The sequence below is a fragment of the Talpa occidentalis genome, unplaced genomic scaffold (assembly GCF_014898055.3).
Source record: "Talpa occidentalis isolate TD23 unplaced genomic scaffold, MPIMG_talOcc4v2.1 talOcc4.17, whole genome shotgun sequence".
Classification (NCBI taxonomy): domain Eukaryota; kingdom Metazoa; phylum Chordata; class Mammalia; order Eulipotyphla; family Talpidae; genus Talpa; species Talpa occidentalis.
The window spans coordinates 36,370,787-36,487,093 of NW_023601754.1; the positions used below are offsets into that span (position 1 = coordinate 36,370,787).

At 40.6% G+C, this 116,307-nt stretch overlaps 2 protein-coding genes and 2 non-coding genes across 12 annotated transcripts; 3 read left to right on the forward strand and 1 right to left on the reverse strand.

The window, feature by feature from the left end:
* Positions 1-13,445: 13,445 nt before the first annotated feature.
* CNOT1 (CCR4-NOT transcription complex subunit 1) lies at positions 13,446-110,280 on the forward strand. 9 transcript variants are annotated; one of them, XM_054697078.1, is made up of 49 exons: positions 13,446-14,007; positions 42,031-42,306; positions 49,674-49,781; positions 50,418-50,516; positions 50,896-50,964; positions 51,050-51,104; positions 51,861-52,064; positions 52,924-53,092; positions 54,042-54,168; positions 54,305-54,415; positions 58,856-59,026; positions 59,363-59,490; positions 61,385-61,625; positions 63,702-63,821; positions 64,520-64,642; positions 65,147-65,298; positions 75,161-75,311; positions 76,568-76,769; positions 77,746-77,892; positions 78,886-79,010; positions 79,235-79,521; positions 80,399-80,477; positions 82,301-82,531; positions 82,864-83,004; positions 83,893-84,072; positions 86,040-86,156; positions 86,500-86,610; positions 86,991-87,068; positions 87,233-87,410; positions 87,994-88,151; positions 89,742-90,038; positions 90,692-90,832; positions 90,927-91,031; positions 92,217-92,336; positions 93,745-93,936; positions 94,453-94,595; positions 95,005-95,113; positions 95,215-95,384; positions 95,971-96,223; positions 98,178-98,426; positions 99,353-99,516; positions 99,695-99,812; positions 100,947-101,048; positions 104,701-104,874; positions 105,714-105,863; positions 106,506-106,686; positions 108,418-108,550; positions 109,677-109,811; positions 109,961-110,280. In XM_054697078.1, exons 2-49 carry the CDS (start codon positions 42,205-42,207, stop codon positions 110,037-110,039), a joined length of 7,179 nt encoding a protein of 2,392 aa, XP_054553053.1. In that variant the 5' UTR covers positions 13,446-14,007; positions 42,031-42,204; the 3' UTR covers positions 110,040-110,280. The 9 variants fall into 9 exon arrangements, with proteins under 9 accessions (XP_054553053.1, XP_037372330.1, XP_037372333.1 ...); XM_037516433.2 differs by lacking the exon at positions 13,446-14,007 and adding an exon at positions 21,169-21,305; XM_037516436.2 differs by lacking the exon at positions 13,446-14,007 and adding an exon at positions 21,169-21,305 and having other exon boundaries at positions 95,971-96,202.
* Positions 75,609-75,744, forward strand: LOC119250618 (small nucleolar RNA SNORA50). Its single transcript, XR_005126356.1, has one exon. It is a non-coding gene; the product is annotated as a small nucleolar RNA SNORA50 (small nucleolar RNA).
* LOC119250617 (small nucleolar RNA SNORA46) lies at positions 84,876-85,010 on the forward strand. Its single transcript, XR_005126355.1, has one exon. It is a non-coding gene; the product is annotated as a small nucleolar RNA SNORA46 (small nucleolar RNA).
* Positions 110,281-111,763: 1,483 nt separating the features above from the next.
* On the reverse strand, positions 111,764-114,760 carry SETD6 (SET domain containing 6, protein lysine methyltransferase). Its single transcript, XM_037515490.2, is given in 10 exon segments — positions 111,764-112,147; positions 112,327-112,469; positions 112,609-112,789; positions 113,487-113,560; positions 113,563-113,606; positions 113,721-113,915; positions 114,015-114,156; positions 114,245-114,389; positions 114,465-114,572; positions 114,734-114,760. Coding segments are annotated over 10 exon segments (1,365 nt in total). The 3' UTR covers positions 111,764-111,841.
* Positions 114,761-116,307: the final 1,547 nt, after the last annotated feature.

The window sequence follows — 116,307 nt, forward strand, 5'->3', positions numbered from 1 at the left end:
CAGTGTCCTTACCCCGAGTCCCCTGCTGGTGTGAATTATTCCACTCTCTCAGTTGCTACTAGACCCGCAGGTGGGTGGCTGGGCCAATCAAGGCAGGGAGGAGGGAAGAGGAAGGAAGGGAATAAGGAGGGGGAAGAAAGAAAAAGTAAGACGGAGGTAGTGAGAAGACAGGAGAGCAGGAGCTGGAGGAAGAAAGGCCTCATGTCTCAGACTAGAGGCTGCAAACTGGTGGCTTGTGAGCTACAATCATTCAGCCCAGGGACATCTTTCTTTTGGCCTGCCTATTGTTTGGGGAGAAGAAAACTTGAATTTTCTGTTGCCACCATTTGGACAATTGGGTGGTTTCACTTCAAAGTTCTGATGAATGGTCCACGCTGAGCCTGAATTTCCTCTGGGGCTGAGGAGCAGCAAAGGCAGGTGCTGAGAGGGCCATGTGCTCTCCAGTTCACCACTGTCCCCACCATGCCCTGTTGTCCTACACCCATCTGCTCTACCATTTCAGGGCCTCCACCCAGCTCCTGCAAACCTCACCCTGGGGGTTGACAGAGAAAGGATAACAGCACCTCCCTCTCACAGAATGGGCAGGCAGTGGTTAAGAGACAGACCGCCAGGGCCTCTGTGGTGGCGGAGGGGTTAAAGACAGCACTGTCAGGCTATCGCCAGCCACTGCAGCACAATTTCAATTCCCGGCCAGCCAGGAAGAGGTCTGCTGCACCACGTGGGTATCTCACCAGTCAGCTGGAATTAAACCCACACTGCAGAGGCTGCAGACAGCTTCACAGCACTGCGCTCAACCACCTGCACCACCAGGGAGGCCCCCAAAGCGTCACACTCAAGAGGGAGAAAGTCAGAAGTTGGACCTGGCGAGGTCAGGGCTTTCATATATAAACATATATATATTTTACATCATTTTTCATTTTTGTACAAAGTCTGCATTTTCATCTTGGTTATAGCCCCCGTGAAATTCCCACCACCAATTCACCCATGAAGCATCACCATAGTCCCTAGTGCTCTTCCCACCCTTGTTTTGATCCTACTCCTTTCTCCCCCCTACAGAATGTCTCTGGTTTATAGCTGCCTATAGATTTTGAATTTTACTTTATTATAATTAGTTTTTTTTCCTGATCCCTTATGCAGATCTTCTACATTCCCAGCAGGGCCTTTAAAAAAAAAAAAGATTTATTTTGTTTATTTATGCATACAAGAACTGGGATGTAGGCCAGAGGTGCAGTGGTGAGAGGACTCACCAGAGACAGAGTGGGGAACAGAACAGGTGGATCTCCTGAAATACACTGTTTTTTGTTTTTTTTTTTTAAAGAGGCATGTATTTTTTTATTTGTTTGTTTGTTTATACATGCACTGGGTACAGTCAGAAGCGCGAGAGACTTCACCAGAGCCAGAGCAGGGAGCAGAGCAGGCGAAGGACCGAAGTACACTGCTGAGGGGAGCAGCGGGCGGCAGGAGAGGTCTGCGCGCCATGTGGGACCCTCCTCTGGTGGCCGGGGAGCAGCCGGGGTTCGAACCGGCGCCCCAGAGGCCGCGGGCAGCTTCACAACCCAGCGCTCAACCGCTGTGCCACCGGGGAGGCCCTGAAATACACTGTTGAGGGGAGCAGCTGGTGAGTCAGGAGAGGTCTGCTGTGCCATGTGGGTAGCTCCCTGGCCAGAGATGGGAATTCATGCCCAGTGGCTGGCAATAGCTTGATAGCACTGACACTTTAACCCCTGAGCCACCAGTGAGGCCCAACAGGTCTTAATATACAGGGTCTCATGAACCCTATCGGGGTTAAGGGGAAAAGGAAGCTCTAAGAGGATGTGAAGGCCAGGACTGCCTCAGTTCTGCCATGTTCAAACATCTCCCTCTGGCTACTGTGGGAGGAATGGATCAGAGAGAGGAAGAGTAGATCTGAGGGAGACCAGTAAATGATGCAGATGAGTAGATGATCTCTTCTCCCCCTTGGCTGGGGCAGGAGAGGTTTTGGTGATCTCTCCCACTTTGACCAGTCACTTGGCCCCACTCTCCATTTCAGTGGCTGCTGACAACTATCCAGCACTGCTGAGCTTCTTTGGAAAGTCCCCCACTGTTTCCAGCCTGTCGTCTATGCTTTTAGAGAAAGCCCCAGGCATGCCCTCCCTAAGTGCATACACTGTCAGAGGTCTGTTTTCCATTAAATTAAATGTAAGTCAAAGGCCCCTGCTGGCCAAACAGGAGCTGAAAATCAGCAGTGCCCAGAAATCCTTATTCTTCATGGAAAGGCTCCTCCTGCATTCGTCAGTTTTTTTAAAAAAAGATTTATTTATTTACGCATACAAGAACTGGGGTACAGGCCAGAGGTGCAGGGGGTGAGAGGATTCACCAAACACAGAGTAGGGGACAGAACAGGGAGGCCCTGGACCACTCTTCTTGAGACTTTCTTCAAGGTTCCTTCTTGTCCCTCAGCTGCTCTGTGTCCTTCTCAGGGAGGCTTCCAATGATGCTATCTAAAGTGGTCTTCTCAGTCCTTTGTATTCCATGAAATCACCCTCCGTGTTACATTTCTCTATTTCTCCCTTTCTCCCCTCCTCTGCCCTAGAAGTCTTGGTCTGCCCTATTCCCTACTGAAGAGGGCCTCCCTGGTGGCGCAAGGGGTTAAGAAGCAACCTATGAAGCTATCCGCAGCCACTGCAACACAGAGTTCAATGCCCGACCAGGGAGCTACCCACATGGCGCAACAGACCTCTCCTGACTCGCTCGCTGTTCCCCTCAGCAGTGTATTTCAGTCAATCTGCCTGTTCTGTTCCCCACTCTGTCTCTGGTGAATCCTCTCATCGCCCCACACCTCTGGCCTGTACCCCAGTTCTTGTATAAATAAATAAAATCTTTAAAAAAAATAAATCTTTCAAACAAACAATCAAACAAACAAAGAAGAGTGGTCCAGGCAGAGAGAAAATCAATGGTAAGCCTGAGGCAGGAAAACCTGGGCAGGAAGGCCACTGGGGCCGGGGCAGGATGCACAGGGAGAGAGCAGTTGAAACCATGAATAGGATCCTGGGGGCTTTGAAAGCCATGGCCGTGATGAAGATTCCACATAGGATTCGGTGGGAAGCCACTGGAGGAGTGTTAGCGGAAGGGAGGGAGGCCAGTAGGGCTTGTTCAGATGCTCCAGGCAGATATGATGGTGACACACAGACTAGAATGAGAGCACTGGAGATGGACATCAATGGAAAGATTTGGGAATATTTAGAGAAGAGAGATGAATCACTGACCTTGATCCTTATCCCCTCTACCCTCATTTCCCCATCTGCAAATGAGGTTAATCTGAAAGGTGTCAGCTGCCCTAGATTCTGAGTATGTTTCTGACTTCATCCTGTGTGAGGCAGTATAGGCAAGAGGCTAAGAGAGTGGGCCTGGATATGGCACCACCCTGGGTTTCAATCCTGGCTCTGTCCCTGACTGGTTGTGTGGTCTTGACTAACTCTTTTTTTTTTTTTTTTAAGATTTTTATCTATGCATACAAGAACTGGGGTGCAGGCCAGAGGTGTAGGGGGTGAAAGGATTCACCAGAGACAGTGGGGAACAGAATAGGCAGACCAACTGAAACACACTGCTGAGGGGAGCAGCGGGCGAGACAGGAGAGGTCTGCTGCGCCATGAGGGTGGCTCCTGGCTGGCTGGGGATCGAACTCTTGCTGCAGAGGCTGGGAACAGCTTCATAGAGCTGTACTTAACCCCTTGCACCACCAGGGAGGCCCCTCACCAAACTCTTTAGCCTCTCTGTGCCTTGGTTTCTTCATCTGTAAAATGGTGATGCACACAAGAGTGCCTGCCTCACGGGGTTACAGTGAAGAAAGGATACGATGAATGCGAAGAGCAGGGTGGGGCACTGGTGAGCTCTCCATCAAGGTCAGTCACCATCCTGTTACCATCGGGAGCAGGCTTCTCTGCAGTTGTCTCTTCTGGTGTCAGGGCTTTAGAGTAGGAAACAGAATGAGCAACGATCAGCTGAAGGATGATACACTGAGAGAGTTTGGTTACCACTGTGGCCTCGTTGGCAACAAGTAAGTCCTGTTCCTTCCACGCCTTGGCACATCTACCTGTGAGGCAGGTGGCTCCCTGCCATTCTTAGGCCTGAGGTCAGTAACGTCACCAGGCGGACCAGTTTAGATTGATACAGCAGGAAACGGGGTGACAGCCATGGGAGTGGAGATGAGTCCCGGGGGCACCGCCCTCACTGCCTGACTCTCCAGCTCTCTGCTCACAGCCTCAGGGCTTCCCTCATCACGTACTGCTCTGAGGTGCCTGCAACTTCACAAAGGACATAAGGAGGGCAAATGCTTCAGTGTGATGAGTCAGTCACCTCTCTCCTATGAGCACTGGAAAGAGAGGGCCTCTCTCCTTCTCACCTGCCAGGAAAGCAAAGAAAAAGGGGGCTCAGAACCTCGGTGCACAGCTCTGTCCCAACACACACACTTGCTTCCTGTTCCATTTACAAAGCCCAACACTGTACTTATCACTCAGCAGGTAGGTGAGTGGGACCTGGGCTATTGTTCAAAAAGGTTTTATTTTGGGGAGGGTTTGGGGCAAAAGAGTAAAGGTGGCCAAAGGTACTAACTTCCAGTTATAAGAGAAATGACTCCTGGGAATTTGACATACAAAACAGTAACTGTTGGGCCTCCCTGGTGGCACAAGGGATTAAGACACAGCACTTTGAAGTTTCTGCAGCTACTGCAGCATGAGTTCCATTCCCGGCCAGGGAGGTGTCCCACATGGTACAGCAGACCTCTCCTGCCTCTCCTGCTGCTCCCCTCAGCAGTGTATTTCAGTAGATCTGCCTCTTCTGCTCCCCACTCTGTCTCTGGTGAATCCTCTTACCCTCTTGTACTTCTGGCCTATACCCCAGCTCTTGTATATATAGAACAATCTTTAAAAAGTTTTTTCTTTTGGGCCTCCCCGGTGGCGCAGCGGTTGAGCGCTGGGTTGCGAAGCTGCCCGCAGCCTCTGCCGCGCAGGTTCGATCCCCGGCTGCTCCCCGGACACCGGAGGAGGGTCCCGCATGGCGCGCAGACCTCTCCTGCTGCCCGCTGCTCCCCTCAGCAGTGTACCTCGGTCCTTCTGCCTGCTCTGCTCCCCGCTCTGGCTCTGGTGAATTCTCTCACCCTCCCGCGCTTCTGACTGTACCCAGTGCATATATAAACAAACAAACAAACAAATAAATAAATAAATAAAACATGCCTCTAAAAAAAAAAAAAGTTTTTTCTTTTCACTGCTTAAATTGCAAAAACAATACATTTTTCATTAAAATTTTAAACAAAAAAGGGCCTTGCTGGTGGCGCAAAGGGTTAAGCACAGCACTATGAAGCTGTCTGCAGCCTCTGCAGCAGGAGTTCGATCCTGGCTAGCCAGGGAGTTACCCACATGGCATAGCAGACCTCTCCTGTCTCGCCCATTGCTCCCCTCAGTACTCAGTATTTCGGTCAGTCCAACTGTTATGTTCCCCACTCTGTTTCTGGTGAATCCTCTCACCCCCCATACCTCTGTCCTATACCCCAGTTCTTGTATGCATGAATAAATAAATCTTTTTTTAAAATTAAAGCAAAAAACCAAAATAAAAAACAAAACAAAAACAAAATTCAAACAATATGGAAGTTTGGTGTGCTCTAGACTTAATTATTATTTCTCAGAGTAGGCATTATTAACTCTGTTTTGCAGACAGGAAAACAAACTACAAGGCCTTTCAGAGAGTGAGAGTCAGTGAGGGTGAAAATTCAGGGGTTTTTTTGTGTCTAAGGATAAGATTTGTCCCCTTGGTATGCAACCTCCCAAATGGGCTCCCCACCCTGCCCTAATGAAGGAGAAACCCACAAAATCCTCCACAAAACATCAGCACAAAGGGGCCTCCATGGTGGTGCAAGAGATTAACATGCAACCTATGAAGCTATCCTCAGCCACTACAGCATGAGTTCGATCCCCAGCCAGGGAGCAACCCACATGGTGCAGCAGACATTTCCTGTCTCACCCACTGCTTCCCTCAGCAGTGCATTTCATTAGATCCACCTGTTCTGCTCCCACTCTGTCTCTGGTGAATCTTCTCACCCCCCGCACCTCTGGCCTGTACCTCAGTTCTTGTATGCATAAATAAAATAAATCTTTAAAAAAAAAAAACAACATCAGCACAAGGGGCTTGATCCACATCAGAGATAACAGTCACTCTGCAAGAGCTAGGATGGTCCCCAGTTCCTCCTGCAGCATTTACTGTTACTCCATACCGTCTCTCTCCCCAGAAGCTGTTCCCACAGAATGCAAGTGACTGAGAGCTAGCCTAGGGGTGACTGGGTAGGCTCTGATTTCATGACAAAAGTGATCCCTACAAATCTCCAAATTAACAGCAGAGGTCTCTCACCAGGAATGGTGATAATTCAGACGTGGCTGCCAGGGGCAGGTTTCCGACAGCTCCCTGGGCTTTTGTGGGTCCTCTGAGTTCTTAGCAGCCATTTCCAGAATCTGAAAATTCCAAGTGCCTCATGCTTTCATTTGTCCCTTGGCAAAGAGTTATAATACACACCAAATTTTGGTTTTCAAACAAGAATTTACATGTGAGGAGTATTTGCTGGGCACTCTAACCCAGATTTCTGCCAAGGAGTTTGACTGCCATTCAGCCTTGCACACACAGTTCCTGCTGTTTGTGCACATGTGGAAATGGTACTGGAATTGGGAACAGATGGGAGGACGACAGGGCCTTTGGCCCCATCTAAATGGCAGCTCCCCCAAAATTGTAAATTCTGACTGGAGTAGCTGGCGGTGCTTGGTAGCTCTCCCCTTGGGGAAGGGTTACAGCAATTCTCTTAGCTCCTCAGGTGTGGATGTGTCCCTTGGGATCAGCTCCAAGACTGCCCTCTGGCCCAAGAGGCCAGAGGGTACAAGCTTAGCTCCCATGAGATATTAGTTCTCATCCTGTTAGGTATGTAAGTAATTGGACCCTGTTGTCATAAATGCAGCAAACTGAGTTTTTATCCTCAATCCTAGAAGGACCTTGGTCTGACTCCTCTCTGCAGGTCCTGGAAGGGACCTGACTCAGAGCATTGGCTTCAAAAGCCATTACCTCTCCTCACCCTGCTGGGGTGGGTTATAGTACCCACCCCAGCAACCTCTTCCAAAGCTAACACATCAACATAGCCACCACCCTAAGTGGCTAGTCAGGTACAGTGTGAAATGGTGAGGCCTGCACTATAAATAATTATTGTGGGTAACCTCTCCACCTTTGCAACTAGTGGAATGCACTATGAAAAATTTCTAGAAATCCTATTTAAATGAGGTCAGGAGGCTAGAAGAGAGTTTCCACACATGCACAATCAGCAAACTACAGGACTCAATATGCCTTGCGTCTCTGAGGGGACGTGATGTTGCTTTCCTGCCCCAGCGGAAGGGAGAAGGAGGTCCTCTCAACCCAGCAGCAGGCCCTTCAAAGGCTTTCTAATAAGGGGGTGCTGGTTTTTAATCTGAAGAAGTGCATGTATGTCTGTCTTGGTATCTCACCATCAGAGTGCACATTCCAAATTTCCTTATTGTTGTTGTCCCCCCCCCTTTTTTTTTTTTAAGTTTTATTATTTATTTACACAAGAACTGGCGTATAGTCAGAGGCACGGGAGGGTGAGAGAATTCACCAGAGACAGAGCAGGTTGCAGAACAGTCAGGTGGACTGAAGACACTGCTGAGGGGAGTAGCAGGCAAGGTAGGAGAGGTCTGCCACGCCATTGGGTTTCTCCCTAGCCGGCTAGGAATTGAACCAGCGCTGCAGAGGCTGTGGACAGCTTCACAGCATGACGCTCAACCTGCTGTGCAAGTGGGGAGGCCTATTGTTGTTGTTTCCAAGTAAACCAATTTCTTGGTGGAATAGCTTATTACTTTTTTTTTTTTAAAGATTTATTTATTTATGCATACAACAGCTGGGGTACAGGCCAGAGCTGTGAGGCAGAGGTGATAGGAGTCACCAGAGAGAGTGGGAAACAGAACAGGCAGATTGACTGGAATACACTGCTGAGGGGAGCAGCGGGTGAGACAGGAGAGGTCTGCTGCACCATGTGGGTAACTCCCTGGCCACGGCTTGAACTCATGCTGCAGAGGCTGCAGATAGCTTCACAGGTTGTGTCTTAACCCCTTGTGCCACCAGGGAGGCCCGCTGATTATTTTATTTGAGGTTAACATATTTGATGGTTCAAATGGGGATCTAGAGAAAACCCCTAGACCTCTCTGAGGCTGGTAGAAAAAGGGGTGTTAGGGCCCATGAGCCCATGGGGTTCACTGCTTTCTAACCCACCCTGGAGCCTGAGGCTATCTTCTCTTGGATACAAGCTCCCACAATCGTGGTGTTGCCCTCGACAAAGGCTTATTTGGGAATTCTCTCTCACTCTTGTTGTTCTTTTGGTTAAGGCCTTGTTCTCTCTGGAGGTACTTGTGGCATTTCACCCTGTTCCACTCTGGAAAATAGGCCATTACTAATCGGAACTATGTCAGTCCTTGGTCTGATCCAAGAGCACACTCATCCTGCTGGAGTGATACACGCCTTCTGCTCCATCCTGTGCAAAGGGGCAGCTCCTCCCTGGGATTGTAGGTGTGTCTGAGTGCTCCACTTGATACAGCCTGCTCCTGATTGGAAAACTGTGTTGTCTCTGTGTGAGTCCAGTGTGATCTTTAACCCAATATCCTTCTAGAGAGGGGAGGTTGCCCAAACTGGATTGGCCATTTAGAAATTCCTGGCTATGATAACACAAGAAAATGGAATCCCAGTTATTTAAGTATTTTCCTTCTTGCCAGGTTAATGTATCAGAACCAAAGTCCTTCCTCATGCACATTTCTAATTAAATGGACCGAAGGAACTAAAGGTCATTTAGACCACCAATGATGGGGAACTTTTGACCTCCCCAATTTAGACAGCCTGAAATTGGCTCTGAAATTGCTGAAAATGAATGGAAAGCCTATATCCATTGGTATCTTGAGAGTTCCATAAGTGTCCAGGAGTCTAAAATTGCCTTTTTCCCCGCAAAGATTTATTTATTTATGCATACAAGAGCTGGGGTACAGGCCAGAGATGCGGGGGTGAGCAGATTCACCAGAGACAGAGTGGGGAGCAGAACAGGCAGACTGACTGAAATACACTGCTGAGGGGAGTAGCCGGTGAGACAGGAGAGGTCTGCTGCACCATGTGGGTCAGCTCCCTGGCCTGGGATCGAACTCATGCCACCAGCATCAAACTCACGCCACAGTGGCTGGCGATAGCTTGATAGCACTGTGTCTTTAACCCCTGCCACCAGGAAGCCCTAACATTGCCTTTCAATAAAATAAAGTTTTAAAACGGACCGAGGGAAGCAATTAAAAAAGGATAAGATGGCTTCCCAAGTCTTTCCTCTCCCCACATCCTTTGCCTCTGGATTTAGGGTTGCGACCCTGCACTCAGGCCCTTCCTCTGGCACCATTTTCTTCCTTTCCTTCTGTATCACATACCCTTCCTCTGTACCCTCAGTATTTCCATTTTAATCCTTTGGCTGCACCTCCTTCCCCCTGTGAACCTCTCTCTGATCCCTCTTCCTCTGTACTTATTCAAACCTCTCCCTTTAAAGTTAAACCTTCAAGGCTCCAGTCAAAGCTCAGATGGCTTATGTTCCCTGGACCAAGGTCGAATTCTGAGCCACAGTTAAACAGCATCCGAAGGTGACTAAGGACCCTCATAGATTTGCTGAAGACCTTAACATAGTTACTCAAACCTATCAACCTGTTTTTTCAAACTCGTATCAGTCAACTCACATACTTGTAGGTCAGGGTCAACTTGCCAGATGGGTAAAACCTGGAAAACATAAACAACCCCCTAACTTTTGGCAAGAGGTTAGGAAACTTGCTGATAAACTTTATCAAACTATTCCAGCAGCATTTTCCTAAGCCTAGCAATTGGAATGAAATTCAATACCGAAAATTTTGGTAAACCTGTTGGTGATTATTATAATAAGCTTCCAATTGTTTTCAAAGAAAACTCACGTCTTCCTTCTGATGTCGGATCTACTCCGAGAGGCTTCAGCTCTATGTTTGTTAATGGTCTGAATGGAGACCTTTCTCTGTTAGTCAAAAATAACCAAAGTAGAATGGGAAATCATGTCCACGCCACGTCTAGTTACTTTGGCAAATCAGTTTGCATGGACCTTACATGAGTCACCTAAAGGCAAGGGTGAAAAAGCCCTTAACCTTTGACCCTGCTAAATGAGGGTTCCCATTCAAAACCAAAATCCTCCAATTTCTATTATTATAAAGAGCCTGAATATCGGAGAAGAGTCTGCACTAACATAACTGTTTCAGTCTTCAGATGAGTCTTTCAAAGATTCACCAAGTTTGGGGAGTCTGGGCATAGAATAATGGAATTCTTGGGGAGGGGGTGGGTAATTTCCTGTCAGTCCTCTGGGTTCTTCTTCGGCTGGCTGAGTAATCAAATTAACATCAGATAGCTTAGTAAGAGAACAAAACCAATTTAATTATGTACATACAGGGTATCTATATAAAAATAAAGATGTAAAAGTAAAATGAGGAATAATGGGGTTCTGTGTTCTGAGCTAAGGAGTGTGACAGGGGCCTGGGATTTTAAGGAGCGAGGAGAGGAAGTGGTACGATGAGAGGGTTTCTCATATGACAAAGACCAGATGCTCTGGAATTGGATGTTTTGCCGTACCATACAGATAGGTTTCTCCAATGGGAAGGTTATTTCTGGTAATAGCTGTATTCTGGGTAAAACACCCAATTTTCATTCTTTTAGGAAGTTAAGGAAGTGGTAAAGGTTTCTCCTGATCCTTCAGGGCCTCAATTAAATTAATCCACATGCTAAAGAGGTGCATTGGGGTGCCCCTGGTGGCGCAAGGAATTAAGCACAGCACTGTATAGCTATCCGCAGCCTCTGCAGCATGAGTTTGATCCCTGGCCAGGGAGCTACCCACATGGTGAAGCAGACCTCTCCTGTCTTGCCCGCTGCTCCCCTCAGCAGTGTATTTCAGTTGAGCTGCCTGTTCTGCTCCCCACTCTGTCTCTGGTGAATCCTCTCACCCCCACCCCCACACCTCTGGCTTCTCTCTCAGTTCTTGTATGCATAAATAAATAAATCTTTAAGAAAAAAAAAAAAGAGGGGCCTCGTGTGAGGCTTGTCTGTACTATTGTTGGGAGGTCTGGTCTGAACATCTTGGGGAAACTGATCCTCTAAGATGGATCCTTTAAGATGGAGGAAGGAATATCTGAGCTTCAAGTTCAGCCTCCTAAACATCACATTCCTGGGTGCCCACATGTGTTGTGGCTGTATACTGCCATGTACATGGGGCTGAACTGGAACTATGCCAGACAGGCTTGCTGCAGTTCTGAACCTCTCCTCCCTAGAAACTGTGCAGGAGTGCCTGAGGAGAGCCCGTCATGACTGGTAGGGGCCTGATGGTGGTGTGATGCTACAGGACTGAAAGATTCTTTTTTTTTTTTTTTTAAAGATTTATTTATTTATACAAGAGCTGGGGTACAGCCCAGAGGCGCGTGAGGGTGAGAGAATTCACCAAAGACAGAGCCGGGAGCAGAACAGGCAGATGGACCGAAGACACTGCTGAGGGGAGCAGCGGGTGAGACAGGAGAGGTCTGCCGTGCCATGTGGGTTGCTCCTTGGCCGGCCAGGAATCAAACCGGCAGTACAGAGGCTGCGGACAGCTTCATAGCACTGTGCCCAAGCCGCTGCGCCACTGGGGAGGCCCTGGACTGAGGGATTCTTGCGGGGAGAGAGAGGACAGAAATAGCAGGCACTAAGATGCAATCCAGGGTAGAAGTTCACTGTTCTGATCCCAGCACCTGTAACAATGCCTGGAATGTAGTAAGCACACAAATATTTGTTGAAAGAAGAAATAGGAGAGGGAGAGGCTCAGGTTGCAATCAAAAGCTATGTGACATGTTACAGGGCAACCCAGATCTGAAGTGGGTTGCCTGATAAAACCTGTGTTTGTGGAGTTTGTTCAGGGCATCCTTTCCCCCTAACAGATCAGATGTAGTGGGGGTCTTATGGTCCAGGAAGATGGCATACAAAAGGGCTGTGATGCTGGAAGAGTGGACAGGCTCAGGTTTAGGTGCAACTTTTTGCCAAGTGAGAGACAGGGTCAAAAAGGGATTCTGGGAGGCCTCCCTGGTGGCGCAGTGGTTGAGCGCTGGGCTGGAAGGCTGCCCACAGCTTCTGTGGTGCCGGTTCGGTCCCCGGAGGGTCCCACATGGAGCGACAGACGTCTCTTGCCACCCGCTGCTCCCCTCAGCTGTGTATTTCGTCAGTCTGTTCCCCACTCTGGCTCTGGTGAATTCTCTCACCCTCCCGCACTACTGACTGTGCCCAGTGCTTATATAAATAAATAAATAACTCTTAAAAAAAAAAAAAAAAGGACTCTGGGGGCCCTCCCTGGTGGCGTAAGGGGTAAAGTGACAGCACTATGAAGCTATCTGCAGCCACTGCCGCATGAGTTCGATCCTCGGCCAGGCACGTGACCCACAAGGCCCAGCAGACCTCTCCTGATTCGCCAGATACTCCCCTCGGCAGTGTATATCAGTCAATCCGCCTATTCTGCTCCCTACTCTGTCTCTGGTGAATCCTCTCACCTGTAGTCCTGTACCCCAGTTCTTATATGCATAAATAAATAAATCTTTAAAAAAAAAAATAAGGGACTCCGGGAATTCTTATTTTCAGTTTCCCCGAGTTCCACAGTAGACATAGCTATGTGGCTTCTCCTGTGGCTCCTAGGTTAACTCTCAGTCTCAGAGGCAGAACATAGACACAACCACCTTCTGCCAAGAGCTGCAACAGTAGGACCTCTGTGCCCTGGCCTACAAGATACTTAGCCAGCTTGCATAAGGAATGATTTCTGAAGGCCTTGAAGTAGAGGGTGTGGTGCCCCAAGGGAAAGTGTGGACTCAGGGGAGGCCTGGCTGGGGTTGGAGTATCTAATCCCATCTTTCTTCCAGAGGTCAGCAGCCTGGAGAAGAGTCTGTTCCAGAACATCTCCTAATGGGGGACACATTCTGTTTTGGAAAACAACCATCAAGAAGAGGACTGGAGAGAACATCAAAGCCCAAGTTTTCTTCCTTCCTTTTGGAAAACAAAAAGATCGTCTGGCCAGCTATCCAAAGCAGAGCTCCACCCAGAACACTTCTTTTCAAAAGAACTTCATTAGCATTTAGATATAAACCAAGGCAATATCTCTATCTAAAACACAAACAAAACAGCTCAAAGCCCTGCCTGGCCTGCCTCTAGCTGCAGCACACCTCCTTCCCTCTCCATGCCAATCTGGCTTCTCCTTGCTTGACTGCTCAGAAACAGAGTCTCTCAGTTCTCTTCTGTGACCTCACAGAAGTCCTCGGGCCTCCAGGGCTGGGCTGTTCCCTGCTTGCTTGAGATTCTTCCCTCAACCAGGAGAATGAGCAATCTCTTCTTAGATCCCAGAGTCCACACTCTCTGAGCTGTTGCAAGGCCACCTGTAGTCAGTGACTTCAGTCTCCCAGAGCTTTAGCCTGTGGGGGCCACTTGACCTCCCCATATGAGTGAATCATGGGCACCTTGAACCCCCAAACTGTAATCATTCAACCGTACTCACTAATTCTTCAGTCTCTATTTCATGGGAGAAAGGTACTCAGCAGCAGCCAATTCTGCACTTTTTTCTCTCATCTTTCATACTCCATCATTTGCCAAAGTCTGATACTTGTATCTACCACAACTCTAGCGGCCCCACTTCCTGTGGCTGCCACCTCCCATTGACTCCAACAGTAGCTTCCGGTGAGTGTTCCAGCAACTCCTCTGACTGGGCACCAATCCTTTTTCGACAACACAACCAGCGTGTAAAACAATGCAAAACAATGCAACTGTCTGTTGTAAAATAATCAGCCACATGTGAAGGAAAGGAAGTTTATTTTTCAGAGTCAAGATTGAGAGTTAACCTAGAAGAAAGAGTGCAAGCAATCCAGTAAGAAGGATGTTCCTGGCTCCCCTAAGGTAGGACCCAGCTTGTATACTGTTGGGACAGGTGGGCTAATGTCAGTAGAAAAAGAGTCACATTAAGGCAAGCATATTAGAGTAGCAAAGCATTCATTTTTGTAGACGTGATAATTTTCTAGTATCCTGGCCAAATGAAGATATGCACACCTGAAAAGGGTGGGGGTTATCTCTGTGGCAGATGCAATCTATGTGTGAGGAAGGCAAGGACCTCAGAGATAAAATCTATCATCAGAGAATACTTATGTTTCGGAAGTGTCTGCTGGTCACTTCGGGGACACCATGCTGTAATTTCTTCAAGGCTGGGGTTTTGCTGCATACTGGTTGGCAAATTGCACGGTGCTATCACAGCAATTTCTCTGACATGCTGATGCAAATCTCTGCAGGTTATTTTATTTTTCCTTTGTGCCTAAACTTTGCTGACTTTGTTCCACAGTATGTCATTTGTTCCACCTAACCCTTCAAAGCCTTCCCAGAGCCTTAGGATAAGTCTAGATCACAGCTCTAGTAGCCTCTGGCTACCCTTTTGGCCTACAGTCTTCCTAACCTTTCAGTTCCTCAAAGATGCCCAGAGATGCCAGTATCATCTCTAGATGGCTTAGTTCTTTGCTGAAATGCCCTCTGTCTCGACCACTTTAACTATAAAACTGCTATTCCTTTCACATCCTTAGAGAGTTGTTGAATCCCTACAGTATTGGGGTCCCTGTGCTTCTCCATTTATTAATACTTATCACTCTTGTAACTCATTGTTCAACAGTGGGCTCCTCTACTAGTCTGTGAGCAACATCAACCATCACAGGCACCTTAAGAAACTACTGTTGAGGGGCCTCCCCAATGGTGCAGCGTGTTGAGCGCAGCACTGTGAAGCTGTCTGCAGCCTCTGCAGCACAGGTTCGATTCCCGGCCAGCCAGGGAGATGCCCATATGGCATGGCAGACCTATCCTGTCTCACCCGATGCTCCTCTCAGTACTGTTTTTGGTCCATTTGCCTGTTCTGCTCCCCACTCTGTCTCTGGTGAATCCTCTCACTCTCCCACACCTCTGGCCTGTACCGCAGCTATTGTATAAATAAAATAAATCTTTTTAAAAAAAGACTACTATTAAAAGCTATGGTCCAGGAAATAGGAGACATTCAATTGACAATTAATGAGAGTTTGACAGGGAGGTGATCGTAGAGTTGGGGGAGTTGCTTGCTCAGAAGTAACTGATTCTCCAGCTCTAAACTCTTGTCAACTTTAAGTAGCTAGTTATTTTTATCAGCGAAAGTGAATTTGTTTGGGAATAGCCAGAGGAATTGCAATTTGGGGAATGAATGCTATGACAGACCACATGTCTATGAACACAAGGGAGAAGGATTTGCTTTTGGAGAGGAAAAGAGGGGCGTTGGGAGGGGCTGCTCTAAATGACAGTCCATTGGAGGAGAGTGAGAGTCGAGGATGGTGATGACCTCTCATCAGCTTGGCTGCTGCACTTTGGTGGAGGCATTACTGGGCAGGGTAAATCTGCCTTTGGAGTAGTAGATTTCTTCCTGTTTGAAACTGTAAGGAAATGTTCCTTCCTGTTGGGGTATGCAAATGTTGGGGTGATAAAACATAAAACCTCCCCCATAAGACTTCCCAACTAAATTTAGTTGAGGTATTCTTTACTAATTTTCACAACCCCCTTTTGCCCCTCAGAGTCAGTAACTGTGAAAGGACACCCAAATAAGCATCAGTAGATCTGAGGGTTGCTTTAAAGAGGAACTCCTTTACAGAGGCCACAGAGAGCAGAAGTGGCTGAGAAGAACCTTTCTTGGTCCCCTAGATGGGGGACCATGGTGCCAGGAAAAAAGAGGTTGTTTGTTTCTTTAAAGAATATGAGGGGGCCCTCCCTGGTGGCCTAGGGGATAAGTCTCAGAGTTATCACCACTATGGCCTGAGTTTGATCCTGGGCTGGGGAGCTAACCCACATATGGTGCAGCAGACCTCTCCTGTCTCACCTGCTGCTCCCCTCAGCAGTGTAATTCAGTAGATCCACCTGTTGTGCACTGCACTCTGTCTCTGGTGAATCCTCTCACCCTCTGCACCTATGGCCTACACCCCAGCTCTTGTATGCATAATAAAGGAAGGCAGGAACAGGCATACTTATATCATACAAAACAGATTTCCAGTTAAAAACAGTTAACAAGAGAGGGATGGATACAATCTATATCATGATTAAGGGAATACTGCATCAGGAAGACATAACACTCACCAACGTATACTCATGAAATGAAGGAGGACCAAAATATATCAGACAGCTACTATGAACTCTGAAAACAGACACTGGAAAAAAAACACTTGTAGTAGGGACTTTAACACCCCACTCTCACTTTTGGATAGCTCAACTAGACAGAAAATAAATAGGGACACAATAGCCTTAAACAATTAGAGATGAAGTGCATCACTGAGGACTTCTCTAGCCTCTACATCTGGGGCCAAACCTGAGAAAAACTGTTTCCTGCCCTGGTTTGGCCTGGACTGACCTTGCCTCCATCACCCACCTAGAGCCCGTGGTCTGGTCTCAATTGCCTAAGCCCTTTGCAGTCTGCCTCCCTCACACTTATTATTATTTATTTCCTTTTCAACCGGATCCAGCCTACTGGAGAGGGTGACACTCCTCTGCATGTAACTATACACCCCAGAACTGGGATCCTACAGCCCAGAAATCCAGGATCTAGGGGGAGCCATGCTCCTGGCCCGAGTCCTTGTTCCTTAGAACCCCTAGACCCTGCCCACCCCCAGCACACACACAATCCCAAGGGGACAACCTGCTCTCTCCCATTTCTTCTACAAACATCCTAGAACACCCTGCTGCAGGGATGCATGGCCACAAGCCTTCATTCTCCCCTGAGGTACTGCAGTCACCCCTACCCCCATCTTAACTCCCCATGTCCCTGATTTCTCATTTGTTTTTCTCGCTGTTTTTCTTCTCAAAGATGGTTTGTGAGTGGATAAGAGTGGGAACTTCACTGTGGGTTCCCTACCTTCTACTTCCCCGCCCACTCTCCCCCCCCCCACCCCCAGGGGAGTCTGTGAGGCCTATCCCTTTCCCTCTCTTAGTTTCTTTCTTCTTCTCTCATGCAGAGAGGCAGAGGGGGAGAAAGCCTTAGAAGAAGAAAAAGTCAGATGCATCCTACACAGTATTGGGATAAAATTTCCCATTAAGGATAGGATCTGAGGATTTATATGTAAACTCCACGTGGAAAACACCAAAAATACAGCGCTACTTTCAGAACCTGTCTCACTCATGTACAACACTATCAGACTGTGCATCCCATTTGTTGGTTTGGGAAAGTATCTGACCACTAATGGGCCATTGAACATTATAGATGGGACCTTTAAGGACACCTGATTAAGGGGGTTTCCAAACCATAGCTTAGAGTGTGGTAGCTGAAGATGTAAGTCCTGAAGTAAGACAGCCTGGGTGCAACTCTCACTCCTCCATTGACCAGGATTCTGACCTTGGACAAGGGACTCAATCCCACTAGCCCTCAATTTTATGATTGGTAAGTTGGGGTAAATAACTCAGTCCTAGCTCACAGGGTCCTGAGAGATGGATGTGATAAAGTAAGTTAATTGTATTTTTCACTTTTTTTTTTATTGTGTGTAGGTTCTACTTTTCAAATAGATTAGTTGATTGAAAAAACAGGGCTTCCCTGGTGGCGCAGTGGTTGAGCACTGGGTTGCGAAGCTGCTCGCAGCCTCTGCAGCACCGGTTCGATCCCCAGCAGCTCAGGCGTGGGTCCCACATGGCACGCAGACCTCTCCTGCCACCCACTGCTCCCCTCAGCAGTGTACTTCGTCAGTGTGCCTGCTCTGCTCTCCCCTCTGGCTCTGGTGAATTCTCTCACCCTCTGGCGCCTCTGACTGTACCCAGTGCTTGTATAAATAAATAAATAAATCTTTAAAAAAAAAAAAACAAAAACAAAACTGCGTGCACATGATTACGACCCCAAGTACATCCTTAGCCTCTCAAGAGTCCACAGCAACACAGTTTGAAAGCCATCTAATGCTTGGCCAATAACCTTAGAATAGTGAAGAAGGAAAAATAGGTCCAGAAAGGAGAAGTACTTTCCCAAGGTTGCACAGAAGGTTAGGGGGTACCTCTGGGTTTAGGACCTGAGTTTGAATGGCTCAGTGGACTTTTTGCAATGGGGCTCCTTGGACATCCTCCTCTTAGGTAGAGCAACGAGGTCATACCAAAGTCAGGGTGCCCAGGGGCCTAGAAGGTTTGGAGCCAGGTGGTGGTGCTAGGGAATAAGAAGATCAGAATTTAATTAATTAATTAATTAATTTATATATACAAGAACTGGGTACAGTCAGAAGCACTGGAGGGTGAGAGAACTCACCAGAGCCAGAACGGGGAGCAGAACAGGCAGAAGGACCGAAGTACACTGCTGAGGGGAGCAGCGGGCGGCAGGAGAGGTCTGCGCGCCATGCGGGACCCTCCTCTGGTGGCCGGGGAGCAGCTGGGGATCAAACAGGCGCGGCAGAGGCTGCGGGCAGCTTTGCAACCCAGTGCTCAACCGCTGCGCCACCGGGGAGGCCCGAAGATCAGAATTTAGACTTAAGGCTGTCAGTGAGTTACTTTGGATAGGACAGAGAATGGTAAGGTAGTCAGGTTACTAAGTAATTTGATAAATAGGACTGAAAAGCAAGAACATGGAATAACAAGGCTTTGTGTTTCTGCTAACCTTTCTTCCAGGCACCTCCACATATTTTATAACATAGCTTGCACAGGTCTCAAAGTGTCTAAGTCCTTTGTCTTCTAGGTATTTTTCCCTTTACCACAACCCAATTCAATAAAGCTTTTGTTTCCTAGCACTTACATTTCCTTCTTCAGGTTATTTTGGGAAACAAAAGGATTTATAAAGTTCTCCCAGAGCCTAGGATGCATAGTTAATTGGGGGCAAAGAACTGCAAGAAGACTGAGGAGAGAGGCCAGGTGAATAATTAGCAGCTGGCTGAAATAGTCTGTTTCTATATCTGTTTGAACCCCAGGACACAAAATTGTTGAGTTATAAGGGGGTTCAGGGCCTCCCTGGTGGCGCAAGGCGTTAAAGCACAGCACTGTGAAGCTATCCACAGCTTCTGCAACATGAGATCGATCCTGGCTGGTCAGGGAGCTGACCCACATGGCGCAGCAGACCCCTCCTGTCTCCTCCTGCTCCCCTCAGCAGTGTATTTCAGTCAGTCTGCCTGTTCTGCTCCCCACTCTGTCTCTGGTGAATCCGCTCACCACCCCCCCACACCTCTGGCTTATACCCTAGTTCTTGTATGCCTAAATAAATAAATAACTAAATATATTAAAAAAAAACCCCACAAAAACGTAAAATTCAACTGAGTAAGTTTTAAGGATCTTAATGGCTTTATTCAGTGATTCATGAATCAGGCAGCCTCTCATCTAGCTGACAGAAAGGACCTCTGGGGAGCTTGAACACACAGTGAAAGAAGGGAGAGGGAATAGGAAGTGATCCTAGCAAAAAAGTGGATTGGTTATGTCAAGGTCACTTTCCTTTGGGGGGGGGGGGTCTTTCAGGCTGATGACTTCACTAGTGTTGCCTAGGTGCTTTTGGCCTCTGGAAGAGGCCAAACCTATAATTAAGTCTCAATTTGGTGACCTTTGGGGCTTATCATTAGTGACTCCATTTTGGAACTGCTGTCTTGTTTTTAACTGAGTGTCTCTGCTTTCTACTAAGGATAGAAGCCACCCAGAATTCCTGAAGACACACAGTTGAAGGACTTTGATCTCCACGCAATTGTGTAAATCTTCACTAAGTCCCCAAGGCAGGTTAAATCCTAGGAATGGTGTTGGTGCAGCTCTGGGGGAGGCGAAGCAGTGGGCTCAAGGGTCTCCCAAAGCAGCCTCCGTATGAAGCAGCAAACCATTTTTCTGGCAAAGACAGGCTGAAGTGGGGGAAAGGCAATTCAGATTTATTTTAACTTATTTCATTTTAGGAGATCCATATTTGAGACCTAAACTAGCAGAACTATAGAGTTGACCTTAGATTAGCTGACTTTGATGGATATCACTTTTTGTCTCTTAAAAAACTTACTTAAAAAAATGTATTTTTAGGCACAAGTAAGTGACACCTGGCTACTGAGTCCACCCTGAGGACTGGGGTGATGAGGGGATAGTTTATTTTTTTGTTTTTGCTTTTTTTTCAGACAGTAAAAGAGTCAACCCGTCAACATTTCCTTCTCAGTCCTCTCACCCTCCTTTAAGTACAGGTGACCACAAGAAGCTTACAATAGACTATAGATAATAATTCCTAGCAGAAGCTGTTTCTCCGCTTTTTCTCCACAGAACCCTTATAGGGTATAAGCCAAAAAGAGAACCTTAACATCCTACCTCTCAGTAAGGCATTTCTCCTTCAAATAGCAGAACTCCGAAGAGAAAGTTCTCCTGAGGAAACTTAGGTGGGCTAAGACCAGGGGAGAGCCAAGGAATACTACATTCCCCAGCATGCACCGCTTCCCCTAGGGCGCAGTTGGTGACGAATTACTGTTGTGACAGAAACGGGCTGGGGAACTACATATCCCAGGTTGCAAATCGGTCAACTCTAGTTACAGCCGGGCTTGCTTTCTGGTTGCTGGCGCTCCCCGCCAAAGAGACACGAGGAGAAGGGGATGTCTAAGCTTGGGAAGCCCCGCGGTCTACTGGAAAGAGAATGCAAAGCGCGGGAAAGCTGCTTCACTTTAACTCAAAGTACTTCCCTCGCAAGGAGGCAAGGGTTTATGCCCCACTACATTTATTGTTTCTCGGAAGCAACGCCAGACCCTTATTGGTCAAAGAATTCGAGGGCAGGTGGGAAGTCCGTGAACCCCCAAATCGAAGTTACTTGCATCTTCCCATTGGTCCTCACTTCGAGCGCAGGCGCGACGCTCCGACTCCGGTCCCCAGGGACTGCTGAGCGGCCATTGGCCAAAGCCCGCGAAGTAGGAGTCCGGATTGGTCGTTGCTAGCAGGAGCCTGATTTCTTCCTAGACTTCTGCAAGTGATAGAGTATGATTGGTTGAAATCCGCGGGCATCTACCGCTGATTGGGCGGGAGCCAAGGCAGCGCTCGCTCATTGGCTGATGCTGGGGTCATCCCTCCTCGGCCGGCCAGCGAATGATGAAATGGGAACGGGGAGGGGAAAGGCCGCGACGTGCGCGCGCGACCTCCGGCGCCATTTTGTCGAGAAACAAGCGGAGTTAACCGAAGAGGGGGTCGAGCAGAGCCGGAGTCGGGGACCCAGGAGTTTCCTGTGTCCAGCGCCGCCGGAGCCGCCTGAGGTGCGGTGGGTTGGGGCCGGGGGCTGCGGCAGGTTGGCGGTGTCAGCTGCGGAACGCGGGTGCCGGTGGGGGAAGCAACGGCGGTGGTCCCGGGGCCATTGGGAGCGTTTTCCCGAGCTCCGCGGAGTACGGGGCAGTCGGGACTGGAAAGTGGGGAGTCGGGAGAGGGCGGCCTCGCTCCCTCTGGCTCGCGGAGTCCTCGGGCTTTGAAGAGAAGAGGCCAGGCTAAAGGCTCCGCGGAGAGGCGCGCGGGGCTCGGGGCGAGACTTGGGCTGGCCCCCGGCCGGGGCCTGGAGGCTCCGAGGGCGGTGCTGGCGGCAGTTCGGGCGGCGGGGCCTCCCCTGGCGCGGGCTGCACCCCACTCAGACCCCACGAGGTCCTCAACTGCCTCTTTCTCCCCGGGCTCCGGGATGGGTGCAGTCAGCGGGCATCGGCCCCCGAGGCCTACCTCCTGGGGCGCGGGGACCGTGTTTCGAGGAGCTGCAGGCTCCCCACTTACTTTCCTCGGACCTGGAGTTGCCTACCCCCACCCTCTGCCCCCAGCACGTTGTCAAAACCCGGGCTGTTTCGGTGTTTGCCGGTGGGAGGGGCGGGCGGGAGCGAGGACTTCCTTATTACTTCTTGCTACAGGTTTTGTTCCACTCGCGCGCCGGGGCGCTCACACTTTCTCCAAAGTCGGCCCCCACCCACTTGGCCCAGTGTCTGAGCTGTAGTGGCGGTGCTGCTCACCCAGGGGAAGTGTCCCCCTCGTGCGATGAGCCCCCGTAGGCCTCAGTGCCCTTGTAAGATTTACTGCGAGTCTTGGAGGGGTTACTTAAGGCCAAACACAATTCTTTTTAAGGTACCAGCCCTTCTGCAGAATTCATCAAACCTGGCCCACACAGATTGTTAACCACCAACCCCTCCCCGCGCCCCCCCGTAAGAGTAAGCTATGTAGGTTTTAAAAAAGAAACTTCTTGATGTGTATTGAAAATGTGTTTCAAATAAACTTTGAGAAGTAAACTTTTCCCCTGAAGTCATTCAAGCAAATGTCACATTTCTTAGGACTGTCATAAAAAGGCTATTTTCTTCCAGAAAATAACCATACTCCCCCTCTTCCTCTAACTCGATTGCCTTGGGGGCTTATTTTAAAAGTCGGTAATTGCAGTTGACTTTTAAGTGGGTGCTTTTTGCCCCCACCCCAAATTTTGAACTTTCCTCTCATGATAATCTGTTAGGAATACATGGATGAAGAAATGGGAAGACAAGTAAATACGGACTCTTTGAAACAAAGAACAAGTGGTTTTTGTACAGATGTTTGAGTTTAATATGTTTGTGGTCTGTGCCACCAGTTGACATTCCTACACCTCCAAAGATTGGGAGCATGGTATTTTACCTATTAATAAGATAAATGGTAACAGTTTAAATAATGTTTTAGGGCCCTGCAAATTGTTACCTTGTCTAAGGAGAAAATGAGCTGATGATACATAAAGTTTGAGGCATCTTGTAGTGCTTTGACTGAAATGTTAGCTATTTGGAGAGTTGGTCCCTTTTCAACAAGTGTGGTTCTGAAGTCCTTTAGTGGAAACTTAAGTGTAGAACCAAGAGAGAAAGAGTTGACCATTAATAACTGAAAGTATTTCCTTTCTTACCTAAGATTGTAATCTTGGAAGTTTTAAGATAGGATTTTGTGGCAATATGGTGAACCAGAAATGAAATTCTCTTGATTTCTAATTCACTGGTATTGATCTCTGGCTTTCTAGTCTGTAAATTTCTCCAGGGGGTTTAAATCCCTGTTTTTAACATGGATCTTCTCAGGCTTTAAGTATGTTGACATCCTCCTAACTCTGGGTTAAGTCATTTAAAAAAAAAAAAAAAGCCTTATATGCGGAGGTCAGAAGGGAAAATACTTGCGCTCTCTTCAAAACATGTTTAAAGACTGATCTCAGATTGTCCTTGCATGTTGCTTTTTTCAAGTATGTTTTTGGTTGGTTTCTGACCTAGCTATAAAAAACTTATCAAGTTTACAAACTTGAATCTTTATTTCACACTGAGATAACAAATCTTTGGCACTGGGACGGAATTTGTCCATAATTGTAATTGAATGCTTACATTTTAAGATACTAATTTTTTGTAAAATGTTTGTTACTTGAATTAAAAAAAAAGAGCCTGCCATTTTAAAAGGCTGTATTTTATAAACTTATATGTTCTTTTATAAAAGAAAAAACTAACTCTTAAGCCATAAAAATATTAGCTGAAGCACTTCGTAAAGGCCCTTCTGACCACACAGAACTTCCTGTTGGGAAGTTTCAAAATGGAATCCCACTGAGACTTATTTTAAGATTTTATATATAGAAAAAGCCTGCAGTTCTTTCTCTATTTGCTCACAATTTTTAAGAAGCACGTTTCAAAGCTAAAATGGGATCAAAAGCCCTTTGCACTCCATATCCACAAAAGTTTTTTTAATGTACTTTTCACTAATAAATTTGTAAGAATGTAGCAAAGCAACAAAACAAATTATTCATTGAAATGCATTATTTGAAAAGTCAGTAATTCAAAGAATGGACTTAACCTGAACCTGTGTGTTGAGATTTGAAGGGGAAAGCGTGCAACCTTTGGGAGTGTAGATTTAAGAAACACATTTCTGTCCTAAATGCTAGAAAACTCATTGCAAACCTTCAGTATAAAAAGTCTTGGTGAATTTTGTTGACAGTTGTTAGCTGGGTATTCCTAAAATGTTGAACGAGATGTTATTCTGCAGGAAAGGTTTTTTTTTTTTCCTGTGTGATGGACTAATTATATGAAGTTAAAGTGGAATGAAAGATACTGTCTTACTGTTTTTAAGCTCCATATTAATAGCTCAGCATTTCCCTTTCAGATAAATATTTGGAAAATTTGTCACCATGAATTTATAGCTCCTAGTCTTAAAATGCAATGTTACTTTTAAATTTTTATGTAGTCCCATCGTAAGAGTAGTACTGCTTTGTTTCCTTTATCTTTTTTTGCAGTGTCTAGCTAATCTCCAGTATCTTTTCCTCATTTGTTTACACATTTTCCCCTCTACGTTGAGATTAGAATAGTCCTGTTGGGTAGGATTACCATGGTAGGTGATTTTCTGGGTCTGGGAATGCTCAAAAAATTTTTTTATATTAATTAATGGTAGTAGCGTTTTCAGAGCCAAAAAAATAATCTGCCAAATAGGAACATTCGTGGATTGGGGGGGGGGGGGAGATGTACTGTGTTGGGTTTCTTTATTACATAAGTAATATCTGAATACGTTCTAATTGTAAAAGATTCTAGGAATACAGTTAATGCTTTCTTTACTGCCAAATTGCCTTCTAAATTGTTGATTTGAAGATAGCCATCCTTTGCTTAAAAGTCCTTCAAGTGTTTTCCTGGAGCTGTATAAAGTGTTGATCCTTGATACCTGTGGTGGCATATTGCTGTTGTAGGCTATACAGTAAGTCCTCACTTACTATCTTTGATTGGTTCTTGGAAGCTGCAACTTTGACATATAATGAAATTAATTTTGTCACAGGCTAGTTGATATAAACAACAAGAGTCAGCTTCCTATGGTGTATTCACAAGAACATCACCAAACTTTGAAAGAAAGACCAAACACACTTCCAATATTAAGCAATCATTTGTACTGTTTCATTCATTTTCCAACCCACTTGTTTCCTAGTTCAGGGTCTTGGGTTCCCAGAGCCTATCCCAGCAACTCAGCAGTTGAGGATTTAGAACAGGAACCAGCATTTCTAGCCAGAATGCAGTTCCATTGGAGGGCACTCATACACTCACTCATACTGGGACGATTTAGACACGCAATGAACCTAATATGCACATCTTTGGAATGTGGGAGGAATCCAGGGCACCACACAGACTTGAGGAGAATGTGCAAATTCCACACAGTGGCACCAGTCAGGAATTAGTGTTCAAACAAGAACATTTAAACTTACCTGAGGACCTAGTATAGTCACAAAGGCTCACTGGTTCTCAAATACGTGTTTGCCCCTTTTATCTGGAATATCGTTGTTTGGATCTATCAAAATATTATCTATCATTCCAGTTTAAGCTCAGATTCACTGTATAAAATTGGTATCCTTAAATAGAATTGATTTCTTAAATTCCTCTTGGCCAGCTCTCACTGCCTTGTAAGTTTTTTTATTTTTAAATTTTTATCTCATTTTATAGCAGGTAACCTCCCCTCCCCCCCCCAATAAATATGCAGTTGCCCCAAATTGTAATTGAATAAGGCTTCATTTGTTACACTTGGGTAGATTTATAGGACATAGCATTCTTGGAAAACAGTACCCTGGATTTTGTTCTTTGAGGCACAGACTGCTTTTCTTGGAGCTATATACTTAGAATTTTGTTGACATCTTTTAGATGTTTATTTATTTTATTTTTTAAAGATGTATTTATTTATGCATATAAGAGCTGGGGTACAGGCCAGAGATGTGGGGGGCGGGGGGAGGTGGTGGTGGTGAGAGGATCCACCAGAGACAGAGTGGGGAACAGAACAGGCAGTCTGCCGAGGGGAGCAGCGGGCGAGACAGGAGAGGTCTGCTGCGCCATGTGGGTTTCTACCTGGTGGGCTGGGGATTGAACTCGTGCTGCAGAGGCTGCGAATTGCTTCATAGTGTGTTGCTTAACCCCTTGCGCCACCAGGGAGGCCCATCTTTTAGATGGTTAAACTTTGAAACCTAGTCATACAGAATTACAGTATTATCCTTCAGGACATTGAAGCCCAGGAAAGTGAGGTCTTCCCTAGTTAAAAGGTCAAGCCAGGTTTTCCTATTCTAGCTTAAAATTAATTCTATACTTCTTGAGCTTGATACAAGAAAAATTTACGGATTTGATCATTAAAAAAAAAAAAAAGAGAAAGATGGGAAGTTAGTTATTCATTAAAATCTCCGAAGGTTCATTTTATAGTTCAGGATTTCATTTCATGGATTGGATTTTATTTAGATCATCATCATGACACTATAATTCTGTAGAATTAATCAGTGTACATGTTGGCAATTCCTTGAATTAACTAGGGAGATTATTTCTCTACTCCTAACCTTCCCCCCCATCAGTTTTGCTATATAATTGATATACAGTACTTACAAGTTAAGATGTACAACATAATGACTTGGCATGCATGTGTTTGAAAAACTACTAATAAAGTTTTATTTTGGTAAGATTTTCTTAGTTATGACCAAAGCAAATACAGGTTTTCCCTAGTAGTTTTTTTGGAGGACAAGACAGATTTGGGTTTTTCATTTCCTTAGTGTAAGGATGTTAAACTTAGTCTGGCAAAAAATTACTCAACCTCAGTGCAATAAACTAGCATTCTGTTGAAGTGTCAAAAAGGATGGAGGGGCTTAACTTTTAAGATACTCTTCAGCAATGTAAATTGAACTCAGGCAGATACTTGAGTTAATTGTTTCTTGGTATAGTTATATTTTTAAAATTAAGTAGTAGGCCTCCCTGATGGCACTATGATGCTGTCAGCACTATGAAGCTGTCAGCAACCACTGCAGCATGAGTTTGATCCCCAAGGTGCAGCAGACTTCTCCTGTCTCACCTCTGTTCCGCTCAGCAGTGTATTTCATATTTCAGTACACGCGCCTGTTCTGCTCCCCATTCTGTCTCTGGTGAATCCTCTTACCCATGCACACCTCTGGCCTATACCCCAGCTCTTGTATGTATAAATAAAATAAATCTTTAAAAAAATTAAATTGCTTCAAGAAGGGTATTGTCTGCTCTGTTGTTTAGTAGTCTTAAGTGTATTACATGTGTAGCTTTAAAAATTTGTAAATGCTACTAGGAAGGTGGACCTGAATCCTCATTTGATTATAAATTAAGAACTAGGTTCCTATTCAGTTTTGGAATAAGCATGCCTTTCTGGCTCTCTTCAGTTTTTCAATTTTTAAAATAAGGGATTTAGGGCCTCCCCTGGTGGCGCAGCGGTTGAGCACTGGGCTGCGAGGCTGCCCGCAACCTCTGCAGCGCTAGTTCGATCCCTGGCCACCGGGGAGGGTCCCACTAAAAAAAAGGGGGGGATTTATTTGCTAATAGTACTTTGAATTGTGTTGATGTGTGGATTGGATTAATTCTTGTGAAGTATTGAAGATAGGCACACAAAGCTATTAAATGTTCTTTTAAAAGTTAGTATTAACTCCCTCAGGGGGAAAAAAAAAGTATTAAGGCTCAATTGCACTGAGTAAAATTGCTTGTTTAAAGTGACAGTGATAGGGCCTCCCAGGTGGCGCAGCGGTAGAGCCCTGGGTTGCGAAGCTGCCCGCGGCCTCTGGGGCGCCGGTTCGATCCCCGGCTGCTCCCCGGCCACCGGAGGAGGGTCCCGCTGCTCCCCTCGGCAGTGTACTTCAGTCCTTCTGCCTGCTCTGCTCCCTACTCTGGCTCTGGTGAATTCTTTCACCCTCCCGCGCTTCTGACTGTGCCCAGTGCATGTATAAACAAAACAAACAAACAAACAAATGGATAAATAAAAACATGCCTGTATTAAAAAAAAAAAATCTTTAAAGTGACAGTGATAACACCTATAAAGCAAGTCAACTCTTGATTAATTTATTTTTATCCTTGGCAAAGATTTCATTTCAAATCAATTTACGACCTGTCAACCATTATGCTATTGAATATTACCTTATCCCTTACTGAGTTTTTTTTTATTTTTTTATTTTTAGATTTATTTATTTCTGTGTAGAAGAACTGAGGTGTGGGCCACAGGTGCGGGAGGGCGAGAGGATTCACCCGGAACAGAGTGGGGAGGGGAACAGGTGGATTTACTGAAATATATTGCTGAGGGGAGCAGTGGGTGAGACAGGAGAGTCTGCTGCGTCATATGTGGGTCAGCTCCCTGGCTGTGGGTTGAAGTCACACAGTAGGAGTGATAGTGCTGAGACTTAACCCCTAGGCCACTAGGGAGACCCCCTTACTGAGTTCTTGAAAAGTTTTACAGTAGGGGGCCTCCCTGGTGGCACAAGGGGTTAAGATGCAACCTATGAAGCTTCCGCAGCCTCTGCAGCACTGAGTTCGATCCCCTGGCCAATCCCCTGGCCAGCCAGGGAGCAACCCACATGGCGCAGCAGACCTCTACTGACTCGCCCGATGCTACCCTCAGCAGTGTATTTTGGTCAATTTGCCTGTTCTGTTCCCCACTCTGTCTCTGGTGAATCCTCTCCACACCTCTGGCCTGTACCCCAGCTCTTGTGTGCATAAAGAAAGAAATCTTTAAAAAAAAAAAGTTTCACACTAGAACTTTTTAAGCCCATTAATACATGATTTGGGGATAGGCCATGTTTTGGATTATTTATGGTTGTGTTTTCACTCTTTCCTTGGGTAATGGAGACAGATGTACGTACCTTGTGTATACCCACTGTTACGGTAAGGATATTTGAAGAAGGTTCCTTTTTCAAACAGAAACTATACCAAAGTTTATAGAAGTTAAAGGTGTTTGTCCAAACATAAAATAAAAACAATGGCGTGAAAGTATTTAATTTTGAATTGTCAGTTATCTCCAGTTAGTAACCCTTTAAGGACTTTGGCAACCACAGACATTTTGGCATTATAAATTACTTCAACCTAATTTTGAAACATTAGTATATAGCTTTGTAGACTCCTCTGTTTGGGTTTCAGTGACTAATTGTCTCCTAGTGTACTATTATTTATGCTGCCTCTACTTTTACTTCCTTACAGCTTATTCTTTTTTTGTTTTTAAAGATTTATTTTTATACAAGAACCGGGGTACAGGCCAGATGCACGGGAGGGCGAGAGAATTCACTGGAGACAGAGCGGGGAACAGAACAGGCAGACTGACTGAAATACACTGCTGAGGGGAGCAGCAGGTGAGACAGAGAGGTCTGCCACACCATGTGGGATTCTTGCCTGGCTGGCCCCGATCGAACCCGCGCTGCAGAGGCTGCGGACAGCTTCACAGTGCGGTGCTCAACCTCCTGCGCCACCAGGGAGGCCCCCTCCAGATTATTCTTGATTCATTATCTGGAGAGATTTTTAAAAGTTTTTGATTCTCCATTTGTCTTCAGTAAAAGCAAAAGAAAGTCCTTTCATCACCTATAGGGTCTAGTCCTACCTTCTTCACCTTTTCCTTTAAATTTACTGTTTTCTTTTTTTAACCCTTTTTTTTTAAAGATTTATTTATTTATTTATACAAGTAGTAGGTATAGTCAGAGCGCGGGAGGGTGAGATAATTCACCAGAGTGGGGAGCAGAGCAGGCAGAAGGACCGAAGTACACTGCTGAGGGGAGCAGCCGGCGGCAGGAGAGGTCTGCGCGCCATGTGGGACTCTCCTCCAGTGGCCGGGGAGCAGCCGGAGATCGAACCAGCGCTGCAGAGGCCGCGGGCAGCTTCGCAACCCAGCGCTCAACCGCTGCGCCACCGGGGAGGCCCAACTTTCTTTCTATTTCTTTTTCCTATCAGTATTTTCTCAGCGAGAGCACTGCTGGCATTTGGGAAGGATAGTTCTTTGCTACTAGTGCTATCTTTCCTTGCACAATGTTTATTGAATCTCTAATTCTAATTGACTGTCAGTGGCTCTCCTGCTCTTAGACATTTCAGGATGCTTTTGGAGATTTTATTTGACAAATACTATTACAGTTAAAGGCAAAACCACTTGAAATGAGATTATGGAAAGTTGAAGGTGGAAGAAATTTCCTGAACTTTGACTACTTTTTGTTTTCTATTAAAAATTCTAGCCAGTAAAATTCTAGTCAAATTCTATTTTAAGAACTTAGAAATTGGGGCCTCCCCTGGTGGCACAGCGGTTGAGCGCTGGGCTGCGAAGCTGCCCGTAGCCTCTGTAGTACCGGTTCGATCCCCGGCCGCTGGCGAGGGTCCCACATGGTGTGGCAGACCTCTCCTGTCTTGCCCACTGCTCCCCTCAGCAGTGTGTTTCATCAGTCTGCCTGTTCTGTTCCCCGCAGTGGCTCTGGTGAATTCTCTCACCCTCCCATGCTTCTGACTGTACCCGGTGCTTGAATAAATAAATAAATAAATCTTTAAAAAAAAAAAAAAAAAAAAACCTAGAAATTGAATATTGATATTGGACTTACCAAGGTTCTGGAAGTTTTCAGGGTCTACAAAAACGGGTTATTTGGTTGGGACTTGTGGTAAGGAAGAGATAGGAAGAAACCTGAGGTATGTCCTTGGAAACTGATGAAAAGGAAAATACACATGAAACTATATTGAGCAGTGTGATTAAATTTTATAGTGCATCATGCTTGCTGAAGGGGAGGGGGAGGTAGATCAGATCAGCCCATAGATGTGGTTGGGAAGTTTTAGAAGGGCTGAGGTTGAGGTTTGCATGAGATGTTTTGGTCTTATTATCTGAAGCTTTTTTGTCCCCTTTAAGGAGTTTTGGCCTCCCTTTCAGTAAGGACTAACTTGCCTCTCTTGAAGGTCTTTACTGATCTCATAGTTGATAATTCTGATAATTTATAATAACTTCTTGGTCTTTTCTATACACTCCCAATTATAACTGTCTTTTAAAATATCTTTCTCTTTCCTGTGGTTTCTATAGACAGTGAATATATTCGTTAATCAATTCCTGCTTAACAAATTATATCCAAATTTAGCTGTTTAAAACTTTCTTCCTCTTACTATTTCACGGCCACAGCTTAACTAGGTGCTTTTGCCTCAGTGTTTTACAAAGTTGCAATACAGCTATGACCACAGGCTACACTCATCTCAAGACTAGAATGTGGGGAGATCTTACCGACTCACCCACGGGACAGTTGATAGGCTTCAAATCCTTGCTGGCTGTTGGTTAGAAGTCATGAGCCCTTGCACATGTGCACTCTTCATAGGGTTGCTCACAGCATTGTAACTTGCTTCCTTCCAGGCACAGACCCAGAGAGATAAAGAGAAATCAGCCTTTTTGTAATTTAATCCTGAGAATGACTTACTACTTTATTCTTTCGAAGCCACATTTAAGGGCCAGCCTGCATTATGAGGAGGGAATTATATAACTGTAAATATCAGGCAAGACTCATCGGGGTTATTTTATTTATTTTTCATAAAAGATTTATTTATTTATACAAGAGCTGGGGTACAGGCCAGAGGTGTGTGGGGGGGTGGTGGTGGTGGTGAGAGGATTCACCAGAGACAGAGTGGGGGAGCAGAACAGGCAGACTGACCAAAGTATACTGCTGAGGGGAGCAGCTGGCGAGTCAGGAGAGGTCTGCTGAGCCACGTGGGTCTCCCTGGCCAGCCGGGGATCAAAATCATGCCGCAGTGGTTACGGATAGCTTCCTAGGTTGTGTCTTAACCACTTGCGCCACCAGGGAGGCCCAGACCTGGGGGTTATTTTAGCGTATGGCTACCACAATGGCTATTTCCCAAGATTAGTCCTTAGATATCTCTTGGGGACATTGTCCATTCTTATGTTTCACTAAGTAGAGAATGCTTCATGGTTTCTGATGCTCTGCACTCTTAAGCTTCTCCCCCCTCTCCACTTTCCTTCATTTCCTATTTTTGGTTTCTTTTTCTACTTACTTTAATATATTAAGCTTCTTAGAGCCCTCTGGACTCTTATTCTCATTACACAGTCCTTCTGCTTCCATGTTGATGACTCCCAGTTCTGTATTTGCAGCCTGTGCTTGTTATGTCCCCAGACTGTAAATCCACCTGTCAGTAGATTTCATCTGTATCCCTCACTCCAGACGTGTCCTAAATTGAATTCCTCATTTTCTGTCCTGCCGTTTAAACTTCCTCTTTCTCAGTTGTTTCATGTCAGAAGTGGAACCCATGTGCCTAGTCTGGACATGGGTGTTTGGCTCTTCCTTTTCCTTGACTTCCTTATTTTTCATGCAGTTTCAAAAGTCCTTGCAGTTTCCTCTTAAATGCATTCATTTCCCTTTTCCTCTGATATTCTTAATTTCCTTATGACTTATTTTCTTTCTCAGTTTTTCACACTAAGTAATTTTAATTTTTGTTGTTGTTGTTGGATCATGTCCTCTCTTCAGCACAGCAGGCTAGTGTAACAGACAAACTGCGAAGTACCAGTGACTTAACAGAAGAGACACTAATACTGAGATAGCTTTCCTGGAGTGTTTATTAGGTTGCCTTCTATGCAGACGGCTTTGCATCTTGTGGTCCCAGCTTCCTCTAAGTCTTGAGGGTCCTCTTCAGCTGGCAGATGGTGAAAGAACTAGCGGTTTATGACTAGGAGGTTTAATGTACAAGGCCTGGAAGTGGCTGGTATCATTTTTTGGTCTACATTTCATTGAGTTGAACTAGTTTCTTTGCCACACCTGTCCAAGAGAGGCTGAGAAGTATAGTCTCATTGTTTAACTAAAACATGGAAACAGATTTGATGAGCATCTAGCCGGTCTCTGCTACTCTAGTGCCTAAAACATACCCAAGCCAATTCAGAGAGCTTCCAGGATTGTCTTTAGATAAAGTCCAAAATTCTGAAATGGATTCTGCATATAATAGAGCAAAAATCCACAAATTGGGTCCCAGTTACCTTCAGAAGACATTTCATCCTATTAGGGTGTGTCGTTGGTCCCTGAGACTACCATCTCTGGGGTTACTGGGAGGACTCCATGTTGGAACCCAACATATTGTTGTACTCAAGCCTATGATTTAATACAGCAAAAGAATGCAAAACAAAATTGACAAAAGGAGAATGTATATAGGGTAAAGTCCAGAGGAAACTGGGAGTCCTATTCCAGTGGAGTCACTTAAGACACACTTAATTCCTCCAGCATGGAATTATGAAATGTAAAATGGTGCTTGGCAGGGAAACTCATCAAAGAATCAGTGCCCAAGGTTTAATATGTATGCACCCTCTGACCACATACCAATTTTAGACTGAAGGAAAGCAGGTACTTGACATAAACCATGTTTTGGGGTCAGTTAGGCACAGTGAGCCACTCTTATTCTAGAAGTGGGGATTTTCCCCAAATCCAAGTTCTTAGACACCAGCCAAGGGCCAACCTGGCAGCCTTCTTAAGGTTAAGAGTCTCAAGCCTTCTGTGTTAAAACTTCCTGCACAGTGAATGAAGTGAATGGCCTCCATAGATTGAGATTTTTTGTTGAGAATCTTGGAATATGTAAAACTTTATTGATTACCTAATATGTTTTTGAAAGTTACTTTTCTATTTCAATCATTCCTTTCTCTGCTCTTGTCAGTGAAACTTTTCAGATATAGTTAATTTTATCCTTCTAGATACTTTCTGTAGAGTCATAAACATAGAATGCAGTTCTGTAGTTTTCCTTTTCTCTCCAGTAGCTGATTTCCAGTCTTTTTGCTACTTATTTTTTTAAAGATTTGTTTATTTATGCATGCAAGAGCTGGGGTACAGGCCAGAGGTGTGTGTGTGGGATGGTGGTGAGAGGATTCACCAGAGACAGAGTGGGGAGCAGAGCAGGCGCATTGACTAAAATACGCTGCAGGGGGGAGCAGCAGGTGAGACAGGAGAGGTCTGCTGCACCATGTGGGTCTGCCCCCTGGCTGCAGATTGAACTTGCAGATTGAACTGCAGTGGCTGCCCATAGCATATAGTACTGAGATTTAACCCCTTGAGCCACAAGGGAGGCCCCAAATCACTGGTCATTTTTAAATGAAAGGAATGAATTAAATATCTCCTCAGTATTTTGTGCAGCAATTGCGGTATAGGTGCCTAAAACTCTTATCATTTTCTACAAGTTTGGAGATAGTAATAGCAGTGGTATTAAAACAGTTGTTGGGGCTTTTAAAAATCTGATTTTAAAGCTGTAACACAAAGTTTATAAGTTACTGTGCCTTTAAATTTTTTTTTAAAAGATTTATTTCTTTATACAAGAACTGGGGTACAGGCCAGATGTGTAGGAGGGTGAGAGGATTCACCAAAGACAGAGTGGGGAACAGAACAGACAGACTGACGAAATACACTGCTGAGGGGAGCAGCGGGCACGACAGAAGAGGTCTGCTGCGCCACGTGGGACCCAGGCCGGCCAGCGGGGATTGAACTTGTGCTGCAGAGGCTGTGGACAGCTTCACAGCGCTGCACTCAACCGCCTGTGCCACCAGGGGAGGCCCTGTGCCTTTAAAATTCTAACACTAACTTCAGGTTAAGCTCCTTTGTAAAGTTTTTCTTCCTCAAAGAGTTACCGGGTTTGTTGATTATATCCAAAAGGGCAGGTTTATTATAAAAAGGGAAAGGAAAGGACGCTTGCACTGACACAAGTGGACAGAAAGAGCTGCCAGAGTTATCAGGTACAAATAAAATATGTAAGGGCTTTCTTGGTGGCCTTGGAGGTTAAGTCTCAGTGTTGTCACTGCTATGGCCTGCGTTTGATCCCCAGCCAGGCAGCTACCCACATGTGGTGCGGCAGACCTCTCCTGTCTCGCCTGCTGCTCCTCTCAGTGTATTTCAGTAAATCCGCCTGTTTTGCTCCCCACTCTGTCTCTGGTGAATCCTCTCACCACCCCGCCACCTCTGGCCTACACCCCAATTCTGAAATAAATAGAAATAAATCTGAAGTAAAATAAAATAAGTAAAATGTTTACAACAGTTCTGTTTAAGTATTTGTTATTACACTTGCATAAGTTATCCTACTATATATATACACACACACAGTAATTATAATGAAGATTTTAATATATGAACCAGTATTTTGGAGAAATAGATTGGGGAAATATAATTTCTGCCTCTTGGAGGGATAGTAAATATCAGGATGAATATTTTACATTGCTGCTTAATTGGTCATAAACTCTCACACAGAATAGTGAGCTCTCCCTTTTGAAACCAGGGAGAAAAGTGGGGCATCTGGAAAAAATGAGCTTTGGTTGTTTCTGTCAAGAACCCACCACTCAACTTTTCCATATCAACATTGTGGCCAGTAACATCTTGGTCAACCTGGTTATTCTCTTTGGTGTGTAAACTTCTCCAGCAGTTCGCTTTAGATGGGCAGTATCTTTTCTTCCAGCACTTAAAAAATGTTGCAGTGGTAGAGTAATATTTGTAATATACTGATTCACCTGATTTTATCAGAACAGAATGGTTTGAATTGTTCCTGGAATAACTTGAGGCTGCCTTATGGGTTTAAAAGATCCATTTCTGGACTTTTAACAGTGAAGTTGGGAAAGCTGTGATTAGTTGAGTCCTTATATTACAGATGGTGTAAGGTAAAGCTTAGGGGTTACTTGTTCAAGGTCATTTAGACTTATGTAATATATAGTTGCTAGTGCTATGACTTTGTATTTTAAAAATTGCTAGGACTTGAACTTTCATTTGTAAAATTTACTCAAAAATGAAAATAAAATTGAGTGAAATGTCAGTTTTTGGAAATGTTACACTATAGTTGTAATCTTTGCTTTAAATGATAAAAGTAATACATGCCTTCTAATCCCACTTAATAAAAGAAAAATTTCACATATACAAAAAATGAATAGTATGGTGAACAGCCACATAACTTTTAGATCCAACATTTTGCCATACTTGTTTTCTCCATTATTTGATCCCAAATGCTTCAGCCTGCATCTCCTACTAATTTAGATTTCATTGCACAACCACACCATGCTTAAGAATATGAAATAATTTAATAATATCCAGCCAACTTTATTTTATTTTTAAAAAGATTTATTTATGTATACAAGAACTGGGGTATAGGCCAGAGGTATGGGGAGTGAGAGGATTCGCCAGAGACAGAGTGGGGAACAGAACAGGCAGATTGAAATACACTGCTGAGGGGAGCAGAGGGTGAGACAGGAGAGGTCTACTGCGCCATGTGCGTTGTTATTTCCCTGGCTGGGGATTGAACTCGTGCTGCAGTGGCTGCGGATGGCTTCATAGTGCTGTGTCTTAACCTCTGGCGCCATCAGGGAGGTCCCCTCCAGCCGACTTTAAAACCTTCCCATTTGCCTAAACAATATCTTTACCAATGGCCTGCTGGGCCATTGTAACTTTGAAACAAGGTCTCACTAAAGGTCTTATTATCCCTTTTCTTCTTCTTCCTTTTTTTTTTTTTTAAAGATTTATTTATACAAGAACTAGGGTAAAGTCAGAGGCATGGGAGGTTGAGAGGGTGAGAGAATTCACCAAAGATAGAGCTGGGAGCAGAACAGGCAGATGGACCGAAGACACTGTTGAGGGGAGCAGTGGGTGAGACAGGAGAGGGCTGCTGCGCCTTGTGGGAATCTCCCTGGCCTGCTGGGAATCGAACCAGCACTGCAGAGACTGCAGACAGCGTCACAGCATGGGGCTCAACCTGCTGTGCCACCGTGGAGGCCCATATATTATCCATTTGCATTTGAGCTTTGTAATTTAGAAAAGGCTTACTCCCCGCCCCTTCATCTTCCTGCTGACCTTTAGATGAGCCCAGCAGGCCATTGGTAAAATTTTCCAATACTTGATTTTGTCTCTTATGTTCCTCATGTGTAAACTCGTTTTTTTTTTAACTCATTTCCTTTGAATGGATAGGTGTAGAGGTATAGATAGGTTTGCATTAAACATTTTTGGCAAGAACACTTCAAAGTGATATACTTCATATTGCAACATATCAGTTGAGTCATGTTGGATAGTCAGTCTTACACTTGGTTGAGTTGGTGACTGCCATATCACTATCGTTAAAGGGCATTTTTTTTCCCTTATAATTAATAGGTAATGTGTTGGGTAATACTGTCCAAATGTTTCAACCTCTTTCCACCTAGTTTCAGGCAATGGTGATCCTTGACTTGAATCCATTTATATACCAGTTAGGGGCATAACAAAGCATATTTTTTTCCAAACTTTTAAAATTTATTAGTACCTTTCTGTAAGAGATGTATCTTGTCTTTGTAGTCTTTGATTCAGGGGATTCTTACTCATTGTATTACAGTTTTTTTGCACTGTGATTTATTATAAAGCACTTACCCGTAGTATTTTACTGGAACTACATATTAAAGAACACTTTATCACTTAATCTTCTGTTTATGCAGAATGCTTAACTGTTGAAATTTTTTTTCATGTGCACATATATGAAGAACTTAGAATGTGTGGAAAGAAAGTTGTGGCTGCACATAGTAAACTTTGGCTTGCATTCAAAAATGTTTGTGATAAAGAAGTTGGAGTGGCAGTAGTTAAATACCATATTGGGCCTCCCTGGTGGCGCAAGGGAGGGGTTAAGGCGCAGTGCTATGAAGCTATCCGCCACCACTGCAGCAGAGTTTGATCCCCCATCAGGGCCGTGACCCACGTGGAGCAGCAGACTTCTCCTGTCTCGCCCACTGCTCCCCTCAGCAGTGTATTTCAGTCGATCCGCCTGTTCTTTTCCTCACTCTGTCTCTGATGAATCCTCTCACCCCCCACACCTTCTGGCCTACACCCCAGTGCTTGTATGCATGAATAGATAAATCTTTAAAAAAAATTAGAAAAAAAAATAGTATCATATGCTTCCCTTAAGCATTTCTAAATGATACTGCTTTTGGGGCGAATTATACAAACATTGATCATAGGTCCAATTAACTCAAAGTTAATGAGAACCTCTTTAATTGGTTCTTATGTTCTCCTGATACATTCCCCTAAGAATTTTGAATGTCTCCTCCTTGTCACAGGATGACCCCAACTCACTTTGTATCCCCCCTCCCTCCCCCCCCAGTCTCCTTGACTTCTTGTTTCTCTAAGGAGCTTTGGTTCTTTTTATTATTCGAAAACCAAGACCCAGGACTTTGATGGGCTCATTGCTTTGGGGGTATTGTTTTTTTGGAGGCATTTCTTTTTTGGTTTGTTTATTGAGAAATAATTGATATACAATGTTGTGTAAATTTAAGGTGTACAACATACTGATTTGATACTTTTATACAATATGATTATCACTGTAGTAATAACTCTGGCATTAAGCAAGATCATTTAATCTACAGATGGAAATAACCATTCTACTATAGACTTAACTCAGATGAACAAGAGTCACTTTGGCATATTTCTCATTTCACAAACATAACCAAACAGGACCTCAAAATACTTCCCATAAACATTGAAGTAAATGTGAACTATATATACATGTAAGAAGATTAATAAAAGCAAGCATAACTACCCGATTTTTGGTGAGCTGGTGAATAATGGCAGTCAGTAGTGCTACTGGGTGGCATAGAGAGGGAGACTTGATCTTCATCACTGGTGATGGGCAAAGGTGAGTCTGGGTCCTGTTGTCGAGGAGTGAAGAGGCAGCATGGTCATTGTCACAGGTGAGGATGAGAGTGTTTCAAGACCTTCAGGGGCCTGGTGTTGCCTGAGGTTGCAGTGGAGTGATATTGATGGTGGTGCTGTCACAACTGCTCAGGCTCTGTGATTAACTGGGGTTTTAAAAACCATGTCCATCGTTTGTTGTGCATGTTTATTCATTGGTTTGTAAAATTCCTTGTAACATTGTTATGCGCTCATTATCTTGTTTGCTTCTGAACTTTTCTTTGTTCATCTTTTTTGGGTGAAAATGACTATGACTGGATCTAACAGCAGGAAAGCTTCAGATAAGTCTTTAGTTGTTCAAGTTTATGGTGGTTCTGCACCCTCCCGTTTCATCAGCTTCCTCCTTTGTGATTTTTGCACCTACACAAAATTCTCATTAGATAATTTTTAACCATGTGTTTCAAGTAACTCCTTTACATCTTCATATATTTCATTATATCCAGCCTGTGGTGCCAACCTAACAATCTTCTTCCTGGTGAACTTTTTCTAAGGGCTGCTCAAGGTCTGCAAATTTATTTTCTATAGGTTTTACTCCAGACAAGATTCATGGAGGGTTTTTCATTTCCTGCACTGAAATTGTCAATAGCGTCCATGATAGGTTTACCATGGCAAAATTCTCTTATAGTGGGTTTAATTTCATATCTAAGAACATAATCATTTGCTAATAGGCTTTGAATATTGCAGCAACACTCTGATTCGTAGGTTGAATCAAGCTGTTTGTGTTGCAAGGCAGAAAATTAACTTAAACATCTGTTAGGTCATTCAGGTTAGGTGGGAAACTTGAGCATTGTCCAGAAGGAGCCAAGTTTTTTCAGGGTTTTTAGTCCAATAAAAATGTTTGACAGCTGGGCAGAAATACGAAGTAAACTTTTCTGGTGATCCATACCTTTTTTGACTGTCAAATAACAGGAAGGTGAGATCTAGCGTAACCTTTCATAACTCTTGGTGTTGCAGAATAAGTAGTCACTGGCTTGAATTTCAGATCTCCTGAAGAATTATCACCAACTAGGAAAGTCATACAGGGTTTGGCAGCCTTGAATCCTGATGTTCTTTCTTTGGCAATGTAGTTTGTTTGGCATGTCCAAAAAAGACTTTTCATCTATGTTAAAATTTTGCCTGTGTTGTGTATCTGGGCATGCAACTGTGATTTCTTTGTTGGCACTTGGATACTTAATTGTTTATGGGTTATGCAATTGTGAATGATTCTTAAAATGCTCAAGCCATCTTTCTGTGAATTTTTCACTGCAGCACTGGAACTCTGGTTTTCTTTATGTCTTCAAATAAACTTAAAATTTTCATTTGTATGACCATTAGCAAACATGGAGCATTCATGCTGATGTTTGTCCCCCATCCAGATGTTCAAAAGTCTTCTCATGTTTTCCATTATGCTGTTTCTATTCTGAGTTAATTTTGTAGCAGCTAAGGTATTACACTTGTAGCTCAAATGGTAATTTTTTCAATATTATTGCTTCTTTGTACAGTTGTTGGTAGACCAAGAGTTCTTCCAGTATCTTATCTACACCTCTGTTCATTATCACACCTTTAAAAATTCTAGTTTTATTTCTCATGTCACCCTTTTACTCTGTTTTATATTTACGACATCAGGAGTACACAGTGCAGCATTATCACTCATTGCTACATGATTAAATCAAGGAATAAATATTTGCTAAGTGAAAATTGTAAGAAACATCTCCTACCACCATGTAGTTCAAAAACAATAACAGATATGGATTTGCCTTACTGCATTCATTTTTTGTGCATTTGCATGTTTATGGTATGCTTTGTGAAGTTTTATTTTCTGACCTGTTTATTCCAGGTCAGGGCCTCAGAGGTGACTGAACCTAGTCCTGGCAGCTCAGGGTGCTAGGCAGTAACCAACCTTGCGGAGGGTGCCATTCCATTGCAGGGCATTCTCACACACCTGCACCTAGTCATACTAAGACAGTGTAGACACCAGTGAACTTAGACTTTGGGATGTGGGAGGAAAACAATACAGGAAGAAAACCCTAGCACATGGGGAGAGTGGCAAACTCCACACAGTCAGTGGTCAGGAATTGTTTTTCCCCTCATCAACATTTGAAGTTGAGAAGTTGAGAACCTACTGTACTATAATTTAAAGTTATCTTTTCTTTATTTTTTTTAAAAGATTTATTTATTTATTTATTTATTTATTTATTTATTTATTTATTTATTTATTTATACAAGCACTGGGTATAGTCAGAAGCGTGGGAGAGTGAGAGAGAATTCACTAGAGCCAGAGAGGAGAGCAGAGCAGGCAGAGTGACGAAGTACATTGCTGAGGGGAGCAGCGGGCGGCGGGAGAGGTCTGCGAGCCATGTGGGACCCTCTGGTGGCCGGGGAGCAGCCGGGGATCGAACCGGCGCTGCAGAGGCTGCGGGAAGCTTCGCAACCCAGTGTTCAACCGCTGCGCCACTGGGGAGGCCCAAGTTATCTTTTCTTTAAGCAATACTTCAGTGAAGATATGTTTCCTTTGTGTTCTTGTGACAATATATCTGGAGAAATAGTCTTAACAGTGAATTATTGGTTCAAGGGTAACGCAATAAACAACATTTTTTGGTACTGCCAGTTTGACTTTCAGAAAAGATTATACCAGATGATGCTGTTAACAGCCTGGAAAGTCTCTGTTTACTTTTTTCCTCATTACACTGTGTCCTCAACTTGGATTTTTTGGTTGATTTGATATAGAAAATATACTATAACCATACATGAAAGAAACAACTTGGCTCTGAATTCATTGGAGGCAAGTTTAGTTACTTATAATAGAAGCATCACTTATCTTTAACTCTTCATGTGTTATTACTTTAGAATAAGTTAAAAAAATATCTGGGGGCATTCCCAAGCTTCTCTTTCTCTGTCTCTCTCAATTTTAGGAAAGTGGAGGGATAGCATAGGTAGAACCTTTGCTTTGAACAAAACAGAACAAAATAATGTGGTCTTTCTACATTAAGAAATTGTTAAAGGTTTAAATGCCCTTTACCAACTTTTAATCTTCATAAGCTTTCTATACTTTATAAGGTAACTTCCGATCCTAAGGAAATTAGGAACAACTTCAGAACATGAAGATACAGATAAGCTTAGCATTCAAAGAATTTCATGTTTCAACATTGGTGTTTGGTGAATTCATAAGAACAAAGGCACGTATAACCTTCTTATTTGGATGAAGACAATTCTGCCTCAGTTGGTGGAAGGAATTAGGCCATCATTTTAGCTATACAATTGCTGCCTTGAACGTACTTTTCTAAATTTTCCAAGTAAACAGCTTTTACAATGTAGCAGTGAATTTGGGTCCTAGAGTCCTAACCTGCTTTTCAGACAGCCATTCAGACTCTTAAACATACATACTACCTTACAAACTTTAATTCCAAACTATCTGATTTTGAAGCAGTACATAAAGAATAAAGTGAATAAATGAAGTCTTGTAAATAAATATGTTGTAGATGAAGTCATCAGTGGTGTTTTAGTACTAAGAGAGCGATATGGAAGGTTATTTTATTCCCATTTCCCTAATAAAAATTTATATTTAAAATTCTGAATCTTTTTGTTTTAAACAGGTGCCATGTTTCAGAACAGATTAAGACCCCTGGTACAGAAGAACTGAAGACATTGTACAGACAGCAGATATAGGCTAATTACAAAGAAAGCATTAACCTGCCTCTGAGGTGACTAAAGGGGAATAATGGTGATTTTGCGCCGGGCTCGGCCGCCTGCTTCCGCCCCAACCAGCAATGAATCTTGACTCGCTCTCGCTGGCCTTGTCTCAAATCAGCTACCTGGTGGACAATTTAACCAAGAAAAACTACCGAGCCAGCCAGCAAGAAATACAGCATGTAAGTAAACTGGTAGAAGAAAAATAACATTAAAGGACTGATTATGTAGTGGAAAGAAAACTGGAAATTTACACAAGTATGTTGCATGAAAAGTAACTCCACCCCTCCCCCCCCCATTTCAAATATTTTCTCCTTTATATAAAAGAGAACCTATCCTAGACTCCATTCCACCTTTTTTGGGATTCAGAGATTTCTATTTTTCTATAAAAATTATGAAACAGGGGCCTCCCTGGTGGTGCAACGGGTTAAGATGCAACCTATCAAGCTATCTGCAGCCTCTGCAGCACGAGTTCAATCCCCGGCCAGCCAGGGAGCTGCCCACATGGCGCAGCAGACTTCTCGTGTCTCGCCCGCTGATCGCTCAGCAGTAGTGTGTTTCATTCAGTCTGCCTGTTCTGTTCCCCACTCTGTCTCTGGTGAGTCCTCTCACCCCCTGCATCTCTGGCCTGTACCCCAGCTCTTGTATGCATAAATAAATAAATCTTTAAAAAAAATTATGAAACAGGATCTTGTTTTGGTCTAGTCCCATTTTTTCCCCTTTTCTGTTTAAAAAAATTGAAATATACCTTGCAGACCATAAAATGTGTCTCTCTGAAGTGTAATATTTGGTAATTTGTAGTAGCTTCACTAATTGTTCAACCACCACCATCGAAATTCAGCATGCGTTTATCACCCCAAAAAGAAACACCTGGATCCACTAGCCGTTGCTCTCCTGGCAACACTAATCTAGTTTCTGCTGGTATGGATTTGTCTTTCTGGAATTTTCATATAAATAGAATCATACCATGTGTGGTCTTCTGTGTCTGCTTTTTACTTCCTATAATGTTTCCAACTTCGGCTATGTTGAGAGCATGTATGAGTAATTTGTTCATTTTTGACTGAGTTTGATTATTCATTCCACAATTTGTTTATCAGTTGATGGATAGTTAGGTTAGTTTGTACTTTTTGGCTACTAAAATAGTGTGACTGACAGTATTTATTTATAGGTTTTTGTGTGGATGTTTTGAGATTTCTTGGGTATATACCAAGGAATGGAATTGCTGGCTCATGGTAGATTTGTCTTTAAATTTCTGAAGAATGGCAGACTGTTTTTCAAATCTCTGTATCACTTTTCATTTCTATGAGCAGCATACGAGGATTCCATTTTCTTGTCATTCTCAGTTGATGCTCATCATCGCATTTTGCTTTTAGTTTTAGTCATTCTAGTGGGTGTGAACTGTTAATGTCATTTTGATTTACAATTAATGTTCAGCATCATTCTGTGCACTTACGTCTATTCAAATCCTTTCCTTTCCGTATTTTAAGATTATTTTTCTCAAGTTAGGTTTTACTTGTAGAGTATTTTATTCCAACTTAAATGCTATACTTGTAGTGGTAATACTCGCTCCCTGTTTTTATACATTAGACATGCAGTATACATTTTTATACATTATATTTTTATACTTAGAATTAGGATATGTAAATTACTATAATTTTTGAACTTTTCTGAACATCATATTCTTTATGTGGTAATAGACTAGAAACAGTTAAAATTTACCTGACATCTTGTTAGGATTAAATAAAATTAAATACAGCACGTTTCCTGTCACAAGAATTTAAAAAATGCAAATTCACCTTTCTCTACAGTATAAATTATAGTTTCTATATAAGGTAGTTCATACACAAATACAAACTTGTGAATAAAACAGGGGCCTAATTATTTGAAGTAAATCTAAGAATTGAGAGTGTTTCTATGGGAGCCCTTTTTCTCTTTGCTTTTGGGACATGTATATAGGCATAGTTTGATTTTTAAATTTTTAATATTTAGTTTGATTCAAACATTGCTTTTAATATGATGCCAGTATCAGCTGTGGAAAAAGAACTCTGTAGAGATGTTCATAGCAACACATGCCTGTGGTTCTTTTTCAGTTCTGGAGGCTCCAGGGCAGCCTGTATTACTTGATGCCTTTCTTTGTGAACACAGACACTCCACTTACTTGACAGCCTTCAGGTCACAGGCCAGCTTTTTAACAGTCTCAGGAGTCATAGCTTCTGTTTGTTCTTGGCAAGTTTCCCAACACTAGAGCAGTTATCTCTGAGATCCGTTTAGGTCCAACAAGAAAGAACAGATCTCGTGAGTTATATCTCAGGCACCCACTTTTCTTTCACATTTTCAAATGAGGATGAAGACACCACTGGTGAACAGACTAGAAGTACATTTTTGTGGATAACTCAGTGATTGTAATCTATCATAATCCTCTTGTGCTACAGTCTCCAAAAAAAGTATGTGTCTCTCCATTCCTATTGTCCTCCAATAGTTGTCAAAACAGTTGGTACATACTCAGGTGGAAATTTGTTTTCATATAGGATATTGAGAGAAATGTTTTGCCAATTGCACCACCAACCACAACAATGCACTGAATTGTCTGCATTGCTGAAACAGTTTGTATCCACCTTAAATATTTCCGATTCAGTGATGACCTGAGCTTCTCTACTTGGGCATTGGCAGCACTGGTTAATTTTATTTTTAAAATAGATAATATATCAACCTGATTACCCCAACTATTCATGTTTGCTGTCCCCAGGCATCTGATTGTTAGTTGTTTGTTACCTATTCCTGCAAAGATATTTGCATATAGAAAATAGAGAAATATTTCCTATCCCTTTTTATAGGGTGGCATGTGATTCATACTGTTCTGCATCTTGATTTTCTTTTTTTTAAATTTACCGGTCTTATCTTGGAAGTCATCCAAACAAGAAAAGCGCCTTCATTTAAGGTTGCACAGTAAATCATTATATGGATAATCACAATTTACTTAACTATTGCTGAACCTTTAGGTTACATGAATTTGGTTTTTGTTTTGATGGTGCTGTTATGAGCTTGTTTCTTGCATGTATGAGTTAGTAAAGTTGTAGGATAGAGTACTAAAAAAATTAAAGCTTGCGTAACTCTTTGCTTTCTAAAGCAGAAGCTCAATTCTTAGGATCATCTAGTTCTTATGGGATTTTCTTTTCATGTAGTACTATTTCTTTGGTAGATTGAAATACCAACTGGTCTATATAGTTACGGATTTAGTGCATTTGATTTTGCATTGATGAAGTGTCATGCTTAAGTCGATTGCTTTAATATGTTCAGTAATTCTACTACAAAAAAAAATTCCAGGCTCCTCATTCTGAGTTTCAGGGTTCCTTTAGTCCAATTCTAAATGCTCTTCTTGGAATTCTTATTTTCAAGACCCAAGCCTAAGACCACCTTGCCACTGAAAGCTTACTCTTGGGTTAACTCCTTAGAATAAATTCTGAAAGCAAGTTGGTCAGAATGGGATCCGATAATTTCATGCAGCTACTAGTTAGATATGTACTGTGGACCACACATTATTATTTCTTTTTAGTCTGCTTTTTTTTTTTTTTAATTTACTTTATTTACTTTTTTTAAAATTTACTTTATGGGGCCTCCCTGGTGGTGCAAAGGGTTAAGTCTCAGCACTATGAAGCTATCAGCAGCACAAGGTTGATTCCCAGCCAGGGAGCTAACCCCTTATGGCACAGCAGACCTCTCCTGTCTCGTCCGCTGCTCCCCTCAGCAGTGTATTTCAGTGGATCCACCTGTTCTTCTCCCCGCTCTGTCTTTGGTAAATCCTCTCACTCCCTCACCGCCCCCCCCAACACCTCCGGCCTGCACCCCAGCTCTTGTATGCATAAATAAATTTTTTTTATGGGAGGTGTAAATCTAACGTTACTAAATCTTTTTATTGTTCATGGAAAACAAAGAAGTAGAAGAAAATTAGACTCTTGACGGGAAGCCCTTTCTGTGCCAGGTTGAGTGACTGACAGCTCTTACTCTAAAACATCTCCCACTGTCAGAGTAATCATTCTAAAATATATACTTAATAGTCTTTTTGCTATGTTAAAATCTTTTGTGTGTCTTTGTCCCACTCAGTTTAAAGCTAGGCTCTTATACTGGATCTGTATTGCTGTTGCTTGGAATGTCCTCTGGAAGGAGATATGAGAATGTTTGAAATGCAGGGTATTTATGAGATTTCAACACCTGTAGTGGGAGAGGAACAGGGAAGACAAAGAATTAGACAAAAGAACTGTGGTGGAAGCCCAACAGAGCCTTGGCCAAAGTCTGTGGGGAGTTCCCGGAAGGTATATCAAAGTTGTTCTGTGGCCACAACTGGCCAGGTTGCCTTTGGGTAATAAGTTTGAATATATGACAAAATGAGGGAGCTTATTGCTGGGTCACTTTGAACTTCCTTGAAGTGGGGGATCTGGTGGCACTGCCCATCTTTGTTTTCATTTTAAAGATTCATTTTATTCTTGCATACAAGAGCTGAGGTGTAGGGCAGGGGTGGGGGGCGGTGAGAGGATTCACCAGAGACAGAGTGGGAAGCAGAACAGGAGGATCTGCTGATAGCTTGATAGTGCTGAGATGTAACCTTTTGTGCTACCTGGGAGGCCCAGCTTTACTTTCTTAATAAGACTTAGTGTGATATGGTTAACTTAATTTTATATTGGTTTAATCATCTTCCTTACTCCAAAGTCAACTTTAGAACTGAAATAAATGAAACAAAGAATAGAGAAAAATCCAAAAGTTGATTCTTTAAAAAATGTACAGGGGCCACCCTGGAGGCGCAGGGGTTAAGTCTCAGCACTATCACTGTTGAGTTCCATCCCCGGCCAGGGAGGCCATGGAGCTGACCCACATATGGCACAGCAGACCTCTCCTGTCTTGCCCACTGCTTCCCTTAACAGTGTATTTCAGTACATCTGCCTGTTCTGTTCCCCACTCTGTTTTTGATGAATGCTCTCAATTCCTCACACCTCTGGCCTACACCCCAGTTCTTCTATGAAAAAAAAAATTGCTATAAAAATGTTTTATATCCTATTCGTAAGATATTAACTCAAATCTAATTTTAAATTTTTATTAAATTTTCAAATTTATGTATTATATAAAGTAAGAGTATAAATTTTTTGATTAAATTATAAGATAACTTAAAATTTTTACTGAATATAATTTTAAGCACACACAGAAGTTAGCAGGTTAATATGAGCTCCATGAATTTGTCATCTAGTTTAATTTTAAGTCATGGAAAATTTTAATTTTTTAATTTCATCTAACCCATTCCCCTCAGTTGTTTTAAAGCATCCAGACATAATTTCATCTGTCTACATGTTAATATAAATCTAGCCACAAAACTTATCACATCTTTTTTATAAAAAAGCGTAGTATTTCTAAACCCTGTGCTTGGAGATGTGGTCTGCCATTTAACATTCTCATATCCTCTCTTTGCTGCATATAATAAATTTTTGAACAGCTCATGAATCAGAACCCAGATAAGATAAATCTGTTTTATTGACCTAGGTCTCTTAAAATCTGTCATTTTCCCTCCCTCTTTTTTTCTTGCATTAAAGAAATCAGATTGTCCTATAGTTTTGCCCACAGTGTGAATTTTGCTGATTTTATCCCCAGGGTGGTATATTTAATGTGTCCCTCTGTCTTGTATTTGCTTTATTTTTTTTTTTTAAACTTTCCATACTTTTTTTTTTTTTTAAAATATTTATTTATTTATTTATTTATACAAGCACTGGGTACAGTCAGAAGCGCGGGAGGGTGAGAGAATTCACCAGAGCCAGAGCAGGGAGCAGAGCAGGCAGAAGGACCGAAGTACACTGCTGAGGGGAGCAGCGGGCCGCAGGAGAGGTCTGCGCACTCTGCGGGACCCTCCTCCGGTGGCCGGGGAGCAGCCGGGGATCGAACTGGCGCCGCAGAGGCTGAGGGCAGCCTTGCACCCAGCGCTCAACCGCTGCGCCACCGGGGAGGCCCTCTTGTATTTGCTTTAAATTGGTAGTTAAATTTAGAGGTTTGATGACTGTTTTTTTCCCCCTTAGGATAATTTAATAGGTGGTAGATATAAACTTTTATCAGGAGGTTTGTAATGCCCAGTTGTCTCCATTTTTGTAGTTTTTAGCAGATTATGTTCATTGACTAGATTCGTTAATTTGTTAGGGATTGCAAAATGACAAGACACTCATTGTTACGCATTCTTTATTAGTCGAAATAATTCTATTAAGGAAAACATGATCATGCAGACTGTACGGTTAGTACCCTGAGGTACATTTTAGATAGGAAAGACAAGATACATACTTGATTCTCTTTTTATCTGCCTGTTTTCAAAATGAATTACTTCTTAGCATCCTCCAGACATTGCCAGTGAGTATTTTAGTATTCTTAGGAACTCGTACTTTTAGCATATTTGATGTGTTTGAATTCATTGAAAGTATTATTGCTGTTTATCCTGTCTCCTCTGCTTTCCTAAGTGAAAGCTTAAGCATGTTGGCTTCCCAGTTCTTAAGTATTTTTAACTCTTAATATGTCTGTGAGGCAGTGTAAAAATTGGTCTTACTTCCACATTTTCTGATGGGGAAGTTGAGACTGACTTAAGTTAACTTAGCCAGCTGTCACAAATTATCATCATACAATGGAAACTGCATAGACTTTGGAATTTGACTGTGCAGCCATATTCCTCCACTCAGACTGTGGGCTCTTAGTCTCATGCTGTCTGTTTTAAGTGTACACCTCCTCATCTGTCATATGGGAGCAGTCTTCAGCAGAGTTGCTGACTAGCCAAGAAAGCTCTATACCATATCTGTCCCTAAATGGATAGTTAAATGTTATATACAATATGTTAATATAGCACTTAACAAATGATTACTTTGTATAGATGGTGAAGAAGGGAACATAGCCACATACACTGGTCTCGCAGCTTAGTCTAGTGAGGGACACAGAATAGTTGGTGGTGTTACGAATAAAACTAAAATAGGGCAAGGGAGTGAGTGAGCACCTGGAGCTTTCCTGTTTGAAGGAATAGCATGTACGGGCATCACTATGCTTGAGGACTGGCAGGAAACGAGGAGCTCAAGGACAGCAGCTCACATACTGAGTCATACCAGCTCCTCTAGGGCCTGGCCTTGTATGCCTTAAGGGTCACTTAGGTTAGATTTCAGGCTGAATTTTTAGAGTAAAAATAATGCTTAGAAAAATGGTGTTCTTGTGAGTTCACTTTGTTATAAAATTCTTGCTTTAACAATTAAAAAAAACAAAAAAACTATTCTTACTACATCTCATATATGCTACTGGTAAGTTTGATAGAGGGGTTGACCACAGTACACAGTTATATGTGCTAGTTACTGGTAGTTTTTCTTCTGTCCTTCTAGTGACTATAAGAAATATTTAGAGAACGTGTAATAATTCCTATTCCACGTCAGTAGCTCCTATAACTGTTAATGCAAAGTGACCAGTGTAACTTGAGATTTTGCCCCAGATATTGGTGTTTTTCTTTTAGATCCCCCTCAGTGTTTACAAACCTCTACTTTTATCTTTTTAGATTGTGAATCGGCACGGTCCTGAGGCAGACAGGCATTTATTACGCTGCCTATTTTCGCATGTGGATTTCAGTGGCGATGGTAAAAGCAGTGGCAAAGATTTTCATCAGGTATTTGAGATTAACAGTTTGTTTATTTCAGTCCAATTGTTGAATGAATTCATTTTTGGCCACAGTATATACAGCAAATGACACTTATAAATAGCATCCAGAAATGATCTTAGCTGAATGGCTAAGAGGTATTGAGACTTTTCTTTTTTCTTTCTTCCTTTTCCGTTCTCCCTTTCTTCCTCCCTACCTATCTCTGTCCTTCCTTCCCCACTCCCTCCTGGCTACAAACCATTACATTTACCTAGTTCAGGCTTACAGAGCTGGGGATCAGACCTGGCTAAAGGAAGCAAGAATGTAGAAATTCCTGCTTGAAAAGGCAGGGCTTCTCTTATCCTAGTTTCTTTGGCTTGATTCCCAGTCTGGTAAAGGTTTGTCATCCTATGTCATTCTTTTTTTTTTTTTTTCTATGTCATTCTTAACAGTTATTTTGTCTGTGGACTATATACTATAGAGGTTTTGGTATAACTTGTTGCTAATAGACCTTAGGTAGTATAAATGAAACTTCTAAAGATCTGATTTCTGTAACCTAGAAACAGTATGCAATATTGGATTACACTTTAAAATTTTGCTAATGTTTCTGTTTGCACAAGAAGATAACTGTTAGTGCTAATGGAAATTCATTTTTTATTTTTAAAGACTCAGTTTCTGATTCAGGAGTGTGCGTCGCTGATTACAAAGCCAAATTTCATCTCGACGCTGTCCTATGCCATTGATAATCCATTGCACTATCAGAAGGTTGGTATAGTTTTTATCTTTTATAAGTATGTGTTGTCTCTTATTAGGCTCTCTAAAAAGCCCTTGAACCATGATCTCTTAATGTTATGTCTTAATTTTAAAATTTCATGTAGTTTGGGACTTTCATAGCTTCCTAACAATAGCAAGGCAGTTAATCTGCTAATAATTACAATCTTACTAAGACGAGGTCATGTGAAGACTTAAATGTATTAGCCAGTAGTTCTGAAACATGGTATATTGAATCTAGCAGTGCTACAAATTATGCTAATGCAATAAAGTTCCATAATTGGGTGAAAAGATGCTTTTATAAACTGGAAGATTGTAACTTCTTATTTTGAGGCAAAGTTTATGTTGTTGTTACTGTTTTTTTTCCTCCCAGAGTTTAAAGCCTGCACCCCACTTATTTGCCCAGCTGAGTAAAGTTCTGAAGTTAAGTAAAGTACAAGAGGTAAGTGGTTTAAGGAAAGATACATACCGTTATAATTGAAAATAGCTATTTCACTCTTTGATCACTCTAACCCTTCTTGTTTCAGGTAATTTTTGGCCTTGCCCTCTTGAATTCTTCCAGCTCAGATCTTAGAGGTTTTGGTAAGTTCCCTTCCCCCTAAAGATATAGTAAAGTGAACCTCTTTAAAATCCTCTTTTGAATCTTGACTATCAATAGGTTAGATTTACAGAGCTAAGATAATTGAAGATTATTTTCTGCCTCCTGTGTACATGTATGGTAAAAACACAAAATTTACCTTAATAACTATTTCAATGTATAGTTCAGTAATGTATAGTTCATATTGTTGTTTAACAGATGTGTATGTGGAACTTCATTTTGCAAAAGTAAAACAGTCTACCCACTGAATAACTCCCCTCCCAATCCCCCAGTGCCCCGCAGTCCCTAGCAATTGGTCTCATATTTGTGAGACCAGTTGAAAGCTTTGGAGGGTTAAGAGTGAATTGGTAACGCCTCTCTGGTGGTACAAGGGGTTGAGTTTCAGCACTGCAGCCACTGCGGCATGAGTTTGGTCCTCAGCCAGGGAGCTAATCCACATAATGGTGCAGCAAACCTCCTGTCTCGCTGATGCTTCCCTCGAGAGTGTATTTCAGTGGGTCTGCCTATTCTGCTCCCCACTCTGTCTCTGGTGAATCCTCCCTCTCTCTCTCTCTCTCTCTCTCACACACACACACCCAGCACCTTTGGCCTACACCTCAGTTCTTGTATGCATAAATAAAAATAAATCCTTGAAAAAAATTGTTGAATGAGAAAGGTGGCCATCTATATTTTGATGATATGTGACATTTTACCCACTGCTCCTCAAAAATAACTTGTGTTTTGATTTACTTGATTTCTAGCTGCCCAGTTTATCAAACAGAAGCTTCCAGATCTTCTGCGTTCTTACATTGACGCAGACGTCAGTGGAAATCAAGAAGGTGGCTTCCAAGATATAGCAATAGAGGTCCTACACCTCCTCCTCTCCCATCTCCTCTTTGGGCAGAAGGGAGCCTTTGGAGTTGGACAGGAACAGATAGACGCTTTTCTTAAGACGCTGCGCAGAGGTAAAGGACTGTTTTTAGCTTAACAATGATCTCATTTTTTTGGACGATCACAAACACATGACAGAATTTTAGTCTACAAGTAAAGACAGTGATTTACCTTTTTGTTGTTAAGTTGGTAATCTTTTAAGGAAGAGAGTTTATATATGAAAGTGATTAAAAATCTCATAGGGTATGAAATAAACTTAACTGCACATAATCTTAATGTATAATCACAGATAATAAGATTTAGTATATCTCTAATCTCATTCAGGAGGGAGATAACATAACTGAACTATCTAGTTTAAAAATTGGTCACTTGATATATTCATCTTACCTCTTTAGTTATTGTTATGCTAAATAACATTGTTGCCATTTTTCTTCCTCTGACCGTTTTAGAGTTTGTGAGACTGGGCGAAACAAATCTTTGATAGTAGATATTTTTAGTGTTTTTGTTTTTTCCTAATGTTTATATAGCTTAATTTTAAACTGCATTAACTTTTGTAGTGATAGGAAATTTTCTGTTCGCAGTGAAATGACACATAATTCCGATTGTTTCTTATGCCTTCCTTTGTATGGAAATTGATAGCCTTATTTTGAAATTCGAAAGTAATATTTAGTGTATGAATTTGTCAATATGTTGGAATCCTAATATGAAAAATAAAAATCTACTTATGAGTGGTTTTTGTGCTATAAAAGCATTGAAATTTTAGGTAACTGGTGTGAAGTCCTAACTTGGGCTAGATGGATTAGAAAAAGCAGAATAAACTTTGCTTTGACTATGAACTTCTTGTGGAAGATTCAGTCTTAGGGTGCTTTTTAGAATAAAAGAGTCTAACTTATTTATAGTTAATAACAGTTGTAATCTTTTTTTCTCTTTCAGATTTTCCCCAGGAACGCTGTCCTGTGGTGCTTGCACCACTTTTATACCCTGAAAAACGGGACATTCTAATGGACAGGATCCTGCCTGATTCTGGAGGGGTAGCTAAAACCATGATGGAGAGCTCTTTGGCTGATTTCATGCAAGAAGTAGGCTATGGCTTTTGTGCAAGGTTGGTAGGAAGATATTAAACTTCTCATTACTTTTGTGCTAATTAAACATGATATAATTCTTTAAAGCAAGTTCCTCAAATTCTTTAATGTGTCATCTTTACCTCTCAAGAATTTTGAGAAGTCTTCTATATAATCATTTTAGTGGCAGCTATAAATATCCTGGTGGCCAAATTTCTCTATCTATACCCCCAAATTTCTCCAAGTTAGGAATAAGAGGTTTTAGCCTCGTTGCTAAATTAGGCATTTTTAACTTTGAGCATGAGAGAGCATTGAGGCAGGTGTATCTGGAATTGCATCATTTCCTACCTGGTTTTCCTGCTCCTCTCCCATTTCCTTCATCTTCTACCACTTTCTTGCCTTTTTTATACCCTCCTTGCATATTTTTCTCCCCTGCCAAGGGACACCAAAGGAAACTTGCAGCATGTTCACTTATGAGTGATAGAGTGGATTATTAATTTTTCTGAGAATAAGTTGTTAAAGGACATTAAGGTGCTTTTGCTTTACCTTTAAATATAACTTTTAATGTTTTTACAACTTACCAATCGCCATTTCTACTTATGTTTGAAATAGTATATTTCTCGTATGTGGGCCTGGCATAAAACTTTTGTTTAATTAAACTTCAAAATATAACATCAACAGTATTGCATTTTCAAGGCTTTGTACATATCAGAATAATCAAATTCACCTTGAGTATCTTTGTTTTGAAGAGTAACTTGATTCCTACTGAGATTGAGGCTAACTGTGTATCTTTGTGAAAGGTATTACTACTCTTGGTTCATTGACTTAAATTTTTCCCATTTTCTTAACCTAGGTAGGTACAAGAAATGAAGCTTACTGTTCTTTAGTAAAATTCTAGGGATTTTGCTCTAGGGTTCATTTCGTACTAGCACATCTTAGTTTTGGTATTGAAGGTGGTAGTGTTTTTCTGAAGTTAAATTTCTGTTTCAGTGTTGAAGAATGTCGCAATATAATCATGCAGTTCGGTGTGCGGGAGGTCACAGCTGCCCAGGTTGCAAGGGTTTTGGGAATGATGGCTCGAACTCATTCAGGATTAACAGATGGTATTCCATTGCAGGTAAATGTGGAATTCTTTTAAAAATGAATTAGTATTCTGCTCTCTTTATTTTCTTAAATTACAGTGACTGATCTACTTACCAGAGTAGAACACATAAAGTAGTTCAGTTTGTTTAATTCAAATTTTAATTCTGCAGAGTATCTCTGCTCCTGGCAGTGGGATCTGGAGCGATGGAAAAGATAAAAGTGATGGAGCTCAGGCACACACGTGGAATGTGGAAGTCTTGATTGATGTTCTCAAAGAACTGGTGAGTACATGTAATCTTGTTTTTTCACTCGTGGTATTACAGAATATGACCTAAAGAAAGTAAATGTTAATGAATGAAATACCCAGCTGAAAGACAGTAACAACGTTTTGTAATTCCTCACTTCATTACCTCAAAAAGTATTGCAGTCAATCAAAACTACCATGAGATACCATCTTACACCAGTGAGAATGGCACATATTAAAAAAACTAGCAACAACAAGTGTTGGCAAGGGTATGGAGAAAAAGGAACTCTTCTGCACTGTTGGTGGGAGTGCAAACTGGTCCAACCACTATGGAGAGCTGTGTGGAGATTTCTGGACCTACTAAACATAGAGCTTCCATATGATCCAGCAATTCCACTCCTAGGTATTTACCCAAAGGACACAGAAACACCCATTCCAAAGAACACCTGCACCCCTATGTTTATAGCAGCACTATTTACAATAGCTAAGCTTTGGAAACAGCCCAAATGCCCAAAAATAGATGACTGGATCAAGAAGATGTGGTACATATATACCATGGAATATTACTCAGCATTCAAAAAAGATAAACACATGCAATTTGCAGCAACATGGATGGCGCTGGAAGGGATCATGCTTAGCGAAATAAGCCAGAAAGAAAAAGAAAAATACCGGATGGTCTCACTCATAGCAGGAATCTAGAAAACTTAAATAAGGGACCAGGAAAATGAATAACTATAAGAAAGTGAAAATCAAAATCAACAAAAAACTATGAACCAGAAACACTTTTTGGGGGGGGGGGGGGTGGGGGGGGAGGGATTGGGGTCAGAATGGGGGGGTTGCAATTGTATGGGGAATATAAAAATAAAATTTATTATTTAAAAAAAATAAAAATTAAAATTAAAAAAAAAGTATTGCAGTAATGATGTGCTCAAAAAGTACACAATCAAATTCCAGTTTTGATCTTCAGTTGTTGCTGCTCTGCAGTTCACTGCTGTGGCAGACTTTTGTTTTTGAGAACTGAAAAGGTGATTTTTAATTTTTTATACCTTTTTTTTGTCCTTTTTTTGATCACATCATTCCTATCCTGAGGAAATGAATCATGTGAAAATCTTCATTATGCTGATGTTGGGGTTCAGATGATGAGGTTTGTTGTGGGTGGGCTTCTTGGGTCCCCCTCAAAAAGAATTCAGCAGACATTCACATTCTTCAGTACATGGCAATGTTTACTGAGGAAAGGAAAATAAAAGGAAAGAGAGATACAATGCCTGTATATTCACAGGCAGGCAGTCTTTTTTTTTTTTTTTTTTTTTTAAGATTTGTTTCTTTATTTATACAAGCACTGGGTACAGTCAGAAGTGCGGGAGGGTGAGAGAATTCACCAGAGCCAGAGCAGGGAACAAAACAGGCAGACTGACGAAATGCACTGCTGAGGGGAGCAGCGGGCCGCAGGAGAGGTCTGCTCACCATGTGAGACCCTCGCCGGCGGCCGGGGATCAAACCGGTGCTGCAGAGGCTGCGGGCAGCTTTGCAACCCAGCGCTCAACAGCTGTGCCACCAGGGGAGGCCCAGGCAGTCTTGTCTTAAATGACAAGAACTGCTGGAGATTTATTGAAATATGCTACTGAGAGGAGTAACATTCAAGACTGGAGGGGGCCACCTGTTGTGTGTGACTTTTCTTGAAGGGACTAATTTGTTGCTAAATCGTGATTGTAGGAAGAATTATTTAGGAGAAAGGAGGCCTTCTTAAACATTTCTGGAAAATGCAATAAAAATCCTGTTAAGCTTTTTTATGTCAGTGAGACATGAGATAGAGAATTTGTGTATGTCTTCCTACCACTTCTCAAAACATAATAATTCACCCCCAGTAAACCAAGTACCTCTTCTAAAATGTTAAATATGCTTAAATAAAACATAAAATAAAACTTTGAGATTTAAGAGGGTAATATTTAGTCTGAGAGAATAGTAGAGTCACAGTGAATATGTTCTGTCTTGTTCATAAAATGACAGACAACAGAATACAACATTAAAGATTACATGTACAGTTGCCCTTGTAGTGAACAGTACAGGGAGTTTGGGGTGCTAGCTTCCATGCAGTCTAAAGTTAGTGTAATTTGGCCTCCCCGGTGGCGCAGCGGTTGAGCGCTGGGCTGCGAAGCTGCCCACAGCCTCTGCAGCGCCAGTTCGATCCCTGGCCGCCGGGTGAGGGTCCCACATGGCGCAGCAGACCTCTCCTGCTGCACCCACTGCTCCCCTCAGTAGTGTATTTCGTCAGTCTGCCTGTTCTGCTCCTGGCTCTGTCACTGGTGAATTCTCTCACCCTCCCGCACTTCTGACTACCCAGTGCTTGTATAAATAAATGAATAAATCTTAAAAAAAAAAAAAATAAAGTTAGTGTAATTTATAGTTGGCCTTCTGTATAGATGTCCAGGTAATACATGCATCCACATATGTATGCATAAACACACATATGGGACATATATATATATATATATAATCTCTCATAGTTCTCATTTTAAGTTTTTCAACTTATAGATAAAATTGAAATAGAGAATTAGCTGTTTTCTATATGACCTTCCTACAATGATTTTCCTTTTGTTGTTTTCTTATTAGTGGATAGACAAAGGTGTTCAAACCTGTTTTCCTTTAGTAATGGAGGGGAAAAATAATACAGGGTCATGGCATTAAACTTAGAAAATGAAAAGAAAAGCAAAATAAAAAGCAGTTTATTTACTTATGGATAGCTAGTTATTGTTCTGTTTTTGTCCTGTGATTGTCTTGCCGAACTGAAATAATGCTCTTTTCACTTTGTAACTTCATTGTCCTGTTGAAAATAGTCTTTTTAAAAATTGCAGCCAAGTATGGTATTCCTTGTTATCTGAATATGTTTTGTTCCTGATTTCAGAAACTACTAAAAGGCTCTTAAGTTGAGTGCTTGTACTGTGGATTTGAATCAGTAACCTCTTCTTCCTACTTCTTTTTTCTTGTATGTTAGATTTATCAGTAGATACTTTTGTAGGCAGGGAGCAGAGAACAGTTTCAGATTTATATTGGGCCAATTTGTTTCATTCACTTACCCATAAAGGATAACAACACAGGTATGCCTGTGGTTTTGCCAAACGTCTATATCTAGGATAATTTCTATTTAATGGTACATTTATGGTTCTGTTCTGTCACAACAAATTTTCCTTCAAAGAAATTTTAAAAAGAAAAATGTTACTTTCTGAGTGTTACAGTTGCCTTGGAGTGATAACCTAAACTTGAAGTTTGTTCTTTTTATCATATACAAAAACAAGCATTAAGGTCTTACTAGCTCGAAAGGAGTCACCTTTGGCCAAAACTAAACCTATGCTTTGATTGGAGACTTAAATATAAAATGCGAACAGCCTTTTTCCTTTCAGGCATAGAACATACTTATTACTTGTTGCAGTGTTTGGTAAATTGTCTTCTATAAATTTGTTTCCTTTGCCTTTAGAAGACTCTGGACCACTTTTCCCAATACTAGATTGGGTTGTTTTTAGGGAAGATCTTTAGTTAATTACCAGTGATGTTTGAGATAATTGATAATATTGCCTACTTTGTTTCAAGACTGTAGAATCTATGTGTATAGTCCGGAGAATGTGAGGCTTCCTTGTATTATAAAAGGGAAGAGGGCCTCCCTGGAGGCACAAAGGGTTAAGCACCAACTACGACGCAATCCGCAGCCTCTGAAGCAAGGACTTCCATCCCTGGCCGGACAGGGAGCAACCTACATGGCGTAGCAGACGTCTCCTGAGTCCCCCCCTGAGTCACCCCCTGCTCCCCTCAGCAGTGTGCTTCAGTCAATTTGCGTGTTCTGTTCCCCACTGTCTCTGATGGATCCTCTCACCCCCTGCATTTCTGGCCTGTGCCCCAGCTCTTGTATGCATAAATGGATAAATCTTTTTTTTTTTTTTTAAAAAAGGGAAGAGACTTTCCCTTCATTATGTTTCCACAAGTATTAGAAGTATGTCATAAACTGAAAGATTGGACTACCTTGTCTAAGAGGGCACAACTCAGGTATCTTTCGAATATTGAGCATTTACAATCTTTCTGAATCTCTTTGGAAATGCCAGAAAGTCAGGTGAATTTAATTTATAATTAGAACATCTTGGGCCTCCCTGATGGCATAGGGGTTAAGTCTCAGCGCTAAACAGCTATCACCACTGTGGCCCAAGTTTGATCCCCGGACAGGGAGCTAACCCACATATGGCCTCTTCTGTCTCTCCTGGCTGCTCTAATTAGCAGTGTATTTCAGTCAGTCCATCTGTTCTGCTACCCACTCTGTCTTTGATGAATCCTTTCACTCATCGTGGCTCTGGCCTACACCCCAGTTCCTCTATGCATAAACAAATGTTTTTAAAAATCTTGATTGGTTTTTGGATTTGATTAGTCTCAGGATAAAGCATCAAAATATGTACAAAATGTGTTAATTAAATTTTTAAATGCTTTTTCTTTTTAGAACCCGAGTTTGAACTTCAAGGAAGTAACTTATGAACTGGACCATCCTGGATTTCAAATTCGTGACAGTAAAGGACTTCATAATGTGGTTTATGGCATTCAGAGGGGTCTGGGCATGGAGGTGTTCCCAGTAGACCTCATATATAGACCTTGGAAGCATGCAGAAGGCCAGGTAAGTGAATGGTGGTTAGCTATAGATTTGGGAGGAGGGGAGGTAGAGGGGTGAGTTATTCTTTATATAGTGCTATCTCCTATATTATTTTAAAGTAGACTTTGTCATACTCGGTTGAATTATAGATTGTCCTAGAAGTTAAATGATAGTTTGCATGGCAATCTCATCGCGTACCTTTCATCTCTCTGAATTGTTTTTTGTAGAACAGATAAGATTATAAAGGAAATCGTCATTCTAATTAACCTTGAGACTGAAATTTGCCCAATGGAAAATGTTTTGAATTTCTGTAGCATTCACAGTCATTTGTCGTGTAAGGATGTTTTTCTTTTGTTCTAGCTCTCCTTCATTCAGCATTCCCTTATAAATCCAGAGATCTTCTGTTTTGCTGATTTTCCCTGTCACACTGTTGCCACTGATATTCTGAAAGCACCACCAGAGGATGACAATCGAGAAATTGCCACATGGTAAACATTGTTGTCTAAACTTTTTTTGATAGGACCACTTCTCTCTTTTGAAATAAAAAATTAGCTATGAGCAATTACATATTTAACAGGTTTAAAGGAAAAGGTATTTTTAATGAACCTTAGTTTTTATATTGGAGTGTTGGCAGATGAAAATCTATTTTTAATCCAGTTTTTACTAGTTATCTCTCTCCTCTTGTAAAGTCTGCTGTAGGTGTTTTCTGAAACTATCAAGTGTTTGAAGAGGTTTGTATTTCTTTAGTGTTAGATCCCTTTGTTGTCTCTGCAGATTTGCTTGCTTTCTTTCTTTTGCAAGTAGTTCAAGATGGCCAACCCATCGAACCTAATATTTTCAACTAACATCTAGTTTTTCTGAGTTTCAATTACAAACTTTTGAGGTTGACACTGACACTGGTTTCTCCTGGAGCTCTATCCAGACACATCCTTTCTGGGGATGGGAAGTAAGACTGAAAGTACTGCCATCCTGTTGAAGTATACACATGGCTGCAAGGGGGTGTAAACTAAGTTGGTCCCTAAATCATGTACCTGCTTTAGACTTTCTTAAAATCTTTTTCCATCTATTCTTTTGTGGTACACTTTCCAAATAGGGAACAGATTATTGTCTTTATTTGTGAGTGTTAGTTTCAGGACAGTTTAAAGCCCTTTAACAGTTGTCCAATCTTCTACAACAAAGGATGATAAACTTTGCTTGTGAAGAGTTAATTTCCATCTGGTTTCACAGCCTGGATAGCCTCAACTATACAGTTAGGTAGCAACTACTTTAACTCTCTTTGTAGCACAGTATAAATGATTGTGGCTATGTTTAGTAAAACATTGTTTAGAAAAACGTGTAGTGGGTGGGATTAAATTTGTGGATATAGTTTGCTGAAAGATTGACCCACGCAATGACTTATTTTAGAGTATGTCCTTTTCCCAGGTGCCAGCTAACATTTGCTCTGCAGGCATAACTGATTTTTCCCCACTAAGCCTTACGTATATGGCAGTATTTTTCTTCATTTTATTTCAACAGATAGAGGCCCTTTTCCATTTTACAAAACCAAAATGTTACCATATTTAACAGCTCCTTAATATAGCAGTATACTCCAAGTTTCCCTAATTGTTTCAAAAATGTCTTTTAACAGTTTGTATGATTGAGAGTCTGGACAAGGTCCACATGGTTTCTTTTATTCTGTAAGTCTTCCTTCTCCCTCTTTTTTTTCCCCCCTTAATTTGATGGAGAAATGGGAATATTTATCCTTTAGTTTATCCCATGTTATGGGGTATCTGTTTACTATTGGATTTAATTTGTTCTCTGTCCCCATGTTTTTTATACACAATGGGTAGTTTAAGGTTTTGAGGCTTGATTAAATTCATCCAGATGTAGCATCTTGGGGCAAGAATAATTCATAGTGGGGTGTTGTGAACTTTTTGAGCTTGTGTAACATCAGGTATTATCTGAGTTACAATTTTACATTAACAAAGTAAGTTTTCAGTCTGTTATTTGGGGTAGAATTTTTCTTATTTGTAAATTATATTTTATTTATATTTTTGCTTTTTGACTGTTCCTAAACTCCGTGATGTTGCTTGTTTTTCACACTAGTCAACAAAAATCTTTGATGACATCTCTTTGCTACGGAGGCCCATGATTATGTATATGGACAGTGCTGTCCCCTCTCCTTCATCATTTATTCCTTGTTTTAATTTGAACTGCCTTTGAAATTAGTCTGCAAGCATGGCAGCAAATATTTTTGACATGGACATTACCAACTTGAATATTTATTCAAGTATTAAAAAATGACAATTTGATTTTGTTTGATCACTGGTATCATTTATTTGGAAATGAATTTTGTATACTTAGATTTTCATTGATAGAGCCTCTTACCTCCCTTCTTGTTAGGAAGAGCTTGGATTTGATTGAATCTCTACTGAGGCTCGCAGAGGTGGGGCAGTATGAGCAAGTCAAACAACTCTTCAGCTTCCCTATCAAACACTGTCCAGACATGCTGGTATTGGCCTTACTACAAATTAACACCTCCTGGCATACCTTGCGCCATGAACTCATCTCCACTCTGATGCCAATTTTCCTTGGGAACCATCCTAACTCTGCTATTATTTTGCACTATGCATGGCATGGGCAGGTAAGACAAGATCATTTCTTTGTTAGTCTTGAATTATAACAGTCTGGAATTCATACTTGAATAAAGATTATTTTCTAGCATCATGTGGAAATTGTAGTATAACTTTAAAGAGCAAGGGACAAGGCAAGTTTAAAAGAAAAATCATTATTACCAAAGCACTGTGTAGTTAGGGCAGCAGTATCCTTTTGATAGCAGAAGGAGCTTTATCATTTATCATGTGTCCAGAAAGCACTTCATAGGTGCTATTTTCTGCTTTATCCAAATCCTGCATTTATTTATTTATTTTTAAAGATGTATTTATTTATACAAGAACTGGGTACAGGCCAGATGCGTGGGAGGATGAGAGGATTCACCAGAGACAGAGCGGGGAACAGAACAGGCAGACTGATGAGATACACTGCTGAGGGGAGCAGCGGGCAAGGCAGGAGAGGTCTGCCTTACCATGTGGGATTCTCCCAGGCCAGCTGGGATTGAACCTGTGCTGCAGAGGCTGCGGACAGCTTCACAGTGCGGTGCTCAGCCACCTGTGCCACCAGGGAGGCCCCCAAATCCTGCATTTAAATTTTATTTTAGTTTTACTGAAATCACTTTCAATCCCTTGTGTTTTCCCCTACGAATTTTGTAGAATTTATTTGATAAGTAAATACTCTTTTGTCTGTTGATTATTTTTTTCTGATCGCCTTTTTTTTTTTTTAAAGATTTATTTATTTATGCATACAAGAGCTGGGTACAGGCCAGAGATGCAGGGGGTGAGCAGATTCACCAGAGACAGAGTGGGGAGCAGAACAGGCAGACTGACTGAAATACACTGCTGGGGGGAGCATTTATGTACAGTTAGATTTAGAATATACATGCTCCAATCCCAGAAATCCTAATAAAACTATACTCTAACATAAGAGGTGATTACTTTATATTACTTTGCTTTTATTTATAGACCAATTATTTGTAGTTTAATTTTAAGGAATTAGGTAAAAACTTGATATGTCCTCATTTTCATACTGTGTTCTATTCTAGCTTAGTGTCTGAAAATGCAAAGGCAGATTTTTTTTTAAAGATTTATTTATTTATGCGTACAAGAGCTGGGGTACAGGCCAAGGGTTCAGGGGAGTGAGAGGATTCACCAGAGACAGAGTGGGGAACAGAATAGGAGGATTGACTGAAATACACTGCTGAGAGTAACAGTGGGCGAGTCAGGAGAGGTCTGCTGTGTCATGGGGTAGCTCTCTGACCGGGGATCGAACTCATGCTGCAGTGGCTGCGGATAGCTTCATGGGTTGCCTCTTAACCCCTTGCGTGACCAGGGAGGCCCCTGCAAAGGCAGAGTTTTGATATCTATAGGAGAAATAAATTTGTTGAAGGAGTATATGACTAAGGCTTCCTTTGAACATAATGGAAATAACTTAGCTTTCCCAAAAGGATGTCATTGCAAGGCACTGCTTGAGGTTTCAACCTAAAACATGTGCTGATGGGGACCTCTTTGGTGGTCTAGGGGTTAAGTCTTAGTTCTTTTTTTTTAAAGATTTATTTATTTATGCATACAAGAGCTGGGGTGCAGGCCAAAGATGAGGGCGTGTGAGAGGATTCACCAGAGACTGAGCAGGGAAAAGAACAGGCAGACTGACTGAAATACACTGCTGAGGGGAGCAGCAGGCGAGACAGGAAAGGTCTGTTGCACCATGTGGGTAGCTTCCTGGCTGGGGCTCAAACTCATGCTGCAGTGGCTGTGGATAGCTTCATAGGTTGTCTTAACTCCCTGTGCCACTAGGGAGGCCCCTAAGTGTCAGGATTTTATGGTCTTAAATGCATATGCTAGATTAGGCTGGATTAAAAAAATTAAAAAACAATGCTACAGCCAGAGTTAGATACTCCTTTCCTCATTCTCTCTCTAGTGAATCCTCTCACTCTTTGCACCTCTGGTCTACACCCCAGCTCTCATATGCATAAATAAATAAAAATAAATCTTCAAAAAAAAAAAAGCACTAATATGCCTACAAGTAAAACTAGCTAGGCATTCCCCATATTGCCTATCAAAATGTTTAGCAGTACTTCAATTTAACCTTCTTTTTCTTTTCTTAGGGACAGTCTCCCTCAATCCGGCAACTTATCATGCATGCAATGGCAGAATGGTACATGCGAGGGGAACAATATGATCAGGCCAAATTGTCTCGAATACTTGATGTGGCCCAGGACTTGAAGGTGAGCTTGAAGAGATACAGAATATGTGCATTTGTTTATTAATGGTAAAAATACCAAACATGTTTATGTAGCACCGGTGCTAAATAATGCTCATGTAAATAGCTCTTAGCTAGACGAGAAGATATTCAAAATTTTTCCTTGTAACTAGAAAGGGATTGGATTTGGAAGCAGAGTGGTTTTAGGTATACAAAGATGTTTTTATTTATATTTGATTGGATTTTGTTGGTTATCTATATTTGCAAGACTATATTAAAATAAGCTACAATTGAGCACTTCTGAGATTAATCTGTGATATAATTTATTGGAGAAACTATCTAGATTTCAACCCCTTTGCAAATCTTACTAGCATTAATAGGATCTTTTGACAGGTAATCTGATCTTGTAACTTTGATCATTAAATGATCAAAGAATATTCCTTAATTTAGGTTTTTTAAGTGGATAAGGATAATTTTCTATGCTTTGTGTTTACTCTATGCTTAGTTATTTGGAAAAGCACAGGGCAAAGTCATGGGTTGTGTGATCTTATTTTATGGAAGGACTGATATTACTACTGAATTGTATTGAGCTGTTAAGGATTATGAGCTAGAAAACACATAAGTTTTATTTATAATTATTTATGAAAATAAAAGCAGCAAAGTAGGACAGACAGAAAGTTACTTAACTTTGTGACTTGCAGTTTATATGTTCTTTTTCTTTAGGCTTTGTCAATGCTGCTAAATGGTACTCCATTTGCTTTTGTTATTGACCTTGCTGCACTTGCTTCACGTCGTGAATACCTCAAACTTGACAAGTGGCTGACAGATAAGATTCGAGAGCATGGAGTAAGCAGGATTTGTTTATTGCTACTTTTCAATTTGGATGGCTAGAATAGCTAAAGAAATAACTTTTTTTTTTTTTTAAGATTTATTTATTTATTTGCACAAACACTGAGTACAGTCAGAAGTGCGGGAGGGTGAGAGAATTCACCAGAGCCAGAGCGGGGAGCAAAGCAGGCAGAAGGACCGAAGTACACTGCTGAGGGGAGCAGCGGGTGGCAGGAGAGGTCTGCGCGCCATGTGGGACCCTCCTCCGGTGGCCGGGGAGCAGCCGGGGAACGAACCGGCGCCACAGAGGCCGCGGGCAGCTTCGCAACCCAGTGCTCAACCCCTGTGCCACCCAGGAGGCCCAGAAATAACCTTTTTAAAGTGCTTATTAAAAAAAGTGCTTATCAGATGTTGTTATATTCTGCTTTTAATACTAGTACTAGTCTTTAATCTGAAAGTAATTATCCTTACTCTGAAAACAACATCAATTTCAAATACCCTAAGAGACTTTCTCTTTTGCAGGAGCCTTTTATCCAGGCATGTATGACTTTTTTAAAGAGACGGTGCCCTTCTATTTTGGGTGGACTTGCCCCAGAGAAAGATCAACCCAAAAGTGCTCAACTTCCTCCAGAAACTCTGGCAACAATGTTGGCCTGTTTACAAGCTTGTGCAGGGTAAGAAAGCGTGCTTGGAAATGACTAGTATTGGAGTTCTGTTGTTATACATAGTGATGATTTGCAGAAAGAGGTTGAATGATGAAAAGTGACAACAATGAGACAATCCAGTGGTTTTTTTTTAAAAGTCCACAGTATTTACTATTTAAAGTAAATTTTATCCATTTTATTTTTTCATCTATGAAATAGTTAAATTTTTCGTTGTTTCGCATGTGAACAGTCAGTTATCACAACACCAGTTGTTGAGAAGACTTGTCCTTCCTTTTTGAATTGCCTTCTAAAAAAGTCGTCTTCCAATAATGTGTGGGTCTATTTTTGGACTCATGTCTATTCCATGGATCTGTATTTCTTACATAATTACCACACTGTCTTGATTACTATTCTTATTTACTAAGCTTTTTTATTGGTGTGAGGCCTTTTCAGATATTTTAGCTTTCTGGAGCCCTTGAATTTCCACATGGATTTTAGGATGAGCTTGTCAGTATTCACAAACCCACAGGATTTTGATGAATATGTTGAATCTTTAGACCATTTTAGGGAGTATTACTGATTTTACAATATTAAGTCTTCTAATTCTTGAATTTGGGTTTTTCTGTTTAGGTCTCATTTCTTTCAAGGATCTTTGTTGTACTTTCAGTGTATATCTTCAACTTCTTTTGTTATATTTATCAATCAGTATGTTAATGTAAGTCATGTCATCTTCATTATTTTATTTCTTCCTTATCCAAATCCCTTTTCTTTTTTCTTACCCAGCTGCTCTAGCATGAGCCTTCAGTTTAATGTCAAATAGAAGTGGCCAGAGCAGACATCCTAGTCTGATTTTCTGTCTTCTTGAGTATGGGTCAGCTGGTTGGGAATCAAACTCAGTGGTGATAGTGCTGAGATTTAACCCCTGAATCATCAGGGAGGCCCTTGTACTTTTTTAGAAGAACCAACTTGTGTTTTTTTCCTCTGTTTTCCATTTTGTTTATTTCAGTTCTAAACTTGGTTATTTTCCCACCTGTTTATTTTGGATTTAGGTTGAACTTATTAAAATTTATTAAGATGGAAGATTAGAGGTTTTATTTTGAGATTTTTCTTGTTTAATTGGGTTGTGACTTTGAACTTCCAAATGCTTGAAGTTTGGTATGTGTTTTTGTTTGTTTATTTTATTTATTTATGCATACAAGAGCTGGGGTGTAGGCCAGAAGTGCAGGGGCGGGGGGCGTGAGAGGATTCACCAGAGACAGAGTAGGGAGCAGAACAGGCAGGTTGACTGAAATTCACTGCAGAGGGGAGCAGTGAGTGAGACAGGAGAGGTCTGCTGCACCATGTGGGTTAGCTCTCTGGCCTGGGGATCAAAAAGTGCTGCAGTGGCTGTGGACAACTCCATAGTGCTTAGGCTTAACCCCTTGCAAGGGGCCCCTATGTGTTTTTATTTTTATTTGAAAGTATTTTGTAATTCTTTTGACTCACTTCTTGTCAGAGTGTATTGTCTATTTTTTTAAGAGAAAAGGCCTAAAAGAGGTTTAATAATAACATGCATATACCTCCTGTGAATTTACTATTTAGACCTAGTAAAACTGAGTGACTCCTAGAGTTTGTTGTTTAATTTCCACATATTTGTGAAATTTTCTAGTTTTACCTTTGTTACCTTTTTTTACCTTTTTTACCTTTCTAGTTTTACCTTTTTTCTAGTTTTTAGTTTCATTCCATTGAGGTCAAGGAACAGTTTATTTGATTTCACACTCTTAAATTTATTGAGAATTATCTTATGTCCTGTCATGTTAATATTATGGAGAATTTTCCATGTGTACTTGAGAAGAGTGTATTCTGCTGTTGAGTAGCACATTCTCTATATGTCTGTTAGGTTAGTTAATTTATAGTATTGAAGTGTTCTGTTCCTTATTTACCTTTTGTGTGATTCTGTTCTTAATTTTCTAAAATTTGAGATATTACTGACATAACATTGTGTAAGTTACACAGTATTTGACCCATATATTGCAATATATGATTATCATTGCAGTGCTAGCTTAATAGGTATCATTCCACATAATTGTCTTTTTTGTGTGTGGTGAGAACAATTAAGTTCCAGTCTCAGAAAAATTGAAGTTCATGCTATAATATTATTGACTATATTATTGAAAGTATGGGGTATGGAAGCCACCAAGTATTATTTTTAGATTCTTTTTCCCTTTTTATTATAAAATGTTTTACTTTCTTAAAACTTTTTTCCTTAAAAAAATTTTTTTTTGCCTCTAAAGATTATGTTGTCTGACATTGGTGTAGCCATTGTAGTTCTTTTGGTTAAAGTTCACATTAACCAAATAGCATAACTCATTTTGCTTTCAAATCATGGGTGTCTTTCAGTCTGAAATCTGCCATTGGTTTTTGTTTATTTATTTTCAAACAGACATATAAAAGGTTTTATTTCTCTCATGAAAAGTCTGTAGTCACCACAGATAGAGATACAGATAGAGTCATTGCAGAATGTTTATTCCTTCTTTTTGCCAGCAGTTGAGGGTGGGCATGAAGTTACTGGTCCAGATAGTTATTGTGTCACTCATGATGGCCATAAATTTTCAGGCAGCTATGGAGGAAAAGAATGACTTTTATTTTTAATCCATTTTTGCTACTTCTGCTTTTTAATTAGAACATGTAATTAATAAGTCAGGTTTTATCCCTGCCATTTTGGTATTAGTTTTTCCATTTGGTTGGTTCTTGTATTCCTCTACAAATGTCTTCATTACTGTTAAATGTGTATTTCCTGGGGTACAATTTTGAGTCTTTTGTTTCTTTGACTATATGTTGTTTTTTTCTCAGTAGTTTACCCTAGGTATTAAAAATAGCATTTTAACTTAAAACAATGTAATTCTGACTTTCACTAAGTTTCAGCAGGGTGCAAAATTTTCTCATAGCTGTGTTCCTTCCTTTCTTCATTGTGCTGATACCAAGTCATTACATTGTGTACCATCAAAAGATTTATTGTTACCTCATATTGTCCTGCAAATCAAGCAGAAGGTAAAAAGATTATGAACAAAATATATTCATACTGTATATAATGTTCACTTTCTTGGTACTCTTTCCATATGGATTTTAGTATTGGGTAGTATCCTTCCATTTCAGCCTAAAGGATTCCTTTTATTATTTTTAGGGCAGGTATGTTAGCAATGAATTATTTTTTGTGTATCTGGGAATATCTTAATTTCTTCTTTGTATTTGGAGGATAGTCTGTTGAAGTTTTCATTTCATTTATACCTTTTTTTTTTTTTTAAGATTTTATTTATTTATTTATGCAAGCACTGGGTACAGTCAGAAGCGCGGGAGGGTGAGAGAATTCACCAGAGCCAGAGTGGGGAGCAGAGCAGGCAGAAGGACCGAAGCACACTGCTGAGGGGAGCAGCGGGCGGCAGGAGAGGTCTGCGCGCCATGTGGGACCCTCCTCTGGTGGCCAGGGAGCAGCCGGGGATCGAACTGGCGCCACAGAGGCTGCGGGCAGCTTCGCAACCCAGCGCGCAACAGCTGCACCACCGGGGAGGCCCTCATTTATACCTTTTAACTATTTTTTAATTGCAGTAACATCAGTTGTCTTGAACATATTTAAAATAACAGACTTACCAGTCTTTATTAAGTCCAGTGTTTGTCTCAGGAACAGTTTCTATTGATAGCATTATTCCTTTGTGTGTGGACCATTCTTTGTTTTGTTTCTCCACGTATCTTGTAATTTTGTGCTTGAAAACCAGAAGTTTTAGTATTTGGTCAATCTTGAAATCAGATCTCTTGCCAGGTTTTGTTTTGTTGTTGTTGACTTTTTCTTTTTCTTTTTTTTAATATTTTATATAATGCTTACATCATTTTTCATTTTTGCGCAATGTATGCATTTTCATTTTGGTTAGATTCCCCATACAATTGCACCCCCCTTATTTTGACCCTAATCCTCCCCCCCGCCACCCCCCAGTGTGTCTCTGATTTATAGTTGCTTGTTGGGGTTACAAGCGATCATGCTCAGCGAAATAAGTCAGAAAGAAAAATACCGCATGGTCTCACTCATAGCAGGAATTTAGAAAACCTAAATAAGGGACCAGGAGAAAGACTAATTAATACAAAGTAAAAATCAAAATGGACTTTTTTTTTGTTTGTTTAGAGACATTTTTAAACTAATTTTGTAAAGTCTGTGTTCTTTGTCATGTTTTGGCCACCTAAGTCCCTGCTTCTTTAGCCTTTTTCCAGCCAAGATTGGCCAGATTTTCTTAAACCATGGAATTTATTAGCTGCTCTTTCCTTTGTAAAACTCTGCAGGTTGAGACACATCGTCAACATTAAGGTAGTCACTAGAGAACTCCACTTAGCCTTTGCTTTCTTCTTAGGCAGAGCCTAAAGGTCGATTTGAGATAAAAGCTTGGTTCTGCCCAAGTATTTAATGAGAATGAAGTAGCTTTAGATGTTAGCACAGTCCTACATCTGTGTGAGACCTTCTAGACTCCCCCCAAATAGAAGTTTTTGTACATCCCACCCCTGGGGCACTTATTCTCAAGTGTTCTTTTTAAACCTGTTGTTTGAGGAAACTATTATCTTCTACCTCAGGTAGATAGAAAGTTAAAACAACTGCCATTAAATGTTTTCTATGGGGTCTCCCCAATGGTGCAGCGGTTGAGCACTGGGTTGCGAAGCTGCCCACAGCCTCGGCAGCGCCGGTTCAATCCCCAGCTGCCCCCTGGCCACCAGAGGAGGGTCCCACATGGCGTGCAGACCTCTCCTGCCGCCCGCTGCTCCCCTCAGCAGTGTGCTTCGGTCCTTCTGCCTGCTCTGCTCCCCACTCTGGCTCTGGTGAATTCTCTCACCCTCCCGCGCTTCTGACTGTTCCCAGTGCTTGTATAAAAAAAATAAATGTTTAACAAACAAACAAACAAACAAACAAATAAATAAATAAATAAATGTTTTCTATAGATAACTCCTGAGAGGAAGGCTATTTGTGTTGAACCAACTCTTGGACAAAGACAACATTGTCATTGTGGCCTCACAGGGAATCTTCATATAGGTGAAATCAATCACAACTCTCTTAGAATCAGACTTTGAAAATGTTCTAGCTGTTTTATTCCTTTTCTAGAGCTAGTCAAGCTGTTGGTTTTCACTATGATGTGGGCTTTTAGTTTTTAGTGCTGCTATGTAGTTGATAAGGGCGCTTGAGAATGAGGAAAATTAAAGTGCCAGAGTTAACAATTTTTACTAAGGTACAGTCATCATTCTATAATAAAAGCTTCACCTGATTTTTCTAAGACTGCTCAATTGTCTTTTTTTTTTTTAATCATTTTTTTATTTTAAAGATTTATTTATTTATACAAGCACTGCGTACAGTCAGAAGCGCGGGAGGGTGAGAGAATTCACCAGAGCCAGAGCGGAGAACAGAACAGGCAGAAGGACCGAGGTACACAGCTGAGGGTAGCAGCGGGCAGCAGGAGAGGTCTGCGCACCATGTGGACCCCTCGTCCAGCGGCCAGGGATCCAACTGGCGCTGCAGAGGCTGCGGGCAGCTTCACAGTCCAGCGCTCAATGGCTGCACCACCGGGGAGGCCCTGGTTAATTTGCAAAGTTCTGAAAAAGTTGCCTCTGACTTTTGCTAGTTTTCAAATTTCTTCTATGGGGGAGAGAATATTTGGAGATTATTACTCCATCATTTTTGCTTAAGTCCTATGTTTTTTTTTTTTTTTTTTGTAGAATATGAAGCATAATGAAATGAACACTTTGATTCTACTGAGTAACTTAAAGTATAAGTAACCTTTTTGAAAGTTACCTTTGTCATTTTTTTAATCTTGTTTTCTCACCCTTCCCACATAGATTGCGAAATTTTTTACCTTTTCTTGTTTATAAAAAAAAAGCAAACCACATTTTTCACATGTTTGTCTTTAAAGTAGTGTTTCTCAACCGGGGGTGATTTTGCTCCCTCAAAGTCATTTGACATTGTTTTTCTTATAATTGGAGAGAATTGTGCTATCATTACCTACTAGATTAGAGGCCCGGGATGCCGCTAAGCAACATGCATAGACTCCCACAACAAATTTCATCCAGAACAGAGTGCTAATTGTGCCATAGTTGAGAAACTTTGCTATATAGCTTCTAAATATTCTAAAATTTTTAACTTTAATAAAAGTTTTCCCTTTCACATTTATATATTTTTATCTGGAATTTAACGTTTTCTTGAAAAACTATGTGTTATTAAAATTGGGTAAGATGTTTTCCATTTATATGTAGAGCAGTTTACTCAACTCTGGGTTTAGAATTCTTCCATTTATATATTAGAAGTACCTGTCTTTCAAAAAATAAATATCAAAGAGGGAGAGTTCTAACTAATTGATAACAGGAAGTAATTATAATGTGGGGTATAGTCTTTAGTGGATATTAAAAGTTGGGAGTGAATATTTGATAAACAGGATAATTAGATAATTTCAAAGTATCACCCTACAAATTATTTAATAATCAAAAAGGAGGGGGAGTACTAACTTGTTCAAATCTAGCGTATTCTACTTCAATGGTATATCATGTGCCCTATGATAAAATGCACTGAGAAGAAGAAGTGTAACTTACACGGTAGGCCTGTCATAAGTACATAACCTGAATTTGAAATATTAGACAAATTCAAATCAGTACTACACTTTTGTCTACATGTCTGTATTTTATAGATGGGCTGTGAAATAATTAAATTAAGCTTTCAAGAAAGACAAAAACTGATGAATTCTTCCAGATTAAAGACACTAAAGACATGTGATAACTCCACATGATGGCGTAATCCTGATACAAGGGAAAAATAGTACTGAAGGACATCACTACTGATGTTTGAATGTGGCCTATTTTATTTATCACTGTTACTAACTTCCCAGTCTTTATTACTGCGGTTAGGTAAGAAAATGACCTTATTCTTAGGAAATAGATAGTGAAATATTTAGAGATAAGGGATAAATATTGCCTCTAAATTTTTAAAATTGGGGGAGGAGGTATGGGTGCAGGAAGAAGGTAGGGAATATAGCAAGAGCAGTTATACTCTTGGGGAAATAAACTAATTGGTGAGTGAAGTGTTTATGAGAGTTCCTTACAGTATTTTTCCTCTTTTAAGTTTGGTATTGTGTCAAACATTAGTTTTTTGAAATAGTAAGGAATAGTATTTTAATTGACCAAATTTAGCAATTCTAAGATACTCACCTTTTTAAATATTTTTTTTTAAAGATTTTTAATTTAATTTATTTATTTATACAAGATATATTTATACTGGATATAGTCAGAAGCGCGGGAGGGTGAGAGAATCCACCAGAGCCAGAGCGGGGAACAGAACAGGCAGACTGACAAAGTACACTGCTGAGGGGAGCAGGGGGCGAGGCAGGAGAGGTCTGCATGCCATGTGGGACTCTCGCCGGAGGCCGGGGATCGAACCAGCGCTGCAGAGGCTGCGGGCAGCTTTGCAACCCAGGGCTCAACCACTGCGCCACCAGGGGAGGCCCCCTTTTTAAATATTTTAATATTTCTGAAATAATGCATCTCATTGATTAGCTCTTATAGTTAGCCAAATTATTTTCTTTTTGTATAGTATATAATGATGTGGCTTATCATAACATTTCAGATTCAATTTAACACATTAATGGTTATCTATTGCTGTAGCATAGGCATCCTGGAATAATTTTTTTTTTTAATTTTATATGGTTTTGTCTTTGGTTGGTTTTATTTTTATGCTATAACAGATACGGTTTCAGAGTCAACTGTACAACGAGGTACATTTAGAGACATCTTCCTTATCTTTTCTCTGTTCTATAGGTAAGGTATATTAGGTATATATATATTTTTTTTTATTAACATTTTTCCATTAAAAAATACACACCTGTTTGCATGTTTCCCTCTTCCCTGTATGTAGAAAATATATGCTCTATTGTGTTATTCTTCTTTCACTTGATCATATATTCTGTAGTTCATTCCATAGAATTAGAGCTTCTTTAATCCTTTTAATCACTGCATAGTACTCCATAGGATAGATATTTTGTGCTTTAGTGAACAAGTCTTGATTGGTGAGCATTCTGATTGTCTTCACTCTTACAAATTGTGATGGCATTGAATAGTATTTTATATTTATCATCTTTGTTGGTGTACATTTGTGACCATTACAGGTGGAACTGTTGGGTTAATGGGAGATGCATGTATAATTTTGTTAGATACTGCAAAATTTTCCTCCACAGGAAGTCTGTTATTTTGTATAACTACCAGTAGTGTGAATGCCTGTTTCCCTTAGCTCTGCTGATGGGGGATATGCTAATCTGAAACATGAAACATGGTATTTCCATGAATTTTTAAGCAGCTTTATTTATTTATGCATAGAAGAACTGGGGTCTAGGCCAGAGTTGGGGTCAGCGGATTCACCAGAGACAGAGTGGGGAGCAGAACAGGTGGATCCACTGAAACACACTGCTGAGGGGAGCAGTGGGTGAGGCGAGAGATGTGCTGCTCCATGTGAGTTACCTCCCTGGCCAGGGCTCAAACTCTTGCCACAGTGACTGGCAGTAGCTTGAAAGTGCTGAGACTTTAACCAGGGAGGGCTCTTTTCCCGGAAGTTTTAATTGCAGGAAAGGAGCAAGTATTTTGAACCTAGGTAACATTTTGAAATGATGGTAGAGAGAGCTATTTGTGTGGTTAATATTTTAAATACCTGTAATTTTTTTAAATATGTTTTGGAAATTAATAGTTCCCACCCCCCCCTTTTTTTTTTAAAAGGTAAATGAGTAGACCCATACCTTTTAGGAGTAGATATCACAGTTTTCTCTTGTCTGTCAATGTTTTTCTTCCTTAATTTAATGAGTGAAAAAGTACTCATTATTCATAGTCCATGTTTGTATACTTGTTTTTTTCATGTTGTCACAAGTAAAAATTTTGCATATTTTGTTGTGTTGATTTAATGTAAACATTTATTTGGTACTTTTAACACCCTAGTCTTTTTTTTTTTTTTTTTAAATGTGAAACAACTTTGCTTTTCTGAGTGACTGCTTTTACTTTTAGTGCAGGTAGTAAGATTTGTAAATTTTAGAAGGCATGATGATCTAAGACAATACCAATTTCTGGTAAATTTTATGAGTACAGGGGTTCCATAGTTTTCTGAGACAGCAATACCCTAAGATAGAAAGATCAATTTTCTATTTCCTACTGTTACATTTTAAGGATCATTCAGTTCTTTCTCTGTGTACCAAATGTAGTTACTATGTGCATGGCATTTTAAAGCTGTCTTTGACTATATTAGCCAGTATTAAAAAATTACTGTGTTTCCTTTGGTATGTTCATGTTTTGACAAAATTTTAAATAAAGTGTTTAAGGGTATGGCATGTTTCTTGGAATATTTTATTTATTTATTTTTAAAGATTTATCTATGCATACAAGAGCTGGGGTACAGACCAGAGATGCAGAGGGTGAGAGGATTCACCAGAGACAGAATGGGGAACAGAACAGGCAGACTGAGTGAAATACACTGCTGAGGGGAGCAGCAGGCGAGACAGGAGAGGTCTGCTACACCATGCGGGATGCTCCTTGGCCAGCTGGGGATTGAACTCGTGCTGCAGAGGCTGTGGATTGCTTCATAGTGCGATGCTTAACCCCTTGCGCCACCAGGGAGGCCCCTCTTGGAATATTTTAAAATGTATTGGTTGTACTGTACACAGGTGTAGTATCAGAGATGCAAATTAGATACTTTTGGAGAGAAAACCAGAAATTCCTAATGATTGATGATAGATGGAAAGACACCGGATATGGTAGAAATTTTGTCATGTGTTCTAGCAAGTTTTCGTTATTAGAAAAGCATTTTTGTTTATCTAGGTGTTGTGGGGAAATAACAAGTGATATTTTTAACTTCTTTCTTTAGGAGTGTTTCTCAGGAGTTATCAGAAACCATCCTCACCATGGTTGCCAATTGCAGTAATGTCATGAACAAGGCCAGACAACCGCCACCTGGAGTAATGCCAAAAGGACGACCCCCTAGTGCTAGCAGCTTAGATGCCATTTCTCCAGTTCAGGTAAATGAACACCACAATTGGTAAATTTGCATTTGATCGTAGACTTGATATAGAATAAACTTCTACATCATCATTAATAACCTACTCAAAGGCCACTTTGAATTGATTATGTTTTATTTAACTGCATGTCTTGAATCACTCCTGTATTTTAAAGGAGATCCATAAATAGGCATTGTAGTTGAGAATAGATTTTAATCATTAAATAGAACGTGACTGAGAGGAAAGATACAAACCAAATTATTTTAGGTGGATGGTAAGGATTTCTTTTTAAAATGAGTATAACTAGACTTGAGAAATAAGCACTGCCTTTGAACCTGATATGTCTTGTTTATAGCTTCACGGGCCAAGCAGCAGTGCTAGAGCATAAGGACTTGTTATAACTGGGGCTCTTCAGCTTTCAACTGAACTGCTCTTTTAAAAACCAGGTACATTTCAGTTACTCCCTGACACCAACCATCCCTTTCTTTCTGGGAGCAACATATTCCATTTCTATTTTCAGTTGCATTGAATGGCAGTCAGAATGGGTCTTAGGAAAAGGAAGGTATTTAGTGATTCTTCAGTGACCACTTCATAAAAAGGCATTTTGCTTATCATTTTCTATAGCTGCGAAGGTCTGAAGTAGTGCTAAAAATATAAACTAGGAGACTTGGAAATACAGGTATTAATATTTTTTTTTTTAAATCTTTTGGTTAATAGCATACCTTTTTGGTTGGTTTTTGTTTTTTGTTTTTTTTTTTTGTTTTGTTTTGTTTTGTTTTGTTTTTAAGTAGAACTGTTCTTCAAACCCAGGATTCTCAAATTTAGACTAGATTTATAGATTTATAATTTTTAATGCTTGTATGGTGCTGAAAATAAAATAACATACCATGAGAATTTTTTGTTTGTTTCAAAAGGGATTATTGCAATTTGTTAACAGCCTAATAACTGTCCCATGTCACTACTAAGTGTTTAGTAGTACTACCTACCATGGGCCAGTTCATCTTAAATGTTATTCTTGAAGTTTGTAACCTTCATTGTTACTCTCATGCTTCGGCAGGGGCTAATAACTCTTTAAATGTACTCTATGTATGATATATTAATAGCATTTAAAAAAAAGACCAACATGTCTGACTTGATTTTAGGACTTAAATATCATGATTTGTGTGAAGTTTTGCACCTTAAGAATTCAAAGAAGTTTGCTAAAAATTACTTTATTTTTGTGTCATATGTTTTCACTTGAGGTATGTTTAATATATTTTTATAATGTTTTTCTTTAGATTGACCCTCTTGCTGGAATGGCATCTCTTAGTATAGGTGGTTCAGCTGCCCCTCACACCCAGAGTATGCAGGGTTTTCCTCCAAATTTGGGTTCTGCCTTCAGTACCCCTCAATCACCAGCAAAAGCATTTCCACCTCTTTCAACCCCAAATCAGACAACAGCTTTCAGTGGTATTGGAGGACTTTCATCACAACTTCCAGGTAAGAAGGGGCAGTTGCAGGGTGCAGATTATTTTTGTTAGTATGATCAGGTGTATAGAGTCACTGTGATAAGGAAACTGCTTAAATTAAATTGTGAAAGTTACTTCATCCTCCAAAGTGGGAAAAAGGAAAAACATGTTAATGTTGTAGAATTGCAATGAAGGTAAAATAAGTTGAATTATGCATTAAGTACTCTATATTATCAAATGATAGTCTAAATAGTAACAAGTGTGTCAATTAAATAGTGTAAAGGGCTTTGCCTTAGATCAAGAACTTGTAGCTTTATGAATTGAAAGGTTGATAAAGAAAGGCAGAAAATAATTCCACACATCATACTCACTACACTTTACCTATCTCTAAAAAGCAGTCATTTTTATAAACTATTTTGGCTTTTAATGTTGAAGTAAAGGTTACATTTCTTACAAACTCACTTCTCCTAAGCTTCTCTGTACCATTTATCTCTAACAGTATAATTTTAGATTACTTAAACCTAAGGACTAAAAAATATTGTGCTAACTCTGTAACCTGGTTAACATTGCTTTCTATTATGGTCTTGGCCTTGATTATACATTTAAACTAAAGTTTAAATGTAAGATTCTATGTGCTAGTGTTAAGAGGATTAGGGAAGCCCTTTCTCACACTATCAGGTAGAAGCTTGGAAGTATTCTCGATTTTAAGCAGTGAGGAAAGCAAGCCCAGTTGTTATTTTGACTTCCTTATATCACATGTGAGTAGAGTTTTTAGAGAACTCTTACCAAGAATGTAAATGAACCATTAATTATAAATGCTGAAGAAATTTTGGCGATGTCTATTTTTTACTACTCTTAGGAATTTAGATTCTCTATAAAATTGAATAGACATTGTAAGAAAATTAGTGGAGGACCCTGACTTTAAGTAGGAATTGATATCTAAGATACATATTAAAGTCAAGGATATAAGTAATGATAAGATTTCTGGCTGCCTTCATTCTTTCTAGTAGGTGGTCTTGGTACAGGCAGCCTGACTGGTATAGGAACTGGGGCTCTTGGACTCCCTGCAGTGAATAACGATCCTTTTGTACAGAGGAAATTGGGCACCTCTGGACTGAACCAGCCTACATTCCAGCAGAGTAAGATGAAACCTTGTAAGTGGTAGTGTTGTCTGTGATTGTGAAGTGTGACTGATGCACATGCAGTTTTTTTACTCTATGTTCAATAGTTGTCCCTAGAGTTAACATGGACAGAAACATCGACTTCATATATTGTTAGTAGGTCCTCCTAAATAAGTGGAAGTAAATTAACACATTTGATTTATGAAAACAAAAACTTGAGGTATCACTCCACCTTTGATCTAGATTGCCAGAACAAAATGACACTTAATAAGAGGTAATCATCCTATGGGTGTTATCCTAAAAGAAAGAAGTAAGTATAGTAAGAGAAAAAAACATTAGGTGGTTAATTAATTTTAAGGTAATAGTTTTATTTTATATATATATATATACACACACATATGCTTATAGAATACGCCCATATATATAAAATAAAACCTCCAAAACAGTTTTTAAAAGGTTAACTTCCTTAGTTATTATCTCATAATCAGAGAAGTCTTTTTTATGAATATATTAGTATCATTGTCTTATAAATCTCTCTCCTGTCATTGGGACTAAATATTCATACCAGATTTGAAGGGTACCAATGACTTGCAAATGTTAGCATGCAAGGCTTGTCTGAATGTTATGTTTTGTAGCATGCTTGTGTTTATATCAGTCTGTCATGCCACATACATTATTAAATCTTTATGTTAAATGTGATTTTATTATAAAATGGTAGAGACTTACTAAACTTGAGTGAGATTTTTTTGAGGGTAAATGCATCAGGGATTTACAACTAGGGAATTTTCATGATGTACTTAGTTCTCTGATGAAAAAAAGTAATAAGCTAGAGCTACAGTTGTTAGGACAATTTTGTTAAACTCTTATGTCTACTTAGAACACTTGGATATTGAAATTGCTACTTAATACTTTCTTCAGTTCTTTATTTTTTTCCTTCAAAATTTAAAACTATATTGGTCTCTGTGTGTTTTGTGGAGGAGTAGAGAAAGCTTAAATGTCTACTGGTTGCTTTTCTGTTTCTAACAGCGGACTTGTCTCAGGTATGGCCAGAGGCAAACCAGCACTTTAGTAAAGAGATAGATGATGAAGCAAACAGCTATTTCCAGAGAATATATAATCACCCACCACATCCAACCATGTCTGTTGATGAGGTGAGTACCCAGGATGATCCAATCCTTTGCTTAGGTAAATCTTGAATAAATGCTTTTTTCAAGGTTTTTAGAGATCCAGTTCAAAGTGTTTCGATATTTCTCTGCACATTTTCAAACATGTTTCAATACTTAACAAGTTTATTGTTAAATATTCTGCTTAACAGTATTTCTATTAAAAATGTTTGATCTTTTTGTGTGTGTTATTTTTACCTGTCTTTTCGCAGGTATTAGAAATGCTACAGAGATTTAAAGACTCTACCATAAAGAGAGAACGAGAAGTATTTAATTGTATGCTGAGGAATTTGTTTGAAGAGTATCGGTTTTTTCCCCAATATCCTGATAAAGAGTTACATATAACAGCCTGCCTTTTTGGGGGGATAATCGAAAAAGGACTGGTCACTTACATGGCACTAGGTCTGGCCCTGCGGTATGTTCTCGAAGCCTTACGCAAGCCTTTTGGATCCAAAATGTATTATTTCGGGATTGCTGCACTAGATAGATTTAAAAATAGGTAAGTGGATAGGTTTCCTTTAAAGCTTCTCTTTTAATATAATGAGAAATAATAACTGTCATTTGTCAATTCTTGGTTGGCCCCCATCATCATACATATGTAAATTAATCTTAATGATTATGAGTACAAGTAATGAAAGCCATTAAATTCATTCTAATTACCAACTAAGTAATAGGAAAGATAAAAAATGAGATAGTGGGTTTTTTTTCTTATTTGTTTATTGGGGTATACTTTATACAATGAAATCTGTCATTTTCAGGTGTATAGTTCTTTGATTTTGATTTTTTGACAAATTTATATACTTAACCACTATCAATATCAGATATTGACTATTTCTATAATCCCTCCTGCTCTCCCTTTGTGGCTAGTATTCTTCCCCTAACTATGTCTCCTGGCAGTGACTGATCTGGGTTGTGTCTAGTTTTTCCGGTGATATTTAAATGGCATCATACACACAGTGGATGACTCTCACTTCTTGCACTCAGCATGAGTGTCACTGCATATTTCAGTAGTTTCTTTTTATTGCTGAATAGTAATATTTTATTATATGGGTTAACTACAAATTGTTTTTCCATTTACATTGTCAATGAACATTTAGAGATGTTTCCAGACAGGGGTTCTGCTGTTTCACTAATTTTGAGTAAACTAGTTCCTCTAGAAAACAAAGATACCACTTTCTAATATAAAAGGGATGAAGTTCATAAATATTTCCCCCTTCTACTTCTATGTTGTTCTCTTTGACGTTCTCTATAAATAAGATATTTCATAGATAGGATGGGAGAGGTAACCCACAATGGCATTTGGAAGAAAATTTATGGTAATTGTGCGGCTTTTGTTCTTAAATGAAATATGAATGAATGAACGGTTTTGTTGGCAGATTGAAGGACTATCCACAGTATTGTCAGCACTTGGCTTCTATCAGTCACTTTATGCAATTTCCACATCATTTACAGGAGGTAAGTGTCTTTAAAACCTAAAGCCTCTCTAGAAGTTGAAAAGTTCATTTGTTGATTTTCAATTTGCTAGAAGTGGCATTAAGAATTCTTAGTGATTGATGTTAATGATTGTTGCTCATTTCGCTGCTTACTAATACATGGAAAAAAAGTCACTGGATGATGTCTTTTCTAAGCAGATTTTGTAAAAGACTTTTACCTAATATTATTAAATAATAAATATCATTTAATATTGTTAAATATGATACCCTGATTCCAAAAGGGATCTGATCTGAAATGGGAATTTTAGATTAAAAATAGGTTTTTTTTTTTTTAAATCAAGTCTTTCTCTGATTTACATGTTAATATGAATCAACGCTATTTCGTATAAGGCATACCAGTGTTTATTAAAAATACAGCTTTCCTGCTACCTCCTTGGATTTATTTGAGGCACTTGTTAAAATGGAAAGAAATGGATGTAGAGACTATACATCTTTAAGCCACCTTGTGTTGATGATTCGTGAACTTTTGTCAGCTATTGTTTTTGTGGCTGATTTTGAAGTTGCTTGGTTAACATTGTTCATACCCTTGTCTTGCCTTTGGTCTACAGTCAGCTTATAAAGAAAACATGAAAATTGATTAATCTTTAACTATTTTACAAAATTAAAAAGCAGATAGGTGGCTTTATAACACCCATTTTAAGGAATCAGAGATCAGAATTTGATTCTACTATAATTCTAAATGCTAATTTACTCCAGTGTTTTCTGCCTCATCATGTTGGATTTGTGTTTTCAAAAAAAGGGTTACTGTGATGGCTTAACCTAGGAATCAGTGGAGTGTGGGAGGCAGGATATACTCAGTTAAGGGAGAAGGTTGGGGAAATATGCAGTAACTAGCATACTAAAAACTACACAGGAAAGCAGGGTTTTGAAAAGATAGGAAGGATTGTTGGCCAGAAGCCTGCCACAGTAAAATGTGTTTGGAATTCAAAACTGGGAATGTGGGCTTTGGAGAGAGATGTTGTGGAAATAATCACACAAAGAGCAGTGGCCAGTGGTCCCTAGTACTCGTAACAAGATAGCTAGAGAGAGAGGGTGTGTGGTCATTGTTTATATTGCTATACTTGGCCAGTTTAAAGACTGTGCTTTCTTTATTTTGTCCTTTGAATAAAATTGTTGTATGTTTAGATAGTAGTTTTTGTTTTGCCAGGTAAAGACTATTTAAATAGTATTGGGAATCCTATATCCTTTCTCTAATGCACGAGTGTGAAAGGGAGGTTTATTGATCTTTGAAGCGGGTGGGACAGGGAGTGGGGACAGTTTCTAGAGAAACTGCCTAGAACATCCAATATCATTATTTACCATCCAGATGACTTGTCTATATATATATACATTCGTGTTTTTATTTAGTAGTACTAGCTTTACTGAGAGATACAACTCATTGCAGTGTGATTTTTAGGCATTAGGTTTCTTATCAGCAAATAAATAAGAGATCAGTTTACTATATAAATGTTTAGATTATAAGGATTACATGTATTAAGGGATTTAAAAAATTTATGTATAGGCAACTGTAGTTCCTTATTTAGGAATTTGTTTTGCTAGATTCTTTCTCCCATAAATACTTACAAAATATTCAAATACTTTAGCTCCTAAGGAGACCATGGTATTCACTTGTATAGTCACTGTGTGGGAATAGGGATTAAGATAGGGCAAGAAGTAGGAAGATAGATAAGTGAACAAAAGTAATCTGAAATGATACCTACCTTCAAAAGCAAGGGGAATGTAATTCAAAATATTCAATTCCTATTAACTCTTTATTAATGTGTTTCCCTTTCCTTACCCCTATAGTATATTGAGTATGGACAGCAGTCTAGAGATCCTCCTGTGAAAATGCAGGGCTCTATCACAACCCCTGGAAGTATTGCACTGGCTCAAGCCCAGGCTCAGGCCCAGATTCCAGCAAAAGCTCCCCTTGCTGGTCAGGTTAGCACCATGGTAACCACTTCGACAACCACCACTGTTGCTAAAACGGTTACAGTCACCAGGCCAACCGGAGTCAGCTTTAAGAAAGATGTGCCAGTAAGTAGGTTTATCTGTTTTCCTTTCCAGGATTTGTTATTTTGTTGTAGTACAGCCAGTAGTGACCAGGTATTTTAATTTTATTTAAACAGTAACACATGCCTACTAAAAAAGGTACAAAGACCAGCATTTGGCCCTTTATATCTTCCTTTCCCATATTTCCCAGAGCAGCCACTATAAATAGATTAACATAGATCCTTGCCAAACTTTTACAATATATAGTCACACACACCACGTGCATTTTTGTACTTAACAATTCTGTTTACATTATTTCCTGGGATTTGTCAAGCCAGTATTTCAATTTGTATATTTTATGTACTTTATTTCTATAGCCCTCTATTAATACTACAAATATAGATACGTTGCTTGTGGCCACCGATCAAACTGAGAGAATTGTGGAGCCCCCAGAAAATATTCAAGAGAAAATTGCTTTTATCTTCAACAATCTCTCACAGTCAAATATGACTCAAAAGGTGAGCATGATATAATATCACTGTGTATTCATTCTTGTTTTCCATATTGAATGGGGGAGTTATTTTTGACATTCTGCACCCTTTTTAATACTCTAAAGGTAGAGGGGTAATAGAAGCAAAATGAAGGGAATGTGGATATACCACTAGTGGTTGTGGTTTTAGTAGCTGTTAAATAACACTTGTTTTAAATGTATTGTTTTGCAGTGAGTTTACAGGCTTTCAGTAACAACCTTGATACCATAATGATAGCAGGTTTCACCAGTACTTCTAGTCTTAACGCAGTTCCTCCCAATGACCATTCAGAGTATTTATTAGGTACCTGATAACTGAGGTAGACTTTGTGAAAAGCATAAGGAATGATGTTTGCTTTATGAGGTTCTGTGCTAAGACATTTGAAATTACCTGTTTTAGTCACAGGGTTACTTTAATAAATGAATTTTGAAGATATAACACAAGAACTGTCTTTGAAAATCCTACCAGAATTAGAAGAGTAGTTACAGACTTAAGAGATGATTCCTGGAAATGGAAATTTAGGAAAACATAGCTCTGGTGATAGTTCTGTTAATGGCAAGTTGTAAATTTATTCTCTTTTGGTCAAATGGAGAGTGGGGTGATGGGGCTGAGAAACTACTTTTTTTTATAATTTTAAAGCTGAAAGTGATTATAGGTGTTCAGTCCTAATCACCCACAGTTTGAGGCATGACTAACTGTAATGCAGAACTGAATGCACTATACTTCATAGCATCTCTGCCTTGGGGGGAAGATGGAGCATGATGTTTGTTGTGTAATTATGCAAAGGGTTATGTGCTAAAGTTAGTTCACAGAAACAAATTATGAAACCATATTTATCATATTTTGTGTACTTCCCATATTATGTTGGCTAACCAGGTTGAAGAACTAAAGGAAACTGTGAAGGAAGAATTTATGCCTTGGGTTTCACAGTACCTGGTTATGAAGAGAGTCAGTATTGAGCCAAACTTTCATAGCCTGTATTCAAACTTCCTTGACACACTGAAGAATCCTGAATTTAACAAGATGGTTCTAAATGAAACCTATAGAAACATTAAAGTAAGAGTTCTTCTATTTCGTTTTCAATTACTGCTTTGAATATGGAAATGTGTGATTGTTAAGGTAAATTGTTAAGGTGCTTGCTGTTTTCCCCATATTTGGTGTTATCTGTCTATACTAGGTATCTATGAAAGTTGCCGTAGAGTTTGTTTCAGATAGAGAAGTGAATTTCCTGAAGAAATTCTGTTATAGACAAACTATGTATGGTTTACCTTGAAAATAACCACTCTTCTGAATTTGTTTTCAACATTCCTTGCATCGTTTTAAACTTTTATCATCTGTCCACACAAACAATACTGCTTTGCACATTATTTGTATGGCATCACCCCTTGGTTTATTATTATTATTTGCAATATGCTTTTAGGTCTATTCCCTTTTTTTTTTTTTAAACAGTCCTATAGAAATCCATTCTATGGACTTAAAATTCTAACAATTTTTAGGTTGCTAAAAACTTGTTATTATAAAAACAGTGCTGCAGTGAATGTTTTCACTTACATGTTAAAAGGCAGCTATCTCTGAACTCCAGATCTGTTTGTAGGATAGCTCTTTGGATTCTCATAGTTTGTCAGACTCATCCTAATGAAATAACCCTTGTTTCATAAAATTTAATTCAGTATTTTAATGTCTATTTTAAACAAGTATTTAAAATAGTTAAACAAGTGTTTAAACAGTATTTTAAACAAGCATCTTCGTGCACTTGTTTCTTTGGAGGAATAGCTTTTTGAGAAATTTTGAGAAATTTGATCTAGAATACAGCTGTGATCGTTCTTGGCTGATTACCTTGGGACATTGCCTTAGGAACCAGCACTATATTTAAACTGTGGATGGGAATCTCCCCCATTCTTGGTTACGCTGTAGTGCAAAAGAATTCCTGACTCTTCTTTGCACAGCTGACTTTTTGCCAATCAGCTGTTGGTATACAGAGTTAAGGAACATCTCTTTATTCAGCCTTTATTTAATAGCAAAAATGGTTGGGATTTCTGATAGTTTCCACATACTCTGGAGTAAAATTCCCAAGATCCTTTCTACACAAAATTTTAAATATAGTCAAAGGTTAAGAGGTACCATGTAGTGGAGAGGGATGTGTGGGAAGCATAAGCATGCTCATGTGATGGTTCTCTACCCCCGAGGAAAGCAAATACTTAGAAAATTAGTAAAATGGATTAGGTTTTCTAGAAGTATGAGAAGTGTATAAACAGTATAATATACTGTATTTTAGAAAGTTATCTTAGATGTTTCCAGAGATGTGTAGAGACCTAAGTTGTGCTAAAGATTGCAATAGATACTGTAGTCTTGGTTACATAAACCTGTTGTCTTAAAAGACTTTATTTTTGCATAGAAGAACTGGAATGTAGGCCAGAGGTGTGGGGGGTGAGAAGATTCTCCAGAGACAGGTAGGGAGTAGAACAGGTAGATTTATTGAAATACACTGTTAAGGGGAGCAGCGGGTGAGGCAGGTGAGGTCTGCTGTGCCATGTGTGGGTCAGCTCCCTGGCTGGGAATCAAAGTCAGGCCCTCGCTGTGATAGCGCCAAGACTTAACCCCTAGGCTACCAAGGAGACCCAACCTGTTATCTTAAGGCACACACAAGGCACAGTTAAAGTCTTCATTGTAATTAAATTTACCTCTTCAAAGTAGATTTGCAAAACAGATTAGCTCTTCAAAATAGATCTATGTCAGATGTAAAACTCAAGGTTTTATACTTTTCTGTGACCATACATGACATTCTTAATCTTGTGTACTTTGTATTTTATAGTTTTTCACAAAGTAAAATGTAAGTACTTTAAGGCACTATTGCTTAATGAACACAGCAGATGATATTGCTATGATAGTGAAGTAGATCTAATATAGGAGCATGTTAGCAGAATTGATGGCTTATTTTTTAACTAGAGTAATGGAATTTTCAAACATTTAGTTAATTTTTTTTTTTACAAGCATATTTTCATACTTACTCTACACTATTTCAGGTGCTCCTGACCTCTGATAAAGCTGCAGCCAATTTCTCTGATCGCTCTCTGCTGAAGAACTTGGGACATTGGCTAGGAATGATCACACTCGCTAAAAATAAACCCATCTTACATACTGTGAGTTCCTGCTAAAGGCTCATATAAAACTTGAAAATATTTATACAGCATATTATATCTGAAACTTTGGTTTTATTTGAGACTATTTTAATGATTATTGGGTATTTTATGAGAAATATATTTGGCCCGTATATTGAATCCTATCACATCTTCATGACCCCACATCATTTAACAGAATAAACAGAAGTCATTAAAATTGACACATCTTCTTTTTGTAAGGCAAGAGTTAGTTGTTATATTTATTCCTATTTTTAGGATGAACCTGACAAGATGCCTTTCTTTGGGATGTTGTGAGGGTTTTAAAGTATATTCCTAACTTTTAAAAATATTTTTATTCTTTTAGGACTTGGATGTAAAATCTTTGCTGCTAGAAGCTTATGTTAAAGGACAGCAAGAGTTGCTCTACGTAGTGCCCTTTGTTGCCAAAGTCTTAGAGTCTAGCATTCGTAGTGTGGTGAGTAGATTTTTATGTTTATTGATAGCTAATTTGATCTTTTAGTGCAACATTGATAGAACATACCCTTTATTTTTATGAACATAAATCAAGTTCAGTTTTCCTTATTAACTTTAATTTTCATCTTGAGAATCAGAATAGGTTTATGGAACTGATTGTAATGCGTGGTTTTGAGTTTGGATGTTTTTCTTCCTATATATATATATATATATATATAGATATATATAGATAGGGATACTAGGAGTTTTGTTACAGCCATATATGTATAAGTGCTTAAGTGTGTTAAAAAATACAAGTAAAAATGCAAAGCTTAAAGTTTTGAACTGTTTTTGAACAATACAAGTTGAAGACTGAAGTTTAACTTAATAGTTTTTCTTTAGGTTTTTAGGCCACCCAACCCCTGGACAATGGCAATTATGAATGTATTAGCTGAGCTACATCAAGAACATGACTTGAAGGTAAATTTGTTATCCTTCCTCATCCTTTAGAATGTTCTCTACTTTCACATTATGAAATTTTATAGTACTTCTCCCCAAATACTCTATTTTTCTGAGTAGTGTATATTATGAATAAAGCTAAATTTTTATTTTTAAAATTCTAAACAAATATTGAAATTATGCAGTTAAACTTGAAGTTTGAGATTGAAGTCCTCTGCAAGAACCTTGCATTAGATATCAATGAACTGAAACCTGGAAACCTCCTAAAGGATAAAGATCGCCTAAAGAATTTAGATGAGCAGCTCTCTGCTCCAAAGAAAGATGTCAAGCAGCCAGAAGAACTCCCTCCCATCACCACCACAAGTAAGTATGATAATTAGTTCTCTTCTTACCAGAGTGTTCTCTTAAATGGTAATCTCCATGCGTATAGCAAGTTTTTTTGGTCCAACATATGTGGTGCTGAAACTTTGCAGATTTGAATTCTTAAGGAAAAATCAGGGATATGGAGGCATTGTCTCACCTTGCTAGAATCTGTACAGAGTAATTCATGATATTAATGTCATTAATTAGTCCTTCACAACCTGATTAAGCCAGCTTGTCTTTTGCATTATTTGATGGCTTAAGAATTGCATGGAATGATGACCTCTTGTTCCTCAAATCTGGGGAAACCAGACTAGCTAGAACTGCTAAGGGTGAGTGGGTTATTACTTATTGTTCAACAGGATGGGAAATGTGGGGAGGATACTGCAAGGATTTTGAATGATTAGGAGTTGTGGTTAGAATAGACAAGCTATTCTTTTCCTCTTAATCCTCAGGATCTAAGAATCCCATGGTGGAACCAGGGAACAGCCTAGGTTGAAATTAGACATCCGTGATAAAGCATGATCTAATAAGGTTTTGGCCTGCTAATGTGGCATGGCCCCTCCTTTGATTTTTTTTTTATCAGCTGCTGCTTTAATCTCTTCACATTTAGCAACTTCTACAACACCAGCTACCAGTACCACCTGTACAGCCACGGTTCCACCACAGCCACAGTACAGCTACCATGACATCAATGTCTATTCCCTTGCAGGCCTGGCACCACACATTACTCTAAACCCAACAGTAAGTAAACACTTCCCTATTTCCCATTACCTGCTTTGTCACGAAGTAGACTGATCACCTTCTTTTCCCTTTTGCTCTGGATTCCTAAGTTGTAAACTTTCTGTTGCAGAGGATGGAGGGTTTGGGAACTGCTGTGTAGTTAACTAAGTTCTCACTTAACTTTCATGATAGATTCTAGGAAACTGCCAATTTAAGTGAGTCAAGATATAATGGCGCCAGCCATGATTGAAGTTTTTCGTGTATTGTACCAAAAAACAGTTTTCAAGGACTTGCTATACAACTGAGAGTTTTTTCCCTTCTCTGCAACGATGTGATAGATATCATTTATATTAATTCCTCATATCCACAACCCATGATAGTACAAATTAAATCTGGAGATCCTTAGTGTGTACCGTAACTTTTTACTTCTTGTTTTCATTGCGTCAGTTTAGCTGCTCACTAGGCTGTTAATTGTTGATAGCTGGAACTGAGCTGATTCCTGTGTGTGTGTGTGTGTGTGTGTGTGTGTGTGTGTGTGTGTGTGTGTGTGTGTGTGTGTGTGTGTGTGTACTTTAGCATTTGTTGCATGCGCACGCATGGGCGCATGGGTGCTTATAAAATCTTTAGGCCAAGGTATTGAAGTGGAACTTAGTGCTTTCAGTTATGTTTCTTGGAAGCAGTCTTATCTAGGATCATAACCAAATAACATTCCATCAGTCCTTTTCTTGCCCCTAAAGGTAGTATTTACTCTGTATAGTCCAGGTGACAACTTGGCTACCTTCAGTGTTTTTTCTGTTTAACACTTACTTGTTTTAGGATCAGGTACTTGAAGTTTTCAGGTACTTGTGTTTTAGAAACTGAAAATGTTCACAAATATAAGAGTAACATTAATTAATTGAGTTTTGGTATTTGAAGGACTTGAAGGAATTTTAACAAGATTATTTTAACTTGGTCTTTCCCCCCATCCCCAGATCTGGTACTTAGTCTCTAGGGGAGTAAACTCTTACAAATTCAGTAATTTGAGGACAAACAAGTGAATATTGGTACATAGTTTATACCAGAGGCAAGAGACGAGAAACTCTTCAAAGTGAAACAAAAGGCTTTATGGGTACTATGAAATGCCCAATATTTTGAGGAATTATTTGTAGCAATACTAGTTTTTATGGAAGGCCTTTTCTCTGTATACTTGATTCTTTTTTGCTTTTCCACACACTGCTAAAGAAGTTACTTTAAGAATACCTGAGCCACAAATTTTATCTAATCTAGTAGTGTATCTTTATGCAGGTAATGTAACTTGTAATGAACAATTTGCCCATTAAAATTAAAAAGAAATTTTACATGAAAGACGTTATGTATCACTAGGTATTTTGTAGCTGATCTTGTTTCCTAAGCTTTTCATTGATTATTTGAAAGTGGAAATTGGTAGTTAACCTTGTAATAATTCCATAATCCTGGGTATGGTTACTGATTGAAATTGGGTTGTTTCATTTTAAAGTGGAAATTGGTAGTTAACCTTGTAATAATTCCATAATCCTAGGTACGGTTACTGATTGAAATTGGGTTGTTTCATTTTAAACAAGCTGTTGACTTAACTTGTTTTTCCCCACATAGATTCCCTTGTTTCAGGCCCATCCACAGTTGAAGCAGTGTGTACGCCAGGCAATTGAACGAGCTGTCCAAGAGCTGGTCCATCCTGTGGTGGATCGTTCAATTAAGATTGCCATGACTACTTGTGAGCAAATAGTCAGGAAGGATTTTGCCCTGGATTCTGAGGAATCTCGAATGAGAATAGCAGCTCATCATATGATGCGTAACTTGACAGCTGGGATGGCTATGATTACTTGCAGGGAACCTTTGCTCATGAGCATATCTACCAACCTCAAAAACAGTTTTGCCTCAGCCCTTCGTGTAAGTTGATTGTTTCCTTGGTGTAATACAAAGCTTACTAATGCATGTCTGAAACTGTAGCAGTGGACATTGTCACTTAACCCCGATAGTAACCATATTTGTTTAATGTCTTCCTTCCTCTTAGATTGTAAATTTTGTGAGGAGGTGCATGCTATTTTATTAGCTCACTGTTGTATCCTGAACACAGTGTTTGGCAAGTAGTAAATACCCAGATATTAATTGGTTTAAATAAGTGATATTTTATTTAAAGATGTATAAACTAACAATTCTCTTTGCCAAGAATAATTTAGGTTAAAGCACTTGAATAGAATGTTATTTATACACAAGCACATTCTCTCACCAAGAAACTCAGATTCACTTTTGCATGTTAGATGTCACAGTTAATAAATAATGCCTTTGTTTGCTGTTTTGCTGTTCTGTATTGTTTGCTGTCTTCACAACAACTGTTGAAATGTTGATGGTGACTGGTATTTTCATGTTATAGATGAAGTCATTAGACTATTTCGAGCTTATAGCTATGAATCATAAATAGAGCCAGAACTTTAAAAAGTCATTTGTCTAAGCACTGCATTCCCTGTTATCCTATGTTTTTTGTCTTATTTATTCAAAGAAAACTTCAAATATTTTCCTTTCTGTCTCTCCCCTTTGAATAGACTGCATCTCCACAACAAAGGGAAATGATGGATCAGGCAGCTGCTCAGTTAGCTCAGGACAATTGTGAATTAGCTTGTTGTTTTATTCAGAAGACTGCAGTAGAAAAAGCAGGCCCTGAGATGGACAAGAGATTAGCAACTGTAAGTGTTTAGCATTTGTCTTTTAGGTATTTTTTTTTCCCGTTTAAGAAAGTGCCTCATAACATGAACCTCAGTTACTTTTTTTTACTTGCAGGAATTTGAGCTGAGAAAACATGCTAGACAAGAAGGGCGCAGATACTGTGATCCTGTTGTGTTAACATATCAAGCTGAGCGGATGCCAGAGCAAATAAGACTGAAAGTGAGAATTGGGGGACTCCTGTCTCTCCCTGCCTTGTTTTTCCTTCATGTTCTTTTTGTTTAAACACCTTACAGATCTAGGATGGCAGAGCTATCTTCTCTTCATGACTTTTTATCTGAAGACTCCGTTTAGTAGTCATAGAAATAGGCAGTCCTACCATGATTCCCCCCCATTGTTGAAGCACCATTACAAAGAATTTATGTGCCAGTTAGTTATTGTTTCCCGATTTGATCTTTCTTCTGATACTTGTGTTTGAGGTTTTTCCCCCCCAAGATTTATTTTACTTATTTATGCATACAAGAGCTGGGGTGTAGGACAGAGGTGCAGGGGAACAGAACAGGCGGATTGACTGAAATACACTGCCGAGGGGAGCAGCGGGTGAGACAGGAGAGGTCTGCTGAGCCATGTGGGTCAGCTCCCTGACCAGGGATTGAACTCGTGCTGCAGTGACTGCAGATAGCTTCATAGTGCTGAGACTTAACCCCTTGTACCACCAGGGAGGGAGATCCCTGGTACTTGTGTTTTTATTGCTACTTGCTTATTGGTGAGAAATAATTTTTTACCTGGTCTGAGGAAAATTTTATCTGCAGAATTTTCCAGTGGAAAATTTCTTCATGAATTTGTCAGGGTGATTGTCAGGATTCAGGGCAATGGGAAGGCCTCTGAATTGCAGCACACATGCATACTCAGTTTGCTGTATATGTTGTGTTACTCCTGTGTCCCTTCGCAGAACCCCTGTTCTTACTCACATGCAGACTTTTCACTTTCAAAAAAATTCTTCCTTTGTGAAGGGCATCCTGTCAAAAAAGGTTTTTTTCTTTTTTTTTTTTTTTATTATTTTATTTTTTTTTTGTTATTTTTTTTTATTAGATAATAAATTTTATTGTTATATTCCCCATACAATTGCAGCCCCCCCATTCTGACCCCAATCCCTCCCCTCCCGCCCCTGCCCCCCTAAAAGTGTCTCTGGTTCATAGTTTTTTGTTGATTTTGATTTTCACTTTCTTATAGTTATTCATTTTCCTGGTCCCTTATTTAAGTTTTCTAGATTCCTGCTATGAGTGAGACCATCCGGTATTTTTCTTTTTCTTTTTGGCTTATTTCGCTGAGCATGATCCCTTCCAGCGCCATCCATGTTGCTGCAAATTGCATGTGTTTATCTAAAAAAGGTTTTTTTCTTCCCAGGTTGGTGGTGTAGACCCAAAGCAGCTGGCTGTTTATGAAGAGTTTGCACGTAATGTGCCTGGCTTCTTGCCTACAAATGATTTAAGTCAACCCACAGGATTTTTAGCTCAACCCATGAAGGTAAAATACAAAAAAATACTGTTGTGTCAGTTTATCATTTGCTTTCTGGGAGCTTAAGTTAGAGGGGGAAAACTTAATCACAGTTGAGCGAGGTATTTTTTGTATCAGATCAGCATGGCCTACAGGGGATTTATTTTATTTTTAAATCCATGATGTTGGTTTAATTATCATATTTGGTCTAATAAGAGGGATTTACTTGGTGACTTTATAGCTTACCTCTTTACTCTGTAAAAAGATATTACAAAATTTAAAACATTTATTTATAAAAGAGTTGAAAATGTATAGATGAGAATTTCCCCCAACCATTTGAACCTTTGTTGACCCTAATGTCTACATTGAATCCCTTTGCTCTGTTTCCTACAAAGCCTTTCATTTTCCTACGTGACTATAATACAACCATGGAAATCAAGATATTAACACTGATACATTAATACTGTCTAATCCCTAGAGTAGTTTTTTGAAGTATATCAAAATTGTCTTTTTTATTGTAAATGCAGATGTGTTTCAAAATCATGTTTCATTTAGTTGTATGTATTTTTTTTTTTTTTTTAAGATATATTTATTTATGCATACAAGATCTGGGGCACAGGCCAGAGGTGCAGTGGTAAGAGGATTCACCAGAGAGAGAGCAGGGAGCAGAACAGGCGGATTTACTGAAATACACTGCTGGGGGGAGCAGGGGGCGAGTCAGGAGAGGTCTGCTGTGCCATGTGGGTAGCTCCCTGGCCAGGGATCGAACTAGTGCTGCAGAGGCTGTGGATAGCTTCATAGTGCTGGCATGTAACCCCTTGTGCCACCAGGGAGGCACCTAGTTGTATTTTTTTAAATTTACCTCATTTCACTCTGATATGACTCCCAATTTTTTGTCCTCTTTCATAACCATGACATTTTAAAGTTTATAGACCAGCTTCTCCCTAGTGGCTTAATTTGGTTTTGTCCAGTACATTCACATGACTAGATTCAGATAGTGTATCTGGATAGGCATATTACAACAATGATGCTGTGTTCTTACCCTGTCAGCTTTGCAAGTTGGACTGAGTACCAGTTTTTCCATGGCTTGGATTACTCTTATGGTCTATAGAGATTTTTAGATGCCACAAGTGGTGCTGCTCTCAGCCTATCCCATTATTTTTCATACTATTTTTGATCACTTGATTATGTTGTTATTTGCCAGATTTTGCTGTCAAGTGAAATAGCTGCTCTCCCCTATGCTTGGCTTTTGCCACCCACCAGATGACTTTAAAATTGAATAAATATTTCAGGAAGAGGAATAGAAGAGCTCTTCCATGTTTTGAGCGGGGGAAGGGGAGAAAGTTGTTAAACTTTTCGGTTGCTATGTGTATCAATGAAAAACCTTTTATGGTGTTGCTTATCTTGTGTTTTGGTTGTTCCCTTCTCTGTAAAACAGCAAGCCTGGGCAACAGATGATGTAGCTCAGATTTATGATAAGTGCATTACAGAACTGGAGCAGCACCTACATGCCATCCCTCCAGCTTTGGCCATGAATCCTCAAGCCCAGGCTCTTAGAAGTCTTTTGGAGGTTGTGGTGTTATCTCGAAACTCTCGGGATGCTATTGCTGCTCTTGGATTGCTCCAGAAGGTTAGTTCTTAATTTGTTACTTTTAGAAGAAACCAGGTTTTACTAATCCTGTGACCTGTAACGTTATCTACTTAAGTTATGCTTAAGATTTAAAAAATTAATATGAACCAAATTCAATAATGGTTATTAGAAATATCACCCATTAAGGTAAAATTTTTCTGGAAACATTATTTAAGAAATTTTACTAGATAGCCCTTAGATTTTGAGGGACAGGTTGATCCTGGTACCCAGGTACTTGTATCATGGGGTGAGGTAGAAAGGTGAGGGGCGATACATTTTGCTTATGTAGGGACAGTGGAGACTTTAAGACAGTGAAGAACATAGAATGAGCAATAACAAGATATAACTTACAGAGTATGTCTATTAGATACGTGAAAGGATTTTTCTGAGTAAAGAGATTGTTGATTGAAGGTTTGAGACAGTATGTTGTGGTTTGCATGAAGGTTCAATTTCTGGCTTAGATAGTTGGCTTGAGCAGCTTATTTTCCATCATTCTGAACACCCTTCCTTCTATAGGCTGTGGAGGGCTTACTAGATGCCACAAGTGGTGCTGATGCTGACCTACTGCTGCGCTATAGGGAATGCCACCTCTTGGTTTTAAAAGCTCTTCAAGATGGCCGAGCATATGGGTCTCCATGGTGTAACAAACAGATTACAAGGTCAGTAGCCACCTTAGGTTTACCTTTTTTTCTGGAAAGTAAATGGAAAACTTTGAATTCTGAATGTTTCCATCTGGTATCCATGATGGAGTCAGAAAACAGTCCTTTTTGGGGGGAATAAATTGTAGATAATTTGTTTTTAAAAATTTCAGTGATTTCAAACAAGTGGTGCTCATAATACAGATAATGTCTTAAATGAAGACAAAACTTTGTTTTCTAGTCTTTGATAGCAAAGCTTGAGTTTTAACATTGGGTTGTCACTGGGAACTGATTTGCAGTTGGTTTTCAAGGCATTTTGTTCTAAATGGTATCAAACTTAACATTAAATAAAAAGGACTTTTTTTATTTTAACTGATGGATAACCAGTGGTTGATTAGACTTATTTGAATAAATACTGATTTTTTCCTAGGTGCCTAATTGAATGCCGGGATGAATATAAATATAACGTGGAGGCTGTGGATTTGCTAATTCGCAATCATTTGGTTAATATGCAACAATATGACCTTCACCTAGCTCAGGTATGAAGGAACTTACTGAAGTTGAAAAAGGAGCTCTGGTAGTTTGGAAGTGTGTTTGCTCTAAATGTAATCTTTCTTATTGGTGCTTTTTATGTTGCCAGTCAATGGAGAATGGTTTAAACTACATGGCTGTGGCATTTGCTATGCAGTTAGTAAAAATCCTGCTGGTGGATGAAAGGACTGTTGCCCACGTTACTGAGGCAGATCTGTTCCATACCATTGAAACTCTAATGAGGATTAATGCTCATTCCAGAGGCAATGCTCCAGAAGGGTGAGAATGAAATATTTCATGATCCCTATGTGTTTTTAGCAGTCAAAGAGAGAGCTTAAGGAGTGAATACAGACTTACTAAGAAGTCCTGTTAATAACTGCTTTACCAGTAACATGAGGAATTTTGGTGAGGCCTGATAGTGTCCCCTGAAGTATGAAAGTTTAACTCACCACCAGGCCTTCCTTGGTGTAGAGCAGTATGTATAGTGCTAGACCTGGTGTCAAGGACATCCTGTGCTCTGAAGCCATGATTCTAACATTTAAAATATCTAGGATTTTAGGCAAATTGACTTGCTTACCTCTTTCCATAAACTTTTTCTTTATGTAAAATGAAAATAATATCTTAAGACACACAGTGAATATTTTAAAATGTGAACATCAGTTCCCATTTCAGCTGACACCAGTTTTTTGTCAAGAAGTGATTTAACTGAGGCATGTTTTGTGCCCTCTTAAGTACGCAGAAGAAGAGACTAAGGATAACTACTTAAATACTGAAGTGATATTGGTTATCACACTTATAGTATGTTAAAATAAGCGCAACTGTCCAGTTGTATAATCTGGTTTTCACTCTGGATTTATTGTACTAGATTGCCCCAGCTGATGGAAGTAGTGCGATCCAACTATGAAGCAATGATTGATCGTGCTCATGGAGGCCCTAACTTCATGATGCATTCTGGGATTTCTCAAGCCTCAGAGTATGATGATCCTCCAGGCCTGAGGGAGAAGGCAGAATATCTTCTGAGGGAATGGGTGAATCTCTACCATTCAGCAGCTGCTGGCCGTGACAGTACCAAAGCTTTCTCTGCGTTTGTTGGACAGGTAGAGCTTTTGGAAAGAAAGGTGCTTTTTATTCAACATAAGTAGGGTGTGATGCCTCCAATATTAAAACTCAGTATTATGTATCTGTGATCAGAGAGTTACCTCCATACTCATGTAAACCAAAAATATCATCATCATTATGCTGTTAAATTCTAACTTGGTTGTTTCCTCATTGTTGGTCATTAAGCAATAAAATCAACATTTCCCCATCCTCTTTACTTCTATTTATCCCATTTCAATTGTCACAGCTACAAAGTACAATGGGTTCAGGTCAGATAATGAATAATGAAATTGCTAGATAATATGTATAGTAATATTACTAGCTTGATAATTGGTGGTGGGATTATGAGCTATTTAAGGAAAATCTCATAGCACGTGTATAAAACATAAACAGTAGAAGTTCTTTACCCAAAATTTATTAGCAGCCTCTTTTGGAAAATAGTTACTAGTATTTATGTTCATTCTAGTTCATCTAAATTTGACTTACAAAGTGTTAAGAAGTGATTTAATACTTGCGAATACTTGTGAACTGGATAAGCGGAAAAAATGTAGGAGGAAAAGCCATAGTATCATCTGGTATTTGTTATTGATCATCACTGACGATTTTCTGCCACTGAGAAATTATGACTGCGTTGTCAGTATATCCCAATCACATTGTCTGTAAGAGGAGTATTTCTTGAACTGACCTTAGAATTCCTTTAGTTGAACAGGTGAAATGTTTGTTCAGGGAGTGATAGCTAAGTATTTTTGCAGATTGACCATTATATTTTTTCAAACTGAGATCAAAGTTAGGTGCACCACCAAAGAAAGATTACAAATTAGATTTTTTTTTTAAAAATGACAATTGAATGTGGAACAGCTGATTTGAATTACAGAAGTTGTTAGATTAACATTTCAAGATAAATGCTACTTAGTAAATCATACTAAGTAAATTTCCCTCCCAAGAGTCACAGGAATTATAAAACATGCCCTATTAAAAAGATGTTAGATGTTTATGGTTTGATTTCTGATTTGGATGAAAGAATTTTGAATCAATTGAATCAGTGTCTGCTATAGATATTTCATGGGTATGGATGTGGCACCTGTCTTAGCTCTTCTTGCTGGCTTATTTGCTCTCCTTTTCCCCACAGTTTAAAAAGATAATATATGATACTTTCTGTTCTGCTCTGCATCCTTTTAAGAATTGTTTTTCTTCTTCATGCTACCAGTTGATCCCAGCAGTCTATCTTTATTTCCTCTCTTCACAACCCACGCTCTGTTTCTTAGATTTCAATGTACAAGAGTCTCTTTGCTAACCTTCCTTCTTTTGGTAGGGCACAAATTCATCTGTTTTATTGCTTATTAAGGCAAAGTTAAATCATTTAAAAATTTCCAAGTTTCCATTCTGGACTTGGTTTCTTTAATATTAAGCACTGACCTCTTTTCCCTCCACAGCCTTTGTACTCTTCCCACTGTCTTCTTTTTTCTTTCTTGTGCTTGCCAAAGCTTTCTGTTCTGCTGCACTTCCAGATCCTGTCATAAAACATGCACTTTATCTTATATCTTGCCCTTTCCACTTTAACTTATATTAAAATTGCTGGATATGATCTGTGGATATTTTCATTTGTTACCTATTTATTGTAGAAATTACAATTTGCTTTTTCTTGTGTCATGGAGTTTCACAACTTTGTAATTGGTTAAGTTGGTTGGAGAAAGTTATCATAAATTCTGTGAGAAAATAAAACTTTTGTGTAATTTAACCTTAGGGTTATACATTGATAATAGTAGCTTAATATGACTTCATGGGTTAAAGTAAAAACTAGAGGATCTGTGATGGGTTGTTAATGGGAAAGTAATTTTCATGGCTTTTTTTTTTTTAACAAAATAAGAATTAGAAACATGACATAAGGAATAAGAATACCTCTTAAACATGAAAATTAAATGTTTGTTCATGTGTATTATCTTAAAGTGTTTTATGCTCTTGTTTCCGTGATAGATGCACCAGCAAGGAATCCTGAAGACAGATGATCTCATAACAAGGTTCTTTCGTCTGTGCACTGAAATGTGTGTTGAAATCAGTTACCGTGCTCAGGCAGAGCAGCAACACAATCCTGCTGCTAATCCCACCATGATCCGAGCAAAGTGCTATCACAACCTGGATGCCTTTGTCCGACTAATTGCACTTCTAGTGAAGCACTCAGGGGAGGCCACAAACACTGTCACTAAGATTAATCTGCTGAACAAGGTCTGAAAACCTTTTTTGAAAAACCTTTTTGCCTTAGTCTACAATAGTAATCAACCCTACAGGACCGGCCAGTTCTCCAAAACATTTTATAATATCTTCTTTTTGCCCTGAGATTAATTCAGTGATAACATGTGAAGATAATTACTGAATTTTAAGAATAGTTTAAAGAAGGGGAAAAAACCCGTAATGTATTTCAACATGTTAATGTTTGGTAATGACTACACTAGAAGATGTTTAGGTGTTGTGAAAACTTGCCCTCTACACAGAATCACTGTGACGGGGATGGTTAGAAATATCCACTGATAACAAATAGATTGGCAACTCAAATCCAGTGAGTGAAATTGTGGTCCTTGTTGTGATTTTCTGAAAGGGAACAAAGTACAGTTTTTTTTTTAAATTTATACTGAAAACTTTCTAGAAATTTGAATAATAAAATTGTGCAAAATGGTATTGAATAATTACAAATGGGCTACCACACCCCACCTCACCCCCTTTTCAGTGGGAATATTAAATGGTGTATAGGATGTTTCTTTGTAGCCTCATAGCTTCCCTGATCCCCATCTTCTAAATGCCTGGAGAAGTACATTGTCTCGTCAGTGTCATGTCAGATCAGAAAAATTAGTTTGTTTTAATATGATAAGTTAATTTGATAAAATTATGTTCTATGCTGATTTCTAGAGCTTTAGAAAAACTGTGGACACTTTTAGAAAGGATACATGTCTGGTACAAGATATCGAAATGCATAGAACTAAACCAAAACTGCAGCCAAATCAAAACAGTGTATGGCTCCATTGGCTGAGAGCATATAATTTTGTATTCAAGTAATATTTATCCTTTAACGAGAGTTTTAAGAATAAGGAGAAAAACATTATTAGAGAATAGTAAGTTATCTTCATGACTTACAAACTCTAGTGTGTGTTCTGTAGGTCCTTGGTATAGTGGTGGGAGTTCTCCTACAGGATCATGATGTTCGGCAAAGTGAATTTCAACAGCTTCCCTATCATCGAATATTTATAATGCTGCTCCTGGAACTCAATGCACCTGAGCATGTATTGGAAACTATTAATTTCCAGACACTCACAGCCTTCTGGTGAGTATTTTTTAACTTAAAAAAGGTCTCCTGCCAAGGATTGCTCTGTAGTGTAGTAAAATTTGAGAAGTAGAACTCTTAATAGATTTTGAGGCATGTGGATTTACATGTTGTCTACTTGTGTGTTCACCGTATTTAAGTTGGACTGTGCTTCTGACCTAAGGTTTTCTTCTTTCAGCAATACATTCCATATCTTGAGGCCTACCAAAGCTCCTGGCTTCGTGTATGCCTGGCTTGAACTGATCTCCCATCGGATATTTATTGCAAGAATGCTGGCACATACGCCACAGCAGAAGGTGTGGCTGCAGTTTATCTCCTACAGATGAAGATTCTAACTTCCTGGGGCTTGTTAGCACTGCTTATAAATTTCTCCTAGTCATTCAGTACTTCTTCCAGGCTTACTTGGGAATTCTTTATAATGTTGAGTCAAATCAGAGGGAGAGGCCTAACAAGTACTTGACTGCCTCTGCCTGAATTCTTCAGTGATTTGGGTATTGTTTTTCCAAGTATGTTGTGAGCTACCTGTGTCAGCCTCTTAATGACTTTTTTTCAAAAAGTCAGAACCCTGAAGCATGTATGTAAAATTCTGGGTAATGGAGCTCTAGAATCTGCCGTTTTTATAGGTTCTCACTCTAAATGCACTATGGGTTTTCACATTAAAGGTTCAGGACCACTGGTCTCTACTGTGTTTGAAGAAATGGAGATCAGGTTCTAATAAAGAGTTTTTAGTCTAGTTGGGAATAAACACAGTTAACATGAGAAATTTCTTTCCCATGTTGCAATTAAATGATCAGTGAGTACTGTAGAAGTATCCTTGTTTGGCCCTTCAGATCAGAAGGAAATGTGCTTGGCAAAAAAGAAAGGGAAATAATCTTTAAATAGAGAGTTGGTTTTGTTTGATGGAGAAGTGAGGAAAGAACAATCTATTGAATAAAGTTACTCAAGAATGAACATAGTGTTACTGGGGGGTGGCAAGTAAGCCAGATCTGACTGAAAATAAAGGATTTGTGTTATAAACTAGATAAGGTTATTTGCCAGGAGTTGGGAGTGGGAAAAGATCCATAATTAAGAGGGAGTTAAGAAAACAAACCTCTAGTCAATTTCACTGGCTGTTTTTGTATTCTCTCTGAAATTTCTTCAATTTCTTCCATCCTCTCTTTAAATTTTGCTACAGGCACAAGAATCTGTACATCTTGGAATTTTTGGAGCCAATTTGTTTCACATATCATTTGTGTTTCACTATCTCCATGATTATCTTCCCCCTTTTTAATAGCTATCCAATTTTAAGAGAGCTACTTAAGCCAGTATTCTCTAGTTAAATTAGTGTGAAGAAGACAGTAATCAAGTCACAGTGTCACTGCTTGGGCAACTTAGTTTTGGTGGCACAACAGCAGCTGAGTATAATTATGACTCATACGTATTTCTTTCAGGGATGGCCTATGTATGCACAGCTACTGATTGATTTATTCAAATACTTAGCGCCTTTCCTTAGAAATGTGGAACTCACCAAACCAATGCAAATCCTCTATAAGGTAATTAATTTGGATATATAAATTAAAATACTTGAAACTTGTAAAACACTTTAAAAAACACTTTCAACTGGGAATATATGACTATTACTTGATTTTATTAAGCTTTTAAAATAGATATTCGCTGAAGTCAGAGGAACTTGTGTAGCCAGTAATCAGATCATAGAATATTTCTGTGTTCAACTTAGTGCATAATACAAGTTCTGCAAAATGTTGTGCCAGTTAACTCTTTCAGTAGTATGTGAGATTTACTAATTTTCCACATTCTTGCCAATATATGGTATAGTCAGTTTTTCATTTTAGCCATTTTGGCAATTGTGTATTTGGATCTCAGTATAGATTTAATTTGCATTTCCTTGATTTTCTTTGGTGGTTTCTTTTTTACTTATTTTTGCATACAAGAACTGGGGTATAGGCCACAGGTGCAGGGAGGATGAGAGGAGAGCAGAGCAGGTGGATTGACTGAAATATACTACTGAGGGGAGCAGCAGGCGAGACAGGAGAGGCCTATTGTGCCATGTGGGTTGCTCCCTGGCTCAGGATTGAACTCCAGCTTTACTGACAGCTCATTGCTTCATAGTGCTGAGAAATTTAACCCCTTTTACCACCAGGGAGGCTGCCTTAATGAGACTTTAATGTGTAGACCAGTAAAAGACTGAATGAGTCTTTTGCTCGTTTCTATAAGGTGGTCTGAGTTTTTCTTATTTCAGTAGAATTTTTTGCATATTCTGGATATTGACCCACTTTTTTTTTTTTTTAATTTTAAAGTTTTATTTATTTATTTATACAAGCACTGGGTACAGTCAGAAGTGCGGGAGGGTGAGAGAATTCACCAGAGCCAGAGCAGAGCAGGCAGAAGGACCCAAGTACACTGCTGCGGGGAGCAGCGGGCGGCAGGAGAGGCCTGCGTGCCATGCGGAACCCTCCTCCGGTGGCCGGGGAGCAGCCTGGGATCAAACTGGCGCTGCAGAGGCTGCGGGCAGCTTCACAACCCAGCGCTCAACCGCTGCGCCACTGGGGAGGCCCTTGGCCCACTTTTGTTTTTTTTTTTTTTTTTTTTTTTTAAATTGTGTTCTTTTTTTTTTTTTTCCTTTAAGATTTATTTATTTATACAAGCACTGGGTACAATCAGAAGCGCGGGAGGGCGAGAGAATTCACCAGAGCCAGAGCGGGGAGCAGAGCAGGCAGAAGGACCGAAGTACACTGCTGAGGGGAGCAGCGGGCGGCAGGAGAGGTCTGCGCGCCATGTGGGACCCTCGCCCGGCGGCCAGGGATCGAACCGGCGCTGCAGAGGCTTCGGGCAGCTTCGCAACCCAGCGCTCAACCTCTGCGCCACCGGGGAGGCCCTTGGCCCACTTTTGATACATACATTCAAACATCTCCCACTCTTGTGGCTTGTCCTTTTTCACTCATTTAAAGTAAGGTGTCTGGAGGAAGCCTTAAAATGTCAAAATATGTGTGTCTTACATAAGAAATCTTTACCAGTCCTAAGTTGCATTGTATTTTACATGTGGCTTGCCTTCTATTCAGAAAGCTTTATATTTCTGACTTACATTTAAATCTATGGTCTCTCTCAATTTTTTGTGTATAGTGAGGTTTATTTCTTAGCCCTTTCCCCAATGAAAATAAGACTTTACAGCAGCATTTTATTCCCCACTGATCGGATTTGCCACCTATGTTAAAATTATTGACATTATGTATATGGGTACCTCTTTAGTTGATCTGTATATTCTTATTCTTAGGCCAGTGTATCATGCTGTCTTGGTTGTAAGAATTAGAAAGCTTGATTAATTAGGTAGAGGACTATAAGTCCTCTTCAGTTTTGCTCTTTTAACATTATTTTGGCTAGTCTTGGTCATTTGCTGTCCCATAAAAACTTTGCATTCAGCTTAGGTTTTAAAAACTTGCTGGGATTTAGACTGAGATTGAAGTGAATCTGTAGATCAGCATAGACAAATGGACATCTTAATGACCTTTCAATACACAAACATATATATTTCCATTTATTTTAATTCTGCAATGCTTTGTAATTTTCGGAGCGGTTTTGAGCATCTTTCCTTAGGCTTATTCCTAGATATTTGATGTTTTTTCCTTTATGAGATTGTAAAAGATAACTTCGTAAAATTCTCATTTCTTTTTTGATGTTGTTTTGAAATAAAACTGATTTTTGCATGTTGTCTTTGTATTCAGGCACCTTGCTAAATTAACTTTTTCTGAGGGTTTTTCTTTATATTTGGGGCAGAAAAGAGGTATTCTTTATGCAGTCATTTTTCATCTACACGTAGCTGTAGGTTTTTTTTTTTTTCTTGCCTACTGCACTGGCCAGTAACTCCAGGATAATATTGGATAGAAGATAGTAATAATGGCATGCTTGTCTCATTCATGGTCTTGGGTGAAGCTTTCAGTAATTCACTATTAAGTATGATGCTTTTGTAAGACAATAGTTAGGGTTTTTTTCCCTAATTGTGGATATAATTACCTGGCTTAGGAAATTCTATTATTGAATTTTATCAAAACATTTTTTGAGCTCAACATGTATTTTTTTCCTGTTAATATTATGGTTTTGTCATGATAATATAACTGATTCCTATTTCTTGTATTTAGGATTTTTGTATTTGTGCTCATGAGAGATTTTTTTTATGTTAGTCTCACTTAAAAGAATTGGAAAATGTACTTTCTTAAGATTGTGAAGATCAGGTTAGTTTTTCCTTAAATAAGGTTTTGTCAATAGAATCCTCTAGGTCTGGAGCTTCTTTGTTTAAAGCGTTTTAACAATATATTTAGCTTCTTTGAAATAAAGGACTTCGGATTTTTTTGTTTGGGATTTGTTGTGTTTTCATGTGATTTGTATGCTTTATTTGAATTACCAAATTTATTACCATAAAATTGTTGATTTTCTTAAACTTTCATATCTGTAGACTGTAATGATGGCCCTTTTTCATTCCTGATTTTGATAAATTTGTGTTTTCATGGATTTTGGTGGGAGCTGTCAATATTTTGAATCATTTTATTAATCATATAAAAGAACTAGTAGCTTTGGTTCCCTCTCCCTTCAGTGTTTTTCAATTACATTTTCTTTCGTTGGTTTTCATTAGCTGTTTTTCTAACTTCTGAAGATAGATGCTTATATCATTGTTTTTTAATTTTTTTAATCCCGCCTAATCTAGCATATATGCATTTAAGGCTATAAAATCCTGACACTTAGGGGCTTCCCTAATGGCGCAGGGAGTTAAGACAACCTATGAAGCTATTCACAGCCACTGCAGCATGAGTTCGAGCCCCGGCCAGGGAGCTACCCACATGGCGCAGCAGACCTCTCCTGTCTCGCCTGCTGCTCCCCTCAGCAGTGTATTTCAGTCAGTCCACCTGTTCTGTTCCCCACTCTGTCTCTGGTGAATCCTCTCACCCCCCAACACCTCTGGCCTGTACCCCAGTTCTTGTATGCATAAATAAATCTTTAAAAAAAAATTCCTGACACTTAGCTTTTCCTGATTTCCAGATATAAATATTTTGATAAGTCATTGTTAGTGTTGATTAAAGCCTATAAATTTGTTGTTAAAATAAACTTTTGCTCCCTGAGTTAAATTTGTAATTGTGAAAACATTATTCCTATTTTCTTTATGTAGAACTACCTTTTTTTTTCTTTTTTAAATAGGGCACTTTAAGAGTGCTGTTGGTTCTTTTGCATGATTTCCCTGAGTTCCTTTGTGATTACCATTATGGATTCTGTGATGTGATCCCACCTAATTGTATCCAGCTAAGAAATCTGATCCTGAGTGCCTTTCCAAGAAATATGAGGCTCCCAGACCCATTCACTCCTAATCTGAAGGTAAAGTTTCAAACAGTTCAAGGAAAAGAAAGTTATATCCTAACATTTAAGCCCTTTGTCTGGTAAATGGACTATTTAACTCCTTTCCCCCCAACATACACATACACAAGTTATTTGTTGGGTAAGGTGCTCTTTGGGAGAAGTAATCATGATATTAAGTCTGGTAATGGGGTATATTACTGCTGAATATGGATTCTCAGTATTTATGTAGCTATTATTTTAAGTTAATTTTATTAAGTTTAGCTGTATTTACAGTAGTGTAATCTAAATATGTTGAGCCATCATTTGCTGGTATGGCAAAGAATTGCAAAATAGACAGACTTTTGTAATGCCTATTTTCATTATGTGAATGCTTGTGTGTTGTTCTAAATTGCCAAAGGGGAGTAATGGCTTAAAATCATACCAGCCTGGCATGGCTACTGTAAATTTATATGTACTACTTTTCTCCATTTTTTTGTTTTTGTTTTTCTTTAAAGTAGTTAGTGTGACTTTAGTAGTCTTGTTCTGCTGGGTCTTCTCTTCAGAGATTAGGACTCTTGGTGAGGAATCTCATTCTGTACTCATATTTTGAAATCCAAGTGCAGGAAAAAATAGTGCTATGTACTAGATCGTTCCACAAAAGACCTGTCCTGCTTTATTTTAGAAAGGTAAAGTATTTATAGAATGAAACATTCCTATCATTTTGTATATAGATTCTTCTGGCTATTATTGAAGAGTGACAGCTCTATTTTAAGACATTTGTAATGTGTTTTAGGGAAACAATCTACTTTGTAGCATAGATACCACTTTGGTAACTCCTATGGATCTTTCTAGTTGTGACTCTTGCATTTCTCTGGCAGGTGGATATGTTGAGTGAAATTAACATTGCACCCCGGATTCTCACCAATTTTACTGGAGTGATGCCACCTCAATTCAAAAAGGATTTGGATTCTTATCTTAAAACTCGATCACCAGTCACTTTTCTGTCTGATCTTCGCAGCAACTTACAGGTTAAATTGGTTTGGCTTAAACGCTCAGCTGTGTCTGTCATAGAAAACACATTTTATCATAGAGTTGTGTGTAACCTTTTTGGGAGTTAATCTTTACAACCTGATTTAAAAACAAAAATTATAATTTCTAATGGTTGGATGAGATTGATTTCTCTTACTAGTTCATGTTATCAGTGACACAAAGCTATTGCCTGGGAAGAGACAATCAGGAAATGGACTGATTTTAAGACTAGACCTCTGGTGGTCATCCCTGTCACTACTCCCTAAAGGATTCTGTTTTAATTTGTTGTGTAGAATGACTTGAAATTGTATTATCTTTCCATACCAAGGAACTACAACTTTTTCCCTTTTAAGTCTTTTTTTTTTTTTTAATAAATGAGATAGTGTATATTTTAACTTTATAAACTTCTATGCCTGGTTACCTGTTAAAACTTTAGCTTCCCAGAGGAAATCCTGTTTCCTGTGTTGACACAGCCACTTTTGGGCAACTGTGTATTTGTTAAATAGCCTCCAAACTCAAGCAAATTCCTACAATTTAAATGTTAGAGTAGTTCAGTTTTTCTATGAAGGCAAAAAAGTGGTTTTAGAAATACTGGTGCCAGAATCAATCCTCTGTGTGAGCTTTCTCTTTTGCTCATTTAGGTATCCAATGAGCCTGGTAATCGTTACAACCTCCAGCTCATCAATGCACTGGTGCTCTATGTAGGGACTCAGGCCATCGCACACATTCACAACAAGGGCAGCACACCTTCAATGAGCACGATCACCCACTCGGCTCACATGGACATCTTTCAGAACCTGGCTGTGGACTTGGACACTGAAGGTGAGTGAAGCCAGCCAGTTCTCATTGTCAGGTTTTCTACATTTTTCCAGTCTTTTTGTCACAATGAATTTTTTTTTTTAAGATTTATTTATTCAAGAACCGGGGTACAGGCCAGATGAGCGGGAAGGTGAGAGGATTCACCAGAGACAGAGTGGGGAACAGAACAGGCAGACTGACGAAATACACTGCTGAGGGGAGCAGCGGGTGAGACAGGAGAGGTCTGCTTGCCATGTGGGTTGCTCTGAGGCCGGCAGGGATCAAATCGGCACTGCAGAGGCTGTGGACAGCTTCACAGCGCTGCGCTCAGCCGCCTATGCCACCAGGGAGGCCCCTCGCAATAATGTTATATCAATATATTTATGGGTCGGGCTGGTTATCTTTAATTGAATAATAACTGCGTAATACAGAAAGTATAGAGAAGCATAAAGGAAAGAATTGTCAGAATTTTTACCACGTCAGTTAATACTTCAATGCAAGTGAATTTTTACCACATCAGTTAATAGTTCAGTGTGAGTGCAGTATTTTTTTCCTAATGGGAAAGTAAATACCCCATTGTTATCAGCTGCCTTGCCCCCAGCCTTTTGCTACCTTTTTGCTAGGCAACATGTTAAATGTTAAATACTAGGTGCGTAAAGATTAATAATGAATAGGACTTCTCCCTACCTGCTCTGCAAAAAGTGCACAATGTAACTCCTGTTGCAGTTTGCAAACTTTTGTGTGGTCGAACTACATTTCTTCTGGTGTTCTATATTTACTCAGTAGGTGCTAACCAACTATAATAATCCTGGTTTTAGTATGCATATACTTTTTGTTTTTAGATTTATTTATGTGTAAAAGAACTGGGGTCTAGTCCAAACGTGCAGGGGCTTGAGAGGATTCACTAGAGACAGAGTGGGGAGCAGAATAGGTGGATCCACTGAAATACACTGCTGAGGTGAGCAACAGGCAAGACAGGAGAGGTTTGCTGTGCCATGTGGGTCAGCTTCCTGGCTGAGAATTAGATTCAGGCCTTAGCAGTGATAGTGCTGAGACTTAACCTCTAGGCCAACATCGAGGCCCTGCCGTGAGTATTTGAAGCGTAGTTAATACTGAGTTGTATGTATTTGTAGAAGGGATTTGACACAACTACCTACTATGGTAGAAACTCTCCAGGAGGGTAGCCTTGGGGGAGTGAAGGCTTATTGTGATTGCCTTACAAACATGAGTAATAAACAAGTGGGGGTAGACAGCCAAACCCAGTATCATTTCAAGATCCTCTTTGAAGGGCTGTGAGGTTAAAACTATTTTCATAACAATAAGGCAACATTTGCTTTTTTTTTTTTTAAACATTCTTCGTATACAGAATGTATGTAGAGGAGCTTCCCAGAAGCTACAGGAGATACAACACGGAACAGACTGAACACTGGCAGAAAGGAGAGCCCAGCTGTCTTCTCTTAGGCGACATTGTGAAACATTGACACTGTTAACTGAGGCGTTTTTTAGAAAATACTTTTTATTAACATGTTAAAATGCAGTGGTTCTGGTTTATTTAAAAATGCTAATGTTGACAATATTGAAATAAAACCCACAGAAATGAAAATAATTTGGGTCCCTGAGAGCTGCTAGTTTAAACAAGCAAGAATGACTTGAAGGCATATGTCAGAAACCCAAGCCCTACCCAATTGGCGTGATTTGTTGTGTCATATTGGGCATGCAGCTCAAGTCCTAAGCTGAGTTTTCTTAATTTTCTAGGTCGGTATCTCTTCTTGAATGCAATTGCAAATCAGCTGCGGTACCCAAACAGCCACACTCATTATTTTAGCTGTACCATGCTGTACCTTTTTGCAGAGGCTAACACAGAAGCTATCCAAGAACAGATCACAAGGTAAGCGAGGTTTGCTTTGCAAAATGGTGCTTTATCCCCTTTGTGTGAATTTTCTAATATTTCCCCCCTGTACATTCAGTGTAAATTGAACTTCTTTTACGTGTGTTAAGACTGAGCACAGTTGAGGAAAAAACGGACCTGGTTCCTGCCCAGTTATTTTGATGGAGACACACACAAAAATCACACATAGGGAATTATAAATCATTGCTGAAATTAAAAAGTTACATGAAAAGGTGCCAACATTTTGATTCAAGATCAGGAATTTCTCTGAGGTGGTACTGTTTTTAATTGGAGTCCTGATTGCACAGGCCTGTTAAAGGCCATGTTGGAGAGCTTAAACTATTTTCTTCATTACTGCTGGGTTGAAAAGGTTTTAGACTATCAAAAATTGCTATCACTGAATGTCTAGGTTATATATAGTGTCCTGGTTTTTGTGTGACTACATACAAAACTACTGTGAACTCCCTTGTACTTAGATCTTTGTTCTTGTGTTTTATTTTCAAATGCGGTTGATTATGTCAAAGGTGATGAATATTTAAGCAAATACTGTTTCCTTCCAGAGTATACATTTTTTTTTTTTTAAAGATTTTTTTTTTTAATAGAGGCATGTTTTTTTTTTTTTTATTTATTTGTTTGTTTGTTTGTTTTGTTTATACATGCACTGGGTACAGTCAGAAGCGCTGGAGGGTGAAAGAATTCACCAGAGCCAGAGTGGGGAGCAGAGCAGGCAGAAGGACTGAAGTACACTGCTGAGGGGAGCAGTGGGTGGCAGGAGAGGTCTGCGCGCCATGTGGGACCCTCCTCTGGTGGCTGGGGAGCAGCCGGGGATCGAACCGGCGCCACAGAGGCCGCGGGCAGCTTCGCAACCCAGCGCTCTACCGCTGCGCCACCTGGGAGGCCCCAGAGTATACATTCTTTAAGTGATTACTTTGTGTGCCATGTAATCTGATTTATTCTAAGAAAAGAGAAGCTTTAAAACCTAGGCATTCTAATACCAGAATCCATCTGCATTAACCATGCTGTGCAGCCAGTGAATACCTACATTTAAACAACTTATATGTAACTTTTATGTAAAGGGAGAGTAGTCATGACTTTGCACCTCTGCACTAACTTTTCTCTTCTCTAGGGTTCTCTTGGAACGGTTGATTGTAAATAGGCCACATCCTTGGGGTCTTCTTATTACCTTCATTGAGCTGATTAAAAATCCAGCATTTAAGTTCTGGAACCATGAGTTTGTACACTGTGCCCCAGAAATTGAAAAGTGAGTTAAAATTAATTTTTTTGTCTAATGTGAGAATCATTTGATGGCTCAGCTTGGGTGGGTGATTAAGAAGACAGCAGTAACCAGAATGTAACCAGCAGTAACCAGCTGAATGTGCCTCACAGACTGACTGTTTCCCTTCTCTCTAGGCTATTCCAGTCGGTTGCACAGTGCTGCATGGGACAGAAGCAGGCGCAGCAAGTAATGGAAGGGACAGGTGCCAGTTAGATGGAACCGCATCTCCGTAAATGTGTCAGCCTGTACCAAGTTCATAAACTGGCTGAAGATTCCTTTCAGCTCTTCCTGACTCTCCCAGCCCTTTGGTTCTTGGGTATCCGCCCCAAATGCTGTTGGGGTCAGCTTCCTGTCTGTCTGGATACCTTCCAAAGTTTAATGCATTTTTTGACTCAGCCAAATTTAGATGCTGTGAATATAATTTTGAACTTGTGTAAATATATAAAAGAGAAAACCTTTGTCTGGAACTTCTTGATGAACTGGTACCTCCCCAACTTGTAATTGAAGAGGCTGCTTGATGCCATGCACTTGGTCTGAGGTCCTAGCTCCATGTGTTCTGACATTCCTGTTATCCCAAACATCAGCCAAAAAGTCAGTAATACAGCTTTTCTAATGTGGACAAGGGACTTGAAAAGTTTTCACAATTGTGGCTATTCTAGAATTTGGTATGCCAAGGAATGTGGGGAAAAGCTTGAAATTCAGATCCCTTGGGTTGGTTTTGCCTCTTTACTAAATTGAAAGCTGATTACTGGGAAGATATTTTATCGAAACACCACAGGCCCTTGTGACAGTTCTTAAAAAGGGAATCATGCTTAAAGCCTCCTCATCTCTTCTGATGTTTGTGGGAAATCGTGGGGAAAATGAAACCAAATCATATGAATTGCCTTCCCCCATTATCCCAGTGAATGGCCATACAGGCTAAGTGGAACAAGAAGAAAATCAAAAGGACCAACATAGCTACCCCCTTTTGTAAGGATCTTGAATGTTTTTGTAAATATTGGTCTTTTGTAGCCGTTCTAGTTCCTGGGCTTTAGCTCCCCTACTACTTGTATGTGTGCACACTGTAGCTCAACATTAAAGTCCTGACATGTATGCCTGAGTCCACTGTGCCTTTCTCAGTCGCAGCAGCCTGTGCTGGTGGTGAGGAGGAAAGTGGACCACAGAGCCCCAGGGCCATAGGGGAAACAACAACTTTTTTGTTGAATGATTGGTCTTTCCCCTTACTAATCTGGCATTTAGAAAGGATTTTTGCATAGTATTTTATTTCTTCCTTTTCCCCTTTAACAGAAAATTGTTAGAGCAATTATATAATTCTGTCTAATTATAATTAAACAGAATTATAAAGTACCTATTTTTGTTAGAATTCTTGACGTTTATGTTTTTGATACCAGTTTTTGATGAGAAGTTTGAATGTATTTAAACTTCATGCCTTACCTTTAAAGACTGGCAAGTTTTATGGCCACAGAGGACATATTAAATAGAAGTCTTACTGTGAATGGGGCTTGAATGTCATTGGTTTCTTTCCTGAATGGTGAGTTGTACCATGTACAACCAATTCCAACTGCTGTGGAATTAAAACAGTTGCTGAGTGCCAGTTATAAACAGCTTATTAAATCCTCTAAAAGCAAAAAAATAAAAATTGAAGTTAAAGAAACTTGCTCAAAATAGACCAGGATTTGAAGTAGGTCTACTTTGAGTCCATGTTATTAAACACTAGACTGACTGCCAGACTTAACTACTATCATGTTCCTGCTGCCTTTGATCAAGACACCAAATAACTACAAATGTATTGGTCTTAATGACAGTTAGAAATAATTCCCAAGTGTGCTGATCCCCATCATTCCACATGAGAACCTTACCTTAGTGTTACTACTAGCACACCACCTTTGCTGCTTTTCCTTTTGGCATTTAATAAGAAGCAAACAATCCAAGTTTTCTTTTCAAGCATCTGTGGGTAATACCAGTTTAGAATAAAGCTCTTCTTGTGGATGTTCCTTCAGGCAATAGGGAGTCTATTAACTTGTCAATTCCAATAACTGGTGTAAGATCATCTTCTGGCCATAACGAACCTGTAAAGCCTGTTGTTCCCTCCAGCTGAGTTTGGTGTATACCTCTTTGTTACCGAGTAAATCTTGCTCAGTTTTTAAGTCTGTGGCATAGGTTTTCAAGGTCAACAGAACACTGTCCCGAAGGAGCTGTCTCCATGATGCTTTGAGCTTGGGAATATTTGTGATTGCCAGGCTGTCCTCTTCGCTTTTATCATCTTCCCACCCATCCTGGTCTTTAAACTCTCTGAAGTCCTCAGCGGGCATGCACAGTACCTGGATGCAAACATAGGCTCCTTTAATTACGATGAGCTATTTGTATCCCTGAAACTGATTTAGAGAAACCAGCCTATTGGCAGTCTTCTTCCATGACCCCTTCCTCTCTTGCTAGCTTTATCTCAGTGGAAATGCTTAAAGCTATTTTCAGTGTTAAATGATGACTCTCAGCCCTTTACCTTGAGAGTGGTGGTCAGTTCCTCTTCAGTCAGCACCTCCTTCCGCCCAATCACGAAAGCCCCTTCTTCCCCTACCATCTCCAGTTTGCATAGGAAATCCCAGCGTTCATACAGTAGAAGCCTTTCAGCTTCCACCTTTATTCCTGTGGGTAGAAAAGTCTGTGAAAGTCTCAGTACAGCCAAACACTCATTTCTCCCACCTAATCCCACAAAGGGGGCGACTGATACACAGAAGAGCACAGTGAGATGGGACAGGTTCGCCATGGCCCAAGGTTGAGTTACCCTGTAACGCTGCTTCACGGACTGTCACCATCTGAATGTCAGCTGTGTCGTCCGTGTTGTCAGGATATGGTTCAACAAAACCGTACATATGAATCAGTTGCCAGTTAGCCATTTGACCATAAGTGTTGAAAATCTCATGGCCTTTAGGAATGGGCTGAGTGGCCACCATCCGAAGACAATCCTGGGATAGAAGAGAGACATGAGTCAGGCTCTTCCCAGGCTGACCCTCTGTAAAGTCCCTCTTAGTCTCACAGGTGTGTTGTGATGGGACTGGCCCTCTGTCCACCAGCATCCTGGGAGACCCTGCGCTGTAGTGGGGGTAGCCAAGGTCAGCCTTCGTCCTTTCCTAGGTCAGTCCCTTTGCTTAGTTTTCTTCAGCACTGAAAAAAGTTGCTTGTTTTTAAAAATAAACCCAGATCAAACTAGGAAAGGCAAAAATAACAGCCATCTCCTAATTTTTAATTCTGATCTTGCAACTTCCCACAAAGCAAACAATCCCTGAGGTCATCTCTAACCACTGGCCTGGGAACATCCCTCTCCTCCAGAAAAGGACTGAGCTATTCCCCTCTGCTGTCCAGTGTCCCAACACCATCTTGGCTTATTGGCACAACATCAACAGCTGACCTCTTCCACCGACTAAATGGCAGTGTATAGTTTTATCAGAAGATTAACCACAACCTGCTTTGAAAGCTCTGACATGTTTCATGTCCAAACTGTCACTAGAATATGCAAAGTACATACAGGAGGCTCTAACCACCTCGTTTTTTAACAAGAGAATGAGGTCTAGTATTCAGCCCAACTGCGAGGGCAACATAAATGACACTGGTTTGAATGAAATGCTCAAAGCACTTAACAAGAACTGCAGGGGACCCACTCACTGGAGAGTATTCTAGATTGGCGTTGTGATGGGCCACGTGGTTTAGTATGTCTGCAGCCGGCACCATCAGAGGGGGTTGGGCTCCTTGTCGTCGTCCTCTTCCTCCAGTGGTTCCTGAAAACTGCCACAGAGAGAACATGGCTGACGTCCAGGGCTGGTGGGAGACTGGGGGTGGGGTTCACTGTATTTTCCCCTCTTGTCCCTCTAAGAAAAAGGCCCTTTTCTGCTCGCTCACCTGTAGGCCATCACAAGAGCCACGAGCTGCCGGTAGAGTTCCAGGGAGCGAACCCTGGGGCTGAAAAGCTCAGGGTGGGCTTCCATGAAGGGCAGCACGATGGAGTTGTACTCGCTGCGGATGTTGTCCAAGTCCTTCTCCACGGCCTCAGGGACGCCTGTGCCCTGCAGCAAACGCCGGCGCTCCTCCTCCGGCCTGCAGTGACACCCCATGCAGGTTCCCTTCACACTGCCGGGGCAGGCGTCACTACAGGCGGCTGGGCGGGCGCCCCCAAGTCCCTCCGAGGGTCCTCACCAGAACATCGGGTGCTCCAGGCGGCCCAGCTCGGGCCAGAGCGCAAAGTAGGGGCTCCAGGGCGACGTCGGCGCCTGCAGCTCGTGGAGCAGCGCCAGCAGCAGCGGCACCCAGCCAGACTGGCTCTGCAGCGCGTCTCGCTCTGAGGGACACCCAGAGGTGAGCGCCCCGCGGGGCGCAGCCGCGGGCCCGCTCGGCGCCCCCGACTCCCAGCCCCGCGGCGGGCCCACCTCGCTCCAGCAGGCCGCCGATTGAGCAGGTGTGCTGCGACAGGAGCGCGGCCCGCGGCACCGCGAACAGCAGCTCCCCGGGCTGCACGCTCTCCCGGGCCACCATGCCGTAGCCGGCCACCGTGCCCTGCCGGCTCACCGCCACCTGCCGGGAAGCCGCCGTGAGAGCCGGCCCCTCCCGCACGCGTCTTCCTCCACCCGCCGCCCGCCCTCCACTCACCTTGGGACTCAGCTCCAGCCCCACCTGCCCGCACCAGCTCAGGAAGCCGGACACCGGGTCCGGGTCCGCGGCCGCGTCCGCGTCGGCCCCGCGCACGGGCCCGGCCACCTAGGACGATCGAGCGCAGTGGCGAGGCCCCGCCGGGGGGAGCTGGAGGGGGCGGGGGCCCGCGGGGGGCGCGGGGGCGCGGGGCAGGGGCGCGGGGCGGCGCGGCGGGGACCGGGCGCGGGGGAGGCCGGCGCCCCGAGCGCGGGCCGCGGGCCACTTACCCGCCGGCGCTTCGCCTGCGCCGCCATCTCGGAGGTGCTTCCGCCTCTGGCCACGCCCCCGGGGCGGGCTCGGGGCGGGGCCTCCGGGCCACGTGGGCTGCGCTTCTGCGCCGGCGCCGAGCGGGTGGGGCGTGCACGTGGGTGCTCCCGGCCTCTGGACACCCCCCTCCAAGTCCAGGTGACCCCGATTGTTTAGAGAACTTGAGGTGCGGAGAGACTGGTCCCCGAGCCGCCTGTGGCCTGGTTCTTGGCCAGGCACAACCCTCCCCAGGGGCTTCCCCGCTGAGGCCTCTCGGGGTAGGAGGGGTTGTTACAGGGCAGGGGGAGGGGCCGCCCAGACCCCGCAAACCTGCCTGTTCTATATAGGGTTCTGCCATCCGCCGGATCAACACAAAACATGAGACTTTAATGGGAAGGAACTTTTATACAACTAGGAAACAATACAGGAAAGGCAAAGAGTCTAGTTTCTAAATGAAGCACCCAAAGTTACCCGTCCCCTCGTGGGTAAAACTCCATCCAAATGGGATCGGCCCAGAGCCAGGCCCCAAAGCCTGCCCCAAGTCTCAAGCATCTTCCAGAGGGGACCCACAGAAAAGGGTCAGAAACAACCAGACAAGCCCGGAAGGAAAAGAGCAAAATCAAAATCAAGATAAAAGCTGCCATTGTCACCTCCCCACGGGTCTCACCCACATCTGTGTCACCCCGTCCACGACCAAAAGACAAGTGCAGTTTCTTCACGTGTCTCTCGGCTCCATGTGCCTCCCCCAGGTCTCCTTCTGGCTCCATCCTGCTTTCTTCCTCAGTCTCCTCTGCAGCTTCTTCTCTTCCTGCTCAGCTCCACCCTCCCTTGGGTAGGGCAGGGAACCTGGAACCTCCCCCTTTCCTGGGGACCCCCCTGTTACAGGGTGAGGGAGAACACAAGCCAGTTTTCTGGATGTGAAGTCCCGAGGGCCCCGGAGCTGACCAGACCCAGGTGGGCGACCCGCCTGCCTGTCTTATCTCGACCCCTCCTTAGCCACCGCCACATATTATCGGCCCAATTGGGAGTGAGGGTGTGTTTTGGGGTGATGTGTAGAGGGTACCCAGAAGACTCCCGGCCCGCACTGCTCTAAGTCCCTCTGCTTTTGCATAAGACATGTTGAGTTTTTCATCATTGGCTTCTTTATTCGCACACACAGCAGGCACTCGGTATCTGTTGGCTAAATGGCTGAGTGAATGAATCAGAAAGGGAAGGGCTGCAAATGGGCCACGTAGCATGCTGTTAAATTAAAGTTGGGGGCCTCCCTGGTGGCACAGGGGTTAAAGACACAGCACTGTTAACCCACATGGCGCAGCAGACCTCTCCTGTCTCCCCCCTCTCCCTTCAGCAGTGTATATCTCTAGATCCGCCTGTTCTCCTCCCCACCCTGTCTCTAGTGAATCCTCTCACCTCTCCCACCTCTGGCCTACACCCCAGTTCTTGCATGCATAAATAAATAAATCTTTAAAAAATTAAGTTTTGGGCCTCCCCGGTGGCGCAGTGGTAGAGCGCTGGGTTGCAAAGCTGCCCGCGACCTCTGCGGTGCAGGTTCAGT

Bases quoted from the DNA above. Each gene is read 5' to 3' on its own strand.
- CNOT1 (XM_054697078.1), top strand. From the start codon at position 42,205: ATGAATCTTGACTCGCTCTCGCTGGCCTTGTCTCAAATCAGCTACCTG. The intron at 80,478-82,300 runs GTAAGTGTCTTT...TTACCCCTATAG, and splicing joins TTCCACATCATTTACAGGAG to TATATTGAGTATGGACAGCA. The intron at 109,812-109,960 runs GTGAGTTAAAAT...CCTTCTCTCTAG, and splicing joins TGTGCCCCAGAAATTGAAAA to GCTATTCCAGTCGGTTGCAC.